General features: G+C 45.5%; 3 protein-coding genes and 1 pseudogene across 9 annotated transcripts; all 4 read left to right on the top strand.

Annotated features, from left to right (window-relative positions):
• Positions 1-16905: 16905 nt before the first annotated feature.
• LOC136461847 (transcription factor TGA2.3-like) lies at positions 16906-22696 on the top strand. 5 transcript variants are annotated; one of them, XM_066461171.1, is made up of 10 exons: positions 16906-17273; positions 17700-18015; positions 18236-18353; positions 19672-19749; positions 19826-19885; positions 20970-21047; positions 21131-21182; positions 21285-21556; positions 21710-21955; positions 22287-22696. In XM_066461171.1, the coding sequence occupies exons 3-10, from the start codon at positions 18294-18296 to the stop codon at positions 22431-22433; spliced, it is 993 nt and encodes a 330-aa protein (XP_066317268.1). In that variant the 5' UTR covers positions 16906-17273; positions 17700-18015; positions 18236-18293; the 3' UTR covers positions 22434-22696. The 5 variants fall into 5 exon arrangements, with proteins under 5 accessions (XP_066317268.1, XP_066317267.1, XP_066317266.1 ...); XM_066461170.1 differs by having other exon boundaries at positions 17630-18004; XM_066461169.1 differs by having other exon boundaries at positions 17630-18015.
• Positions 22697-38195: 15499 nt separating this feature from the next.
• On the top strand, positions 38196-40613 carry LOC136461831 (LEAF RUST 10 DISEASE-RESISTANCE LOCUS RECEPTOR-LIKE PROTEIN KINASE-like 2.5). Its single transcript, XM_066461157.1, has 3 exons — positions 38196-39070; positions 39190-39222; positions 39346-40613. The coding sequence occupies exons 1-3, from the start codon at positions 38284-38286 to the stop codon at positions 40452-40454; spliced, it is 1929 nt and encodes a 642-aa protein (XP_066317254.1). The 5' UTR covers positions 38196-38283; the 3' UTR covers positions 40455-40613.
• Positions 40614-56344: 15731 nt separating this feature from the next.
• On the top strand, positions 56345-61404 carry LOC136461830 (LEAF RUST 10 DISEASE-RESISTANCE LOCUS RECEPTOR-LIKE PROTEIN KINASE-like 2.4). 3 transcript variants are annotated; one of them, XM_066461156.1, is made up of 5 exons: positions 58154-58353; positions 58474-58831; positions 59571-59606; positions 59907-60966; positions 61065-61404. In XM_066461156.1, exons 1-5 carry the CDS (start codon positions 58210-58212, stop codon positions 61207-61209), a joined length of 1743 nt encoding a protein of 580 aa, XP_066317253.1. In that variant the 5' UTR covers positions 58154-58209; the 3' UTR covers positions 61210-61404. The 3 variants fall into 3 exon arrangements, with proteins under 3 accessions (XP_066317251.1, XP_066317253.1, XP_066317252.1); XM_066461154.1 differs by lacking the exons at positions 58154-58353; positions 58474-58831 and adding an exon at positions 56345-57101; XM_066461155.1 differs by having other exon boundaries at positions 58210-58831.
• Positions 61405-63081: 1677 nt separating this feature from the next.
• On the top strand, positions 63082-76603 carry LOC136460337 (LEAF RUST 10 DISEASE-RESISTANCE LOCUS RECEPTOR-LIKE PROTEIN KINASE-like 1.2; annotated as a pseudogene).
• The last annotated feature ends 47871 nt before the right edge of the window (positions 76604-124474 follow it).

The following is a 124474-nucleotide window of genomic DNA, read 5'->3' as shown; positions in this document are numbered from 1 at the left end:
TGCGGCCAGCTCTCCTCGCGTCCTTGCCATCCCTCCTCCGTCTCACGCTAGGGTCTAGGCATGCTGCCGTAGCTCGTAGGGTCGCCCTATTGGGCTGCGACGCCGTATCATCGTCGGAGCCGGCCGTGCCATGGCCGAGCGCCGCCGTGGCCATCGCCACCCCCGCTAGCGGCGTCAGTAGCTGCAATAGAAGGTTCCCCTAGGTCCGCTCGGGTGAGGCGAACATGTTGGCGCCGTTGTCGTCACCAGAGAAGCCACCGGCGACAAACTACGCCGCCGTCCGCTCCATTCCCCTGTCTGTCTCGCTGACGCGCGGGCCCCTCCCGTCAGTCACCGTGGCTGAGGCGGGAGCCCAGCGTGGGCTGCGCCGTGTCTTGGGCCGCCGTTTCCTTGGGCCGGCCCAACATCAGTGAAATGGTTTCCTTATTTGTTTTGTTTAACTGTTTTTCACAGTTTGGTGTATAGATTCAAAAATATGTAACTCAAGTTTGGTAGATCTAAAGGATATGGTTCCAATTTTGTTAAGTTCCTAGTCATGTCTAGTATTTAACAAAAATATTATATGAGCACATGTTTTAGAAATTTTTGATGAATTAAATAGGACTTTGAAATGTGTTTTTAGATGCATGCAAACTTGTTTGAATTTTATCTTGATTTTCTGTGGTCCAAAAATTATGAAATTTTGTGGGTAGTCTATTATTTCTTATTAGAAGCTCTGGTTAAAATTTCAGAGCTAGTGCATGTGTAGTTTTTAAGTTATAGAAATTTCTTTTATTAATGGATGGATCTTGTGTGAATTTTCATAATTTTTCTATAGATCCAGTAAAGGTAAAATTTGGTGAGTGCTATTCTTATACTATAAGGATGCTAGGAAAAATGGGAAATCTATTGCTTGACACTTTTTAATAAGGTTTCCTAATTATGCTAAAAATAGACATGCCACCTGTTATTTTGGATATAGCAAGTTCTACTTGCCTAATGGCTTTGAAATTTTTATGGTAGTCTATGTGCAGCATGAGATAGCTACTATAATTTTTGTAGATTTTTATGAATAGTTTTACTATATATTGCTTAAATCACCTAATTAACTAAATAAATTGGAAAAGGATATTAAACAATTTATTTAGAAGTTGGCACTATACTTTCTGATGTTTCTTAGGTATGAAAAACAAGTTGGTAAACTTGGTTTGATCAAATTATGCTTTTGCACAATCATTAAATAATTAAGTTAGTAACCCTGTCATTTCTGGACAGATTCTAAGTTTACTGGAATTCGATTTGGTTAACATAAGAATCATGCTTTGGTGTTTACAAATGTTTTGTAGAGAATTTCATAAGTTTTCCAGAATGTCCTCATGCAAAGTCATTTGGAATTGTAGAACTTTAGTTGTGATTGAATTAAAGGACTACTTGTATGCATATGAAACTTTAAATGTTAAATTATGTATACCTTTACTATTTCTAAGTTGTGGTAATGTTCCTAGGTGTTAGGCCTTTAACCGAAGATGAGCATCTTTATCTTAGGTTATGCAAGTTAGGTAAGTTGATCTTGTTCTTTAAGTTAAGTTAGATACATGCTTAAAGTGATTTGAATAGGGCTGGTCTTGCTCGGTAAATGAGTGTCCAGTGATGTTTTCGGTAAACACTTACTGTGATTCATTCATCATGAGCATCATGTCATTCCTTAAGCATCCATGGTATTTATCTTTTGCATCAGCATGCAATAGGTGTACCGGAAGGAGTAACCCTGCTGGAATTCGAGGAACCGAGCGAGCAGCAACAGCCGACACCGGAGATTCAGGAGGAGCAGCCTTCAGGAGAAGTGCCAGACGAGGTCGCCGTTGAGTGCCCGGATCACCGTCCTTGCAACTTTGTGAAAGGCAAGCCCCGGAGCATATTAAGCCTCCTAATTTCCGAAATGCAGTTATAGTATTATTATTACATATATTGTTGCATTAAGTTTAGGTGTTGGATGCAAACACTTGCTGCATTGATTATCCGATCCTTGTCCAGATATTGTTACCCTAAATCCTATGTAGTTCAGGCTCGTGTAGTGCTTAGCCCTGCTTAAACGCGGTAGAAGTCGGGTGATTTCCTGTCACCTATGAGATATAGGAAGATACATGTGGCACGGTTGGCTATATTTGCTATCGTGGAAAAGAACCAGTCTTAATTTGAAATGAAGACCGAATGGAGGCTTGCCGGTTTGCAGTGACTCCATCTGTGTCGCTTAAGGACTGATTCTTGGAGCCTTTCCTGTTCATGTTGAACGCATGCCTCTCTCTTAGTTGGCTATGTCCGATGACCGACCGCGAAGCCGAGTAGCTCAACTCAGGCCGGGAGTCGATAAGTATAAAGTACGCCTCGGAAGGGAGCCGTAGGCGTGAGTCCAAGGGTAGGTGATTTAAAAGTCCTGATCGTCCTGGCAGAAGGGTAATCTCTGAGAGCGCTGGCGCTGATCGAACCTGCGAATTTGGTTCCTGAGTTGTACCAAAGGTAACCCATGGCTACCCTTGCTAAGTATGCCAGGGTGAGAGTTAGGAATACCCCCTCAGCTGAGTTGTAATTCGATTCGAGTCGCCGTCTCTCCCGGTTAGTGGGAACTTGACGGGCTTATCTCCAATGTAGATACACTTAATAACATAATAGTTCGGAAATGATGATATGATGATGACAGCCTTATTATACCTGCTATGGTTAATATTGTTTGCTCCTAATAAGTGAGTGCTCTAGTACAGGTGCCAATCTAGTGAACAGGTAAATAATGATAAGCTTGATGCTAAGTTTAAATTGGTTACTATAATCATAAGCTCTTTTATGCAACTGTGTCAAGCTAGCCCACCTAAAAAGCCTTGCATGATCCTTGGTGTCTTTTATTTCTGGTTTTGACGGATAAGTCTAGCTGAGTACCTTCTCGTACTCAGGGTTTATCTCACACCTGTTGCAGATGACCAGTTCTACTTTGGTTGCTGCAAGTACTGCCTTCTCCCAACTGGGGATGAAGACTAGACCGTTGGGCACGGTCTCTACTAGTTCTCGTACCTGATAATGCTTTTGTGGGACATGACTCAGCCTTGGCAATGTAATTGAAAACTATGATGTTTTGTACCAAACTATGTTGCTTCCGCACACTCAAACTTGGTTTGTAATATTCTATTTCAACTCTGATGGATGTAATCCGAATGCTACTTGTGAAATGTTGTAACGGATGATGTGTTGTGTTGAATCACTACGATCTTGGTTTGTATGTCAAGAGTTGGTTGAAATCCTTCGCGATTTTCGGACTACCGGGATTATGGGAGCTTAAGTACAGGAATTTGATCGCTTCGGTGATTGTTTTTGTACTTACGTTCTTATGATTTCGTCGGTTCTGTTACAATTATCATGATTAATCTTAAGAGTAGTGTATTCTTCTTTTAGCTTGTTGTGGCTAGTGATGAGCTCATTATGTGTCCTCTCAAGTTTATCATATTTATCTTTAAGCTCTTTCTTAGAAGATTTGAGGTCCTTGAGTTTGGATGATATAGCATCATTTGCTTCTCTAAGCTCAACACTAGCCTTTTCCGCTATATCACATTTTGCTAAAAGTGAATCATTCTTAGCTTCTAGCTTTTCATTCTTAGCTCTAGTCTTTATAATGATCTTAGTGTATTGTTTTAGCAATCTAGCAAGATCATCATAAGAAGGTGATTCATATTCATCATCATCACTATCGCTATCATCATTTCTAGCATGTTCATCACCACTACTATCATCATCATTTGATACCTTGCGTCAACCCTTGGCCATAAGGCATAGGTATGTAGAGGATGATGGTAGCGGTGACGGTGAAGATGATGAAGAGTCAATAACAATGGCGGCCACCTTCTCATTGTCACTATCATCATCAGATGAGCCACTAGATGAATTAATGTCCATGAGCCAATTACCGACGATGTATGCCTTTCCACTCTTCTTCTTCTTATGGAAGTCCTTCTTGCCATCTCTCTTCTTGTATGGCTTATTTTTCTTCTTCTCATCTTCTTCTTCATTACTTGAGTCATCTTTCTTGCCCTTGTACTTGTTCTTGAACTTGTCTTTCTTAGGCTTGGTGCATTGATGTGCTAGATGACCAAGTTCTCCACAATTGTAGCAATCCATCTCAGAGATTGGCTTCCTCCTAGAGCTAGTGAAGAACTTTTTCTTCTTGCCATCGAACTTGATGCCACTCTTGTTGAGCTTCTTTAGCATCTTGGCGGTTTTTCTCACCATGAGAGCAAGACTTGCATCATCAACTTCATCATCACTTGAGCTCTCATACTCAAGCCTTGCTTTGCCCTTCTCTTGGCTAGCTTTGAATGCTAAGTCCTCGTCTTTCTTCTTGGTAGAGGATGAGCCATCTTGTGGTGTGATGTGCATATACATCTCATGAGCATTGATCTTTCCCAAGATTTGTGTCGGTGTAGCGGTGGAAAGATCACCTTGATGAAGTATGGTCATAATATGTCCATATTTGTCAATGGGGAGGACACTCAAAATCTTTCTTACAACATCAGATGGTTGCATTTGAGTGAGTCTAAGCCTATTAACTTCCTCTACAAGAACATTCAAACGTGAGTATATCTCATTAGCACATTCTTTAGGAAGCATCTCAAAAGAGTTAAGCTTTTTCATGATAAGATGATAGTGTTCCTCGCGCTCACTCTTTGTTCCCTCATGGAGCACACAAACGTCCAACCATAGTGCATGGGCGTCTTTGTGGTTCCTCACTCGATTGAACACATCTTTGCAAAGGCCTCTAAAGATGGTGTTTCAAGCCTTTGCATTCCATTTCTCGTAATTCATGTCATCGCCTTGTAGGTGTGTAGCATCCTGAGGTTTTGGGAAGCCTTGTGAGGTGGCTCTAAGTATTCCAACATCTAGAGCTTCTAAGTATGCCTCCATGCGAATTTTCTAATATGGAAAATCATCCCCCTCAAAGATAGGAGGAGGTCCATCCCTGTGAGATATCTTTCTCTAGGCAGTTAAGCCTAAATACGTGAGCACGAGGCTCTAATACCAATTGAAAGGATCAAGATGCCCAAGAGGGGGGTGAATTAAGCTAATTCTAAATTTCTTTGCAATAATTAAATCCTACGGTTAGCCCAAGTAACCCCTTGTGCCTAGAAAGTATTTCTAATGTTCTACCACACAAAAAGTCTTACAACCTAAGTTCTAATCCTACTCTAGCATGGCACTTCTATGAATGTAAAGATAAGTATTGAATTGCTCAAAGTAAATGCTCAAAGTAAAAAGAGTAGGAGGAACGTGGTGATGTTTTGCTAAGGTATCGGAGAGTTGCCACTCCCCACTAGTCCTTGTTGGAGCACCCGCGTAAGGGTGTAGCTCCCTCTTGATCCGCGCAAGGATCAAGTGCTCTCTACGGGTTGATTCTTTGACACTCCGTCGCGGTGAATCACCCACAACCGCTCACAACTTGAGTTGGGTCATCCATAAGCACCGTCGGATGATCACCAAGCTCCCAATCACCACCAAGCCATCTAGGTGATGGCGATCACCAAGAGTAACAAGCATGAACTCTCACTTGACCATGACAAGCCTAATGAGAAGGGTGGATGCACACTTTGCTACTCTTGATCTCACTAATGAGGGCTCTCTTTGGGATTCTCAAATCTCAATCACCTCACTAGGACCTTGCTCTTCTTGGCACTCACAAAGGTGTTTTTCAGCTGTTGGAATGAGCAAAAGTACCCCCACACATGAATGGAGGAAGTATTTATAACATGGGCTAAACAACGAATCGTTATGTGCCTCTGTTGGGTGACCGGACGCTCCAGTCATGTTGATCGGATGCTTCGGTCAGTTCTCCCGAACTCCAGTGATCAAGTGGTGTCCGGTTGTGATTTTCCCTCTCTAGAACCTTACTAGAGTCGACCGAACGCTGGCCCTCAGCGTTCGGTCACTTCACCTCTCAGCGTCCGATCACTTCCAGATGACTTCACCTTGATCAAATGAACTGACTGGACTCTACGCCAGTGTCTGGTCACACGGAAGCCAACGTTCGGTCAGTATTTGACCCTCCATTCACTTCCAACTCTCGATCATATGTGAATAAAGTTTGCTCCAATGGATCTAAGGGCTATTTTGGAGCTACCTAGTGCTAGATTTAGCAAGTGTGCACCACACCTAACTCACTAGACTCACTTAGGTCAAGCTACCCGTCCATACCCCCTTAATAGTATGGCCAAAGGAAAAACAAAGTCCTAAACTACTCTAAGTGTCTCTTCAACACCAAACGACACTTAGAACTAGTCCATCCTTTGAAACCGAAATGATTTCCATCATAGGGGCATGACCACCATGATTGCCCAATCGATCTCCATTACCATGACCTAACTTTATTGCCTCTGCAAAACACATGTTAGTCACAGTAATCATGTATTGTCATTAATCACTGAAACCCAACTAGGGGTCTAGATGCTTTCGCTCATCACATGGATCAAATGATAAATTGCAAAATGTTGCTAACCCTTGTGATGTAGGCAAAAAGCATGTATCCACCTCGTATGATGATTTATTAGATATGCCATGCTCTTCACATATAGATGCTTGTTCTACTTCTATGTCTTGTGAGACTAACATTTTGAAGGAGATCATTGAGCTCAAAAGTGAAGTGAAGAAATTGAGCAACAAGTTAGAGAGGTGCTACAACTCAAAAGTCACCTTTGAGCACATGTTGAAGACTCAAAGAAACTATGGTGACAAGTGTGGCCTTGGCTTCAAGAAGAAGATGACAAAGGGTGAAAGAAAGAGAGAAAGAAAGATGAAGAAGCTACAACAAAGAAAGCTCTCTCATACCATGTGCTACTAGTGTCATGAAGCGGGACACCTTGCAAATGGTTGCCCTAACATTGAGAAGCTCAAGAAGATAAAAGAAGAAGAGAGACTGAAGCGTGTGAAGTGCTTCAAGTACCACACTTGGGGTCATCTTACCTCAATGTGCCCAACCAAGCAATTGGTGAAGCAACTAGAAGAGCCTCAACCAAAGCCACAAGTTGAGCAAGAGAAGACACCTCAAGAGCAAATCAAGATCAACCATGAAGATGGTGGTGATTTGATGATAAAGAAGAAGAAAACAAGAAGGGGTGGAAAGACAAGGTATTCAATGCAAACTTAAGATGCCAAGATAATGAGCAAGAATGAAGATAAGAAGAAAGATTATGCTCACATCAAGTGCTTCAAGTGTGGAAGTACGGGACACTTTGCCTCTAAGTGTCCTACCAAGCTTGAGAAGAAGGTTCAAGCAATCCATGAGAGGCAAGGCAATGAGAAGCAACACATGAGCAAGGAAGAAAAGGCTCAATCAAAGAGAGTTTGCTACTCATACCGGGAAAGGGGACACATGGCACATTTATGTCCCCTAGGTAACACTCCTAAGCCTATTTCAATTGATGATGATTCTATGCTTAGGAAGGATGGAAATGGTACCTTATTGGTTGCAATTGCAAAATATCCTGCTATTCATACTAAGGCTATGCCTAAGTTTGTTGCTCCTAACTTGAGAGGACCCAAAATTATTTGGGTACCATAAAAAATTGGATGATTGATTGTAGGTACCATCGGCATTGGAGACTTGATTCAATTGATTTTATATTGATCATCATATGTTGAGTCAATATATGAAGTTTAGTGCACATCCAAACCCAATGCCATGATAATTGAGTAAAGTCCAAATATGCTACATCATACAAGTGCTATAATTCAAGTTGTTGGTGATTCATTGAATATATTTGATGGTTTGCAAATAATTGAGTTGAAGCTTGCAAGTTGAATGATCATAAGCTAACCAAGGTATATCACTTGTTGATCATTTCATTAGGGTGCATATGAGTTGATTGAATTGGACAAATATGCAAAGTTGCTTGATATAAGTTGATTGAATGGATAATTGATTAGTAATCAAGTTTGGATTGATTTGTGTTGAATAAATTCATGAGATGAATTTTAGTAAGTGGATTGAATGGATTTATGTCTTGTGAAAGTATTCAAACAAGTTGGTTTTGAAGTTTGATTCACATTTGATGAAGTATAGCTCAAGTGATTGAAATATGTCCTATATTGAAAATCTGAGTGAGCTGTGATCTTAGCCATGTTTGAGTGATCAAAACTTATTGAATTGGCATAAAAATTGGTGTACATGATCTAGACTTATGGTATAAGATGCTGTACAAATTTCATGAGAATTGGATAAAAAATGTTTCGGTTTTGGAGTGGATCTTGTCAGCTATAGTGCAGCAGTTTTCAGCATATAGCAGTGGTGGAATAATTGAAATCTGGTAGCAATCTAGAAGTCAAATGAAGCTCAAATTTTTACAGCTACTAGATAACTTAGTGAAGCACATCTCCACAAAATTTCATAATATTTGGATTTGTACTTTGGGAGATGTGCTTATTTCTTTGAAGGGTACAAAATCTGCCAGAAAAGTGACAAATATTGGATTGATCTAGAGTCACTTTGATTGAAAGGTCCTCAAGTTGAAAACATGTTTACAAGTGTTTGAGGTACCTAAGTTTGGTTTTGAGATGATCTTTAAGCATGATAAGCAAAGAGTACAAGGCCATTTGATTGTGGAGTGTACTTTGCACACATTCGGTACTCAAATTGGAAGATCAAGATCAAACTCAAGATAAAGTTGAAGTTTAAGCTCTAGTGACTATTAGAAATCATTTAGTAGAAAGAAAAGGACTTAAATAAGTAGAAAGAAAAGGACTTAAAGAGAGAATCGATGTTACTCATCAAGTTAAGTCCATCACTTGGATCAATCAATCAAGTCATTTCAAGTGAGTATCAAGAATGGTTCTTGAAGAGAAGTCACTTCTCCCTAGTGTAGGGGCTTGCTGCCTATGTATAGGTAAACCAAGTGTGGTTCTTAGAAGGCTAACATGGAAGTGGTGATCCGAGGGACATTTGAGATGCTTAGTTAAAGCAATCAAAAGGATTAATCAAGAAAAGCAAGCAATACCCAAAAGAGAGCTAGTCATGATATTTCAAGTGGTATTCCAAATAGTTCTCTCATGCAAGCAAAGATCAAAAGATGAAGCAAGCCAACCACAATTAGAAAGTGCACTTGATCATAAGTGGTATTCATTTCATATGGGTGAAGAGTGAAATTCAAAATAGTGTCTATTGGTCTTCACCAAGCTTATAATTGGATTTCATATTGCTATTGGAGTAATGAATTGGAATCTATATGACTATCCTCTACTCCAACATAGCAAAGGTATCATTGTAATGTGCGTGATTATTTCATCCCTTACTAGTATGCGGTTAGTGCATATAGTACATGCTTCATAGGATCATGCATAACAAATGAAATGTTTAAATTCATAGCCAACCACTATAGCTTGAATGATAAATTGATCTAGTGGTTAGTATATGAATTTGTTCATGAGCTAGTAAGTAAACCCAATTACTTGACTTAATTTGGATTGCTAACAAGTGACAAGTATAACATTGGCAAGATAACCCTTGCAAGAGGTGTGAAGAAGCTTGTCATTGGTTCAAACCAGACTTGGAAGCTTAAGCAAATCAATTTAGTTCAAGTTAACCATAGAAGCTCATGATAGTGATAAGAGTACAAGCACAAGACAACAATGCAAATGGATATCTAGTTTGTTTGTTACAAGTGGTATCTAGACTCAAATATTTCATCAAGAATCTACAAGTGATGTCTAGATCAACTCATAAGTGATATCCTATAAGTGGTACTCATGAAGATAGCAAATCTTCAAGAAATGGTTTTTATTGATAAATCCAACAAGTGGTTCCATACTAGAAGATTCTTTCAAGTGGTATCACATCTACACATGGTATCAATCATGCAAGACGATGGTTCCACAAGTGATCCTCAACTTTAAGTGATCATCAAATGAAGAATGCATCCCTCACCTATAAGAGCTCAAGTGTATCAAATGGATGACCCATGCTATCACATAGGGGGAGGTGTCACACAAATTGATATCAAGATCAAAGATCCCATGTGTGGTATCTCAAGAAGCCCTACACAAGATACAAGTGGTACAAGTTACAAGTGGTATCTACAAGTGGTGTCATTCCAACAATCAAGTGATGTCCATAAAAATGCAAGATCTACCCAAAATGCATACCTTTGCATCAATGAGAAGCACACCTTTTTTTGGAAATTGATGACAAAGGAGGAGAGATTGTACAAAGATATAAAAGCTTTGGGATTGAGATTGTACAAGAGGGAGAGATAAGATATGAAAGCTTTGGGAGAGATTGAGACAAAGAAGTAGAGGTTGGACATGGACATGGACAAAGAGGGAGCAACATTGAAGAAAAGAGATGGATCAAAATTCTTGGACAAGAGAAGCACACAAGTAGGGGGAGCAAGCTCATGAACTTTGATTGATTGCATTTGATATGTGCATATTCATGTGCTTGATTGCATTGTATAAGTTTTTAAATTCAATATGCATGCTTGTGTGGTGTATGCTAGTTGTAGAATTTGTTTGATGAAATGAAAACTAGCATGCATAGGATGATAGCTAGACACTTGGTATGTTCTTCAAGTAATGCTAGTACCTTGCTTTTAATGTTGATCTCATGAGGTATCTAGTGATTTTATTTCTAAGTGATATCTAGCTAACCATGGTGCTAAGGATGAACTTAAAGGTGCAACTCCGATTAGTATCACACTTCAAAGGTTTACTCTATACACCTTAGCATCATTTGGTAGTAATTACTCTCCCACAATTTCAATCTATGCATATGTGTGAGCTTCAAAACAAACACTCTAGCACATATGTAGGGGGAGCTAATACTACCATTTCGGGTTTGTGGTACTTGTCTAAAATCATTTACACATGATAAAATTGCTTGGGCAAGCAACATGAATCCAAAAGAGCTTAATTTCCATATCTTTGTAGAGTTGTCATTAATTACCAAAAAGGGAGAGATTGAAAGGTCCTTGTGTGGTTTTGGTAATTGAGTGACAACCCTAGGTGGACTAATTGTGTTTATGTGAGATACACAGGTGATTAGTCCACAAGTATATGTGTGTGAGCAACATATGCCGTGAAGGTGAAAATGGTTTGGAGATGTTGCAAAGCTCACACATGTGATGATGAAGGAGCTTATTGCACATGAGACATGACATTGAGTCATATGATCAAGGTGGAGAAGATCAAGACAAGACTTGGCTTGATGGACCGGTTGCAAGCGTGAAGGGCAAGTTAGAGGCTTTGGAGCGATGGACCGCGCGGCGGTGAAGCTTGAGCAAGACTTGGCGCCGATGGACGAAGGCAATAGTGAAAAGCAAGTGAAGTCAAGATCAATGAACCAATATGATCACATGATGATATGAAGTGGATCATATCATTGTCGATCATGTTGGTGCATATGTTGCATCGACATTGGAGGAGATGGAATGGAATACGCAAGGCAAAGGTATAACCTAGGGCATTTCATTTCACTGGTCATAGGTGTATAGAGAAGTTGATGACCGGGTTTAGGATAGATGGCCATACTATCAAGAGGGGCAAATTTGTTTGCATATCGGTCATCTAGTGCCACTCGAGTGATCTAACTTTGCATCATCGCTAGGATCGAGTGGCGTGGCAAGTTGAGTGACTAATCCTTTGAAAAAATATTTGTGAAAAGCTAACACACATACACATGGTGGTGCACACTTGGTGGTGTTGGCACATTTGCAAAGGAGAAGAAGTTAGAGTTGTCGTGAATCAACTTAGAGAAGAGAAAAAGGTTTTTCGATGCACTTTGAACTATAGGATGGTCCTTGGATTGAAATATTGTTTTGATCCATTATGATTTGGATCAAGTATGCATGTGGGATGTGTATCCCTCTAAGTAAGCTTTCCAAAATGTCCAAGATCATCAAAATCGGAGCTCAGATCTAAGAGTTATAGCCGTTTTAGCGCTGAAAGGTCTGTGACCGGATGCTGGCGTGAAAAACGACCGAACGGTGGGGTCCAGCATCCAGTCAGCACCTGCGAGTCCGGTCACAGCGTCCGGTCAGTGTTTTTAACGTGTCCAGAAGCGACCGGACACTGGAAGAGTTCGGTCAGTGATGACCGGACGCATCCGGTCGCTGAAAAACGTCTCTGGAACCTCTTTGTAAGTGACCGGATGCTGGGGTCCAGCATCCGGTCATTATGACCTGTGTATCCAGTCAGTACGCGCTTTGCCCAGTGAAGGGGTAACGGCTATTTTAGCCCTTGGGGCTATAAAAGAAGTGTATGGCCGGCCTTGGGCTGGCTGCTGAGCACCCTCACACCTATGTGGCTTGTGTAGGAGTGCTTGGATGCCCTCTAACTCACTTGTGCTTGTAAGAGTGTGAATCGATTGTGAGTGAGTGTGATTCTAGTGCATTGAATTGTGAGATTGCATCGAGTGGCACTAGGTGATCGAGTTGCAAGCCATTGGTGCTTGTTACTCTTGGAGGTTGTCATCTCCTAGATGGCTTGGTGGTGGTCTCCGTCGAAGCCCACAAGAAGCTTGTGCGGTGCTTCGGAGAAGAGCTTTGTGAGGGACATTGTGCTCGTCCCATGGGAGCCGCGAAGAGCAACTCTAGTTGAGCGTGTCATTGAGCTACCCTCACTTTTGGGGTAGGTTCTTGCAGTGCCCGACATGCGGGCTTGGCGGGTGATGCCAATTAGCCGTTGAACCACCAAGTGAGCGGTCGACACAATGGGGATGTAGCATGTTGGCAAGCACATGAACCTCGGGAGGAAATCATCGTGTCAACATTGTTCTTCCCGTTGGTTTGCAATCCCCTTACACAAGCTTATGATTACTTTTATATACATTGTGCTTGTGTAGTTGCTCTTGTAATTAGTTTGCTTGTGTAGCTCACTAGTTACCTTCTTGCTTGTGTAGCATAGAAGTAGCTCCCTTACGTAGCTAATTTGGTTTGTGTAACCTTGTTAGTCACATTGCTTAGTTTGTGTAGCTAAGTATTTGCGCTTTCTAATTTGGCATTGGTTGCCTTGTTATTGAGCATTAGGTGGCTTTGTGCTTTTACTTACTAGCATGTGTAGGAGCTCCATTGTTGCTTGAAGTACTAGTGGCATAGGTTTGTGTGACCTTGCTTCTAGAATTGGTTAAGTGAGCTCTAGCTAGCTCGGCACCTTTGTTGCTTAATTAGTATCTTTGAAAGGTGCTAGAGAACATAGATAGAGGGTTGTAGTCTTGGCTAGATCGATAGTTTTAATTCTGCACTTATTTCGGTTAGCCGACACGATTAAGTTTAGAAACGACTATTCACCCCCCTCTAATCGCCATCTCGACTCTACACCACCACCAACAACAATGAGAGGCTACTGTGGAGAAGGTGCAATACAATTTGATATGTGGTCACACTACTAGGATGACCCTATCTTATTCACATGGCACATCTATATGTTGTTGTTTGGTTTAATTACCTAAGGCATGTTAGGTTTAGTCAAAGGAACTATGTACTCTTGTTTGGTACATGTTCTCACATGTCATTTTTTGTGCTTGTTGTTCTCTTCAATTAACTAAGGCATGTTGGGTTTAGTTCAGGACCTCTATACCCTAGTTTGGTACATATTCTCATATGTCATTTCATGTGTTTTGTGTGTTGAATTATATAATGTCCTACTTCGTTAGGTTATGTTTGCAACATGTGATCACATTTCACTACGTCCATAATATTAAACTAAATATTATGACCATAAATAATGAAAATAACTATATAATGAAAAGTCCAATACTGACACATTAAACAACATAATAATACTAGAAGTACATGCCGACAAACTAAATAACGCAGGACATTACCTAGGCATGCCCATACTTAAAGTGCATTACATGACAACACAATGAAAAGTCCAATAGTAGACAACATTCTTCATGAATAAACAATAGAACTAGCAAGTAATGAAGACTACTGAGTGCAACGAGGCCACTTTCCCTTCTTTAGGGCATCAAAATTCTCCTCCATCGCTGTTTTGGCTCGGCATGCACGCTCAAGCTTCTTCTCCCTCTCCTCCCTGTACGCAGCAACACGCCTCCTTTCCTCCTCTTTCTTGTGCTCCTTTTTCGTATCCTCCTCTTTGCGTCTCTTCTCCATCATCTCCTTGTCCTCTGCCTCCCACCGTAATAGTTTCTGCATCCATTCCTTGTTTTCAGGCTTGATCTCAGTGTCGATCCACTGCTCAAAATCATAGGGCGGTGGAGGGGTCTGCAAAAAATACAATTGTTACAAAACAAAAAAATCATGCAAGATGTCATATGACATAAACATCAATTCCTCACCACCTTGTTAATGCGACGCTGATGAAGTGTAGGCTCAAACATAAAATTGTAACACATCCAATATCTCTGCCTATATGTGTTCTCTTCATCGGACTTGGCTACCTTGCAAGGATCGTCGTAAAAGCACATGGGCACTGGAACACCACTAGGTAGAGGCAATGGGTCGAAGGCATTTTCGGTCATCCGGCCATAACTACAATTTAGCCATTTTTGTTATAAGAACCAAAAGCAATTAACATTAAACCCTACACCTAGGGTTTCCTATTTGATCCACAACAATGCGCTGAGGTTATCTTGGTTTGGTAGTTTTTTCACGCCTTGGCATCCTACGGTTGTATAGTATAAATATTGAAATTGCATGAAACCCTAACTAATGATGATTCTTAAGTTAAAAAATCCGACTAATATATACCAAATCGATTTGAAAAAAAACTAGGAGGGAGCGAGGATACCTTGCTCTCAAAGATCTACGGATCAAATCAAAGTTTTCAAGGTCCAATATGCCGATTCGTGAGGTAGGGCGAAGTGAGGAGAGAAAAAACCCGAGAGGGAGGAGAAAGAAGAGGAAGAAGGCTCAGGCAGGAAGGTTGGGCGCCGGGTTAAAACATCACTTCGGCGCCATAGATTTTGGCGCTGTTCTCGATGCCAATAACCACGGCGCTAAGATCTACGGCGCCAAGGAGCCTGCCAAGTCACCGCTACATCTGCGCCAAGTCCAGGACCTAGGCACCAAAATCTATGGCACCGAGACATGTAAGCTCGGTGCCACCAATGATGGCGCCGAGCTAAGGGTCCAGATTTTAAAAGCATACCTCTAGGAGCATATTTGTGAAAAATTTTCAAAAAAGGGCTAAAAAACAAAAAAAATTGGGTATTCCACGTACATAAAAAATTTTGATGCAAATGTGCAATAGTAATAAGCAAAGTACAAGATCTAAACATAGTGGCATAGTGCCATTGCCTCTAATAATTATGAAAGATTACAAAACATCAAAGGCTCAAAGCTACTAAAATGTAACTCTACGATTCCCTTTTTGGAATTGATTAATGATATTATCATCTTTCACTTGACTGAAGAATTGCCTCTAAACAAATGTGACCAAGCAATTGTTTAGATATTCATCACCCATTTTATTCATTTGCTTATTCTTCACATAATTCATCGTGGAAAACACTCTTTTAACACTAGCAGTGGCTATGGGAAGAATTAGCACTAATTTAAGAAGCATGTAGACAACATAATATTGCTTATGTCTTTTTGTGCTAACAAGCATAACTGAAAGCTCACATAGGTTCTTCAAAATTTTAAACCTTTCATCTCTACGCACATGGGAAATGTACATAGTGAGTTGATATGGAAGTTTTGACAATTCATCAGTTGTGAAATCCTTAAGATAAAACTTTGTAGCAAGCCTAACAACTTCTTTTGATCATAAGCAACAAATAAATCAAGTGGATTGAAAGCTACCATGCAATAAAGTAGTTCTGTGTTTACCTCATCAAATCTGTCGTTCATCTCTCGAAGTTGCCTATCAATGATTCTCATCAAATCAAGTGGGGAACTCTGTCTGTGTCCTGTTGGGTAGCTCGAGCTTCATCATTTGCTTCATCATCGTGTTGTGCTTCCACAATTGCTAGTTGTAGATTGCTCTTAGCAGGGGAGATGCTCTCAACCTCAACAGAAGGAGGATTTGGTATGGATGTGGAAGTTGTTTTCTTTGCCTTTGTAGCTTTCTCCAACAATGCAAATATGCTAGCACCCTTCTTTCTTCATCTATGTTACAAAAATCCAATGCAAAAAATAGAAAACAGAATCTTAATTTTTACTCTGAAGAATGGATCTGACACTGCTGTGCTACTGTGCTAGTGTGCTCACCTTGCTTCAACTTCAACAATTCCGGAGCCGAAGCCGAACCGAACCGTGTCCGTCGCGGGATGCCGGAGCGCCGGGCTCGCCGTCGCCCTCCGGTCGCCGCCTGCCCACCTCTCCGGAGCCGGGGCGCTAGGGCTAGGCGCAGCCGCACAGGTCGTGCTCGTCGCTCTACCGGACCGCTCGCGTAGCGCCGTAGGGCAAGGGGAACTGGGGAAGGGGCGATGGCAGAGGGGGAGGTGCCGAGGTGCCGCCGTGCCCCTGCTCTCTGCGCGCCTCCACGACTCCACGAGATTGGTGCGATGCGAGTTGGGAGCGGCAGCCTGCAGCCAGGAAACGATGCGAGCTTTTTTTTTACTTTGTTGGGCTGATAATTGCTGCTTTTTGTTGGGCTTTGGGCCAGATTTGCAACATCTAGCAACTATACAAGTTATACTATACCTATATGTATATGTATTTATGTTTGTTTCCAAAATCTTGGATATTCTATAGCATACAGGGAAATACCCCTAGCACCGCCCCTACTCGCACAGCCCGACAACTGCCGCCGTTTCTTCGTCTCCCCTCTTCATCTTCCTCTCAGTGCCAGCGGCCAGCGCTCCATCTTCCACTCCAATGACAGGTCCAGCGGGTCCAGATAGGCCCAGTACTACCATGAAACGTAGCCCAATAAACTAGTACTAATTATCATTTCATAGCCTAGATGATGCAAAGCCCAACAAAGGCCTGCCTCACACCATCCTGGCTCCCACCCGACATCCGCCGTCACCGAGCCCCGACTCGTCGCGTCGTCGTCGGGAGTCCTAGGAACCTCTCCGCCAGGCGCCCAGACCGTCGCTGGCCTCCCGGGCACCCGGCTCCCTCTGGCTTCTGCTCGCCAAGTCGCTCCTCGTCGGACTCCGGTCGTGGCTGCTGCCTGCTGTCCGACAGCTCGCAGTCTTCGGCAGGGGCCTAGGGCGGGTGGGCGGCGGCTGCCGACAGATCTGGGCGGCGCGTCGGTACTGGCCGCTGTGCGGTGCGGCGTGAGCCTGTGCGTCCGCCGACCGCCCGTCTGGAGCTGGACACCAGTCACCACTATCCTCCCTGGCTCCCTGCTTGTGACCGGTGAGCATCTCTGGAGTCTTGAGTCTTGACTGGTGACTGAGTGGTGACTCCCTATCTCCATGTCCCTGATTTGCCACTAGATGGATTGGTCGATTGGGAGCATTTGCCTGATGAATGCGTCTCTTTTGCTTGTTTTGTTGTATGCGTTGGCAGACTAGTATTGCAATCTTCTAGTATTTTTTGTAAGACCTTATATTACAGCTAAAGAATTTGTATTGTTATTTATGCAAATTTCAAACTTATTTGTTGAATTTAAATTATTATGATAATTTGTAGATATATTATATTTTTAACCGAACCATTTACGGAATTTTTGTATTAGATTATACCATATTGGATAATAAAGTTTTGGTTAGGCATACCCTGGATTTAAATCCTGGGTCTGCCACTGTTCCGCTCCCTCCCCCACTCGCGCTCGGAACGCAGGCGACGGCGGTGGCGCTCAGGCTCGGGTTCTCGGTGACGGCGGGGCAGTCCCAGGCTCGGCGCGGCGTCAGCGGCTCCCTCTCCCGGCTCGCGCCCTCGCCTCTGGACCGTCGACGGCGCGTGGCCCTGGCGGCTGCGCTGCGTGCCGTGCGCGGCCGCGGGCAGTGGGAGCCAGCAGCCGCTTCTCCACCAAGGCGGTCGCGCTGCTTTGGGAGCGCTTATGCCCCAAAGCAAAGCGTTACCCGTCCGCTTAGCGCTTCAGCGCACTGAAGCGTGCGCTTAGTGCCGCTTTTTGGAACGAAGTGGTACATAACTGGTATCTGCTTTGTTGAGATCTGTTGTTTATTTATCCAATCTTCACATCGAATCAGTTCATCAAATTAGATATTGTGTGTAGTGTGTACTCATTTTCCTATTGGGTATTTCGAAACTGAATTGATGGAGTGATCATACCTACTATCGCTCAAGTTTCATCATTTTTAGATCGTAATATTGATATTATGTCTCTTTGACATGTTCCATTTTTTAACAAGCAGATAGTATAATCTGGTTTTGCCTGGAGGAAGCATTTTAAGAACCGAAGTGTAGTCTACAATGGCAGATGCCAGCCCTAGAACAGAAACATCAACAGATGATACTGACGACAATCACGGGGTAAGTCTGGTTGATCTTGGTCCGGGGTGTTCAACGTAAATACTATTTTCTGGCTATGTGATGTGACCCAATAATATTTCTAAAGTATTGTTTGAATCATCATTAGTGTTTACAATATGACACCAAACATCACTTTCAGTTCAAAACCATATATGTACCAATGCTTACATGTAGTTATGCAAGATGGACAAAACATACAATGGACATATATGTTTTCTTATAAGATAGTTCTATAGCTTGTTGTTCCTTCAATTATCTGTAAAGATGGAGGATGACGTGTGTACTGACAGTGGTCTATGCTAGGAAGTAGGAAGTACTCCTGCCGTTCCAAATTATAAGTCGCTTTGACTTTTTTGGTACATCCATTTTACTATGTATCTAGATATAATAATATGTCTAGATCCACAGCAAAATGGATGAACCAAAAAAGTCAAAGCGACTTATAATTGGAATGGAGGGAGTACCAGTTACGTTTAGTTTCTTATTAAAAATCTGTGTTGCGGAATTGCTCTTGCAACACAGGGTACATGTAAATTGCATCAGGAGTTCAGGGCTCTTGAGTAAATCTCTAGAATAAAACTTTGGGACTTAATACTCCCATAGCACTGTGTAGTGTATGGACAAGTAACATAATCCACAAAATTAGGGAGTTCTGAAACTGAAACAACATCATGAACAGTTGGATTTGTATATAGCTGGCAAAGTTCCATGTCACTATTAAGTATTTAATTTGGTCAGTAAAGAGCATAATTTTTTTCTTTATAAATGAAATGACAGCTTTCCTGCTCCGTTTGAGAAAAAAAATCATAATTTCTAGATTTGGGCCTTAAAACTCTTTGACCTTTTTTTAAAAAAAAAAAATTCCCAACCTTTTCCCCTTAAGCTTTTCATTCTTTCCAGTAGCTTGTCATTATAAGCTGGTTGCATTATATGTGCATTTACAGTTTTATACAGTAACACAGACAGTGAATTCTGAATTTACCTCCAACATAGGCGTCTGATTAGTTGATTTGGTAGTAATTGATGCATGCAAACACTATCAAAAGGCAGCCAAGGAACCTTTGTATGTGATGCAAAATCTAACATTGTGGTATTTCCAAGCATAGTTGACGGGAGGGGAGCTAAAAGCTTTTGTTTTAAAGAGAAAATTGGTGTGATGGATAAACATTACCAGGCGTTGACTACCTGTGCTTTAAAAAGAAGTATGGGAAATACTTCCGATTTTTAAGTAAAACCTTGGAAAGAGGGGAAAAATCTGTGATGTACAGATAGGAATGAATGAATCATGGGAGCTTGATGATTACGCTTTCATCGGCAGCTTGAACCAGGCCCAGGTGCTCTTGGTGTTGCTTCTGACTCCAGTGACAGATCCAAGGACAAACATGAAGATCAAAAGGTGCATGTTTTGAAGTAGCACTCTTGTTTTCATTTCATGTTTCTGCTGTTTCTTTTCCTTATAATTTATTTTGTAGACACTGCGTCGTCTTGCTCAAAATCGTGAGGCTGCAAGGAAGAGCCGATTAAGGAAGAAGGTGTGTGGATTTAGTTTTTACATCTTTGTACTTAAAAATAAAGCAGTGCTTGTTTGGATGTTTGTTTTCAGTAGTCTTAAAGCAGTGCTTTTATGTTTCTATAGACCTCTACTTGTTATAGCAGTGCTTTTATGTTCAGGAATAAGGTTTTCTTTTCTTCAGGACTTGTTGCTGGTATCATTGTACACAAAGTATATTGCATTTTTGTTGTTGTTGTTTGTATAAGTGCTTTGCATTGAAAGCTGTGCTTGATAAAGGCTGGAATGTAAATCCAGCAAAAGGGAAGTGTAAAAGTTGCTATCAGTTTACTTCCATATGGAGCTTTAGTTGAGTTCAATGGAAGTTACTGTTACTCTAATAAGCATTAGAATTTTAGTTTTGGGAAACTTTGACTCTTCCATTTTCATTTTCAGTTTTCAGAGCTGACTTTTTCCTCTGGGGTTTGCTCTAGCGGCCCTTTATATGAGAAGTTCATGAATCTTACAGCATAACTAGTAACTTGTAACTAGGGACAATTCATCTCTTAGCACAATTAGTCTATTACTTATTATCCATAATATCTCTTTATGCACCTTGCCATCCTAGTAATGGATGTATTCTGTTTGTGAAGATCCAGCCTTTATGGGGGAACTTTTGGGTTTGCACAATAGTCATAATTCAATATGATATGTTCAGCAGCTGGCGGCTGCACCAGCATAAGCTGATGGAGCCATCTAGAATAAACTTCTATCTCAATAGAGGTTTTATTCATTCATTAAGTCATTATTGATGTTCTTGTGATGAATATTATTTGCTTTTTTTTATCATACACCACGTGGTCTCAATCAATAGTACGAACTCACTGCAAGTTCTGTTGTATCGTTAGATCAGGTTCATATGCTCACATGCTTGTTAGAATCCGATCAAACGAACTAAGTAATACAAATCAGTGCTGACTTACCCTTGTCATTATTAACTACTTTTGTTTTAAGATTTCTGTAAGAGGATTGCACAAGCAAGTGGCAAGTACCCCTTTCCAATTTCTGACGTGGATTGCTAATGGACATTGCTGTGGTATTGATGGGTAATTTTGCTATTCCTATAGGCGTATGTTCAACAGTTGGAGAATAGCAGACTAAAACTTACCCAACTAGAGCAAGAGTTGCAACGAGCTCGTCAGCAGGTTACTCCTATGGCATGTCACATTTTACAGCCCTGTGTCCTATTGACTAAATTGAAGTTTGCTTAAGATATTCTCTCTCACAGGGCATTTTTATATCTAGTTCAGTTGATCAGTCACACTCCATGAGTGGAAATGGTAATTATTACTTCACATACATAATGTTTGCTTGCTCATTACCATAGAAGCACTTAGGCAGTGATTCCTGCTTTTTTATGGGGGAAATGTATTTTCGTACAGGGGCATTGGCCTTTGATATGGAGTATGCGAGGTGGTTGGAAGAGCACAATCGGCAAATTAGTGAACTAAGGGCTGGTGTCAGTGCTCATGCAAGTGATACTGATCTCCGCAGTGTTGTTGATAAGATCATGTCACACTATGATGAGATTTTCAGGCTCAAAGGAAATGCAGCCAAGGCAGATGTCTTTCACGTCTTATCAGGCATGTGGAAGACACCAGCAGAGAGGTGTTTCTTGTGGCTAGGAGGTTTCCGACCATCTGAGGTTTTAAAGGTGTGCAATGTACTAGCCTTACAATGTGTTTATTATCTTTTGGGCCCTCCTAGAGTAGAAACACGCTTTTTATGAATACATGGAATTTGTACTCTTTTCAAGCACTGGTGATTTCATTGTTTGGGTCACTGATAAAATATATGCAAACTGCAGCTTATTTCGACACAACTTGAACCTCTCACCGAGCAGCAGCTATCAGGGATAGGCAACCTTCAGCAATCTTCACAGCAGGCTGAGGATGCTCTTTCACAAGGAATGGAGGCCCTTCAGCAATCCTTGGCTGAAACCTTGGCTGGGTCTCTTTCGTCTTCTGGATCAACAGGAAATGTGGCAAACTACATGGGTCAAATGGCCATGGCCATGGGAAAGCTCGGAACGCTTGAGAATTTCCTTCGTCAGGTATTAACCCTCTTTTCCAAATGCCTTAACAGAATGCACATCTCACTTTCCAAGGACAACTCTTTTAAGTTTGACCAGACACATACAAAAAGTAGTAATATTATGATGCGTAATAAGTGTCATTAGATTAATTGTGGAATATATTTTATAATAAATTTATTTGGGCCTACAAGTGTTGATACTATTTTCTATAAACCTAGTCAAACTTAAAAAGGTTTGATTCTCGAGAAGTGAGATATGCATTCTTTTGGGGATGGAGGGACGAGAGAAGTAGAGAGCATGTGAATACGGTTCCTAAATCCTGCTATTTTTCTTTGCTGTATGTATCAAGGCTGATAACCTGCGGCTGCAGACCCTACAACAGATGCAAAGGATCCTGACCACTAGACAGTCAGCTCGGGCACTGCTTGTGATAAGTGATTACTCTTCACGTCTCCGTGCCCTGAGCTCTCTCTGGCTTGCTCGGCCGAAGGAATAGCAAGAACATGCAATTTGACTGCAATACTTTTTCACAACTTGGTTTTCAATGGTTATCTTATCATCAGGAGATTTGACAGGGCTGCGACAGACTTGATTTGGACACATACTGTAATCCAAATGGAAGGGGATGTTGATGTAGCTTAGGAGTGTTCAGTTCATGGTTCATGATGTATTATTACCAACTGCTGTAAAATTATCACTCTGTATGCCCAGCGAATCATTAGAATGCACATTGATGTTGATCAGTCGATTTTTGTTCACTCTGAAGGAACACTAGCATGAATATAATGCTTTGCTAGTAACATCTAACCAGGTATATTGGCTGATCCACCGCATTAAAAATTTGAGCGTATAATTGCCAGGAGGCGAGCAGTATTGCGGGCATCATCAAGGCCGCAGTGAGCACGTCCCTCCCATGTAAGGCCAACCTCCTTCAGGTTGCAGCAGGTAACCTTCAAGTTGACCCACCTGATCGAAATTTGTTCAAAGGAGACTTTTAAAATTAGAATAATAATCAAGACACCTTCAGATTCAGATCATCGCCTCACGTGTCTCACTCATAATGAGTTCAAAAGTTTGATTAGCTCTAATAATCCATGAGACGGCACAATGGCGGTAAACAAGTTAATAATCACCTTTAGCGTGAAAGCTCCAGATTGTTTAGCTCTAACTGATATGTTTGTTCTATAAAACAAGTAGACATAAAATAACAAGCAAAAGAATATCCAATTGACAATCCAGATCAAATAATCCCATTACTAATATGTAGTCTCGCACTACTTTATATCACACCGAGTTAAATTATCAGCATATTTCATTATTTAGTTATAGCAGAAAAAAAAAGAATGCATGAAGGAACCTGACATTTCTTGAAAAAGGATCATGATGTTATCATGACTTCATGAGAAATCATTTCCTGTAAAAATACCAAGGACTGTCCTGAAAAGTTCAGCATAATAACTTCTGATCCTTTTTTTTAAAAAAAAACTTCTGATCCATTTTTTCTTCCTAGAATTAGTATAGTTGTCACACGTCCGATTAGAGGCCCCCAAGTTGGGCCAAGCGGGCTAAGAGAGGCCCCCAAGGTCTGGGCCAAGGCGCTCGGTAGCGTGGGTACTGTTCACGTGCGCCTGCCGACAGGGGAAATCTAGATTAAGTGAGAAAATAGGCAAAAAGAAGGAAAAGTAGATTTTATTTAGGAAATAAGACTGAATAAGATCGGTTTGCTAGGAAAAGAGAAGTCCAAAGCTATAAAGACTCCTTGTCGGGTTCATAAACCCAGGATCCCTCGCGGGCCGGTTTCCCAACAAAGGCTCGGCCCAAGCAGACAGCGCGCAACTAATGGGCCGACCCAAGAATCTAAACAGCAGGCCAGAAAGGCGATCCAATCACCGACCGGAAGGTCTGGCCGAGGAGGAGCAACGCCCGTTTTCTGACTCCGGCCCACCTCTCCGATCGGAGCGCTCACTTCGGTCTCCAGCCGCCTCCGGACGGCGTCTCCGACCGGAAGGCCTGGCCAAAGCACCACTTTCGACTCCGACTCCACGTCTCCGACCGGGGTACGCAAAAACCTCGCTCACTGTTCTTCTCCGACTGGCGCAATCAGAGCCGACTGGGACCAACCGACCGGGAACGCTCGCTCAGAAAGGACCAGGGAACGAACGAAGAAAGCAAGGCAGGGCGCACAAGTCAAACCATGATACCAGGGACCGTACCTTGTACGCCTGCAGAAACATTACTCTGCAACCTCTCTGACACACAGTGTTGTAGGCGCCGACATTTTTCCTACAGTATTGCGGGCGCCATTAACTCTCATACGGTAAGGCTCCCCCCACATGCCTTTGGGCATCAACGGTGTTGTAGGCGCCGGCATTTACCGTATCGAGTGAACATGGTGAAACTCCTCACATGCCTCTAGACATCAACAGTATAGTAGGTACCGACATCTGTCATACCCGAACAAAACGACGTAGCCTCCCACGTGCATCCGACATCCAACAGTATTGTGGACGCCAACCATCATCCTGTACCCGCTGGCATGGGCAACAAGACTTAGAAGCATTCGTATTCTCTCTCTCACTTGTAAGGCCATCCACTTCATCTATAAAAGGGGATGCGCTCTCTCCCAAAAGAGGCGAGTTAATTCAGGTGATTCCAGATTCATCCGATCAACCAAGCTCACTAGCACACAACCACAGAACCGTCAGGTTCGAACCACAAGCACACGATTGAACACTTAACTTATAGCGGAGCTTCTGTCGCTCTCAGCCCTTCCGACCGGAGCCCGTCCGGACCTCTTATACCCCCTATCTTTTTCCTTCTCGTTTGTAACCCCACTGCAAACTTCGAGCACCTGGGCTCAGGAATAAAGTCATCGACCGACTTAAACTGGACGTAGAGCACGTTGCCTGAACCACTATAAATCATGTGTCATTGAGTGCTAGGCCATCTCCGATCACAACGTACAACAAAACTATAAATATTTACTTGTTGGTCACTTTCTGCACCGACACTCCTTTTATATTTACTTGGATAAAGGTCCTCTTAAAAACTATAAATATAGGGGCATGTAATCGTCTTAATCTTAAGTAAGAAATAGAGCTCTCCCTCTCTCCCTCCCTCCCACGTCACCTCCTTGTTTAAAATTGAATCTGTCTAGCCAATAACCGGTTGTTTTAGCGCTCTCAATAACTATATTTTTGTCCATACACTTACACTGCCTTACAGTTATATTTATACTGTTCTATTACTATATTTATAATTATTTCTTCAGTGTAATTTATTAGACAGAGTGATGTAATTTAAAGATAATTGCAGATCTCAGATAAATAAATGTCAATTTTTTTCAAAAAAATTATAAATTATTTTTATATATTACAAATATCAGAGAAACACGCTGTCAAATATGTCAGATTCTTCACAAATTTCGCAGCAAATTATCCATAGGTGCCAGGCACAGGTTTGCAGGAGCGTGGCCTCCCAGACGCAGGCGGGATCGGCGGTGTGGCCCCGATCCGTGTGGCCATGTGTGGCTGGCTTGGCGCTTAGCCATTGGATGCTCGCCACGTGGCGGTGGTATTGTAAAACAGTGGGCGCAGCCAGCGATTTTGGCAAACCGGCGTGGGGAACGGAGGAAGGAAATTAGAGCATCTTCAAGAGCCTCTATAAATCTCACTCTCTAAATTATTATTTAAAGAGTTATTTGCATAAAAATCGTTTTCTATATCTTTTCACTCTTTAATAGTTTTTTTATATCTCGTGAGTAGTCCAGAGAGCCATTCTTGTCTTCTATTTTTGGCTAGCGAAAAATTCGAAAAAGAAAATAGCTATATTTAGATAACCATTTAGATAAGCTGTTAGAGGATAGTTTTTTCACCAAAATCTCTATTCCTAGCATTTAGAAAGGAAATATAGAGTCTCTTAGAGAAGCTCTCAGCAGGCTGGACTCTAGGTGATGGGCCCCGCTTGTCAGCAGCTCATAAAATTCGGTTGTTGAGAACTCCCAAAACATGCTGTTGACGTTTAGCAAATCTGTTAAAATTTAAAAAACGAGGATTATTCGGAAGAACATGAACATTCTGTGAAGACCGAAGAGCGAGGATTCGAGATAGGAATTGCATTGGCACCCGAGAGATGTACCTGGAGGGAGCAGTGCTAGAGTTACGTTACGTTCACCCATTATGCAGATTGTTCAGGTTCCTAGCGTTGAAATTCAGAGCGAAAATTGGCTCCACCATTGTGCCAAATATTGAAAAAAACTTTGAAGGCCGCACAATCATAAGAGCCTAACTTATAAATATGAAAACCAACATCCTCTGAAAATAGACTGAAAATCTAAAAGCACGATCACCAATAGCGCTAACCCGAAAGGTTGCAGGAGTACTACCTAATAAGGGCCACTAAATCGGCTGAGGGACGATATTACATCGACCAACTGAGATGACCAGAAAGAACTCCTTGGAAGAGAGATGTCAGCAGGCCCCATCCTAGGCTTTCACCTTCAGGCCCAAGAGGAAGAGAGCACATAACGTGAAGTTGTTCGGGCTGGAATGGGCCTGCGTGTCATGTAATGAAAGGTCCAAGTTGGAGTGAGATAAGAGGAGGCAAGGAAGGAGTCATGGGCAGCTATCGAGCGAACTACTCTATTTTGTATTCTGGCTATCGCCAACGCACTTTTCCTAATATACATCATAGTTTCCTGTACTTCTTCCCCAAGTCTGACCGGTCGCCGCCTCACCGGCTAACACTGGTATCAAAGCCGTCGATCTCCGGCCACCGCGCATGCTGGAGAACCTCCCACCCGACCATCCCCACTTCACCCGCCTTCAACGCACCCGCGGCGCTATGGATCCCGTGGTCCGCCAGATGTTCGATGATTTGATTCACCGCTTCAACGCTTTTCGCTCCGAGTTCAACGATCTTGGTTCCCGCTTGGATCAGCGCTTCACTGAGACGAAGGCCATCCGCTCCGAGCATGACTCTACCGTCGACAGCTGCCTCGACTCCTTAGAGCAGTTCACCTCCGCCCAGTACACCACCGCCATCATCGTAGACAACTGGGGCGGCCACTTCTCCGAGCGCATCAGCGAGTTGGAGGAGCGCGTCCACGACCTCAAGACGGTCCGCTACGTCAAGATCTAGGACGAAAGTCAGCAGCGGAGGCATTCGAGGCGTGGCGTCCCTAGATCAAGAGCTCCCTCTTCAATGTTTGTTTGGAGGTGGACCGACTCTCCAAGCTCTAGGATCAAACCTGTGTCGCTCCGACCGATGGATCTCCCAGACTAGTGGTCCCTCCCGAGTTGGTCGCCGGGCATGCCTCTGCCGGATTCATGACCAACTGGCCCAGTGGGCACAACGATGCTTCGATTACATGGGATGCGGGCCATGGCCCGGTGACGACCATAACCCCGTTCCCAACCAATTGTACGTTCATCGCTCCTCCGCCTCCTTCTTCCACCATACAGGGTATCAGTCCTCCCTCTATTCCTCCTCCTAATCCACCACCAATACCTCACCTCCACCACCATTCCCGTATCCCATGCCATACTATCCACCATCTCCTCCCCATCTGCCTCCTGTTCCTCTTCCCCATCCCCACCATGTTCCTCCTGCCCAACCCCAGCCATATGTTCATCCACCACATCCTCCAATTCATCAGCCTTACCATCCACCGCCCAATCACATGCCCCACCCCCAACAGCATCATCACAACTCCAACCCCAATCCATAGCCCAATTGCATGCCACACCCCCAACAACATCATAAGTAGCTCCAACCCCAATTTGAGCCAACTTCCTAAGATGCAATTTCCCCAGTTCGATGGCGATAATCCCAAGCTCTGGCTATCACGCACTGCTTGTCATTTTGAGATGTATTCCGTCCACCCATCTATGTGGATCCACGTCGCTACTCATCATTTCACTCATGTCGCAGCGCGCTGGCTTCAGTCCATAGAGTCCTAGCTCCAAAACATCTCATGGGAAGCCTTCTCCATGCTGATTCATGAACGATTTAGTCGTGGTCAGCATGAGCTGCTCCTTCACCAATTGTTTCATATCAAAATGATGTCCACAGTCAATGATTACATCAAAAAATTCACTGATATGTTCGAACAACTTTCGGCCTATCAATCTCATCCTCATACCCTGTCTTATACCCAGTGATTCATCGATGGTCTCCGTGACAATATCAGGGCTATCATTTTGGTTGCTCGCCCACAAAACTTGGATATTGCGTGTACCCTTGCGTTGTTGCAGGAAGAAGCGGCCAATCAAGGTGTTCAAAAGGAGTACAAGCACGCAAAAGGTTCCATGTTCACTCGTAACACGACCATCAAGGACGCACTTCCTCTGCCTCCTCCTCCTCCACGTCTACCTCCCGGTGATCGGCACAATGTCGGATGGCCAGTTGAGGAAAGGCGTGCTGCAGCCAAGACCGTGATGGTTGATGACAAGCTGGCAAGACTTCACTCCTACCACAAGGCTCGTGGCCTCTGTGTCCGCTGTGGCGAGAAGTGGGCTCCAGGTCATCGCTGTGCTCCGGAACCTCAAGTACATGCACTTTAGGAAGTTTGGGCTCTTTGTGCAGAAGCATTTCAAGATCCAGATCAAGCTGATGTGGCCATACCAGATGCTCCTGATTCCAAGCATGTATTCATGCTGTTGTCATCTGCTGCTATGTCTAGGATAGATTCTCCGCGTACTATGTAGTTCCAAGGTCATTTGCAAGGCCAGCAGCTGGTGATTCTTGTTGACTCCGAGAGCAGCCATTCCTTTTTGAGCTCAGTTGTGGCTTCATCTTTGCACACCATTCGTGTGCTTCCTCGGCCAATGTCTGTCCATGTTATTGATGGTGGTTCCCTCTGTTGCAATGCTAAATTAAAGGATGCAGAGTGGTTTGTTCAGGGGTTTAGCTTCCACTCTACACTTTGTGTGCTTCCGTTGGGTTCTTATGACATGATCTTAGGCATGGACTGGATCGAGGCATTTTTGCCTATGAAGGTTGATTAGTGCAACAAGTGGATGATTATTCCACATTGGCTCTGATCATGTGTAGCTCAAGAGTGTTATCTCGGAGTCGGTTAAGGCTTCTGTTCTGCAGTTGTTTCACATTGCCGAGCCTACTTCTGCTGCTACTTCTTAACTTTTGCTAGCTATTCAGCAACTTGTGGATGAGTTCGCAGATCTCTTTAAGGAACCAACTGACTTGCCACCTCATCATCAATGCGATCACCGTATTCCTCTAGTTTCGAGTGGTCCACTAGTGGCAGTTCGCTAGTATCGGTATAAACCTGCTTTAAAAGACGAGATTGAGCAGCAAGTCTCTGATATGCTTAAGTCTGGCCTTGTTCAGCCAAGTTCAAGTTCCTTCTCTTCGCTTTTGTTGCTTGTTCGCAAGAAAGATGGTTTGTGGTTGTTCTGTGTGGACTACCGCATGCTCAATGCGCTCACAGTCAAAATCAAGTTTCTAATCCCTGTTGTTGATGAGTTGTTGGATGAGCTTTCTCAAGCTAAGTGGTTTTCTTGCTTGGACTTAAGAGCTGGTTTCAACCAGATATTGTTAGGATGATCTCCATCAGTTGGCCCAATGGTTAATTGGGCCCTTGATCCACGCCCTGATCAGGGGCGCTCAGCCGGTTCTAAGTGGCTGATGGCCCCCTGTCGCGTAGCTCTATTAAAAGGGATGGTGGGGGCTAGGGCACACGATATGAAGTTCCCCGTAGCCACCAGTGCCCCACCGTTATGTCCTAACCCCAATCCAATCTAGAAGGGGGAGCTATAAGCTACGAGAAGTCCACTGCTGCCTCTACGCTACCCAACGTCTACACCGCCACGGGACACCCCTGCTTCTCCTTCTCTGACGCCCTACATCACTGACATAGCCATGGACGGATCCTCCTCCTCCAATCCCGATGGTCAGAGATCTCCTACACCTCTCTCCCTCACTGTCTCTCTCTCTCCCGAATCATGCTCTAGGTCTAATTGATTCAACCAGTAATGAATGCACCCTCTGATCTGCACCTAGTCGGATCCTAAGGCCTAATAATGGTATCAGAGCTAGGTTTTTCTAGTGTGTTGATTTAGATCGGGGCATAATAGAGAGAAGCAAATAAAAAGAGAGGATTAACCCTAGCAAAGAAGAAAAGAAATGGGTGGGCTCATCTTGAACCCACCAAACCACTACCACCGCCTCGTCGACGCGTGGGAAGAAAACGAGTAAGAAAAAGGTAGGGGTAGTAGCAGTTTAGAAGAAGATGAAAACGATCCGATTCAGATAGAAGTAAAGGGTCCCTAACCCTAACCCTAATCAGGGGAAGAAACAGAGATGCACAGGGTTCAACTGAACCCTAACCCATCGGGGACGAAGAATAATGACTCAACTCGAACCCTAACCCATCAGGAAAGATGAACAATAACCTGAACCCTAACCCTAACCCATCGGGGAAGATGAATAGCTCCGAGAACAAGAGAAAGAAGAATCAAGTAGAAAGAATCAGGGGAAAAGTTTTAGGGAGGCGGCTTTCCTCGCCAGCCTCCACTCACTAGAGCACTCCGAGAAAGACTCCGCGTCGGTGCACCGCGATGCGTGCTAGGGTGCTGCCGCTAGGCCGCTCGACAGCGGTGCGCTCATCCGCTGGGGAGTGCGTGCGCCGGCGAGAGGGCCAGCGATGGCACCACCACCCCTCTACTAGCTCCGGTGGCCGCTGCCGCTCTAGCGCTCGGTCGCTGCCATTGAGAGAGAGAGAGAGAGAAAAGGAGAGAGAGCAAATGACTTAGGGTTCGGGGGAGCGGGCGCCGATGCCGGGTTTTGATTCGACGAGATCAACACGCTATCGTCGATCTCCATCCAATGGCTACAATCGGACCGAGATTGAGCCAAGGCGGGTGCGAGCATCGGGCCGCTTTGCCAGTCCAGGCCCAGGTTATGGCCTGGGAGGGCGCAGCGGGCACACGCGCAATAGCAGGTCGGGCTGAAGAAATAGCATTGATTTGAGTCCATTTTTCTTTTTCTTTTTCCACTAAATCATTATTTCCTAGAAAATGATTAATGGCTCAAAGAAAATTAGGAAAGAAAATTTCCCTGTGGGTAAAATTCATCAATTATCGAGTTTCTGCTGCAAAGTTTAATGTTGATTAAATCTTCTAATTAAATTCAAACCAACGGGAGAATTTAATTTGAAGAGCAGTTATATTTAGTAAATTGTGATTATGTTTATCCTCTAATTAAATTGGAACCAACGGGAAAATTTAAATTAGAGGAGTAGTCCGATTTGTTTATGTTAAATTATGGTATTGTTATCTTCTGACCAACGTTGATGATAACAATATTATAATGAATTTAAGTTCAAAGTTTAAATCTCTGATAAATTTTACACCAACGTGGTCAATTTTCAGAGTAGATATGGACCAAGAAATGCTCCTGAACTAAAAGAATGTATTTCATTATCAAGTTTCTGCTGCAATGAAGTTGATTATCTTCTAATTAAATTCAAACCAATAGGAGAATTTAATTTTGAAGAGTAGTTATATGTCTTTCAAATTAATTTATGAGTTTTATGCATTAATTATATTTTCTGCCCAACGGTGATGTAGAATTGATGTAGAAGTATCTTGTAAGTTTTATTTTTAAACCGACGAGATCACTCAGCTGTATGCCAACGAGCTGTAATGCTGGGGTATGTGAATGAAAAGGCTTGAATCAAGCCAGTTCAGGATAATTTTTTGTTAGTTTACTAATTTTCTAATTAAATTGGAACCAACGGGAAGATTTAATTAGAAAATGAAGTATCAGTGAATGTTTTAGTCGTCATGACTAAATTTTCGTATAGATATATCCCGTATGGGGATAAGTTTTGACATAGTACTTATACTTGTCAATCCTGCATGACGGGAGAAGTTTTGTAATGATTCACATGTTTTGTATCCTGCATAGCGAGAGAAGTTTGGGTAGCTCTTATGCTGTCCTAGTATTGACCGTGGCACAACAAAAATGCGTCGTCATGGTCAATACTAACCAAACGATAAGAAAAGATGCAAGTGTGACTTGCAAAAGTACTGCTAATGAAAGACCTCATTGAGTTCTTAAAGTGAATTAAGGAAAGTGTACTCCTAAACGAATCAAGAAATAACTTTGTTTACATGACACAATCATGTGAATGAAGTAAGTTATAAGTGTCTCCTCGTTTACAAGCTTTGCGAATAGTTATCGAAATTATGGCAGTAAAGTTCATGCCATATTTCGAGGGGGAGAATATTAAGATCAATTAAGAAAAATACTCTTCATTAAGAGTGAGATAAAGATCAATTAAGAAAGATACTCTTCATTAAGAGTGAGATAAAGACCGTTAGAGGAGTGCAACCGTTATAGTGCAACCATTACAACAATGATACCCTTAAGCAGAGAAATAGCTAAATTCCTGAACCTTTTAAAGTTCCGACAGAAAAATAACATATTCAGCCTCAAAGATGTTAAGGTGTTGCTTAAAGCGCCATATGAGGTTTTAACAGATTAAACCCAAAATAAGATATTTAAAGATACACTTTCTTTAGAAAAGATGGAAAGATCTGGGGAAGCATAATATGTAGAGGTATGAAGAGACCTAAGACTTAAAGAGAAGCGGGACTACGTGTCTACTTCAGTGATTCAAACACAATGAATTTCTCAATACCCGTTGATGTTGTATGACCTATACAACACCTGTTGTTGGCTCTTCGAAGAAGATGAATAATATAAACAAGGATCTTGTGATACAGGAGCCTGTAGAATCAATTGCCTCTTAGCAATGAAGAGCAACAACAGCCCCATATGAAAGTGCCAGTAGCTAAGGCCCCAGAAGGTCTCAAAGAATTAGTAAACTAGTTTTTCTGATGACTATGAAGTCTATATTAGTAAAGAAATTCAAATGGAGGGTGATCCCATCTCATTTGAAGAAGCCATGAGAAGCGTTTACTCGTTTAAATGGCAAGAAGCTATGGAAGCTGAAATGAATTCAATGAATACCAACGATATTTAGGACTTAGATGAAATTCCTAATGGAGCCAAAACAGTAGGTTGTAAATAGGTCTACAAGACAAAATGTGACTCTAAAGGGAATGTAAAAAGATATAAAGCATAACTTGTAGCAAAAGGCTTTATGCAAAAAGGATGAATAGATTACGATGAGAGTTTTCTCTCCAGACTCATGCAAGGATTCTTTAGAATCAAAATGATGTTATTGGCACATTATGATTTAGAGTTACATCAGATGGATGTAAAGATGACATTCCTCAACGGGGATTTGTATGAAAACATTAACATGGCACAACCTAAAGGTTTTGTCATGGAAGAAAAAGAATGTATGGGATGCCACCCGTAGAAATCCATTTATGGATTAAAAGTAAGTCTCTAGATAGTAGTATTTGAAGTTGATGGAACGATAAGAAAGTTTGGATTTTAAAGAAAATAAGAAGGACAATAGCGTTATGTGAAGATCAAGAATAGAAAATTCATTTTCCACATCCTGTGAATAGATGACATTCTACTCACTAGTAGTGATGTTAATCTGTCATTGGAGAAGAAGTTTTTTCCTCAAATTTCAATGTGAATGATCTTGGTGAAGCGTCATTGGTTCGAGGAATCAAAATTCACCGAGATAAAAGAAAATGGGGGTATTGAGACCATCGAAAAGGCATACTTAGAAAAGATTCTAAAGAAATAAAATATACATGCGAGTAAACCTACGCCTGATCCTATAGTCAAGGGTAATAGATAAGGGAACTTTCAGTGTTCCAGGAATCGATATGAGATCGATCGAATGAACATGGTTCCATATGCTTCAGCTGTTGAAAGCTTGATGAGTGTACAAGTACAAGTAAGAACTTACCCTGACGTAGTTTACGTATCTGGGATATTTTAACAGAAGTCCAGTCCAGATATAGATCACTGAAATGGAGTTGAGAATGTCTTGTAATTTTTGCAAAGTATCATAAGCCTCATGCTGAGTAAGAAAGAACAAGTACTCGTATATAGTTGTGGGTACAAATGTTTAGTTTTGGCGAGATATGTAGTGAAATCCATAGTAGTTGCTAACACTCGTAGTTAGAGTATTATTGTGGAAAAGCTCCAAAGAAACTGTTATGGTGTCATCAATGATGCATACCATAGTATAGCTTGACATGAGATTTAAGGAACAGGCAAAAAGAGGTTAAGGGAATTTGTACCCGAATTTAACAATGGTAGACAACAGCAATAACCATTTAAAGTAAGTTAACTTCTAAGACAACATATCAAGTGTGCTGCCAAACACATTAGCACTAAGTTATTTGTTGTAAAGGAGAAAATCCAGAATCATTTTGAAAGCATTGAGTATATAAGTATCAAGTAAGTATTTACGGATCCGCTTACCAAAGGCTTATCATCCAGTGCGTTCAGAGAACACACAGTCGACATGGGTTTACGGAAAAGCCTATGATTTCTAGATACTAAGGGCCTAGCTGAGTATCTGTTTTAAAATAGAGAGGTGCATTGTAGCTGTTAAATTTAATGGCAACTGACGTGACGATGAGGTACGCTCTATGCACTGATCTGTGATGGAATGGGAAAAGATAAAGAAGGTTGAGTTTAAGTCATAAGGTGAGATCAAGAGGGAGAATGTTAGGATGATCTCCACCATTTGGCTCAATGGCCAATTGGGCCCTTGATCCGCGCCTTGATCGGGGACACTCAGCCGGTTCTAGGTGGTTGATGGCCCCCGCCGCTCAGCTCTATTAAAAGGGACGGTGGGGGCTGGGGCACATGATACGAGGTTTCCCATAGCCACCAGCGCCCCACCGTGATGTCTTAACCCCAATCCGATCTAGAAGGGGGAGCTGTAAGCGACGGGAAGTCCACTGCCGTCTCTACGCCACCCGACGTCTAAGCCGCCGCGGGACTCCCCTGCTTCTCCTTCTCCGACGCCCTACATCACCGACATGGCCATGGATGGATCATCCTCCTCCAAGCCCGACGGTCAGTGATCTCCTGCACCTCTCTCCCTCACTGTTTCTCTCTCCTGAAGCATGCTCTAGGTCTAATTGATTCAACCAGTAATGAATACACCCTTTGATGTGCACCTAGATGGATCCTAAGGCCTAACAGATACGGCTAGCACCAGGTGAAGAACATAAGACGGCTTTTCAGACTCACTGAGGGCAGTTCGAATTCACCGTCATGGCTTTCAGACTTACTGGATCTCTGAATTCTTTCCAAGGTGCTATGAACACTACCTTGAAGCCTCTGTTGCGTAAATGTGCCCTTTGTTCTTTGATGACATCCTCGTCTATAGCCGAACATTGGAAGAACATCTCGTACATCTTCGTCAGGTCTTTCAGTTGCTGGCTGCAGATCAGTGGATGGTAAAATTCAGCAAGTGCCAGTTTGCAAAGCAGTCCATCTCTTACTTGGGGCACATTGTCAGTTCCGAGGGCGTCTCTACTGATCCGGGCAAGATTGAATTGATTCAGCGCTGGCCCCAGCCCAAGGACGTCAAGGAATTGCGCAGCTTCCTCGGCCTAGCTGGATATTACCGCAAATTCATCCAGAATTATGCTGTTTTGGCCAGACCACTCACCGACCTGCTCAAGAAAGGTGTCTTCTTCGTTTGGACTCAGGCACATACAGCGGCTTTCGACGCACTCAAGTCCGCTCTGGTCTCTGCACCTGTGCTCGCCCTTCAGGATTTCACTAAGCCGTTCCACATCCAAACTGACGCCAGTGATTCGGGGGTCGGTGCTGTTCTGCTTCAAGAAGGCCACCCACTAGCTTTCGTCAGTAAGTTCTTGGGGCCACGCACTCGAGCTCTATCTACATACGACAAAGAGTTCCTGGCTATCCTGGTCGCCGTGGGGCAGTGGCATTCGTACCTTCAACATGCTGAATTCGTCATTTATACGGATCAGCGGAGCTTGATGCACATTACTGAGCAACGCTTACATACACCCTGGCAGCTTAAAATGCATACTAAACTGGCCGGTTTGCAGTACAAGGTGATATACAAACCTGGCTCTAATTCTGCTGCTGATGCCCTATCCCGTCACCCTGAACCACCTGCTCAGCTTCAAGCTATTTCGGTATCCACTCCAAATTGGTTGTCTGAAGTGGTGGCTGGTTATTCTGATGACTCGGAGTCCAAGCAGTTGTTACAGGAGCTGTCTGTGAACCCTCAAGCTCGTCCTCCGTTCTCGTTTCAGAGTGGTATCATTCGCCATTCGGGTCGCATTTGGATAGGTGACAACCTAATTTTGCAAGAGCGCATTACCTCTGCCCTCCATGACAGCGCGCTGGGGGGCCATTCAGGCTTTCCTGTTACCTACAGCCGGGTTAAGAAGCTCTTCTATTGGCGTGGTATGAAGTCAACAGTAAAATCCTTTGTTACTACTTGTGCTGTCTGCCTGCAGGCAAAGCCAGACAGGGCGAAGTACCCGGGCCTTCTGTCACCATTGCCTGTTCCTTCAGCAGCTTGGCAGGTAATTTCCATGGACTTCATTGATGGATTACCCACGTCGGGGCATGCTAACTGTATTATGGTGGTGGTGGATAAACTCAGTAAGTTTGCCCATTTTGTTCCCCTACATCATCCATATACTGCCCCTAAAGTTGCACAGGCCTTCTTAGACAATGTCTTCAGACTTCATGGTCTCCCAACTCACATCATATCAGACAGAGACCCGGTATTCACCAGCTCCTTTTGGCTTGAGCTCTTCCGCCTAGCACAAGTTACTTTGGCAATGAGCTCTGCTTATCATCCCCAATCGGACGGTCAGACCGAACGCAGTCAACCAATGCCTAGAGACATATCTCCATTGCTTTGTTCACTCTTGTCCGAGGCAATGGCTTCGCTGGCTACCTCTTGCCGAATACTGGTACAATACCAGTGATCACTCGGCGCTTGGGAAATCTCCGTTCGAGGTACTCTATGGTCACTCACCCCGTTGCTGAGCTTTTGACAATGATGACTGTTGTGCGCCAACATCTCCACCAGGCGCAGCAGCGCATGTCCCAGGCGGATAAGCGCCGTTTAGAGCGCTCGTTTTTTTTTTCACGAGCGGGTCTTTTACCCGTATTTTATTAAGAGGAAGGGCCTAAAGAAGGCCCGGTAACCGGATACAAAGGGCCTAAAGAGCGCTCGTTCGAAGTCGGCGACTACGTCTTCCTCCGGCTGCAACCGTATGTTCAGTCCTCTCTGGAGGCCGCGGTCACCCCACAAGCTCTGCTTCTAGTATTTCGGGCCATTCAAGATCCTGTCCAAGGTTGGCACGTACGGTGGCGTACAAGCTCCAGCTTCCTCCATCATCGGCGATCCACCCGGTCTTTCACGTGTCGCTGCTCAAGCCGGCGCCACCGTCTGCTTCAATCGGCATCGCCATCTTGCTCGACCCCGACAAACATGCTGCAGATTCCGGAGCGCGTGCTTCAGTCTCGTCTTCACCACCGCGCCTCCCGGACCATCCAGCAACTGTTGATCAAATGGTCCGACCTCGACGAGGAGCTCGCCACCTGGGAAGATGCCGAGGCCATCAAGCAGCGGTTCCCCGCCGCGCCGGCATGGGGACATGCCGGAACCCAAGGAGGGGGATGTCAGCAGGCCCCATCCTGGGCTTCCAGAAGCAGCCGTCAGGCCCAAGAGGAAGAGAGCACGCAACGTGAAGTTGTCCGGGCCAGAATGGGCCTGCGTGTCATGTAATGAGAGGCCCAAGTCGGAGTGAGATAAGAGAAGGCAAGGAAGGAGTCGTGGGCAGCTATCGAGTGAACTACTCTATTTTGTATTCTGACTATCGCCAACGCGCTTTTCCTAATATACATCGTAGTTTCCTGTACTTCTTCCCCAAGTCCGGCCGGCCGCCGCCTAACAGGCTAACAGAGCATGATCAAAACTGATCGGCAGGTTGAAACGACGACCAATCTCAGCCTCAACCGATTTCCCAGGCCTGAGATCAAGCCCAGGAAGCTCCATGGGAGAGGAGATCAAGGAGATGAGCGCCATGGTGACGTGTGGTAGGGTGGAGAGGGGCCATCACAATTAGTGTATTAAGCTGGTAGAGAATATGATGACTAGACTCAAACTACACAAATTTTACAATGCTCCGGTCCTGACCAATTCTTCGGTCTCCTACCGCGTAAGACGACTTTTTTTTTTTTTTTGTCATTTACTAGTCCAACCCTGCTATATGTGTATGCGTGCGGTGAGCAGTCATCCATTTTTTTGGACGCAGTCATCAAATTTGCCAACTGCATCATTTTTTGTTTGAACGCAGCCATCAAATTTGCCAACCTTAGCTTCCAAGCTCCAACCATGCTGCGTTGAACTCTTGTCGTCTCATTCTCAGATTTTGATGGAAAGCTTCAGCTCCACAAGAACTTCCAAGCCACAGCTATGCATCCCTCTCAGGTTGCTCATGTTGGCAATCCTAGTAACCTCCTTGCAGCAGCTGGCAACCGCCATCGATGCCACCACCACCAGAGACTCCGATTGCCCGACGGCGACATGCGGCAACCTGACTATCACCTACCCGTTCACCCTGGGCGGCCGGGGCAAGTCCTCCTGCGGCCCGCCGGCGTTCCAGCTCACTTCCGCGTCCGGCGCCGCGTTCCTGGGCACCACCTCGTACATGAGGGTCCTCGACATCGACTACGTCAGCCGCTCCCTCGTGGCCGTGCACGTCCTCATGGCCGCCGACGCCGCTTGCTCCGTCATCTTCAACGTGTCCTCCGCCTTCGCGATCACGGACAGGTTCACGATCAGCGCCAGCAACCGGGAGCTCTACATCATGTCCAGGTGCGGCGGGACGCTGCCGCCGCTCGGTGCCGTCCCCGTGACCAACTGCAGCAGCAACAGCAGCCGCACGTTCGCTTACCTCGGGGGAGGTTACGGCACAGGCAGGCCGCCGGCGAACGACGGCCGCTGCGAGCTCGCGGTGTTCCCCGTGCTTGGGTCGGAGGCGGATGGCGCGACGGCTGCCAGCTACCGACGGCTCATAAGGGGCGGGTTCCGGCTGGAGTGGGAACCTGTCGGTGACTGCAACGCCTGCAGAGCGAGCGGCGGCCGGTGCCGGTACGATGCCAGCACGGCGGCGTTCGCGTGCCTTTGCTCGGACGGGATCTTGCGTTCGTCGACATGCGGTGAGCTAAGAATTAAACACTCACAAAGTTCTAAAGAGCATACTGCAGAAGTTCAGAGTTGATTCACAATCTTATATTCTCAGCAATCAGCATGACTTTTCACTGAATTTTTCATACAGATGGAAAGCGCACGCGCAAGTTAGCTCTGATTGGTAAGTATATTGCTGCATCATACGGAGTATATAATCTATAATCAAATGCATATGATCTAGTGGCTTCATGCTCAGTTGCTCTGCTTTTTGCTGAATCTTTTTTCTAAAAAAATATATTTTCAGTGTCGATGTGTATCGTGGCTACTACCTTGGTTTTCATTTGTCTAGCTTGGCTGATTTACCGTCGGAAGCAAAAATTCAGATCAGGTTTCTGGCGAGCCTTCTCTACCGATCAATCAAATGAAGAAGTACTAAAAAGGTGTGGTTCTCTTGCTCCACAAAGGTACAAGTACTCGGAGCTGAAGAAAATAACCAAATCTTTCAAGGAAAAGCTAGGAGAAGGAGGTTATGGAGTGGTATTCAAGGGAAGCCTTCGAGATGGCCGAGTCGTCGCTGTGAAGCTCTTGAAAGGTTCCAAAGGCAATGGGGAGGATTTTGTGAACGAAGTTATGAGCATCAGTCAGACATCTCATATAAACATCGTTAACCTTCTTGGGTATTGTTTAGAAGGATCAAAGCGGGCGCTTGTCTACGAGTACATGCCCAATGGTTCTTTGGAGAAGCATATTTATTCAGAGCAGCTGGTTATTGGATGGGAAATGTTGCTCAAAATCGCCATTGGTATTGCACGAGGATTGGAGTATTTACACCAAGGGTGCAACACTCGCATAATCCATTTCGATATCAAACCTCACAACATCCTTCTGGATAATGAGTTCTGTCCGAAGATTTCAGATTTTGGTCTGGCAAAGCTATGCCGCCTTAATGATGGAAGCATCCTTTCGACGGCGGAAGCAAGAGGGACTATTGGTTTCATTGCACCAGAAGTGTTCTCTAGAGCTTTTGGGGCTGTCTCAACAAAATCAGATGTTTATAGCTACGGAATGATGCTCCTGGAAATGGTCCGGGGGAAAACCAACATGAAAGGATCTGCAGACAACTCAAGTGAAACATTTTTTCCACATTTGCTTTACGATCATCTCGCGGGGGACATGCAGCGTTGCCAAGTTGCAGATCAAACTGAAGAGATTGCAAGAAAACTGACCTCGGTTGGTTTATTTTGCATACAAATGGCACCTGATGACCGCCCTTCCATGAGCAGAGTCATAGAGATGTTGGAGAAGAGCGCCAACGAGTTCGAGATGCCACCGAGGCCATTCCTCTACTCCCCATTGCAGTCAGCAAATGCTTCATCCATTACAACAGTCACGGTATCGATGTCTTCGTCATGATATATATGGTTGTTGTGGCATAAAATTGACATCAGGATAGTCCGGTTGTTGACTTGTTATGGCATAAAATTGACAGCAGGACAGTTCTAGTTCTCTTTATTACTTTGTTACCGGATGGTGTGGTGGATATGTGTAACTTTTCAAAGTTACAATGTTAATAACTTTTTCCCAGTTTCATGGCTGTACTCTAAGATGCACATTGGAGCGAACGGGTACCTAGCCTACTTGTACTTGTCACAGGAGTCTTAGTAGCACTTATGCGGGCGGATTTAAACATGCCTGGGTTACAAAAACACCTCTTGTCAGCTGTGTTTTCTTGTGTATACATGTAACCACCATTGCCGCTTTTAGCGAGATGTGCATGACCGTAGGCATGTATCCTGGATGCTCGGTGGCGAATGGCGATCATATACATCTACAGAAATAGTAGGAGCATTGCCCTTCACTAATTAAGTTTAGGAATAGTCCATCTACTAGATTTTAAAGTTCAACAACATCGACGATGTACTGCGACTGCGACAGGTATAGTCAACTGGAGCAGCACAAAGGAATTACTCCCTCTATTCCAAAAATTTAAAGTTCAATAACAAGATGTTTTAGTTTTGTCCTAAGTCAAACTGGTTTGACCAAATTATACACTAAAATACTAATATTTATTTATATTACCAAATAAGTATCAATGAATTTATCACATATTTTTATAGTATACCTATTTAGTGTCATAAGTATTAGCAAATTTCTTTATAGACTTGATTAAATTTAAGATAGTTTGACTTAAAAGACAAAACTTAAAAGTTTTTTTTTTGACTGAAGGAGAAACAGACGCGAACTCGTAGTAAAGCACTCTGTCCTATATGTGGTATATGCCGGTCTCCTGAGTCTCCTAGGTCGTGTGCCTCTTGCCGTGTTACTTCGCGTGCCAGGCCTGCGCACTGAAAATCTGTCACGGTATCACCGCGCTCCTTCTAGATGTTCCACTAAACCTGCAGGATAGTTCCTGCTATATATGCTCCGGTGTTCTTTGGGCCATTCAGCTACTTTAGGTGTACAATCAGCTCACCAAGTTTGACCTGACCCTGGTGTGTATGTTGGTCAAGATTCTATGGCAAGTTGATAATCAAAATTGCACAGCGGCAACTAACATCTGGTCTCGTTCGGCGGATTACCATGACTCAGATACTGATATGCCAAGACTGAAGAACGTCTTTTGGTGTCAGCAGTTCTTTTTTCTACGGAAATCTTTACTTGTATAGAAGTCGGTCGTTATCTCTTGCCTCTTGGTGAACTTTTGATGGTTATCACGTCCTAGGCTGCTCTCTCTCTCTCTCTCTCTCTCGATTCGTCCTAGGCTGCTCTCTCGAATCGGATTGTTCTAGTCAGCCGCAAACTTGCCTGTTAATCCCTTCGGACTAGCGCCTGGACGTCCGATCGTAGGAGATGTCCGAACGCTGCTCCCGTTCAAGCGTATCCACCGCGCCCCATCCCATCCACGCGTGATAGAAGCGCACCCCCCCCAGTAGCAGGATAGATCACATTGTAACATGTGCAACACCCTATCAAAACCTCAAGATCCAACAATTGCAGCATATGTCTGAAGAAAGACGAAACACTTAAAACATATGTCTAAAACACTTGCAAAAACACTTAAAAAATATTTGAAAACCATTGCAAAACATACGCAACATCCAAATAAAACACTTACAATATATGTGAAGGACCGGAAACGGCGACCAGAGGGGGGGTGAATGGGAGCCTCAAATTTCTTTTGAAATCTTCGACCACTGTCCCAACATCAATCCCCAAAAAGCATACACGAAAGATTTGATGACCACGACCCTAGAGAAGGGTGGATGCTCCCTCAGAACACAGCGGGTCACCATAGAGCAAACGGAACACAGATCAAAGCTCAAACGAGCAAACTCCCAAAAGAAAACAGCACTGCTCCTGCAAATATCGGACACCGTCCGGTATTATATCGGACACGTCCGGTATTTTCCAGACACGTCCGGTATGATATCGGACACGTCCGGGATTTTCAGCAGCAAGCTGACCAAAAGAGAAAAATCCAAAACCCCATCAAACGGTGTCCAAAAATCATGAAATTTTAACCATAGCTCTTTAGACACCAAGGGAAGGTCTCCACAAAATTTCAGCTCAAAACTCCAAAGTGAGAAATATCGGACACGTCCGGTATGATATCGGACACGTCCGGTATGAACGAACAGTTTCTCGGAAAAAATTAAATCAAGCCATAACTTGATCAAATCAACTCCAAATGACTTGAAATTTTGCACAAGAGTTCACAAGCGAGTAGAAAGGCAACCTCTAAAAGATCATAGCCCGAGACAAACTCTAACTCCGTGAATCGAAGGAATTGAAGAAAACCCCCAAGAAATAGGTCAAGAACTAAAATTGCCCGGATCTGCGATCTCGTGAGGAATTAGTGGATTTCCTTCGGTGGAAAGCTTCTACTCATGTCACTGATCGATCCAAGGCAACAAGAACGAACCAAAACCGTCCCAAATCGAAGAAACGAGAGGGGAAACAAGAAGGGACAAAAGGAGCTCGTGAAGAACACCAAAATCACATCAAGAACACAACTAAATCATGAATCCCGGAGGACATACGGTGGTTACGGCCACCGATTCCTTTAAAACCAAGTCACAATTTGAGTTGTGGACCTCTCTCATACATGGAAGCAAACTAGAGGAAGAAACCCTAAAGGAGAAAATGAAAACTAGAGGAGGTAAGGAAGATGGGGGCTCCCTCATCCTATTTAACAGGGCTATTACACATTTCCAGTTTTGCCCCTGGATACAAATGAGTTGAACCGCTAAGCCCAAGGGCGTTGTTGTCCAACCCGGTGTAATCTTGATCCGACGGCCACCGCGCCTTCTCACCGGTAGCTTCGCCTCGACGCGAACTCTCCGATGCCGCCACGTGCCGTCCGTCCCTCCTCGGAACCTCCGCCCGGGTTTTGAGGCCCAAACCCGTAAACCGTCCATCCGATGGTTTTGAGGCCCAAACCATCAAACCGTCCGCGAGTAGCGTACTCCATACGCGTCCCCCGCCATCCGACGCGTGTCACCGCCGTCCTCGACCGGCCGGCCCGCCAAGTCCTCCTGAGCCTCGCTCGACTCACGCGTCCGCCGTCTTGACCCGGTCAACACCGTCACTCCATGTCTTCTTGCACTTGTCGATGTCCCAAGTGTCAGCCACCATGGCTAGTCACCCGGCCTCTGGGTCCCTCGGTCCAAGCCTCACGTCCGTCCTTCACCGCTCCCGGTCTGTCGGCACGGCACGTCCTCCTTGACCTTCACCTCGCCGTCGACCACCACATCCGAGCTCCACACCTGCACAACACAAGCCAAAAGACATGTCGCACACATAGTTTTCGCCATGGTAGGGTTAGTCACCACTCAACCTACTTCGTGGATCACATTGACAATCACTCATCACAAAACGAACACACAAGGGTACTTGTCAACCTTGTGTTCGCAATCTCCCCCTTGATGAGTGCATTGTCAACACCAATACACGAACAGCTTGAGCAAAAGAAAAAGAAGAAGAAGAGAAAAGAAAGAACTCACCCAAATGACCAAAAGCCAAAGAAAAGCCAAAAACTGGGTCATTTGAAGGTGAGCAAAACTTGGTCCCCAAAGACATGGGCAACGGCTCGACGCAACCAAGTAAAACAAAACTAGCCCTCAAGAAGAGGCAACGGGCTCAACACCACTAGCAAAGCTCGAAAAACCGAAAAACTGCTAGACCCTCCAGAAGAGGCAAAGGCTCAACACATCTAGCAACACACCTCAAATGCAAAACTGCTAGACCCTCCAGAAGAGGCAAAAGCTCAACACATCTAGCAAAACACCTCAAATGCAACTCCCCCTGAACAAGTGCAATCTCTCTCAAATGAATGCATATCGCTCAACTTTAGGTGACATTGTGAGTGTGGAAACTTCTCCCCCTTGTTGACACATGCACTTATCAAGCTAGATCCCAAAGATTGCATCTTCCCCTCAAATTATGCTATGAATGCAGAAATGCACGAATGCAGAAGCTTCAAGATTATAGTAAGTAGATTGAAAAGAGGCTCTAGTTGATGCTGTCATGTATATATAGCAACACATACAAGTGCTAGCAAATGCTCAAAGTGACCAAATGAGACAAAATATGGCATTTAAGCAATTTTGATCAAGTTTGAGCAATTTTAAAGGAGGGTTCACCACCAAAGGAGCACATAGCAAAAATAGACAGGAGATCGACCTTGTGCTACACATGTATGCAAAGTGAACTACCCCAAACAAAGTTCACACATCATGTCATGAGACAAACTTGTGGTTTGATCAAATTTTAGACACCAATTGAAATTTATCAGAGTTATGCAGCTTATTACCAAAGTTTGTCAGACAAGTGTGTGCGGGAGGTTATCTGTGCCACCAAAACCTGACTTAGCGACCATGTCAAGCCTATGCCAAAAGCAATCAGAAGCTTAAGACAATGATCTCGGTATCCATTATAGAGCTCAAGTTCACCAATAAGTGCAATTTGGAGCTGTCTCGATACTCTGACATAGGATAGTACAGACCCATCCCGATCTTTTCAATTCACTTAGTTTGATTTTCAAGTTTTAGTACAAATTCAAGTTTCTCAAGCAAGTGTGTAACTCAAAGTATGAGCCGTAGCAACTAAGCATATACATGAAGCAAGAAAAAAGATCTCAACACATTCTACACATGCTAGTGCCACAAGTAGTGGTGAACACATTTCATGTTTCAACAAGTTTTAATCAAGTTCACAGTTTGGAAAATAAGCTTAGCTCATAACATGCATCAATTGATCAAGAGGAGCCTAAGCCAAAAGCACATCATGTATATCCATAACATCCCCAACAAGAGCATAGTGTCAATCTAGCTACTATAAGGATGAAGCTCAGGATGCAATATGATACATGATGATATGATATGCAAGTATGATATAAAAACAAAAACAAAGACTAAACTACAAAGAAAAGCAAAACTAGAATACAACAACCAAAGTTCCCCTCCTCTAAAAAGGGAAACAAACTCCAAGCTCCCCTCGCAAGCGAGCAAACTGGGCTTGGTCAAGTGGTTTGGTGAAGATATCTGTGAGCTGGTTTTGGGTATTAATGTGGTGCAGATCAATATCACCTTTCTCATAGTGGTCACGCAAGAAGTGAAAGCGAACTTCTATGTGCTTTGTCTTTGAGTGAAGGACTGGGTTTTTGGCTACACTTATGGCGCTGGTGCTGTTACAATACAAAGGCACTCGCCTAAACTCTAACCCAAAGTCTCTCAGAGTAGCTATCATCCAAAGCAACTGGGAACAACAAGCAGCAGCAGCAACATACTCAGCTTCTGTGCTGGATTAGGCAACGCTAGACTGCTTGCGAGAAGACCAAGACACAAGAGAAGATCCAAGAAACTGACAAGTCCCCGAAGTGGACTTCCTCTCAACACGACAACCAGCATAATCCGCATCAGAATACCCACAAAGAGAAAGGGAGGAGGAAGCTGAAAACCAAAGACTAAACTCGGGTGTGAAACGAAGGTACCTGAGGATCCGCTTGATGGCTTGACGATGAGACGTGCGCGGAGAAGACTGAAAACGCGCACACAAGCAGACTGCGAATTGGATGTCCGGTCTCGTCGCCGTTAGGTACAGCAGGGACCCGATCATGCTTCGGTATTCCTTCTGGTCCACTGCTTCTCCCTCCTTGTCCTCATCTAGGGCCGTCGTGGTTGACATGGGCGTCGAAAGAGGCTTGGCCTCACCCATATCAAATTTCTTGAGCACGTCCTTGGTATACTTGCCTTGGTGCACGAACGTCCCCTCATGAGTTTGCTTGATTTGCAGCCCAAGGAAGAAAGTCAATTCGCCCATCATGCTCATCTCAAATTCCCTGCTCATAGTATCTGAAAACTTGGCAACAAGAGCATGAGAAGAGCCACCAAAGATTATATCATCCACGTATATCTGAACTAAAAGGATGTCTGTGCCTTGCTTGAGGAGGAACAGAGTCTTATCTATGGAACCCATCCTAAAACCCTTATCAAGCAAGAAAGCTTTCAAACGCTCATACCAGGCTCTCGGGGCTTGTTTCAAACCATACAAGGCTTTGTGGAGTTTAAAAACATGGTTGGGGTACTTTGGATTTTCAAAGCCAGGGGGTTGCCTCACATAAACCTCTTCCTCTATGTACCCATTCAAGAAGGCACTCTTTACATCCATCTGATACAGCTTGAACCCTTTCGAAGCTGCAAATGCTAAAAGAATCCTAATGGCTTCTAGACGGGCAACAGGAGCAAAGGTTTCTTCATAGTCTATTCCCTCTTTTTGGCAAAAACCCTGAGCCACTAATCTTGCCTTGTTTCTCACCACCACCCCATCCTCACTCTGCTTGTTCTTGTAAACCCACTTTGTACCTATGGGGTGGCACTCTGGTGGAGGTGGAACTAAAACCCACACTTGGTTCCGCTCAAAGTTCTCTAACTCCTCGTGCATAGCATTAACCCAATCGGCATTAGATAGTGCGTGTCCAATATCTCGAGGCTCAAAAGAAGCTACAAAAGCAGAATGAGCGAAATGGGAAATATGATAAGACTTGGAACGCGTTACCCTTTCGTCGATGTCGCCGATCATGGTCTGAGGAGGATGGCGTCGCTGGATATGTCGAGGTGCACCCAAAGACGAAGTCGCCACCCCCTCATCCACAGCTAGGGCCTCCTCAGTCGATTGAGGAAGCGGCTCGCACGGACCCCATGAAGTAGAGGTGGAGGGCTCGGGGCCGTGAGCCGAAGGGGTCGAAGCTGGCTCGATCGGGGCAGCCGGTTGAGATGGCTTGGGATCATCCCAATCGACGTCATCGTCATCCTCAACAAAAATGCTATCACCCATCTCTTCATCACCTGCACGTTCAAAGACCGAAATAGAAGAGGGCATGGTTTCGTTGAAGGTGACTTCACAAGTCTCCACAACACGGTTAGTCTCAAGATTAAGCACACGGTACGCATGTGAATGAGAAGCGTAACCGAGAAATATACCGTCCGAAGATCTAGATTCAAACTTGTCAAGATTACCTTGCTTAAGAATGAAGCACCTACAACCGAAGACTCGAAGATGACTCACCTTGGGTGGACGCCCAAACCACAATTCATAGGATGTCTTCTTTAAGAAAGCACGAAGAAAAATGCGGTTTGAAACATGGCAGGCGGTGTTGATGGCTTTGGCCCAGTAACGCCTAGGAGTCCTATGCTCATCGAGCATCGTCCTGGCCATTTCAACCAAAGTCCAATTTTTGCGCTCAACAACACCATTCTGCTGAGGGACATAGGGCGAAGAAAACTGATGTTCAAGACCCAAGGAAGCACAAAAGGTGTCAAACTGAGAGTTTTTGAACTCAGTGCCATTGTCACTGCGGATAGCTCGTATGGCATTCTTTGGTAACTCAGTTTGCAACCTCAAGATCAAGTCACGAGCATGAGAAAACGCTTCGTCCTTGCCCTCCATGAAAAACACCCAAGAATAACGAGAAAAATCATCCACGATCACTAGAACGTACCACTTCCCTCCCTCTGACTGAACCCGAGCTGGACCAACAGTGTCCATATGGAGTAGCTCACCGGGTCTCGTGGTCATGACCTGAGTCACTGGAGGATGGGAAGCAGCCACCATCTTTCCGTGGCGACAGGGATGGCATACCAGATCCTTCTCAAACTTAAGTTTGGGCAATCCTCGGATCATGTCAAGAGAACTCAACCTCACTAGGAGATCGAAGCTCAAGTGACCAAGTCTCCTATGCCACTTCCACAAATCAGAAGAAGATCCGGCAACCAAACAGCGAGAAGAACCGAAAGACTGAGAGAAATCAGCTCTGAAAACTCAGCCAAAAGGAACGATCTGACACACTAGATGTCCCTGAGAATCGAGCACACGAGAAAGTCCAGTCTTAAAGCGCACCTCAAACCCATCTTGAAGGAGTTGCGAAACAGAGAGCAAATTAAAATGCAGGCTTGAAACCAAAGCAACGTCCTTCAAGATAAAAGACTCATTGACCCGAATGGTCCCACGAGACAGCACCTTACCTTTGCTATTGTCCCCAAATGTGATGTACTCCTTGTATTGCATGGGGTCGAGGCTGGAGAACCATTTGGAACTTCCGGTCATGTGGCGCGAACAGCCGGAATCAACAAGCCACGTGTTCTCTAGGCCTCCGCTCTGCATCAATAGAAAGACAGGGGGTGAGCAAATGGCACAACACTGGGGTTAGTGAAATGAGGAGAATACCAGTGTTGAGTCATTTGCCCTAGAAAAGTGTTAGGAAAAACACCATACATGCCATGTCCCATTAGAGAGAAGCGATCACCACGTGGGGGAAAACGTGATCCGCTAGGAGTGTGGGACTGAAAGCCACGGTCGCGAGGTCCAGAGTCATATAGATCATGACTTGGGCCACGCCGGGCACGACCACCACGTGGTCTCGCCACCTGAGGCCTAGCACCTTGAGGCATTGCACCTCTAGGCCTAACATTGTGCCTCTGAACAGGCGGTACATGTACGCCATGGGGAGGACGGTACATATTCCGGTTGTTCAACTCGTACTCGCGCCGCTCATCTCTCTTCCTCCTAAAGCAAAACTCAGCCAAATGACCATCTCTATGGCAATAGTTGCAGTGGTACCTCACCTCTCTCTTGGATGGTGGTTGACTCACTCTCTTGTGGATGTGGTTCACTCTCTGAGGCTTTTTGGCTTTAGGAAGGGGTGCACTAGAGATGTTGGGTAGAGTATCGAGTGAGTTCCGAAAGTGGTTCGGTTTGGGAACCCAAACTTGCTTGGATGGTGGAGCTTTTGGTGGTTCTTCAAACACACCATCTTTGATCATAGGCTTGGTAGACTCTGGTAGAGGGATCCTGATTAATTTGGGAGTGTTGGTGGGTTTCTCACTTGGGTTCAAACCACTATGTTCACCAACCTTGCCATAGACATGCTCACCCTTCCCACCTATAGCAAAGCCTACTCTCGATGAGTCAGTTCCCCGCCTGAACTGGCTCACCATCATGCCCAACTGGGGCTCACTGCACGACACCCAGCTCAAGATGGATCGAAGTTGTGTGTTTTCTTCCTCGGTTCCCATCTTGTCGTGCCTGCAGGACTCAAGCTCCAACACCAAAGCTTCACATCGAACACATGTAGTGGTGATGCTATCTAAGTTGGCCTTCTCAAACTCAGCAAGTTTTGGCAACCTTCTCTGCCAACTCAGATTGCAAGCCTGAGCAGGACTTGCACGCACCGAGCAACCTAGAACGAGACTTCAACTCATCACATTCATCAAGCAAAACAGCATACTTGGATTGCAAGTCAGAGAGGTTAGACATGTGTATAGCGCACTCATCGCACTCCTCCTCCTCTGACACCACTACACCACTCTTGGCAAGCTCCAACTCCTTCAAAACAACCTCTAGCTGGTCCTTAAACTCTTTTCTCTCACGGGCAGCACGCTTAAGCAACTTATCTTGACTCATCAATGTATCATTCATAGTATCAAGCTCAAGCATAAGTGAGTCAAGTGTGGGCGGTACCTCGTTTTCATCATCGTCGACGTCGACGTCCTTTTTGAGCTTTGCTCCACCGTCAACCGCCATAGTGCAAAACCCACCACGGTTTGCACCGGCGACAAAGCAGAGACCGTTGAGCTTGTCCTCGCGCTTCTTCTCGGACTCATCGTCGGTCGAGGGACAAGAAGAGTGATCATCGTCGGAGTTGTCGTCGAGGTCGCTGAGGGAGGCGAGGAAGGCGCGTTCTTGAGCTTTGGCCTTCCTACGGTACGCCTTCTTGATCGCCTCCTTGTCGAAACCGCCCTTGGCCTTGTGCTTGCCAGAGGTGTAGTCGCGCTTATCCTTGCGCTTGCCGGAATCGTACTTGTTGATGAAGGGCTTCTTCTTGGGGCAGTGCGCGACGAAGTGGTCCGGATCTCCACATCCATAGCATCCCTCCTTCGGGCCACCACTGCGTCGGTGATTCAAACGGTTGTTGTGAAACCGAGAGAACCGACTGATGACGAGTGCCAACTCATCATCCCCAAGAGACTCCAGCTGCTCCTCTGTGACTGACATCAAGCACGACAAAGAGAAAGAAGCTTGTGAAGGGTTAGTCAATGAACTTGAACCACTACCTGAGACCAAAGCCATGGTTGGTGCAGAGGGATTCTTGAGCTTGGCTTGGGTTTGGTAGTCGATCTCTGTGGACTTGAGCTTGCTGAAAAGCTCGTCAACAGTGAGGGTGTCGTAGTTGGCGGACTCGATGATCGCCGACACCTTCACATCCCATACCTTTCGATCAAGGGCATAGAGAAGCTTGAGCGCCCTCTCATGATCACTATAAGGTAGGTTGGCCTTGTTCGCTTTCATTTTGTTGACGATAGTCTGAAAGCGGGAAAACATGGCATCGATGGACTCGCCATCAAGCTGAGAGAAGTTCTCGTACTCGCGCTTGTACGTCTCATAGAGTCTGGTCTTGACCTGTGCGGTCCCCTCGTGATAGCTCTGAAGCCTCACCCAGATCTCTCGAGCTGTAGTACAATCGGAGACACGCTCGAACTCAGAAAGCGAAAGACTCGAGAAAATCATACTGCGAGCTTTGCTATTTGCGTTGTGCCGATCCTTGTGATCCTGGGTGGTACGGGCCGTGGTAGGGAGCACAACGTAAGTAGCATCCTCGCAAATTTCCCAGACGAGCCAATCAATCCCCTGGAGATGCGCAGACATGCGGATCTTCCAATAAGGATAGTTTGACCCATCGAAGTGCGGTGGTTTGCCAGAACCACGCTCCATGTCGCCTTCGTGGATCACGGACCGATTAAGGTGGAATGATCCTTAACCGGCTCTGATACCAATTGAAGGACCGGAAACGGCGACCAGAGGGGGGGTGAATGGGAGCCTCAAATTTCTTTTGAAATCTTCGACCACTGTCCCAACATCAATCCCCAAAAAGCATACACGAAAGACTTGATGACCACGACCCTAGAGAAGGGTGGATGCTTCCTCAGAACACAGCGGGTCACCACAGAGCAAACGGAACACAGATCAAAGCCCAAACGAGCAAACTCCCAAAAGAAAACAGCACTGCTCCTGCAAATATCGGACACGTCCGGTATTATATCGGACACGTCCGGTATTTTCCGGACACGTCCGGTATGATATCGGACACGTCCGGGATTTTCAGCAGCAAGCTGACCAAAAGAGAAAAATCCAAAACCCCATCAAACGGTGTCCAAAAATCATGAAATTTTAACCATAGCTCTTTAGACACCAAGGGAAGGTCTCCACAAAATTTCAGCTCAAAACTCCAAAGTGAGAAATATCGGACACGTCCGGTATGATATCGGACACGTCCGGTATGAACGAGCAGTTTCTCGGGAAAAATTAAATCAAGCCATAACTTGATCAAATCAACTCCAAATGACTTGAAATTTTGCACAAGAGTTCACAAGCGAGTATAAAGGCAACCTCTAAAAGATCATAGCCCGAGACAAACTCTAACTCCGTGAATCGAAGGAATTGAAGAAAACCCGCAAGAAATAGGTCAAGAACTAAAATTACCCGGATCTGCGATCTCGTGAGAAATTAGTGGATTTCCTTCGGTGGAAAGCTTCTACTCATGTCACTGATCGATCCAAGGCAACAAGAACGAACCAAAACCGTCCCAAATCGAAGAAACGAGAGGGGAAACAAGAAGGGACAAAAGGAGCTCGTGAAGAACACCAAAATCACATCAAGAACACAACTAAATCATGAATCCCGGAGGACATACGGTGGTTACGGCCACCGATTCCTTCAAAACCAAGTCACAATTTAAGTTGTGGACCTCTCTCATACATGGAAGCAAACTAGAGGAAGAAACCCTAAAGGAGAAAATGAAAACTAGAGGAGGTAAGGAAGATGGGGGCTCCCTCATCCTATTTAACAGGGCTATTACACATTCCCAGTTTTGCCCCTGGATACAAATGAGTTGAACCGCTAAGCCCAAGGGCGTTGTTGTCCAACCCGGTGTAATCTTGATCCGACGGTCACCGCGCCTTCTCACCGGTAGCTTCGCCTCGACGCGAACTCTCCGATGCCGCCACGTGCCGTCCGTCCCTCCTCGGAACCTCCGCCCGGGTTTTGAGGCCCAAACCCGTAAACCGTCCATCCGATGGTTTTGAGGCCCAAACCATCAAACCGTCCGCGAGTAGCGTACTCCATACGCGTCCCCCGCCATCCGACGCATGTCACCGCCGTCCTCGACCGGCCGGCCCGCCAAGTCCTCCTGAGCCTCGCTCGACTCACGCGTCCGCCGTCTTGACCCGGTCAACACCGTCACTCCATGTCTTCTTGCACTTGTCGATGTCCCAAGTGTCAGCCACCATGGCTAGTCACCCGGCCTCTGGGTCCCTCGGTCCAAGCCTCACGTCCGTCCTTCACCGCTCCCGGTCTGTCGGCACGGCACGTCCTCCTTGACCTTCACCTCGCCGTCGACCACCACATCCGAGCTCCACACCTGCACAACACAAGCCAAAAGACATGTCGCACACATAGCTTTCGCCATGGTAGGGTTAGTCACCACTCAACCTACTTCGTGGATCACATTGACAATCACTCATCACAAAACGAACACACACGGGTACTTGTCAACCTTGTGTTCGCAATATGTGTGAAACATATGCAACATTCAGGTAAACACACTTGCAACATACGTCTGAGAAAACAGATGAAACATTGGGAATAGAAGTTTGCAACAGACGTATACAACCATTGCAACATATGCAACGTTCCGATCTACTTTTGCAACATCTATAAGAAACAATTACAACATACTTCTGAAATATCTGAAACACTTCAAATATACTCTTGCAACATGCGCTTTAGCAAAACCTGGTAGATGGGCGGAGCACTGTAGAGCAAGATCCAACGCTAGGCCGCGGTGGAGAAGGAGGATGGCAGTGGGCAGCGGCACCTGCAGTGGAGGCGGCAACAGCGGTTGAGCAGGTGCGGCCTCATGTGGCAAGACACCCTCGTGCTAGAGAAGGTTGTGGCGGGTGGGTGTTGTGCCTGCGGGGAGGCGCCCCCACGCTCGAGAAGGCCGTGGCGAGCGACAACTGCGCTGGAGAAGGCGAGCGGCGGGTGAGCGGTGGGGAACGCCGCGACGGGTGTGCGAGTTAGGAAATGTAGCTGTTTTTTTTTTCATTTTTTGAGAAGCCGTGAAGGAAGACAGAGGGGAAGACGTGCCTACTGGCAGCTACTTCATGGAGGGCTGCAACGCTACCGTCGTGCCGAACCTTGCGAGGTCCGGCGAGGTAAACCCAGCAAACTACAAGCAGTTCATCGGTGGCGGATTCCTCTTGACATGGCAACTGCTGCCGTCGCCATCACCGGCTGGTAAGTTTGCAATTGGAATCTAAAACTACTACTATAGCATAGAGAGAATTGCAATCATTGGGCACTGGTCTAAAAGTTGTCCAACACACCATAGCTCCACAAGAACATGAGCAGCCACAGGATAGACCTAAAAGCACGGACCTGGCAGCCCAAACCACCGATCAGCGTGTTTACCAGCTGATTTGATAAGGACCGTAGCGAAACGCGTGTCGTCGTTCCCAACCACGGTGGCCGGTAGGCGTTTTTTAGCTTAGCCGCTGGCACTTCGCCGTCAGGGATCGGCAGCACGGAAGTCAACGGAATACAGTATATACTACTCGTATTAAAACTTGAACAAAAGAAGAAGAAAAAAAGAAACCGAGAGTAATCAAACGCCTGAGGTGTGGACCACGACCAGTCAAAGGGCTCGCCAGTTGCCACCGTCCTCTGAACTTTACCCTCCTCTTCTCTCGAATGTTTTATTTTTTAGTCTTTTTTTGAATTATTTTTCATAAATATGTCCCTGGAGGTAAGATTTTAAAATCCGGACTCTTAGCTCGGCGCCAGCATTGCTGACGTCGAGCTTACACGTCTCGACGCCATCATTGTTGACGCCGAGCTCTTGGGCTCGACGAAGCGTGACGGTGACATGGGAGGCAGCTCAACGCCATAGATCTTGACATCGAGCTCAGCGCCGTAGATCTTGACGTCAAACTTAGCGCCGAGTTCGACGCCGTTCTTAATGGTGCCAAGCCTCTCTTACTGGCGCCAAGACTCAAGTCCGATGCCGATGCGGCAATGCTCCAACTTCCTGCACTTGTACGTATTGCCCGTTCGCCTCAAAACCGCAGCAAAAAAGACACGAAGAATCCGTCGAGTCGGGCTCGAGATGGATGAGAGAGCATCCAAGAACACTGGACACTGGACTCCGCCTCGCCGCGCGGAGCGCAGGGGTTGCAGTTGCAGGATGGATCATAGATTCATTCATAGTAAAATCGTCCAACAACAACACTGGACACCCAACTGGCAATCAACGTTTAAAATGTTACGCTCCGCTGGAGGAGACCGGAGTAGTACGCTACTGCATTTTGTGTCCTGGGTTCTGATTCTGACACCCCGGGCCCGGGGTTTAGTTTAAGCAGACAGAAGAGGTTCACGAGCCCATTTGCCCATCTCTCGCTCCAAACGGAATAAATCAATCAGCCTCACACTACCCTAGTACAGCACCCTGCTGCAGCTCGGTGCGCTGCACCCGATCGGTGACCAGACATGCATCTCCCGAGCCCGTGCCAGGCTTGCGGTCAGACGAGACCCCCCATTAGATTATCGCAAACACCCGCATTTGTCTCTTCATATGATGATTAAACTATCCCCAATCCATCACGTCCCGACTGAAACATTTCAGGCCCGTTCGTTTCACGAGGAATGGCTCTTAGGAAAAATTCCCGACAGAATTGCTAGTTAATTTATACAAGGTTTGATTAGCTGGAAAAATTCCTGGCCTCATCCACCCCTAACCGAACGAGCCCTTCAGAAGAATGGTTCCGGCTGTTGGGTGCGCGCAGGCAGAATCTAGCGCCAGCGCGTCGCTGCTCGCGGACGGGCCGACACCGGAGGGGCAGCGCTGCCGGAGGCAAGCTCTCGCGCTCATGTGCGCCCCGACGACGGTAAACCAGCTGCCCAGCTCGGTTGGTTGGTTGGTTCGGTAGATGGGGAATCGTAACGGCATTCCCTTGTTGATAAAACCTGTCACGCGCTGTCAGAGCAGAGAGGCTCAGAGGCTCGGAGGTCAGAGCTGCTGGATAAGATAAAACGGGAAAAGGTTACGAGTAGTACGTGAGTTGAGTTGGAAACGGTTGGTTCAGGGCCAGCCGTGCAGATTTAACAAAGATCGGATTGGTTATTCTGATGCGAAAGCGAAGCCACTGTCAGTCAGCGGGGGGTCGTCAGTCGTTGTCTGATGAAGGAGCTCTTGGATGCTCTCTCATCCATCTCGAGCCCGACTCGACGGATTCTTCGTTTCTTTTTTGCTGCGGTTTTGAGGCGAACGGGCAATACGTACAAGTACAGGTACAAGGGCAGGAAGTTGGAGCATTGCCGCATCGGCATCGGACGTCGAGTCAGTGAGACAGGCTTGGCGCTAGCAAGAACGGCGCCGACCTGGACGTCAAGATCTACGGCATCGAGCTGTCTGTCATATCACTGCCACGTCTGCGTCGAGTTCAAGAGCTCGGCGTCAGCAACGATGGCGCCGAGACATGTAAGCTCGACGCCATCAACGCTGACGTCGAGTTAAGGGTCTAGATTTTAAAACTTTACCTCCAAAAGCATATTTATGAAAAATTTTTATAAAAGAGCTAAAAAAAATAAAAAATTCGGCCTCTTCTCCCTCGGCATCATCATATCCGTCCCGTCCGGCCGTCCCTCCTTCCATTCCATTTTCCCTGTTCACTGTTCGGGTCCGGACTCTGAAATCCAAGCCACTCTGCCGCTGACACCCCCTCCATCCCCAATCCGCTATGCAACCACTCCTCCTGCTACTCGCTTCCTTCCTCCTCCCGCCGCCGGCGGCCAGTGCGGCAGAGTCGTCAGGCTGCTGGCCCAAGGCATGCGGGGACCTCAACATCACCTACCCGTTCTGGCTGGAGGAGCCCGGCCGGCCGCCGTGCGGACCGCCGTCCTTCCAGCTCAAATGCAACAGCAGCCGCGCTTTCTTGACTAAATCCGTCTACCAGGCGTATGAGGTGCTCAGCATCTTCCCCAACAACAACTCCTTCCATGTGGTGGACCACAACCTCCCGCTCGTCACCGGCTGCCCAGCCCCAACGATGAACATCTCGCTCTCGTCGCCCAGGACATTCGTCTTCAGCACAGCCAACAAAGAGCTGCTCTTCCTTGGGAAGTGCACGGAGTCTCTACCTCAGGTTTCGACCGGGTTTCATAGTCTACCTTGCGACAATCATTCCTTCGTCAGGCTCGGCGATGGCCGGGATTTCTCAAGCCACGGCATCCAGGGCGGCATCCCACAAGGCTGCTTCTTCGCAGTAGTGCCTATTCTTGACGTTCCCGATGAAAATGGGGACGACTACATCGCCAGCATGAAGAATGGGTTTCTCGTGGAGTGGAAAGCGGTGCCAGACGATTGCCCCAAGTGCATGGCAAGGGGCGGGGAATGCAGGTACAGCGACACCGGCAAGGAGTTCGCCTGTGATTGCTCCGGTGACATGTGCGGTGAGTTCAGGAAATTAAAAACGCCCAGCAATTTCGCCTAGTCTTCTTTGTTGGAAATAGCATTAGTCTGCTAATCTGGAAGTAGGAGTTAAGTTGGCCTATCCCAAATAGTACAAAGAGGAGGCAACACACACATAAAGAAAAGGGGGACTGAAAAATCAGAGAAGTTCAAGCACAATTAACAGAGGATTGCTTTACTCCTACTCTCCTAGTAGTCAATTTATTTAGAGATATAAATGCTAATGTTATTTACTATAAACTTAGTCAAACTTAAGCTCATTTGACCAGCATAGTTGCATTCTTTTACCGGTAACATGATTCAAATGTCAATTCAGCGGTAGCCATTTGGTTGGCAAATATGGTCCTACTACTACTAGTGACATATCGGAAGCTGTTTGGAGCCATTTAATTACAGTAATTATATATAGTTATTTAAAGCAATAAGTTAATTTTTAGTTTCAGTTATTGGAACTTGGAAGAGCTTAGAAGAACTACTATAAAATTTTTTACATATATATATTTTGCACACAGATACTATAATGAAAAAAATTCGAACAATCAACCCAAAATTTATAGCTTTCAATATAAAACTATAGGATTTGGAGCAAAATATAGTTTTATATTACAGTGCTTGGGGAAGGTGGTTATGGTATTAACATCCTCCCTTATTATAAAACAATCAATCCAGTGCTTCCGGTCTGACGGCTTCTGTTAACAAGTCCCCTTGTCTCTCCTCTTTTTTTTTTAAAAAAAGGTCTCCTGTTAGTCGTCACCGGCCAAGCCCAAGCATTCTGTTCCGGTCACCACGCCAATGACTCGCGACAGTCGTCGCAATATTGCCCCGCCCATCGGGAAACTCAGAAATTCCCAAGCCCGATGAATGGCCTGCGACTGTCCACAGTCTATACACTTCTACAGGGCACGCGGACTCGCTTTACCGCAGTGTATGGTCGATCGCCATGCCTGTATTCTTCTAGAGCGGATCTCCTGTTCGTCAAGCAACTCCCGTCGCCGAGAAGCGATAACCTTCTCATGCTCCTATATGGCTCCGTCCTTGTTTTTGCTCTTCCTAGTCTCGTTGGTGTGGGTGGTCTTATCCTTACCACGGATGATGCCTGCGGCGGCAGCAGATGGGCCAGGAGGAGAGCACTGTCCGCCCGCGCTATGCGGCAACGTGACCATCTCCTTCCCGTTTGGGCTCATCCCGCAGGGCGCCAAGCAGACCAACTGCGGCGGCGGGATTGGGTTCCAGGTTCGTTGTATTAACAATACCCTACACCTCGGATACTATCAGAGCGAGTTCAGCATGCAGATCCTCAGAATCTTTTACCACAACCGCTCCTTGCTCATCGCCGATAGACCACTCTTGCAGCCATATTTTGATTTGTCTAGCCACGACGGCTGCCGAATCCCGGCGGCTAACACCTCCTCCGTACTGGTTCCTCCGCTCTCGGTTAGTCCCGTCAATCAGAACCTCATCTTCTACAATTGCACCAAGCCGCCGTCGCCAGGTGGTGTGGACCTCGTGGAGACGGTGTGCCACACCAACACGTTTGTTCGTGCCGCCGATGGGCGTTCCGACGAGTCAGCCGGCAGCTACTTTTTGGAAGGCTGCACCGCTGCCATGGTGCCAGTGCTTGAAGTATCTGGCAAGGTGAACGCTAGCAACTACCAGCAGCTCCTCTGGGACGGCTTCCTCGCGACATGGCAGTGGATGCCGCCGCCGTCAGGTAAGCTAACTTCACTCTTAACTTATCAGCCCAGGAAGAGCAAAATGCACGCGTTTGCTCTATACTCTATACAGATTCTTCGAACCTCCAGGGGACTGGACGTCACCTAGTACTCTGTACTACGCTAGAAGCCTAGAACAAAAGCCTCATCGGCGTATAGGCTTTGCCAACCACACTTACTGACGAGCTTATTTATCCACTGATGATTTGATATAAGGGCCTGAGCCCATCGTCGTCCCAAACACGGGAGGCAGGCGTTTTGATCTTTGTAGTTTTGGATTGGTCTATCGCAATAGTGCTACTTTTTCATGCAACGGTATTTTGCAGCTTACCTTTGTCCTTAAAGTTTGAGAGCATGAATGTTAGCCATCGTTTGTTGAGCATATGTTCTCAGGCCTTTTGTCGAATGTTTGCCTATGCGGTCATCCATACGAATAGTCATACAGATTTGGAGTTGAGATTTGGGCTATACAAAGCGTGGGTACAATTTAGATGATCAGTTTCTAGATATACGTAGTGTATTTTAGTGTGCTTATAACGTGATAATTTACTCAGCTATAATATAATATAATATAATTTTTCTTTCATCTCAAAAAAAAGTTTGAGAGCATAACTGATATCTTGCCATATGCAAAATATCGAATCGTTGAATATCATTCCTTCCTTTTTTCCCCCAAAAGCAATCATTATACTACTGCTTATTATTTCATTTTAGAATTAATTTTCCATACTATTTTAGGTATCAATGGGACTGGCATGAAGATAGCAATAATAGGTATGCTACTTTTGACAGTGTTTCATATCTAATAGTCCAAATTTCAGTAGTTATATATAGTTATTTACTGTAATAACTTATTTTTTGTTTTAGTTATTGGAGCTTGGAAGAGCATAGAACAACTATTACAAAACTTACATAGATACTAAAATGAAAAATTAGAACAATCAATCCACAATTGAAACGATATGATTTGGAGCAATATATTATCATTATATACCATGTTCAATATTTACAATAAAAATTGTCGATGGCCTCTAAATCTGAATGCTAACATCATAACATCTACTTTACTTTCAGTTTCGCTTTCAGTAGCTGCAAGCTTGCTCCTACCATGTATATATGTGTTGGTATGGCATAGGCAAAAACTAAGGTTTTTCCTATGCAAGAAGACTAGCAACACCATAGAAGAGAACATTGAGGCCCTAATATTAGCACATGGATCACTTGCTCCAAAAAGATACAAGTACTCAGAAGTAACAAAGATAACATCCTCCCTTAATAATAAGCTTGGGGAAGGTGGTTATGGCATGGTTTTCAAAGGAAGATTAGATGACGGTCGTCTAGTTGCGGTGAAATTCCTGCATGACTCCAAAGGTGATGGCAAGGAGTTTGTTAACGAGGTTATGAGTATTGGCAGGACATCACACATTAATATTGTTAGCTTATTTGGGTTTTGTTTGGAAGGCTCAAAGCGGGCCCTAATATATGAGTATATGCCAAATGGTTCTTTGGATAAGTACATATACTCAGAGAATCCCAAGGCAGTTTTAGGATGGGACAAGCTCTATACCATAGCAATTGGGATTGCTCGAGGGTTGGAATACTTGCACCATAGTTGTAATACACGCATAGTCCATTTCGATATCAAGCCTCAAAATATCCTTCTGGATCAGAACTTGCACCCAAAGATTGCTGATTTTGGTTTGGCCAAGTTATGTCGTACCAAGGAGAGCATGCTTTCTATGACTGGTGCTAGAGGTACACCTGGGTTTATAGCTCCTGAAGTGCACTCTCGAACCTTCGGAGTTGTTTCAACAAAATCAGATGTTTATAGTTATGGAATGATGTTGCTAGAGATGGTTGGAGGCCGAAAAAATGTTAAATCAGTGGCTCAAGAGTCAAGTGAAAAGTATTTTCCACATTGGATTTATGACCACTTTGGTCAAGAGGATGGATTAAAGACATGTGAAGTAACACGTGAAAACGAAGAAATCGCCAGAAAAATGAGTGTGATTGGCCTATGGTGCATTCAAATATTACCAATGCATCGTCCTACCATAGGAAAGGTCTTGGAAATGTTCGAGAGAGGTTTAGATGAACTGGACATGCCACCAAGGCAAAACTTCAGTCAAATATTGTAAGATATTATCTGAGACACATATGTATTTCAACAATCATTCAGTATCATTTACAACAATGTTGATATAACAATATTTTTTTTTCATTCTTTTGCAGCAACGATCCATCTTGCAGTTTGAATGCAGAAAGTTCGAGCATGATTATTAGTGGCACGAAAACACAAGTTTCTAGTGAACTGCTAAAGATGAAGGAGATAAGCGTTGTGCATTCAAAAATCTTACAACGGTTACCAACTCTATGAAATGGTTACCTACTAGTGGAATTTGGCATTAAACTTGTGTAGATATCTCTATGACAGAGGCTTTTTTTTCAAAAGGCGGCAAGAGGTTGCTGAATTTATATTAATAGAAGAGGCAGCTGGTCTACTAATATGATATTTGTTTTGAAACAAAAGGCTACTGGTCTACTATGATATCTTTCATTTGAAGTGATAAAGATTAAGGCTTTAAGAGGTAAAGTCGTATTGTCGAAGTATGCATAAGATATTTGGGGGCTCCTTGGTTTTCTTGCTCATCACTATATAGCCTTGAAAAGCAAGGATATAGATGTGGCTGTCTGGATACCAAGCAAGGTTATCTTGGGGCCTGTGTGAGCAAGCTTTTACCTTGCTTCCATGAGAGCGCCAAAATGGTTCTCCTGGCTTGGCAAGCTTCTTGTTGCTTGTGCCAGAGGGGCAAGGCAAGGCAAATCTCTCTTGCCTGTAAACCAAGCAAACCCTTGATATCCTCTTAATAGCAGTTTGTCACTCTTTCTTTCACTTATGCACCACCCCCTATGGCCCTATAGTCGTCCATCGCCCGTAATCTCCCCCAAAACACTAACCGCATCGGCATCTGCACTGGAATCAAGTAACTGAGAATAAGTATTCATCAATGAATTACATGTTGTAGACAACTCTAGACAATGATCGATGGAGTTACTGTATGAAGATGGCAGCAGCCACAATCACAACAGCTGCTGTACATCTCCGCGGTGAGACAGCAACAACAGCAGCTCGATGCTACTCGTAGGCCGGAGGGCTGAGGGCCTGTGATGGCCCAATCTGTCTGACAAATTTTCCACGCATTGTCGAAATGGTCTGCGCCCCGCACGTTCCGGTGGACATAACTTCTTGAGTGCCTAGCAAAGGTGTTGCTTTCAGAAAGTTGGACAGATCACCCAGGCGATAGGGAGTGTGGCGCTGCCGCATCGAGCTAGTCCTCTCCGCTTGGTGAACAGAGGAGTCTGGAATTGTCCATGTGTTTGTGGGCGCTCGACGAACACTACACTTCGTTTTTATTTCAAAGACGAATAAACACGACACTTAAATGCTGCCACTTGATCAGCATGTCATTTCCATCAGTGCACTGATCAGCATTCGCATAGACAATAAGCAAATAACTGAAGCTGTTCAAAACTCCTTTTGCATCCATCCATGACTTTGGAAGTCTTGTGCTGAGTCGTATTATTAGCTCCATTGTTGCACTTCACTTAGACATACCGAGCCACAGGCCACATCCTACGGAACCAGCAACTCGGCAAGACGCGATGCGAGGGTCTTGAACATCATGTACCCATTCATGTTGTACTGCGGAGGCATCCTGGCCTTTGCGCCATTCTGCTCACTGCTCACGCGCCACGGTGTCTCCATGCATGCGATATGTAACGGGTTCCGTTTGGAGTCGCCGATGGTGCGAGCTGCGCTACGTCAACGCGTGTAGGCAAGCTGGCACACCTTCCGTTCCTGTGCTTCTGTGGGCCTCTGACAGGTCCACAAGTCACTTCATCTATGATGTACGCGTACAAGTAGGCTGGAAAAAGGAGGACGTTCCGGAAGATGCCATGCAGAATTGCAGACTAATAACTGTAGTGGCGGTGAACTAGGAGACGAAGACCGCGGGTCTGCGCCATCGTCAACATCCTCGCGCCTTCCAGTGCAATGCACCACCTCCTTCCTCTATGACAGTTGTTCTCAAACTACGACTGCTCCCTCACCCCGTAGTGTTTTCTCTTGTGTGCAAGTCGCAACGCAAAGATGCACGCATGTCCTGTTCCTGCCGCTGGCCTGCTCTGCCCAACCATGCTACTGCTCCTCGCTCTGCTAGCCACTCCCCCCGCTGTCGCCACCGTAAACATGTCGACGGTGCCCTGCGCGTCAGCGTTGTGCGAGAACCTCACCATCGCCTACCCGTTCTGGCTCGCCGGCACTCATCCGCCGGAGTGCGGCTACCGGGCTTTCGAGGTCGCGTGCGACAAGGGCAACGTATCCCTGAAGAACTCCTACTGGAATTACCAGGTCATAGATATCTTCTACGAGAACAACTCCTTCATAGAAGTGGACGCGTCGTATGACACTTGCGACGTCGACAATTTTGTCAATGCCTCCTCCGACCTAGGCATTGGGCCGTAAGCCGTTCAAGATTAGCAACAAAAACGAGGAACTGTTCTTCCTCAGAGATTGCCAAGGGCAGGCGCGGCAGCTGCGTCCTTCTTGGGTGCGATTGAGCTGCCAACCACTCCACCAGCTCGTTCGCCTGGCTTGCTGGGAAGTACAAGCCCGACAACATTCTGAAGCCGCTGCCGGGGAACTGCACAGTGTCGTCATTGATGCCGGTGCTGGGATACCAGGGGGAGGTGGCGGCCGACTACGACCGCCTAATGAAGGGTGGGTTTATCTCCTAGAGCACAGCTACACGGCTCAGGACTGCTCTCCTTGCGCGCAGACCGGCGGCAAGTGCCGGGTCGACGACTCGACGCCGGCGTGGATCTGCTGGTGTGCCAGTGCTCCGACGGCCAGGACTGGTATATTTGCGGTGAGTATACCTAAATATTTTATGCTTATGCTTGAACATGTGTCATCAGTCGGCGATAGGTTTCGTGGCGGCTTGATTGTACTGTCTCCACTAAATTTCTTTTCTTGCCTGAGCATCACGTACTTGTTCCGGCCCCGCCGCACGTAGCCGTACGTACGTTATTATGTTGAACTGCGGTTTGTGCAGTAATGTCAAGACAACGGTGGTTGCGTGGCCGACGATGGTAGGAGACGGCAACGCGTGCTGCGTGCACGCGGCACCCCGACGAGTGGGAAATTCACAACTAATTCATACGACTTCAGAAAAATATAAAACCAGGACCAAAATTCATCTAAAATCAAACTCTACGAAATGAATCCATATTTGAGTGCATTCGGCTCTTTTGAATTTCCATTGCTTCTTTGTGCTATTCTATAGACGTCGCTAACGCGACTATAATGCGATCGTTTGCAGACTCGGAGGAGAACCTGACGGACGAGGATCGTGAGTACCGTGAGGAGTACGGAGACGACTACACTGAAGGTGCCACATCCCACCCAATCTCGTAGCACCTATTACGCATGGCTAATATACTATTGCTTTACTTTACTGCTACAATCATACTATGATAGGACTTGCATGGTAGTATGCTTAGTATGCTTACTTGAAGGCATTTACCTTGACGCAACTTACTCCTGCATACCCTGCTATTATACTAGACACACGCTTACTGCTATATATTTCATTACTTATACTTCTACTACGCTTATACTACATGCGTGGTGGAAACTGGTGTTATCTGAACTACGGAGAGAGTACTGCGTGTGTGACTTGGGTGTGTGGAGGGACTGTCCGCTATCAACCTAGCAGTAGTGGCAATATCCTACTAAGTAGTCCGACCGTCCCGCACCATATAGGACGAGTGGTACGTAAGGCTTTCTGGTGAATCTGAGTACTAGTAAGTCCTTAGGGATGACCAGACTGCATGGAGCTCCCTCTAGTATTGTATCTGATCGTGGCCCTCAGTTTGTGTCCCGATTCTGGGAAGCTCTACACAAGTCCATTGGAACCAAACTTGATTTTAGTACCGCTTACCACCCACAGACAGATAGACAGACAGAACGAGTAAATCAGATCTTAGAAGACATACTTCGCGCTAGTTTACTGAATTATGGCTCTGATTGGGAGAAATGCCTACCCTATGCAGAGTTCTCTTACAACAACAGCTACCAAGCCAGTATCAAGATGTCGCCATTTGAAGCTCTATATGGCAGACCTTGTAAGACACCTTTGATGTGGTCCCAACCAGGAGAAAGAATGTTCTTTGACTCCACTAAGATTCAAGATGCAGAAGGAGTTGCGCAAGTGAAGGAGAATTTGAGAATTGCTCAAAGTCGATACAAGAGTTATGCTGACAAAAGGAGAAGAGAACTTGAGTTCAATGTGGGAGATTTCGTCTATCTTAGGGTATCCCTGCTACATGGAACTGTTAGATTCCACGTGAAAGGAAAGCTTGCCCCTAGATTTGTTGGCCCATACAAGATTCGCAAGAGGATTGGGAAGCTTGCCTACAAACTTGAGCTACCTGAGGAATTGATGGGTGTACACCCCGTATTCTATGTCTCACAGCTACGTAAGTGCTTGAGAGTGCCCGATGAAGTGGTTCCAACTGATACACTTGACATTCAAGATACACTTGAGTATAAAGAACATCCTATCAGAATTCTGGGCAGAGATACCAAAGAGACCCGAAGCAAGACTATTCCTATGTGCAAGATCCAATGGAGTAACCACACCGAGAGAGAAGCAACATGGGAGAAAGAGTCTGACCTCCAACTATGATACCCTTACCTATTCGAAGAGTACGTTACGCTTTAATCTCGGGGACGAGATTCTGTTAAGGGGGTAGGACTGTAACAACTCAAAAATCCATACACCCAAAAATATCAAATACAAAATTTTTCTTAAAACTCCCATGTGATGATGAGTGTCATATATAGAAAACCAACCTAAGAGATACATTGGGACTAACCCCAACCCAAGTTAACACATAAGCATGGCATGTCATTAGTTAATTGTGTTTATATAAATTCTAACAAATAAAGTATTGCATACATTGATTATTCGAAATGTGATTTGGATTTCCATTTGAGTTATGATATGCTTAACAACTCTAATAAAATAATAAACCATAAAAGAATTAAAACTCAAACCAAGGAATAAAGGTTTAAAAGAGAAAAACTAATTCTATTTTTGTATAACAAAAACCACACCTATTTTTGTTATACAAAATAGCTAAATAAATTCCTAGTATTTATATAAGTATGTTGTGGGCCTCATATCAAAAACTCCAATGAATATGGTGCACCAACTTGGAATCCAAATTTAAAAACCAAATTTGAATTCAAATCAAGGAAGTAGAAAAAGAAAACAGAAAAGAAAAGAAAAGAGGAGAAGGGCCTCGCAGCCCAGGCCTGCTCGGCTTCTTGGCCCGCCAGCGTGCAGCAGCCCCGCCAGCGTGCAGTAGGCTGGCCCAACTCACGCGCAGCAGCCCAGCAAGTAGCCCAGCGCGCGTCACCCACGCCCGCGCGCCTCCCCATTTCCCTTGCTGCCGCTGCCACTTGGCCCCGCATGTTAGCCGCACCCCGCAACAGTGTCGTCTTCCCCCACGCCTCAACCACCGCGCGACCAAAGGCCGACAGCAATGGTAGGAGCGGGCCAGGGGATCACGCCCGGGGCATGGCCCTGTCTCCCCTTGCGCCGCACCCACGCAACCACGCGCGCGTCGTTGGATGCAAGCGAGCGCCCCCGATCGCCCCTCAGTCTCCATCCGCCGATCACCGAGCTCCATGGCCGAGCTCGGCTATAAAAGCCCTGGCCCCAGAGCCCTAGCTCGTCCCATCGCCCTGCCGCCCCCATGGTGGCCATCCACTACACACCCAAACCAAGAGAGAAGAGGGAGAAGGGGAAGAAGTGGGGGGGGGGGGGACACCGAAGCCACTGTGGGGGAGGAGGTCATTGGAGCTGAAGATGACGCCATCGTCTTCATCACTGACGCGGGCAATGCTGCACTGCATGGCTTTCGGAGCTACACGGCCGCAACCCGCCACTGCACCGCCAGCCAGTCGACTCCAACACCTATGGTGAGCCCCGGTTCTTCCCCTGCCGCCGCCGGACCTTGCTACTTCGACCATGGCGCTCCACACCGGGAGCATGTAGGCCAGGGTCATCTCCAGTCTCTAGGAACACACGCACCCACGCGCACACCCGCGACCACGCCGTGACCACCCCGCTGGAGCCCCGTAGTTCACCCGTGCGCCTCGCCGTCGTCACCACGTCGTCGTGGCCATCGGGGAGCCCCTACCGGCCACCTGGAAGCACGAAGCCCCACCTTGAGCCCTGGACGCCCACGCCGCGTCCCCATGGAGCCGTAGAAGCTTACACGCCCCACTAGGACGCTTCACCATGGCCGTAGCCACCTCACCGGCGCCGCCGTTGTGCCCAGAAGGCTGCCGCCATGGCCGGCACACCACGTGACCCTGCACGCCGTGGTAACCCCACCAATGAAGACGCCGAGGCTCGGCGGAGCTTCCACCCGTGTCAATTGCGTACTAGCGCCGCCACGGAGGCTCACCCGCGAGCTCGCCGCCGGCAAGAGCATGGCCGTGGGAGAAATAGAGGATTCATCCTCGCCGGCCACACACACGCGTGCACCCGGTTCACAAAGACCGCAACGAAGGAGATGAAGGGAGGACTCGGTCCACCATGGACCCTACCTTAGGTCCATGGACCGTGAACCTACGTCCACCATGAACCACGCACTGTGAGCCAGCGATGTGGACGAAGCCCAGTAGAGGCCCACGGCTACGATGTGGCAGCGTCACAGCTTGCCACGTGTCCGGCCCGGCCCGACCCAGACCGGCCCAACCCGAAGCCCGCCGGAGCCCGTTTGAGACCCAGTCCGTGTTGACCATTGACTGGTCAATGTTGACGATTGACCTGGCCCCACATGTTAGTGGCATAGACACTCTGGACCCACACGTCAGATACTAACGTCATGATGATGTCACGCGGGACCCACATGTCAGTAGCAACACAGCCAAGGTGACGTCATGCTGATGTCACGGTGATGTCTGCTGCTGACGTCAGCAGCCCTGGCCCCACACGTCAGTGACCTAACCCGTTGACTGTTGACTCGGCATTGACTTGACGTTGACTTTGGCCGGACCCACCTGTCAGTGACCCGAAAGCCCTGGTCCCACCTGTCGGACTGATGACGTCATGCTGACGTCATGATGACGTCAGCTGGACCCCACCTGTCAGTACCAGAACCGAGACGATGACATCATGCTAACGTCAGCATGCCACGTGGACCAGTCACAGCGTGACACGTGTCAGCCCAGGATTAATTCGGCCTTTTTCCATTTTCAGAAATAGATTCAATCTTCGAAAATTCATAACTAATTCATACGACCTCAGAAAAATATGAAACAAGGACCAAAATTCATCTAAAATCAAACTCTACGCAATGAACCCATGTTTGAGTGCATTTGGCTCTTTTGAATTTCCATTGCTTCTTTGTGCTATTCTATAGACGTCGCTAACACGACTATAATGCGATCGTTTATAGACTCGGAGGAGAACCTGACGGACAAGGATCGTGAGTACCATGAGGAGTACGGAGACGACTACACTAAAGGTGCCATATCCCACCTAATCTCGTAGCACCTATTACGTATGGCTAATATAGAACTGCTATTGCTTTACTTTACTGCTACAATCATACTATGATAGGACTTGCATGGTAGTATGCTTAGTATGCTTACTTGAAGGCCTTTACCTTGATGCAACCTTACCCCTGCATACCCTGCTATTAGGCTAGACACACGCTTATTGCTATATATTTCATTACTTATACTTCTACTACGCTTATACTACATGCGTGGTGGAAACTAGTGTTATCTGGACTACGGAGAGAGTGCTGCGTGTGTGACTTGGGTGTGTAGAGGGTGAGGGTTGTGTCGATCAAGTTGGAGTATACGACGAGCCTGGGGCAAGTCATGCCATGGGGTGCTACCTGGGCACCCCTGGAATGGATACCTGTGATGGGTAAATGGTATATGAGGTGGTCCTGGGTGTGAACCTGTGATGGGAGGAGCCCGAGATGGAGGTGCTGTGGTGGCACGATAAATGGAAACTCTGATAGAGACATTCTGGCTTGGTCATCCCTAAGGACTTACTAGTACTCAGATTCACCGGGAAGCCTTACGTACCACTCGCCCTATATGGTGCGGAACGGCCGGACTACTTGGTAGGATATTGCCACTACTGCTAGGTTGATAGCGGACAGTGCGAGGGAGGTACGAGGTGCGGAGGATCCCCCACACCCTTCTGAGACTTCATGGAGACCTTATGGACCCGGCTCATGACTCACAGTTTCAGCCACCCTAGACTAAACTTGGGGTGTACCAGGGCTGAATGGTAGAGTGGCATTATCCTAGTCTAGCAAGCAGCCGGAATCAGCCCAGTTGACGACGGTCAACGAGGAAGGCGGATCTTGTGGTTATGTAAAATCTCTGCAGAGTGTATGGTTGATCGATCGATACATGTGCCGACTTGTCGGCTATGGACCTTTCTTGGGTTTCGCTTAAACTAGATAGTGAGATGAGTCATTCTCTTCTTCCCCCGTGAGAGAGTGTCGGTCGTAGCCAGGGGCTACGGACCTTGAGACAGTGCCGAGAGGGAGTTGGCCTATCGACTGAGCGATGATATGGTAATGGTGTGGAGATGGTGGTATATCGATCCTAGGATCGAAACCTAGCTCTGGGAAGGGAATGGATGGAATGTGTGTGGGAATGGTGTTAAAACTTGACCAACTATTAATATATATACTTGATATGCTACTGTATAGGAAACCCCAGCCTTATAGGTTCCTTTGATTATATCCAACTTGCATCCAATTTCCACAAAGCAAATGCTCATAGGATTGGGAGTGGCCAGTACAAAGTGTATTGATAAATTTTGGCACACAAGTTCTGCTGAGGAGTATAGCTCCGATGAGTTTGACGGTTGAGGGATTCGTTTCTACGCTCGAGTTTGGCGATCTTCTCTTCAAGCTGTTCTGAATGAATGCTACTTTTGATTCCACCAATGCGGCGATGTAATAATTTATATAATTCCGTACTACTTGTACTCTGATATTATCGTTGTATGGATGTGATATTTAACTGAAATTTGGGTAATATGATCTACAACGATCTTATTACACTTCGACGCTGTGGATTTCCCTTCGCGGAAATCGAGGTCGCTTCAGTTGCTGGCACAACTTTCATTCCAGCGCTACCGCTCTGACGGCTTGGTCTGTTAACAAGAGGTCCCCTTGTCTCTGCTCGTAAAAAAAAGTCCCCCTACTAGTCGTCACCGACCAAGCGTTCTGTTCCGGTCACCACGCCAATGACTCGCGATAGTCGTCGCAACTAGGGCCCGACAAAATAATCGCGCCTCGTCGATTCGCTTGACTCTGTCCGGCTCGGCTTACTCGACTCGTTTTAACTTTTTCACGAGTTGAGCTGGAAGTCTAGCTCGCTATTTTAACGAGCCAGCTCGAACCAGCTCAAACGAGCTGAGGTCTATCAGCCCACGACCATAAATCCAAAAGATGATAATGCTGACCTAGAAGTGTATACCTATTCTATTGATATGTAATCCTTATTTTTAGTCGTTTCATATGAATTTTGATTTTATAATTGTTGTGGTACTTAAATATTGATTTATGGATTGTTTTTCAGGGGGAAGATGATGATGCTGACATTGAATTTGTGGACTTTTCTAAGTCTATGGTGGCAAGCAACCAGTAAATATACTGAAACTGCATAGATCATGGATGAACCAGTTATGTTGCATGGTTGATATTTTTGATGAACCTGATATGTATTAATCATGTATGGTTGCATAATAGTGGACGTCACCTTCTGAAATTATTATGGCATGAACATTATAAATATATGTGCGCTATTTTTTTATAGCTCGCGAGCTAAACGAGCCAGCTCAAACTCGCTAACGAGCAGCTAAGCCGTCCCTCTGGCTCGTAATATTAACGAGCAAGCTTAATGAGCTAACTCAAGCTGAACCGAGCCGAGCCAGCTCGATATCCAGCACTAGTCGCAACGTTGCCCCGTCCATCGGGCAACTCGGAAATTCCCAAGTGCCATGAATGGCCTGCGATTCCGCAAATGTCCACTCGCTAGTCTGCAGTCTATACTCTATAGTACACTTATACAGGGCACGCGGACTCGCTCTACCGTATGGTCGATCGCCATGCTTGTATTCTTCTAGAGCGGACCACCCTTCTCCTCGTCCAGCTACTCCAGTCGCCGAGAGGCAAGAACCTTCTCATGCTCCTATGGCTCCGTCCTTGTTGCTCCTCCTACGTAGCGTTTGGTTGAGAGACCAAATGGAATGTGATAGTCTTGACTCTATTTTCTGGAATAGGATGGTTCATATTTCTAATTGGTGAGTGGAATGAAATGATCTCTGTTTTCTGTTTGGTTGGAAGGATAAAGTGAGACGGAGTGATCCTGTCTCATGTTTGGATGAAGGGATAGAGATATGATATCTTCATATGATCACCTCCCTCATAATGTAGGTATTCTTACCACCTTTTATATTGAGAACATATTGTTAATAAATAGAAGGTATTACATTGCTATTGTATGTCGTAACTACTCTGTCTCACCATTGCATTGACTAATTCAAAATTAAATTATCTCTTAGCATCACGCACATATATTGCCATCTGAAATCAGCACAGATATATCTAAAAAAAAGACATTGCCATCTAAAATCACCACAAATATATCTAAAAAAGATAAATGCATATGTAATATTCAAGTGCACAGTTTACCATAAAGGTCTTAACTCACATATATTAGCAAGTGCCAAGACTATAGGTCATGCCAAGTTCTTAGACACAATAGAAGTTCAAGGCTTATACATAACAGTTCTAAGCCTTACAATTAGTATAAGTTTTAACATACCACAAAATATACAAACACATGATAAACATCTTTTTCTTTTTCTAGACTGAATAACCGTGGCCACCATGAAGAAGAACATATATACAGCAGCTGAACAAATTAGAACCTTGGTTCTCTGATCCATCTACAATGCAACAATCAAAGAAAGAAAAACAATATTACCATGTCATGCTCAAACATAGATCAGAAACATGAGGCAACTTACTAGCGCTATAGCCTAGGGGAAATTTTTTTCCATTGGACTTCACTGATTTTTTACCATATGCAGAAGCAAACATGTCTCAAGCATAAATCACATCATACTTGTTGAACTACTGGAGGCACATTTAACAAAAATAAAGTAAATCCATTGTGTTAGGGTTTGTATACATTGGGCAAATCACAAATCTGCTAATGGAGAAGGAGGACGAGCGAGTGAGGATGACGTGCTTCACGTTTTCGGCCTGCTGTTGTTGGGGAAGAGGGAGACGTTGATGTTGATGGAGACGACCGGGATGAGGACGAAGCTGCCGGACGTGTGCCGCACTGCCGCCGCTGACCACAGGCCGCATCGCCGCTGCCGACCACATCCCACGCCGCCGCCACGAGGGCCGGTGCCGCGCCGCTGCCGTGGGGGCCAGTGCCGCGCCGCCGACGCGATGCCTGGTGCCGCGCCACCGCCAAGCGCTGTGGCCCCGCGTCCCGCGTCGGATGATGGATGTGCCGCCGCTGAGCTCTCGCCTGCTCGTGCCTTTTTTCGAGAAAAAAACGAGTCAGGCTGGTGGTGAGTGGTGAGAAGAAACGAGAAGAAACCAGGGACCGCCCCCGTCCGTGTAAAAAAGTGGGATGGGGAGTCAAGGAATCTGAGGGGAATATGCTAGGTGGGATGTCTCTGTCCCTGGGCCGACTCCCATCCAAATAGCCCAAATCCTAGGTCCATCCCATCCCGCCCCTACAAATCCCTCCAACCAAACACATGGCTAGTCTCGTCGGTGTGGGTGGCCTTATCCTTACCACTGATGATGCTTGCGGCGGCAGCACATGGCCAAGGAGGAGAGGACACTGCCTGCCCGTGCTATGTGGCAACGTGAACATCTCCTTCCCGTTTGGGCTCATCCCGGACGACGGCATCGAGCGCCTTGATTAGGTTCCAGATTAGTTGCAGTAACAACATCCCATACTTGGGATCCTATCAGAGCGAGTACAGCTTGCACATCCTCCGTATCTTTTAGGCTATCTCTAATAACAACATTCAAAATACAAGACTCATTCGTCCTTTGGGTAGCGCTACAGACAAAAGGTTCAATACCTATTCGGCATCTTCTTCAATAACAAGACCCAAAAAAGATTTCTTTTTGCAAATAGGTTTTCAGGAGAGAGGATGCTCATATTTGGGTTGTGCCTCTCCAGGAACCCAAAATAGATCTCCTGTATATGTACTCTGTTGGAGGCTGATTTTAGATCTCTTGCTATCTATTTTGGGTTTGGGTATCTATAGTTTGGAGACGGTCTTACGACAATCTCTCCTTGCTCATCGCCGATACACATCGGCGGCATCCATATTTCAATAGGTCTAGCACCGATGGGTGGTGCAGCATCCATATTTCACTGATCACATGTGGAGATGTCTGGGTTTTTGGCATCCAACGTCACAACTTGCTCGAAACTTTCTCAATTTTTTACCATAGCCTCCACATGCGATAACACGATGCCTCGACAAGTTTCATGATTTTCGGACTTCGTTTGCATTTTATATAATTTAAAATCACATTTCTGGCAAGTACCTCGACCTGTTACGTCAACGAGATGCTCGAGATTTCATGTGAGTTCCTGGATACGGCCTAAACATACCCTAAATATCATGAGTATCAATTTTTGGATGACCAAAGTCTATTATTCCATGTACCTGCAGTTCAAATTTGAAATATCCCGAAAAATTCGACGAAACGAAATAAATTAATGAAATATATAGAAAAGTCAAAATTGCCCCAAATTTTAAAATAGAGTTTGAAATACTGTCACAAGGCCCCAGAAAAAAATTTGGGCCAAAAATAAAAAAAATATTTTGCCGAGTGCCATGCGGGCTTTGCCGAGTGCCGGCCCAGGGGGCACTCGGCAAAGTCGAAAAAAAACACTAAAACCCCACCGGCCTAACCCCCGCGCGGTCCAACCCCCGCGCCCCCAGCCACCCGCCCGCTCCCCCGCGCCCACCCTAGCCGCCGCCGCGCCCACCCCCGCCGTTGCCGCGCCCTCGTCGGCGAATCACCGCCGTCGGCGAGCCCTGCCCGCACGCCCGCGTGCGCCCTTGACCACGCCCGCCGTGCCCACCCCCATCGCCGGTTGCGCCCTGCCCTCAGCCGCCGGCCGCGCCCCGCCCCGGTAGCTCCCCGCGGCCTGCCCCCCTCGCCTCGGCCGCCCAGAGGTGGCTGGCTGGTGTCGGCCGGCCATTTCCGGCAGCGGCGGCCGTGTCCCGACCGTCCCTTCCCTAGCCACGCCGCCCGTAGGAGCAGGGGAGGTAGGAGGAGCAAGGGAGGAGGGAGAGAAGGGAAGGGGAGAAAAGGAGGAAGAAGGGAGAAGGGAGGAGGAAGAAGGAAGAAGGAAGAAGGGAGGGAGGAGAGGAGAAGGGAGGAGGAAGAAGGAGAAGGGAGGTGGAGAGGAGAAGGGAGGAGGAAGAAGGGAGGAGGAGCCCTGGCCGCTGTCCACGCCTCGTTAGCGGCGGTGCCGTGCCCTCAGCGCCCCGCTCCCGACTCCGCCCACCGTCGACGAGCACACTAGGTTCGTCCTTCCCTTTCTATTCAAATCGTGCAATGGATGTCGGCCATCGAGCCCTTGTTAGTAGTAATAGTTGTTGTATGTGGTTTTCGGGCATCGAGCCGTTGTTTGTGGATGTTGGCCTTCGTGCCGATCTTTTTTGTAGATTTTTGAAACCTCCCCGTGCTGGGGAGGTTCTGCCGAAATTTTCAATTGTCACTAATGTATTACCTTTTTATGCAGGAGGAGGCCCCGACGGAGGGACCTCGGTGACCCCGATTGTCTTCGTCAGCGTTGCGGGTCTGCTTGCACCGCGTCACGGTGCCACTGCACTGACTCGCCACAGCCCCGCTAGCCTGACCTCACCGGCACCCTAGGTATAACCTCTCTATTCATATCATGGTCTTAGGTCGCTGATCCCAGTTAGGCGTCTCCCGTCCGAAAGAGATACGGTCGGAGTTATGCAGGTCTTTGCATATCTGCGAGCGTTTCTGTTTTGGATTGTCCACGTTTTTTGGACAGCCCACGGATGCTTAGATGGGTTAGTTTCCATGGTCCGCTCCGATCCAAGACGGTGTTTTGGCATCACCCCCTGTTGTTCTCCGGATACACACTCTCCCTTGTAGGACGTGTATTGGGAGAACAGCGGGGAGGTGCTGCCGAAATTCTGTCTCAGATAGGAGCGGAGCATGGAAACTAACCTCATCTACGGATCCATGGGTGGGATTAGGACCTATCCTCACCTATTAGAGAGTAGGGACACCGCGTAGATGCAATTGATGGTGACTCATATGTGCTGATACGTCTGTTAAAGGATGGAGGACCGTGAGTGGATGTACATGCTCCGGAGAGACGAGCACGATTACGACTTGCTGTTTATAGTCAAGGTCGAAGAATTCTTACAGCATGCATTTGGCGAGAGTGCTGGAGGCCATTCTCTAGTGGTTTGTCTGTGCAGCGGTTGTGACAACAGAAGAAGGAAAGATAGGTTAACCATGGGTAAACATATTGTGAAGTTTGGATTTACTCCGGGCTACCACCGGTAGATCCACCATGGTGAAGCTGGTCGTATCAGGGAGGAGGTGGTGAGACCACGGCTCGAGGCTTTCGATGATGATGCCGGGGTAGAAGACATGCTGGATGACACGCACCAAGCTCAGTTCGCTGAAGAACGTGACAAGGAGGAGATGGAGGCTGCCGCATATGCCTTCTACCTGATGTTGGACTCGGCACAGAGACCCCTTCACGATCATACTAATGTTTCTCAGCTGGATGCCATTGGTCGCGTAATGGGGTTGAAGGCCGAGTTAAACCTAAGTCGAGAAGGCTTCGACAAGATGGTGGCCGTGTGGAGCGATATGCTACCGAAGACACACATTATGTCGAAGAACTTGTACGAGTCAGAGAAGCTCCTTCTTGCACTTAAGATGCCGTATGACAAGAGACATGTGTGTCCGAAGGGGTGCGTCCTATTTAGGAAAGAACACGCGGATGCAAAGTACTGCCCGAAGTGTAAATCCTCTAGGTACGTGGAGGTAGACTCAGGCGATGGCCAGAAGAGGCAGCTTAAGATCCCCATGAGAGTCCTACGACACCTTCCGTTCCTACCGAGGCTCCAATGGCTATTCATGACCAAGGAATCCGCGAAACAGATGACATGGCATAAAATGGTACACGGTACAATCCTGAGAAGATGGTACATCCATCCGATGCCGATGCATGGAAGTACTTCAATTCGTGGCATCCTCTCAAAGCAGAGGAGGCTCGTAATGTACGTGTCGCGCTGGCAACAGATGGGTTCAATCCATATGGCATGATGGCTGCACCATACACATGTTGGCCCATGTTCGTCATCCCCCTGAATCTCCCCCCGGCGTCTCCTTTCAACGGCATACCGTGTCGTTGGGATTGTCGGCCTTCGTGCCGTTGTGATTGTCGGCCTTCGTGCCGTTGTTTCTTGTAGGTTGGAAACCTCCCCGTGCAGGGAAGGTGCTGCCGAAATTTTCAATTTTGAGTCTAACACATGCAATCTTTTCTCTTTTGTGCAGCCTCCGTCGGCGGGTTCAAACAATCCCGCTACCGTGTCACCGGCGGCTGATCGCGTCAACCCTTCGCCGCAGTTCGGTCCTTCATCGCAGTCTGGGGGGCCACACCTGCAGTCTCCGTCGCCGCAGTAGGGATGTTGAACTTTGTGATGTTAAACTTGTAATAATAAACTTGTGATGTTGAACTTTGGTGCATTTGTGATGGATTTTCGATGGATTTATTAAATATTCGTGTGCTTGTGATATATAACGCATGTTGGTGATATAAATGTGATGATTGATGTGTGTGTGTGTGTGTGTATATATATATATATATATATATATATATATATATATATATATATATATATATATATATATATATATTGTCTGTTACAATGGAATGTAATTTTTTTTTGCAATTCTCAGGTCTTTGCCGAGTGCCTTGCCGCGGCACTCGGCAAAGTATTTTTTTTAAAAAAATTCAGAAATTCTTTGCCGAGTGCCTAAACAGGGGCACTCGGCAAAGAAATTATTTAAAAATAAATAAAAAAACTTTGCCGAGTGCCTGGGCAGGGGCACTCGGCAAAGTAATTTTTTAAAAAAAATAAAAAAACTTTGCCGAGTGCCTAGGCAGGGGCACTCGGCAAAGTAATTTTTTTAAAAAAAAAATAAAAAAACTTTGCTGAGTGCCTGGGCAGGGGCACTCGGCAAAGTACTTTTTAAAAAAAAAATAAAAAAAACTTTGCCGAGTGCCTGGGCTGGGGCACTCGGCAAAGTAATTTTTAAAAAAAATATTTTTTTTTTGCCGAGTGCTGGGTCGGGCACTCGGCAAAATAACCGTTAACGGCCGGCGCCGCAACGGCCGAAAATATTTTGCCGAGTGCCGCCCCAAGCACTCGGTAATTTTTTTTATTTTGCCGAGTGTCCGAATAAAAAGCACTCGGCAAAGACCCTTTGCCGAGAAAAATTTTGCCGAGCGGACTTTGCCGAGTGCTACACTCGGCAAAGCCTTTGCCGAGTGCAAAGGACTCTTTGCCGAGTGTAAAAACACTCGGCAAAGCCGCGGCCTCCAGTAGTGCAGGAAGCAAGAGGAGTCACGGGAAGACAATACTAATAGGTAAATAATTCATACATTAGCACCTAATTGAAAAAATAGGGTAGGAATGATCTCCTACATGACTATTTCATCTGGAGAAAAATATGACCTCTTTACAGAAAAGGAATATACATTTATATATTTTTTTTAAATAACATGTGCTTTAATCTCAGTTTTGATGGCAGCAACTGCAAGCTTGCTCTTTCCATGTGAGTATGTACTTGTATGGCATCGAAAGGGGCAAAGACTATGGTTTCTCCTGGGAAGAAAGGCTAGCAATAGCACTGAAAGGAACATTGAGGCTCTAATGGTATCTTATGGATCCCTAGCTCCAAAAAGATACAACTACTCAGAGGTAATGAAGATAACTTCCTTTCTCAATCATAAGCTTTTAAATGTTAACCTATGTATATGTATCTTTTGTTCACAGGTGACGAAGTTCTAATATGATGTTAGCTATACTCTCACTGAAAGAAAAAGGGTACTAGCTTACTATAGTGTCCTGCATTCTTGCATTTGAAGTATATAGATTACGGGTCCAGATGGTGGAAGGGTATTGTCCAAATATTCCTTGTAATCCTCATCGCCCAAAATTTTGAAATTATAGCGAGCACATTTGTACTGGTGTCAAATATTCGTCAAAACATTAGAGCTACGACAATGATGCAACTAAGTGCAGCCAAGCAGCATAAAATTATTAGGTACTACCGGAGTGATGAAATGTTGAGATATGAGGATAGAGCAGATTGATGAGGCAGAAAGGTAAACAAAGGTTCCTCGAAGTAGGTTTCAGACTTTAAGATAGCGGTACATAATGTTTTTTTTAAATGAACGGCAGGAGCTCTGCCTCTCAATTAAGGAAGGAGAGAATAGTTTTATGCACAGGTCTTAGTTCAGCAGAAGGGGAGGGGGGGGGGGGGGGGGGGCGCAAAGGAGGAAAAAAGGATCATCAAACACTGATACAGCTACAGCATGAACCCCAGCTTGCTAGCCTTCCCTTTCTAAAGTCCTTTTTCTTTGTGCAATGTCTTTTTTTTTTGAATGAAACAGGAGCGGTTTCCCCCTACTGAGCTTTTATTAAAACTTGAAAAAAAAAAACTTACATACAGTCTTTACAAATAAGCTCAAGAAACAAAGAAAGACAAAAAGAAAATCTGAAGAATTACACATAGGCTTCTAGCCATTGGTTCAACAGAGGAGCTAAGTTTCTTTTCGCCCTTAGAATAACTAAGGCAAATTCTTGACGAAAGATCCTTTTGCAGTGACTGTTAGAGGGCTGAACTTGCTTGAAGATTGCATCATTCCGAACCATCCAAATTGACCAAGACATCGTAACAATGATTTCCATGAAGAAAGGCTTCTGAAGCTGTGCTCTGAAAGAGGCCAGAGTGCCAAAGCGATCAGATGAATCATGTATGACCAACCCCAAAGTAAACCAACAGGATCTTGAAAAAGAACAATCCAAAAAGAAATGGAGCAGGGATTCTTCCAGGGTTTCTGTGCATAGGCCACAATTATAGTCATCAAGATGCATTCTCTTTCTTCTCAGGAGCTCTCTGGTACTAAGCCTGTCCTTGAGTAAGAGCCAAAAGAAAAAATTTCTCTTATTTTGATAGCAAGATTTCCAGAGCCAAGCATAAACTGGGTGAACTGGCTGATCCCCAATGAGTTGTATATATGCACTTTTGGAGGTAAAGATGTTGGAATTCCAAGTATAGGACCAAGAATCAAAACCTTCCTGCAAAGTCACATTCTGCAAGATAACTGACAGATCAATGAACTGCTGATAGGCCTCTTCAGAGAGAGGTAGATGAAAGAGAACATGGGGCTCTGCAGATTAACAGAAACGCTGCACTGTGATGAATTTATCTTTAGCAAACGAGAAAAGCTCAGGCAAAGAAGTACTGAAAGAGAAGCCAAACCAATTGTCAAGCCAAAAAAAGTAGATGATCCACTTGAGACTGTGGCCACTGCCATGGCTTTGAAGACAGGAATGAGTTTCTGAATATCACGCCACCAGAAAGAACCCTTGCGAGTAGCATTTGGTAACCTGTCATTAGCATATCGAGAAGCCCACACAAGACTGACCCAAGGAATGTCCAGTCTATTAAAGAACTTGTGCAAATTCTTCAGTAACAAGCTCTGATTGTGAGTGTGTAAGTCCAGAACACCCAAGCCCCCACATTCTTTTGGAACACAAACTAAAGGCCAAGCTGCATTAGGAGTTTTTTTGTTATTAGCATCAGAGCCACGCCAGAGGCAGTGTTTTCGAAACTTGTCTATTTGTTTGATCACTGTTTTGGGTAACAAATAGGTAGACATAGCAAAAGTGGGCAAAGCACTGAAAACTGCATTAGTCAGTTGCAACCTGCCAGCTTCACTTAGGTAATTAGAAACACTTACTAAACGTCATTCACACCTTGAAACCAAAGGCCAATAGTCAGCCACAGTTGGCCTGGTTAAGCTCAAAGGTAAGCCCAAATAGGTGAAAGGCAAAGAGCCTTTTGCACATCCCAAAGTTGTAGAAAGAATTTCAAGCTTAGCCTCATCAACATTGACAGGAACTATCATAGATTTGGCATAGTTAACTTTCAATCCAGTGGACTCAACAAAAGAAGTAAGCATGGCCTTTAGGAAAAAAAAAAGTTCTCTAGCATCTGCTCTCATGAAAATTAGAGTATCATCTACATACTACAATATTGGGAAATCTTGATTATGAGGTAAAGTCAGGGGTAAAGAGAGGAGACCATGAGCCCTAGCTGAATTCAGCAAGTCTTGCAAGAAATCTATAGCCAACACAAAGAGAAGGGGGGACAGTGGATCACATTGTCTAACCCCCCTTCTACAGTTAAAAACTTTTCCTGGTACTCCACTGAGAAGGACAACAGAGGTCCCACTTGTGAAAATTAGCTTCATCTAATTCAACCATCTTGTAGGGAAACCTTTTTGTTCCATAATTCTTGTCATCAAATTGTGCTCAACCTTATCAAAAGCTTTTTCAAAATCCAATTTAAGGATAATGATTTCTTGCTTAGACTAATGACAAAGATGAAGAAATTCCAGTGACCAAGCCAAACAATCTTGAATGCACCTATGCTTGATGAAACCATATTGGTTAGTGTGAATGATTTTAGGTTGGAGCAGCTGAAGTCTGTTGGCTAAAATCTTTGTGATGATCTTCACTGAAGTGTTTAAGAGAGAAATAGGTCTGAAATCAGCAACTCTGACTGCATTATCTTTATTGGGGACGAAGGTGATCAAAGAGCCATTGATGCTTTGCAAACAAATATCACCATTGTAAAATGCAGAACATAATCTATAGAAGTCTTCACAAATAATGTGCCAGCATCTTTTCACAAAATCTGTGTTAAAACCATCAGGCCCAGGGGACTTATCTGTTGGTAGAGAATGTACCACTGAATCAATTTCCTCTTTAGAAAAAGGTAGCTCCAAAGAACTCAGATCAATAGTAGCCTGCATAAGATGGTCAAGATTGAATTGAATACCAGAGAACTCAGAAACACCCGGCCTTTCTTTAAAAGCCTGCCAAATTAAAAGTGCCTTCTGCTGATGATCAAAGACAGATTCTTCATTTTCATTCTCAAGACTAGTAACCAAATTCCTTCTATATTTCATTGTAGCATTAGCATGAAAGAACTTGGTGCCTGCATCACCTAGAGTTACCCATTTGATTTGATCCCCTTTGCTTCCAATAAATTCTTTGCTGTTTCAACAGGTTTTGCAACTTTGATTCAAGAATACTTCTGAAATTCCATTCAGGAACAGATAAATCCCTGAATTCCTCAATAACCTGCAGAAAATCTAGTACAATTTTCACATTGGCAATAGTGTTTTTGAGGTTAGATAGAGTTGCCTTCCATGCCTTGAGAGCAATTCTCAAATTTTTGAACTTAGCTGTAAGAATTCTAGCAGCATCAGAAATATGAGCAGGGGTTGTCCAATGTTGCTGAACCACTGTTAAAAAAACAAGATGTTTCAACCAATGGTTCTCAAACCTAAAGATGGAGCCTCTAGGTATTTGTGTGGAAACTGAAATGGCACAAGGTGTGTGGTCAGATGTTTCCATACTAAGAGGATAAGCATATGTGTTAGGGTAGGATAGGGTCCAAGAAGAAGAAGTAAAAAACCAATCAAGCATTTCCAAAAGAGGAGATTGTTGTTCGTTGGACCAGGTGAACCTTCTTTGTTTTAGAGGTATCTCAATCAGACCCAAAAAACTAATTGCCTCATTAAATAAGTACATATCCACACATGATCCCCCCTAGGCTGATTTCTGTCATCAGGGGATCTGCAAAGATTAAAATCCTCTACTATCAACCAATCCATAGTGTCAGGCATGTCAATGCTTTTAAACCAATGAAGAAAATCTCATTTATCAGGATGGGAACAGGGGGCATAGATGTTAGTTAGGATCCAATGAGCATTGTCATGCAAAGAAAAGAATTCCACAAAGAGAGCAAACATATTTTGGAAAACAAGATTGCCATGGAAAAAAATAGATTTCTAGAGAACAATAATACCACCAGAAGCACCCACTAAAGGAATGTCATGTGGGGCCGTACGTATAGCCGGCGCAGGAGGAAGCGAGACGTACGCAGGGCAGCAGAACGCGCGGAGGGCGCGTTGGGCGCGCGCGGCGCAGCGGCAGCAGAACGCGCGGAGGGCGCGTTGGGCACGCGCGGCGCAGCGAACGGCTCGGCCTCGACGGGTGGCGGCTGAGTTGGATACGTAGTTTAGTTGGTTTCTATTTTCAGTTTAGTTGGTTTCTATTTTTAGTCCTTAATTATAGGATCAGTTAGTTTTCCTTACGTGTGAGGCCTCAGGCCATATTTATATGCTGTAATCGGAACACTTGAGGATCAAGCAAGAATATTATCCTACTCCCATCTATATCTCTCATAAGCCTACGGTAGAGGGGTATAACCTCACCGGAGAAGACGGCCGACGGCTACGAACTCCGTAGCCGCGGTGCAGCTAGTCGAGGATTCGACGACCTTGACAACCTGGTATCACGGTCACGTCGATCTTCACCCACCCGCTCCACCCAACCCTCCACAGCCGCCGCTCCAAACCCTAGCCCGCCGCCATCGCCGTCAGCCTCCGCCGCTTCCACGACCAGCCCAACCACCATGTCTGAACCTACTCTCGCCGAGGTCATGGACATGCTGAAGGCTATGAACGCGGAGATGAAGACCCTCAAGTCTGACATGGCGACCATGAAGGACAAAGCCGAGTCGTCCGCCGGCTCCGGCGGTGACCATCGTTCCGAGGGACCGCGTGCGCCGGATCATCCTCCACAACACAAAAAGTGGGACTTTCCCCGCTTCGACGGCACGACAGACCCGATGCTCTTCCTCAACAAGTGCGAGGCATACTTCCGGCAGCACCGCACCATGGCGGAGGAACGCGTGGGACGCGCTTCGTACCATCTGGACGACGTCGCGCAGCTGTGGTATAATCAACTCCAGGAAGACGAGGGCACGCCGACGTGGGGGCACTTCAAGGACCTCCTGAACCTACGGTTTGGGCCTCCCCTACGCTCAGCCCCGATGTTCGAGCTTGCTGAATGTCGGCGCACGGGGACGGTGGAGGAGTATGCCAATCGCTTCCAGGCTCTCCTACCTCGCGCGGGTCACCTCGACGAGGCTCAACGCGTACAACTCTTCACAGGCGGCCTTCTACCGCCACTCAGCCACGCTGTCCGCATTCACTACCCGGGGACGCTTGCGGCTGCCATGAGTTTAGCACGTCAGGTGGAGTTGATGGAAGCTGACCGGCCGGCGCCGCTACCCCCGCGGGCGCTCCAGCGCGCGCCCCACCCTGCTCTCCCGTCGCGGCCAGTACTGCCGGTGCCTCCTCAGCCGTTGGCTGCCCCCCAGCAGGGTCGTGGCGAGACCAACCAGCGGCGCCTCACCCCAGAGGAGATGGCGGAACGACGCCGTCAAGGCCTTTGTTTCAACTGTAACGAGAAGTACTCCCGGGGCCACAACAGGTTCTGCCGGCGCCTTTTCTTCCTCGAGGGCGTGGAGATTGATGAGGCCGCCGACGTCGCCGAGGCAGCAGCTACTACCGGGGAGACTGAGGCTCCCGTTTTCTCCCTCCACGCCGTGGCGGGCGTGCCCATTGCTGACACGATCCAAGTCCAGACGGCGGTCGGCGCCGCCCCCCTCCTCGCCCTGCTCGACAGCGGCTCGACGCACAGCTTCATCGGCGAGGACGCAGCACGGCGTACGGGCCTGCCCATCCAGCCCACGCCGCGCATGACGGCAACCGTCGCCAACGGAGAACGCGTGGCCTGCCCTGGGGTCATCCGGAACGCGCCATTCACCATCGCTGACACCACATTCCATACAGACCTTTTTGTCATGCCTCTCGCAGGTTACGACATGGTGCTAGGGACACAGTGGCTTGGTACCCTGGGGCCCATTGTGTGGGATTTCGCCACTCGCTTGATGGCGTTCCAGTACGGCGGTCGGCCTTTCTCCTGGACGGGGGTCGCCTCGGCTCCTACAGCGCAGCTGCGCACCCTTGCCGCGGCCAGTGGGACGCTCCTGGACGAGCTCCTGGTCGCCTACGAGGACGTCTTCAGCGAGCCGCAGGGCCTTCCTCCGCCACGGAGCCGCGATCACGCCATCATCCTCAAGCCTGGCTCCGCCCCCGTTGCTGTCCGACCATACCGCTACCCGGCGGCGCACAAAGACGAGCTGGAACGCCAATGCGCAGCGATGATCGAGCAGGGCGTCGTCCGCCGCAGCGACTTGCCATTCTCCTCCCCGGTCCTGCTCATCAAGAAAGCCGACGGGTCGTGGCGTTTCTGCGTCGACTACCGCGCCCACAACGCCCTTACCATCAAGGACGCGTTCCCGATCCCCGTCGTCGACGAGCTGCTTGACGAGCTACACGGCGCCCGTTTCTTCACCAAGCTCGACCTGCGGTCGGGGTATCATCAAGTGCGGATGCGGCCAGAGGACATCCACAAGACAGCTTTCCGAACTCACGATGGGCTCTACGAGTTCCTCGTCATGCCGTTCGGATTGTGCAACGCTCCGGCGACGTTCCAGGCGCTGATGAACGACGTGCTCCGGCCGTTCCTTCGACGGTTTGTCCTTGTCTTCTTTGATGACATTCTAATTTACAGCGCGATCTGGGCGGACCATCTACGACATCTGCGCACCGTCCTCTCCATGCTCCGCCAGCACCAGCTCTTCGTCAAGCGCGCCAAGTGCGCTTTCGGAGTCTCCTCGGTGGCCTACCTCGGCCACGTCATCTCCGAGGCGGGCGTCGCCATGGACCCGGCCAAGGTGCAGGCCATCCATGAGTGGCCGGTCCCTCGATCGGCGCGGGCGGTGCGCAGCTTCCTCGGCCTCGCGGGATACTACCGCAAGTTCGTCCACAACTACGGTACCATCGCCGCCCCGTTAACGGCCCTCACCAAGAAGGATGGGTTCTCCTGGACAGCGGAGACCGCCGCAGCCTTCGACGCCCTCAAGGCCGCGGTGACATCGGCGCCCGTCCTCGCCATGCCAGACTTCGCCAAGCCATTCACCGTCGAGTGCGACGCATCCACGCACGGTTTCGGCGCCGTTCTGGTCCAATAGGGCCACCCCGTCGCCTACTTCAGTCGCCCCGTCGCCCCGCGTCACCGCGCCCTCGCCACCTATGAACGTGAACTAATCGGCTTGGTTCACGCCGTCCGCCATTGGAGGCCATACTTATGGGGCCGGCGCTTCGTTGTCAAGACCGACCACTACTCCCTCAAGTACTTGTTGGACCAGCGGCTAGCCACCATCCCCCAACACCATTGGGTGGGCAAGCTACTGGGTTTTGATTTCGCCGTGGAGTACAAGCCAGGCGCCGCGAACGCCGTCGCCGACGCTCTGTCCCGTCGCGATACGGAGGAAGGCGCCGTCTTGACGCTGTCAGCGCCCCGCTTCGATTTCGTCAGCAAGCTGCACGAAGCCCAGCGACAGGATCCAGCGCTAATCACCATCCGCGACGAGATAGGCGCTGGTACACGCGGGGGTCCCTGGGCGCTGGTTGATGACCTGCGGCAGGCTGTACATCTCGCCGTCCTCACCATTGGCGCGGGAGATCATTGAGGCGACTCACGAGGATGGGCACGAGGGTGTCCAGCGCACGCTACACAGCTACACCGCCTCCGCGCGACTTCCACATCCCCAACATGAAGCAGCTCGTCCAGGATTGGGTGCGTGACTGCGTGGTGTTGCAACGCTATAAATCCGAGCACTTGAACCCAGCCGGCCTCCTGCTACCCCCCCTGCCGATACCCCAAGGGGTGTGGACGGACATCGCTCTGGACTTCGTCGAGGCGCTGCCCCCGTGTGCGCGGCAAGTCCGTCATCTTGACGGTGGTGGACAGGTTCAGCAAATACTGCCACTTCATCCCTCTGTCGCACCCATACTCGGCTGAGTCCGTCGCTCAGGCGTTCTTCACCGACATTGTCCGGCTGCACGGTGTTCCGCAGTCCATGGTGTCGGACCGTGACCCCGTCTTCACCCGACGTTCTGCGCGAACTCATGAGGCTAATGGGCACCAAGTTGCAGATGACGACGGCATTCCACCCACAGTCGGATGGGCAGTCCGAGTCCGCTAACCGGGTGATTATTATGTATCTGCGTTGCTTGATAGGGGACCGTCCGCGACAATGGCTTCGTTGGCTTCCATGGGCGGAGTTCATCTTCAACACGGCGTACCAGTCTTCGCTACGGGACACCCCGTTCCGCGTCGTCTATGGCCGGGATCCGCCCTCCATCCGGTCCTACGAACCTGGGGACACTCGCGTTGCTGCCGTCGCCAAAAGCATGGAGGAGCGGGCGGAGTTTCTCGCAGACATCCGCTACCGGCTGGAGCAAGCTCAGGCCGTTCAGAAGTTGCACTACGACAAGCACCATCGCCACGTTACCTATCAGGTGGGCGACTGGGCTCTGCTCCGCCTGCGCCATCGTGCGGCCTCGTCTCTTCCTCAGGCCGTTTCGGGCAAGCTGAAGCCCCGCTTCTACGGGCCGTACCGCGTCGTGGAGTTGATCAACGACGTGGCCGTTCGTCTTGAGCTGCCTCCCCGCGCCCGAATCCATGATGTGTTCCACATTGGTTTGCTCAAGAAGTTCAACGGTCCTCCACCGACTGCACTTCAGGCGCTACCTCCTCTCCATCACGGTGCCATCGTTCCGGAGCCAGAGCGCACTGTTCGGTTTCGCCTGGCGCGCGGCATTCGTCAGGTTTTGATTCAGTGGAAAGGGGAGTCATCAGCTTCTGCAACGTGGGAGGACATAGACTCCTTCCGCGCCAAGTACCCCACCTTTCAGCTCGAGGACGAGCTGAGTCTTGAGGGGGGGGGAGATGTCATGTGGGGCCGTACGTATAGCCGGCGCAGGAGGAAGCGAGACGTACGCAGGGCAGCAGAACGCGCGGAGGGCGCGTTGGGCGCACGCGGCGCAGCGGCAGCAGAACGCGCGGAGGGCGCGTTGGGCGCGCGCGGCGCAGCGAACGGCTCGGCCTCGACGGGTGGCGGCTGAGTTGGATACGTAGTTTAGTTGGTTTCTATTTTCAGTTTAGTTGGTTTCTATTTTTAGTCCTTAATTATAGGATCAGTTAGTTTTCCTTACGTGTGAGGCCTCAGGCCATATTTATATGCTGTAATCAGAACACTTGAGGATCAAGCAAGAATATTATCCTACTCCCATCTATATCTCTCATAAGCCTACGGTAGAGGGGTATAACCTCACCGGAGAAGATGGCCGACGGCTACGAACTCCGTAGCCGCGGTGCAGCTAGTCGAGGATTCGACGACCTTGACAAGGAAGGTAAATATATTTGTCAAAAGATAGAGGACAGATGTTTCTGACAAAAAGATCATCAAAGTGTTGTCTCTTAGTTTCTTGGAGACACACTATATCACAGTTACTGTCCATAATTCTATCACGATTAGCATTCCACTTTTTTCTGAATTTACACCACGAACATTCCAACACAAAATGATCCAATCTCTATGACTCATGATTAAAATAAAATGAGAACAAAAGATAAAGCCCTATGGATAACAAAAGGGCTAACTACTGATCTCCCTCCTTTCCTTCCTTCTTAGGAGGCTTGTTCTTCTTCTTTGCTGCCTTGTTTCCCACAGTCTTGGAGCTGGAAGGCTTGGCATTGAGGTGAGCATCAGAAAGATCTTCTGGATTGATGTTGCAAAAGGCAGCCCCAAGATCACGAATCATAGAGGTGGAAATTGCTGGGGGAGTAGCAGAGCAACCCAAGCAATTTCTATCTTTGCAGCCTGATGCTTTGAACCCTTTATGCAGCTTCTTGATCCTCAAGCTCCTACGAACATCAGCTTCAGAAAGAATCAGGTGTTTGCCTTTCTTGTTTCTTGGAGTTTGCTTAGCTTGTGTGGAAGAACTTGGAACATCCAAAGTGACAAATGCATCAGCAGCATCTTGAAGGAAGCTCTTCAATGACAACAGAGGTAGATTCAGAGTTAATGCAAATAGGGATATTGACCGAGGGGCAAGTTTTAGGGAGATGAAAAGAGGAAGAGTTACCTGAGGAGGAAGCTTTAAAGAAATCCCAAGCTTGGGATTAGAGGAAATCCTTGGCCCAATCAAAGGAATCAGGCTACAAAAGGGTGAAGGTAAAAAAAATTCATCCAGGAGTCAGGAATTATAACTGAAGGTGAAGGAACAAAAAGGTTAGAAAAGAATTTTACCCATAACCGAAGAGCTTCAGGGCTGGGCTTGAAAGAAGGAGTGGGATCCACCCAAGGGAAAAGCTAAGGATCAGGGGTACTTTGGAAAAGCTGCACCAAGCCCACATTTAGATTCTTATGATGGATAGGATCCTGATGCTCTACAGGATTATTCAGAAAGTCCAAAAAATCTTCAGGCTGAACTTCATCAGGCATGAGGGGCTGCAGATTGTCAAAGTTAGGAAATGGCACAATTTCCACTGGCTCAATAGGTAACAGAGCAGGTTCTGGCTCATTATTAGAGGCATCAGTTAAATCATCCATAGCTAACACCTGAGCATCATCAGCAATCTGAATTTCTTCTTCAGGCTCAACAGCATTGACAACCATCTCTTCTAGAATAGCAAGTTGTTCAGGATCATTATCTTCTATCTGTTCTTGGACAATAGGCTGCAGAGGAATCAAATCTGGGACAGGCTCCAATTCAGGCTGAATCTCAACAACAAGCCCATCAGCTTGAGCAGGGAATTGTTGGTTGGGCCAAAAGTCCTAACCCATAGCTTGAAGATTCTGATGATTAGGATTTGATGCAGCGAAGGGGTTGAAATGAGGAGCTGGTGCTTCTGGTGGACCCTGTCCAGGTTGCCCAAACCCAAAGAAAGCAAAGTTATTTGGGTTAATACCATTATTGTCATCATCATCATCACCAGGAGGGAGGTCCTCATCTTGTGGCAGGTTTCCAAGGAGGGTGGCTTGAAATATCTCACATTGCATAGTCCAACTGTCTGAGGTAGGTTCAAGGCCTTCTGTGAAAGTGGAAAACCAGGGTATGGATTCCAAGCCACACACTCTAGCTCTGAAAAAAACTCTTGCCATATTCATAAAATCATCTTCCCAAACTATGAGTTTTCCAAATTCAGAAATAACCTTATCAACCATGGCATGGTTCCAGAGATCAAGGTTCAAACCAATCAGACTTAGCCAGACTTCATGTGTCATGATTGCTGTTCTATTGTTCCAAGCTCTGTCATGGGGGATGAAGAAAATGGATCCATTAACATAAGGCATTGGGCTGATCTGGATCAAAAGGTCACGTTGATGCATGCATGTGAACTTAACATAAGCCTGACCAAAAGGGCAGGGCTGAATGGATTCATGAGGAATAGCATGCTGATTCAGGAAATCAATCAAAACATCTCTGATGGCATCAAAATCAAACTGTTCTTGAGGTAAAGGATTGAAGGTTGCTATGGCCAAATCATTGTGCTGCTTCTAAATTCTCCGCGTGACAACTCGCTGCATCAGGGGTCTGCCTTCAACCATCACACGTTGAGCACCTTGCGGCAAAAGGGCCACAGATCAACAAAGCGAAAAGCCATTCTTGCCTGCAGATTAGATGGCGATGGCGATGAAGCTACAGTAACGGGGGTTTCTTGACACCACGCTACGTGATCAGGCAGTGGCTGAAGAAAAATGCCAAGAGAAGCTCGAGCGAACTCACCAAAGGAAGAGAAGAGTGGCGGTCCCAAGGCTGCCGTCGCCGGAGAAGAGGGCGGCGATGGCCACTCGTCCTCCAACTCTGGCGTCGTGATCTTCTAGGTGCGGCACCAGTGAACAGTGATAGGAGGGGGAGATAAAGGCCAAGGCAGGTTTTGGAGTAATTCGAGAAAGAAGCGAAACGTGCTACTTTGTAGCCGGTACTTGGCCCACTCGTCAGAGAGTGAGAGCCTAATGAATTACCGGTGGAGTGGGCGGTATTACCGGCAGGTGCAATGAAGCGGCGCGAGGATCAAGGCAAGAAGCCACACCCTCCAGATGGATGACCATGGTGACCATAAGTTTGGAAAAAAGGGCCATAATTGCTAGAGCGTTGATGGGCTGGGCCAAAATCACGCCGATGTAAGGCAGAACTTGAATGGACATGGTGTGGGCCAAGAATTCCTTTGAAAGCTGGATTCAAGATATCAGTAACGGCCGGCTTAATGCGAGTAAAGGTCGAGTTTCTTGCCTTTGGGCCAACAGCCGAATTACAAATTTGAAAATTTGAATTTTGATGATCCCAAAGAACACGCCCTTGACCCGGACGAGTTCGATTAGCTCTAGAAAGGGGATTAGGATTAGAATTCCCCTTAACAACCTTAGTCCATTCAGAGGCTTGTTCTTGTAACCAAAGCTTATATTTCAAATGGAAATTTGGACCACCACCATGCCAGAGGTGGAAGAAAAGTTTGAAACTAGCACATTCATAGGAGCGTAAACGATAAATATGAAAACCAACTTCCTGAGATTGGACCGAGAAATGAAACACGCGGTCTCCAAGAGAAAGAACTCTAAAACCATGAGGATTACCACCGATAACAGAGTGCAGGATGGAAGAAACAGAGACATCAGTTAGACGATACTTGCATCGTCCCACTAAGAGAATGAGAAAGAACTCCTTAGGGGAGAAGGTTGGATCAAAACTGACCAGAACATTGAAACGTCGGAAGATTTCAGCTTGCACCACCCTCCCTAGCCACAGATCGAGGCCCAGGAGATCCATGGAGATGAAGATCATGAGTGGATGTCATCCCCATCCATCTTCTGACCCTCATTTGTGCAATGTCTTCCTTGACTCTTGAGGCAACCTGTAAAGCCGATTCCTAGGCATTGTTGAAAATTCTTCGGTTTCTCTCTTTCCAAAGATTCCAGCATGTGTAAATCACCAAACCATTGAAGCATCTTCTTTCTTCATTTGTGACCTTGGGCATGGTCTCTTCCCACCATGTTCTCAAGTGAGCAGGGTCTTGGTCGAACTATGTCAGCTGGGTGTTGAAGTGCTCCCAGGTTAGGACTTGGGTCCATACCACCTTGGCGAACGGGCAAGGAAGCGATAGGTGTAAGCATATTTCCAAAGGGCCATCACATAGTACACAATGATCTTAGTGAGGCCATCCTCTTTTTTGCAGGTTCTCTGCCATTAGTATTTTCTCCTGCACAAGAATCCACATGAAGACTTTGATTTTGTTTTCCGCCTGAGCCTTCCAAATTAGTTTGATGTTAAAGATGCCATAGGATCCTTTGAACTGAATCATGTACGCCAAGCGAGTGGAATAAGAACCACTAGCCATCCAACACCAAATAATGGAGTCACGCACGCTCGGCTGTAGGTGGATGGCTTGGATTCTGATGCATAGGAGACAAATTCCTCTATGTGCTAGGTGGTGTGGACACGATTTCTTAGGTAGAGTATCCAGTTACCATTGTGAGGTTCTTGCTGCAATGATTTGTTCTTCCTTGTAACCAACTCAAATAGGTGTGGGGCAAGGTTCTTGGGGGCTTCCCCATCTAGCCAGTTATCATGCCAAAATCTAGCCTTAGCTCCGTCACCAATCGTGATCATGGTCAAGGCTTTAAAGAGGAGGTTGTCGTCCTTATTGCAAGAAAGTTTAGACCCTGCCTATGGTTTGGAGTCATCGGTCTAGTCCTGCCAAAGCCACCGAAGGCGTAGGGCTCTTCCAAATTTCTCCAAGTCTAGGACCCTAACCTGCCTAGATCCTTTGGCCTAGTCACTGTTGGCCAGTTAACTAGACAATGGTCGCCATTTGCATTTTCCTCTCCCTTCCAGAGGAAAGATCTCTTGATTTTGTAAATTTTCTTCCTAGCCCATGCTGTCAACGGGAATACTGTGAGATGATAAGTTGGCATGGACGAGAGCACTGAGGAGACCAATGTCAAACGACCTGCTCTGTTCAGCCATTTTCCTTTTTAGCCGGGGAGCCTTTGGCCGATGCGCTTGATAAGCGGTTGTACATGAACTTTCTGGAGCGTCCTTGTGTGGAGCTATAAGCCTAGGTAATGACAGAGAAGGTGCTTCTGACCCCGGAGAAGGAGGAAAGTACTTGTTCTAGGTCCACTTCATTGCATCTGATTGGGTGTATGGAGCTTTTCTGTAGGTTTATGTGGAGGCCTGATGAGGTCCCAAAAATTTGGAGAATCTCTTTGCTTCAATGTCGTTCTTTGATGGATTTGTGCGGTACATAATGTTATAGTTCTTTTTTTTAGAAAGGCGGCAAAAGCTTTCCCAAGATTTTATTAGACGATGAAAAAGAAGAAAACAATAATTACAAAGGTGAGAATGGAGACTAATCTCCTTGCTAACATGGCGCTCAGGCCGGTTGCTACTACTACCCCACTATACTGAGCAACCTTAACTAAAAAACAGAAGCATCTCCAAAACTACCAACCCCATCCATCGTGTGTTGTTACTCCTCGGCGACGAAAGGTCTGGTGGCCATTTTATATCGTTGGATGTCATCTTTGCACAATAGGGCTACTTGTCTCGGTTGTAAGAATTTTTGTTGGAAAGTTCTTCTATTCTGTTCCTTCCAAACATTCCACCAGAAGTAGATCATGACTCCATCTATCCTTTTCCTTTGTCCCCTATCAAACTTGGCACGACATTTATGCAAGTAGCCATGTAGAGACCCCATCATTCCCACTGAGTCAAGCACAGAAAGATTTAGCCACTATTTTAGAAAGCACCAAACTTCCTTTGAGAAGGATCCATCTTTGCACAGGTGAGTTGGTGTTTCTGGGTGAATCCCGTAGAGTTTGCAGATCGGGTCATTTGACCAATTGCGCTTCATCAAATTGTTCGTGGTGAGTATCTTCTTATGGAGAAGTGTCCAAGCGAGAAAACGACATTTAGGCTTTGTCCCTGCTCTCCAAATAGGCATCAGCTTTTGTTTAATGAAACTGCCTTCAAATTGAACACGATATGCACTCTTTGTTGTATACTTATCGTCCATCGCCAACGTATGGTGTCTTCTCTGTTTTCCTCTAGCCGAGTTCCATTTACCCACTCCCAAAGATGGACATATTCTTGTATTTCTTGTGGTGTTTGAAGGGGTAGGATATGAGATATCCAGCAGTGTTCCTGTAGTGCTTTTTGGACTGAAAATTTCTTCCTCTTTGCCTTCTGGAAAAGAGTCGGTGCTAGGGTTCGTGGAGTTGTTCCATGGATCCACGATGTCGTCCAAAACCACGCCGTTTTCCCATCTCCTATGGTCACCACCATGGAAGCAGCAAACAGATCGTGGTCTCACCTATCGCAAGGTACTTCGAGACCGTTCCATGCTCGGTCCTTATGTTTCCATTTGAACCATAACCATCGCAACCTTAGCGCCCGAGCAAAATGTTCTAAGTCTAAGATACCCAGCCCCCCTTTATCTTTGGGTCGGCAAGTCGTTGGCCAATTCACCAATGAGTGTCCACCGTACACTTTGTCCAGGGTTTCTCCTCTCTAAAGAAAGCTGCTTCGCAAACGATCGATCTTTTGGATTAGCCATTTTTGCTCTGGGAAGGATGTCATGTGATAGATGGGTTGGGAAGAGAGGACTGTCTTGACGAATGTTTCCCTACCAGATGCGGAGAGAAATCTTCCTATCCAACCAGGCAATCTTGCTCCTATCTTATCTATCAATGTCTGGACATCGATCTTGCGCAACTTTTGAACATGAAGGGGAAGTCCAAGATATTTCCTAGGGAATTTGCAAATTTTGCTAGTGAAAGTTTCCAGCAGAGCCTCGTTGCCAAGTCGATGGGGAATATTTCTATCTTGGAAATGTTAATTCTGAGCCCAGAGCAATCTCCAAAAAAAATCAATAATTTTTGTAGACGATCGAGTTCCAAGGCCGATGGGTCAGCGAAGATGGCCGCATCATCTGCATAAAGGGAGCAACATAAATTGACCGCCTTTGGGAGCACTAGTTTTAGGATTCCTTTTTGGGCTGCAGCCTCGATAATGCGCTGCAGCGGATCTATTACTAGGATGAATAACAGCGGGGATAAGGGATCCCCCTGCCTCAAGCCACGTGCATGCTTGATCTCTTTAGTCGGCTGACCGTTAACTAGTACCCTTGAAGACGAGGTTCCTAGTAAGGTTGCTATCCAGTCTCTCCATTTTGTACTAAATCCCAGTGCTTCCATAACTTCTAGCAGAAAACTCCACCCAATAGAATTGAAGGCCTTGGAGATATCTAACTTGATGAAAAGAGCTGGCTTCTTTCTTTTGTGGAGAAGTTGCATGACTCTCTCACTACCGGAAACAGCAGTTTTGCCGAGTGCCAAAAGATTTGCCGAGTGCATTCCATCGAGCACCCGGCAAAAAAGTTGTTTGCCGAGTGCATCATATACCACACTCTGCAAAACAACGGCACTCGGCATACAAATACCATTGCCGAGTGCTAAAAAAGAAACACTCGGCAAACTATGAAAAAACACTCGGCAAAACAGAGACACTCGGTAAAAAACCGTCACGTGGACATCCGTCAGCTAGTGTGCCGGCCATTAGGGGTTTGCCGAGTGTTCGTTAGTGACACTTGGTAAAGAAGTAAGTTTGCCGAGTGTTTTTCTTTCGCACTCGTCAAAGAAATAATTTTGCCAAGTGTTTTTTTGGCGTTCGACAAATAAATAAGTTTTTTTTCTCTTCTGGTCTTGAAACTTTTTATACTGTCCACATACAACATGTGGTACTCTATGTTAAGATTTGGTATATTTCTGGATCTGTTTGCTATATTTAATTAATTTATTACATTTCAAGGAATTTTTTGGTATAAGTCAAATTTGAACTGCAAATGATTTAAATAATAGAATAAAATGAGTAGAAAAATGATATTCATGTTATTGAGTCCGGTGTAAGGCCTTACCCAGGAAATAAAAAGAAATTTCGAACATCTTGTTGAGTAGAAAAATGATATTCATGTTATTGAGTCCGATGTGAGGCCTTACCAAGGAAATAAAAAGAAATTTCGAACATCTTGTTCAGGAAACACGACCATGAACTTGTGGCCGAATGATTTTTAAATTCTAAAAAAAGTAAACGAAGTCTGAAAATCATGAGATTTGTCAAGATCTCATGATATCATACATGGAGGCCATGGTAAAAAATTGAGAAGGTTTTGCACAATCTGTCACGTACGATGTTTACAAACTGAAGTATCTAAGAAGAAGAATCATAGCGCTGAGAAGGATTCTATAAGATTTGGAGTCAAAGTGACGGTCGAATTGGGTTTTGACTTCAAAACTTTTTGTATAGGCAATAGAGAACATAGATTGATTCATGTGTAATTTTGGTAATTTTTTGGATCAGTTTGATAATTTTAATTTATTAAGTGTAATTATAGAATTTTCATTGATACACATTGAATTTGAGCTACAACTGCATGAAATAATAAGTTTTTTTCACTTCTGGCCTTGAAACTTTGTCTCTACATACAACATATGGTACTCCATGTTAAGATTTGGTATATTTCTAGATCCATTTGCTATATTTAATTAATTTATTGTATTTTAAGGAATTTTTTGGTATAAATCAAATTTGAACTACAAGTGATTCAAATAATAGAATAAAATGAGTAGAAAAATGATATTCATGTTATTAAGTCTGGTGTGAGGCCTTACCCAGGAAATAAAAAGAAATTTCGAACATCTTGTTTGGGAAACAAATTGAGGAAAACACGTTATGGAAAAGAAGAAAAATGGAAAAAATAAATTTGCTAACTTTACCGAGTGTCCCTGAGATGGCACTCGACAAAGACGGGGTTTGCCGAGTGTCAGACCTATGACACTCGGCAAACAGCTTCATTGGCCCCACACACGCACATTAGTTTAGGATTTGGAAATGAGAAAAAAATAAAACCGGTTTAACGTGTGCCCGTGATTTAGCACTCGGCAAACCTGTAGTTTGCCGAGTGTCAAAACTGGGACACTCGGCAAACAGCTTTACGGGCCCCACACACGTGCAGTAGTTTAGGTTTTGAAAATGAAAAAAAAACAAAACGGAGATTTACCGAGTGTCCCAGTTCTGACACGGAGGCAGAGCGGTAGAGGATGGAGGCATGGAGGCAGAGTGGCAGAGGATGGAGCTGCAGATGTTTGAATATATGAGGGGTGTTTACGCTGCAATCGGTTAACCTCCGCCATCGATGCCAGTCCCTCCTCAACCTGCTCCAAATACTGGTTTAGACACTGTGAGTTACTTTACAACCTTATAATCACCATTTCTAATTTATGCAGAATCAATCTTATAAAGATGCCCAGACACTAGAAACTTAGTGACTAATGTTATATGTTTATTACCAACTAGTATTTAAGCTATCATACTAGAGCACAATGCAAATTTCAAGGAATTTTTTGGTATAAGTCAAATTTGAACTGCAAATGATTTAAATAATAGAATAAAATGAGTAGAAAAATGATATTCATGTTATTGAGTCCGGTGTAAGGCCTTACCCAGGAAATAAAAAGAAATTTCGAACATCTTGTTGAGTAGAAAAATGATATTCATGTTATTGAGTCCGATGTGAGGCCTTACCAAGGAAATAAAAAGAAATTTCGAACATCTTGTTCAGGAAACACGACCATGAACTTGTGGCCGAATGATTTTTAAATTCTAAAAAAAGTAAACGAAGTCTGAAAATCATGAGATTTATCAAGATCTCATGATATCATACATGGAGGCCATGGTAAAAAATTGAGAAGGTTTTGCACAATCTGTCACGTACGATGTTTACAAACTGAAGTATCTAAGAAGAAGAATCATAGCGCTGAGAAGGATTCTATAAGATTTGGAGTCAAAGTGACGGTCGAATTGGGTTTTGACTTCAAAACTTTTTGTATAGGCAATAGAGAACATAGATTGATTCATGTGTAATTTTGGTAATTTTTTGGATCAGTTTGATAATTTTAATTTATTAAGTGTAATTATAGAATTTTCATTGATACACATTGAATTTGAGCTACAACTGCATGAAATAATAAGTTTTTTTCACTTCTGGCCTTGAAACTTTGTCTCTACATACAACATATGGTACTCCATGTTAAGATTTGGTATATTTCTAGATCCATTTGCTATATTTAATTAATTTATTGTATTTTAAGGAATTTTTTGGTATAAATCAAATTTGAACTACAAGTGATTCAAATAATAGAATAAAATGAGTAGAAAAATGATATTCATGTTATTAAGTCTGGTGTGAGGCCTTACCCAGGAAATAAAAAGAAATTTCGAACATCTTGTTTGGGAAACAAATTGAGGAAAACACGTTATGGAAAAGAAGAAAAATGGAAAAAATAAATTTGCTAACTTTACCGAGTGTCCCTGAGATGGCACTCGACAAAGACGGGGTTTGCCGAGTGTCAGACCTATGACACTCGGCAAACAGCTTCATTGGCCCCACACACGCACATTAGTTTAGGATTTGGAAATGAGAAAAAAATAAAACCGGTTTAACGTGTGCCCGTGATTTAGCACTCGGCAAACCTGTAGTTTGCCGAGTGTCAAAACTGGGACACTCGGCAAACAGCTTTACGGGCCCCACACACGTGCAGTAGTTTAGGTTTTGAAAATGAAAAAAAAACAAAACGGAGATTTACCGAGTGTCCCAGTTCTGACACGGAGGCAGAGCGGTAGAGGATGGAGGCATGGAGGCAGAGTGGCAGAGGATGGAGCTGCAGATGTTTGAATATATGAGGGGTGTTTACGCTGCAATCGGTTAACCTCCGCCATCGATGCCAGTCCCTCCTCAACCTGCTCCAAATACTGGTTTAGACACTGTGAGTTACTTTACAACCTTATAATCACCATTTCTAATTTATGCAGAATCAATCTTATAAAGATGCCCAGACACTAGAAACTTAGTGACTAATGTTATATGTTTATTACCAACTAGTATTTAAGCTATCATACTAGAGCACAATGCAAATTTCAAGGAATTTTTTGGTATAAGTCAAATTTGAACTGCAAATGATTTAAATAATAGAATAAAATGAGTAGAAAAATGATATTCATGTTATTGAGTCCGGTGTAAGGCCTTACCCAGGAAATAAAAAGAAATTTCGAACATCTTGTTGAGTAGAAAAATGATATTCATGTTATTGAGTCCGATGTGAGGCCTTACCAAGGAAATAAAAAGAAATTTCGAACATCTTGTTCAGGAAACACGACCATGAACTTGTGGCCGAATGATTTTTAAATTCTAAAAAAAGTAAACGAAGTCTGAAAATCATGAGATTTGTCAAGATCTCATGATATCATACATGGAGGCCATGGTAAAAAATTGAGAAGGTTTTGCACAATCTGTCACGTACGATGTTTACAAACTGAAGTATCTAAGAAGAAGAATCATAGCGCTGAGAAGGATTCTATAAGATTTGGAGTCAAAGTGACGGTCGAATTGGGTTTTGACTTCAAAACTTTTTGTATAGGCAATAGAGAACATAGATTGATTCATGTGTAATTTTGGTAATTTTTTGGATCAGTTTGATAATTTTAATTTATTAAGTGTAATTATAGAATTTTCATTGATACACATTGAATTTGAGCTACAACTGCATGAAATAATAAGTTTTTTTCACTTCTGGCCTTGAAACTTTGTCTCTACATACAACATATGGTACTCCATGTTAAGATTTGGTATATTTCTAGATCCATTTGCTATATTTAATTAATTTATTGTATTTTAAGGAATTTTTTGGTATAAATCAAATTTGAACTACAAGTGATTCAAATAATAGAATAAAATGAGTAGAAAAATGATATTCATGTTATTAAGTCTGGTGTGAGGCCTTACCCAGGAAATAAAAAGAAATTTCGAACATCTTGTTTGGGAAACAAATTGAGGAAAACACGTTATGGAAAAGAAGAAAAATGGAAAAAATAAATTTGCTAACTTTACCGAGTGTCCCTGAGATGGCACTCGACAAAGACGGGGTTTGCCGAGTGTCAGACCTATGACACTCGGCAAACAGCTTCATTGGCCCCACACACGCACATTAGTTTAGGATTTGGAAATGAGAAAAAAATAAAACCGGTTTAACGTGTGCCCGTGATTTAGCACTCGGCAAACCTGTAGTTTGCCGAGTGTCAAAACTGGGACACTCGGCAAACAGCTTTACGGGCCCCACACACGTGCAGTAGTTTAGGTTTTGAAAATGAAAAAAAAACAAAACGGAGATTTACCGAGTGTCCTAGTTCTGACACGGAGGCAGAGCGGTAGAGGATGGAGGCATGGAGGCAGAGTGGCAGAGGATGGAGCTGCAGATGTTTGAATATATGAGGGGTGTTTACGCTGCAATCGGTTAACCTCCGCCATCGATGCCAGTCCCTCCTCAACCTGCTCCAAATACTGGTTTAGACACTGTGAGTTACTTTACAACCTTATAATCACCATTTCTAATTTATGCAGAATCAATCTTATAAAGATGCCCAGACACTAGAAACTTAGTGACTAATGTTATATGTTTATTACCAACTAGTATTTAAGCTATCATACTAGAGCACAATGCAACTGAGAAGATATTGTTGGTAGTTGCAAGGGTTATACTAGTTAGGCAGCAGAGAGACCATACGTGTTGTTCAATCTTATCTCACACATGCAATCTCTTCTCCTTTGTGCAGCATCAATCGGCGGCATCGAATGAGCCTCATGACCCAACGTGGTCGTAGTGAAAGTCATGGCCTAAGTGACTACTTGTGATTTTATTTGTATTTGTATTTGTGGATTACCTATGACTACTTGTGACTATTTATGGTTGTGAATGAACCTACTCCCTCCGTCCCAATTTATCTGTCGTTTTCGGTGTCCGTGCCACGACTTTAACTCAATTTGTACAAAATATGTGCAACATTTGTGTCTCCAAATAAATTTGTTAAAAACTAGATTCAAAGATCTTTCCAATGATACTAATTATGTATCATAAATAATAATATTTTTAATATATATTTTGTTAAAGTTGTTTCTCGGGAAGCGAGAAAGACAAATATTCTGGGACGGAGGGAGTACTTGTGATTCTGAAGTTTATTTGCATTTATGTGTTGTCGATATATCTATATAAACTGTTGTGATGCTTATTGTGAACTATGTGTAATGCCTGTAATGTTTATTTGAGTGGGGTATGTTATACATGACCGAACAATAAAAACAAGGAATATATGGTCGCTTTGCCGAGTGTTACACTCGGCAAAGAGTGATTTTACCGAGTGCCAGGGTAAAAACACTCGGCAAAGAGGACACGTGGCAAAAATCTATGCATTCTGGGACTAAAATAACTTCTTTGCTGAGTGTCTGCGCGGTGACACTCAGCAAAGATGCCAACATTTGTACGTTCTAGACCAATCTTTGCCGAGTGTCCAGTATTTGACACTCGACAAAGATGGCAGGTTTGCCGAGTGCCCGGGATTTGACACTCGGCAAAGAAGGCATGTTTGCCGAGTGCCCGGGATTTGACACTCGACAAATAAGGCAGGTTTGCCGAGTGTCAGATATTGGACACTCGGCAAAGAATTCAGTTTTGCCGAGTGTCAGGTTCGGGACACTCGGCAAACGCGCCGTGACCGTCTCCGCGCCGTCGCGTTACTTTTTTTCTCCGAGCGTCGGTTTCAGCTCTCGGCAAAGTATTTGCCGAGTGACCGACAGAAAACACTCGGCAAAGAGACGTTTGCCGACACTATAGATGTCATGTGCTATTTGCCGAGTGTTACACTCAGCAAAGCTTTTGCCGAGTATTTTTTTGTCTTTGCCGAGTGCCTGTGGCACACGGCAAAGTCACTGTTTCTAGTAGTGTCTGTGAGTATATGAAGTTATCATGTATGCATCTTTTTTTAATGAAAGCATTCTGAGTATTAGACACCAAGGAATTCATGTGTGGGGCCAGCCGGTTAGCTAGGATTTTTGTTATTATTTTTGCTACGCTGTTTATGAGACTAATCGTCCTATAGTCTGACACTGAGGAAGCTTCTTGGCTCTTAGGCAACAATACTATATTTGCCTCATTGATGAGATTCAGTCTTGCCGTCCGTAGACTATAGAAACTCATAATGGCCTGTATTAGGTCCTCCTTTATAACTGACCAGCAATTCTTGTAGAAAAAGGCCTATAAATCCGTCCGGACCCGGCGCTTTTTCTGATGGCATTTCTTATATTGCCGATTCAATTTCCACCTCTGGAAAAGGGACGTCTAGATCCTCCAGATCGTGATGCACATATCCTAGTTCATGCCAGTTGATAGCCTTGGTTCTTGTTGTTGGCGTCCCCATGACTTTGGAGAAGTGTTCATGGACCAAATTTGATTTTTCATTCTGCGATATTACTGTCCCCGTTTGATGATTCAGAGAACCTATATAGGTCTTTTATTTTCTTCTTGCGTTTGCATGAAGTTGGAAAAAACGGGTGTTTGTGTCCCCCTTCCGTATCCATGTTAGTCTTGAGTGTTGCCGCGCTCTAGCTTTTTGCATTGCCGCAATTCCCAGTGCTTTGATCTTTAGGTAATGCTTGAACTCCAGTTCATCGGGAGTGAGAATCCTCGCCTCTTGTGCCCTCTCTAAATTGGACAAAAACAATATTGAGAATTTCCCAACTAATTCTCCAGCCACTGAATTGTCTTCGCCTTCATTTCTTCAGTGCCTTTGCAGTTCGTAGCAGTTTGACGTGGACACGCAGAATTGCATCCTGTGTATTGACCGGTTTGCTCCATGCCTCTTGGACTGTTTCAGAAAAACCTCGGCAGCTGGTCCAGAAAGCTTCAAATCTGAAGCCCTTGTAAAATCAAAAACCACGTCCCCTTGTAGGAGAAGAGGGCAGTGGTCAGAACCTAGGGAAGCAAGCGCATGGAGGTCCGTTCTTGGGAAGATATCCAGCCATTCGGCCGAGGCGAATATGTGATCGATTTTTGTCATTGTTGGTGTTTGTTGGTCGTTGCACCAAGTGTATTTCTTTCCTTTAAGTTCAATTGGTGCCATAATCAGATTATCAATTGTGGACTTGAAATTGTTAAGTAGTGTCAGGTTGATGCGTCCGTTGTTCTTGTCTTGGGCGCAATAGATTAAGTTGAAGTCTCCAAACAATAGCCATGCAGGGAGCATGTGTTGTTTCAGGTCTGTGATCTTCTGCATGAAAATTGTTTTCTCATTTTCTCCCTGTGGACCATAGACTCCAGTGATGGACCATTCTATATTCTCCGCCAACATTGTGATTTTTGCCGAGATTGTGTTCGCCCGTAGCATGGTGGCTATGTAATCTGAAAAAACGATCCGAGGCTGCAATTAAAATCCCTCCGGATGCTCCCATAGAAGGTAGGAACACCACATTCTGTGCCATGTCTGCCCCAACTGTTTCAACAAGCAGGGAATGCGTCCAGGAGGCAATTTTTGTTTCTTGGAGGCATACCACAGTGGCCCCCGAGGAGATGATTTGGTTACGTACACTTGCTCTCTTAGCCCCGTCATTTAGACATCGTACATTCCAACAGATAATATTGCAATCCTTTACTGACATTGATCAAAGGATGCAGCATAATGTTACAGTTCCACACCCACATTTTAGCAAATCGTCAAACTAACCCCACACAGACCTAATCCAACTGCCCATGGTTCCAAACTTCCAATGCAACTGTAGACTGTATTTTGCATCAAACAAGGCACCTATCAAGTTGCTCGACGCGTACAACGACTAGCAAATCACTATGGAACTGCATTGCAGTTCAGGCACGCGCCTTCAATAGCACCAGGGGCAAATCACTACACCTATCAAAGCTGCAGCCCTGGCAGCGCCCCGCCAGCCCCTCCCCTCCGGTGGGCCACAAATGAAAGGAGCAGGTCAGGCCAGCTCATCTTCGTCTTAGCCCAGCAGCCCCATCGAAGCCTAACTCAAAGGCTACTTCTGTTATTTAGATCCCCCTCCCGGCCTATTTCTGGATCCGACAAGCCCAACTCGAAGACTACTTCGTTATTTAGAAACCCCCCCCCCCCCCCCCCCCCCTCCCAGCCTATTTCTGGATCGGTAATGCTAACATTAAGATGTCTGGAAGACCGGACGTCTTGCTCCACTCAGTGTTCCATGCGTTGCTCGCCTAAGAAAAACAGCTCTCGCACGCCTCGCTCCGCTCTGCATCGCTCTTGCATGCAGGGCTCGGCTCCGCTCCCACATGCGGCGCTCGACTGCAAGCCGCCTAGCCCTACCAGATGCGGCGCGCGGTTGCCATCTCCTGGTTTCGGCGCGCGGCTGCCTGCGAGTCGCGGTGGCACGGTTGCCGGCCCTGCCAGGCGCGTAGCCACCTGTGAGTCGCGGCGCTCGGCTAACGCCCCTGCCAGGCACGGCGCGAGGCCGTTGCCTCCCTGCCTCGGCGCGCGGCCGCTGCCTCCATGCCCTGTCGCGCAACCACCGCCAAGCCGCTGCCTACAAGCACCGCAGGGCCGCTGCCTCTAGCGAACTCTACATGCCGACAAGCCTCCGTTCTCCCAAACAGTAAGGAGATGTTTTGCGCTGAAACTGAGGTATGTTGCAAATGTTTCATACGGATGTTGCAAAAGTAGATCGGGATGTTGCACACGTTGCAATGGTTGTGCACGTATGTTGCAAGCTCCTGTTCTCAATGTTTCATCTGTTTTTTTTCGACGTATATTGCAAGTGTGTTTATCTGAATATTGCATATATTTTTTACACAATTGATGCAAGTGTTTTATATGGATATTGCGTATATTTACAATGGTTCAAGGGTTTCAGACGTATGTTGAAAAAGTAGATCGGGATGTTGCACATGTTGCAATGGTTGTACACGTATGTTGTAAGCTCCTATTCTCAATGTTTCATCTGTTTTTTTCGACGTATGTTACAAGTGTGTTTATCTGGATGTTGTATATGTTTTTACACAAATGATGCAAGTCTTTTAGATGGATATTGCGTATATTTACAATGGTTCAAGTGTTTTTGCAAGTGTTTCAGACGTAGGTTTTAAATGTTTTATTTGTTTTCAGTCGTATGTTGCATTTGTTGCATTTGGATGTTTCCAAACTAGATCGAGTGTTATCTCTCCCTCCTCGCCTTTCTACTGTCTCGCCTTGGTGTCAGGCGTAGGAAGGCAGAGGCGGGCCCCACATGCTTGCGGGCGGGCGCAGCAGACGTGATGTGGGTGGATAGGCGCAGGATGCGGATCAAGGGGCAGCGGCCCGAGCATCCAGACGAAGGGCTAGCGTCCGGACGTCCAGGCGCTAGCCATGCTCTTTCTAGATCCGCCCCTGAGTAGGACTCACTGGTTACTAGTTTACTACTACTGGTCACGGCCCTCGATAACGCCAACGCTTCCTCTGCTCGTGCTGCCGCAGCTGCCGAAACCGTTTGTTCACAGCGCGCCGGCACCATTGCCAGGCTCGAGGACATGAACATGCCAGTACGACAAATGCCGCAGCAACGTTGTGCCTCGGCCTCAGGTCTCAGGCTGCGCCAGTGGGTGAGTCCCTGTCTCAAACAGTACTTGCGGACTTGCCCAAGCAGAAATGCCACGCACTGCTACAGCCTACAGCAGTCAGGCTGTGTGAACGCAGTCGGCAAAGTCCAACAGCCCATGCAAAGACTTTCTTGACCCACTGCATCACGCGGATTGAGGCATGCATGCCTCTCGTCATTCTCTGTGGTGCACCACTGACTGGCGTCGTGTTAATGCTTCCGCCCATTTCATCATTTTGTCTCAATCCCATGAAGACTTTTTTTGTTTGCCGCCCCCCATTTGCGTTGTGCGTAGTAGCTCTCAGACTCTCAAGTGCCTTGCCCTGGCCTTGTTTAGTTCGCGGTTAGGAATCCGTATTTGGCACTGTAGTACTTTCGTTTGTATTTGATAATTATTGTCCAATCATAACCTAACTAGAGTCAAAAGATTCGTCTCGTAATTTACAATTAAACTGTGTAATTAATTATTATTTTTATCTATATTTAATACTTCATGCATTTATCCAAAGATTTGATGTAATAAAAAAAAGTGAAAAAACTTGCAATCTAAACCAGGCCCCCAAAATCCTGGCCGTCGCGCTTCGGCAAGGGATGATTATTGTATTTGCCCAAACGGTGGTGACATTGACGAGTTGACAAGATTGTGGTGCACCCACTCACCACGTGCAATGCAAAGTAGGACTAGGAGTACAGCACACTGCAAGAGTGCAGCCTGCTCCGCCGGCAGCTCGGGTCAACAACTCAACATGCGCCGGTGAGTCTCACACCCGTACTGCTGCCGTGCTGCAACAGGCAGCTTGTGTGAACGCGGATGGACAGATTTATTGCAAGATCTTTTTGGGAGGTCCTATACTTAGCCCTTGTTTAGTTCACGAAATTTGGATTTTGGGGCTACTGTAGCACCTTTGTTTTTATTTGATAAATAGTGTCCAAACATTGACTAATTAGGCTTAAAATGTTCGTCTCGCAATTTTCCACTAAACTGTGCAATTATTTTTCTTTTTGTCTACATTTAATGCTCCATGCACGAGCCGCAAACATTCGATGTGACAGATACTGTAGCAACTTTTTAAATTTTGGTGTAGAACTAAACAAGGGCTTACGGAAAATGAGGAAAAAATTCAGTTGACGAGGCTCCAAATCCTTGGTATGATCAAAATCTGGCAATCCATATTGTTCGGCCTCTCTCATCGCCGGTTTCCATCTCTCTGCCGATCACTCTCTAACCGCTCCTTTTTTTTTGGGCCCTTTGGATTGCAGGATAGGAAAAGTATAGGAAAAGGAAAAACTTAGGAATTGAGATAACATACTTCAATAATCCTATGAAAATTGAAAACAAAGGAACGTAAATGAGATGGTCTTTGGCAGGAGCTCAGATGAAACATAGGAATTTTCATCGTAATAAGTTTGTTTACTTTATTTGCTTAATCACCCTTTGGTAAGAATTTGTTTCATTACTCATAGACAAGTGGGGCCATCGACAAGAAGCAAAGATTAGTATACTAGTTGTTGGAGAACGTTTTCTCGTTCTTTGTGCATATGATTTTTAGCAAGAGGTTCCGGTGGATGCCAAAATTCCTATGGAATTGTTATGCACAAGATAGATTTCCTATGGAATGTCAAGCATGGATCCTACGAACCAAAGACTAGGAAAGGAAATAATCCTCTCTTCGTAAACAGTATTCCTGTAAAAATCCTAAAAAAAATCCTTTAATCCAAAGGAGCCCTTTATGTGCTCTCTGCCCCTGGCAGCCCGGCATCATTCACCTATGGTCCGCCACAACCGGCAGCGGGTGGCGTACGAGGTTGCAGTTGTACCACTGCCGTAGGCAGGCCGTGGGGTCTATAAAAGGTTACATATATGACTTAGTTGGTTACCAAAATTTGCCACACCAAAGGTTAATTATACCATAATTTTTTCTATATCTGTTTGGTTCACTGTCACAACTATTTTTTCTTAACACCATGTCATAGACTCAGTTTTATGCCGAACCTTGCTACAAGTGTGGCTTCAATTTTACTTGCCACACCTTTTGTGGCAGCCACAGTTTGTCGAAGGTAGGACCTGGCAAACTACCGCACCAACCAAATAGGTCCATAATTGCAGACTTGCAGTACGTAATCTATGTGTTTGTCTTGCTGCTCTGCCCGTCTCATCTGTGATGCACCTGCTCCTAAAATTGATGGTCTAACCGCCGTTGTTAATGGTTTAACTATGTCTTGTTGCAGTCCACTTAGTTTCTAGAATTAATTGTTAGGAGATTATAGTTTAGTCCTACGCTACTTAGATATATGAACTAGTAGTTACTCAAGTGGTTCAGGCTTTTATGTATACATAACTTTTACTATGTATCTAGATATAATGTATATCTAGATGCGTAGCAAAAGTTATATATCTAAAAATGACAAAACAACTTACGATTTGGTGGAGAGATTATTAATCTATTTAAATTTTCTTGTATCAACCAGTGAATTGTTAGTTGAGGTATGGACCGGAAACTATTTACGAACTGAACTGAGAGCAACTCCAGTCTCCAAGATTCTCCGTATATCATTCCTAATTGAGAGTAATAGAGATTTTGGTGAAAAAAAATCTCCAACAGGTTCTCTAAGTAAACCTCTAAATATTACTATATCCTCTGTTCCAGATTTCTCGTTAGTCCAAAATAAAGAGTGAGACTTTCTTGACCCACTGCATCACGCGGATTGAGACATGCATGCCTCTCGTCATTCTCTGTGGTGCACCACTGACTGGCGTCGTGTTAATGCTTCCGCCCATTTCATCGTTTTGTCTCAATCCCATGAAGACTTTTGTTGCTTGCTGCCCCCCATTTGCGTTGTGCGTAGTAGCTCTCAGACTCTCAAGTGCCTTGCCCAAAATCCTGGCCGTCGCGCGACGGCAAGGGATGATTATTGTATTTGCCCAAATGGTGGTGACATTGACGAGTTGACAAGATTGTGGTGCACCCACTCACCACAAGTCAACATGCGCCGGTGAGTTTCACACCCGTACTGCTGCTGTGCTGCAACAGGCAGCTTGTGTGAACGCAGATGGACAGATTTATTGCAAGATCTTTTTGGGAGGTCCTATACTTACGGAAAATGAGGGAAAAAAATCAGTTGACGAGGCTCCAAATCCATCCTATGATCAAAATCTGGCAATCCATATTGTTCTGCCTCTCTCATGGCCGGTTTCCATCTCTCTGTCGATCACTCTCTAAGACCGTCTCCAATGAGAAACCCATATAGACGTCCAAACCCAAAATAGGTAGCAAGAAATTTAAAATCAGTCTCCAACAGAGTACCTATACGGGAGACCTATTTTAGGTTGCCTGAGAGACACAACCCAAATATGGGCATCATCTCTCTTGAAAACTCATTTGCAGAAAAGATTATCTTTTGGGTCTTGTTATTGGAGAAGATGCCGAATAGATATTGAACCTTTTGTCTGTAACGCTATCCAAAGGACGAATGAGTCTTGTATTTTGGGTGTTGTTGTTGGAGATAGCCTAACCACTCCTTTTTTGGGGCCCTTTGGATTGCAGGATAGGAAAAGTATAGGAAAAGGAAAAACTTAGGGCTCCTTTGGTTCAAAGGAATTTCACAGGAGAAATGTAGGATTGTGATTTCCATAGGAATGGTCACTGTAGCAGCCTTTGGTTTACATGATTGAGCTGCAGGAATTTTGGAGGAAAGAATCCTCTGCCACCGGTTTCACAGGTGAAACATAGGAAAACAAACATCCACTTGGAGCTCTTTTTTTTCATAGGATCGAGGCAAGTCAGAAGTAAAGAAATGATTGCTCAGAGAAGAATGGCTAGAGCAACTAATACTCCGTACAAAAGCAATGCATGTGGCGCAAAAAGAGCTAGCTTGTCTACAGTTGATTAAACTAACCTGAAAGGATTAGACATTTCCTAAGGTTGCTATTCCTACAAACTTCCTGTGTCCATCCAAATAACAACTCCAATAAATTTCCTGTGCTTTCCAATCCTTGGTTTTGCACATGCAATCCTATCATATTCCTACATTTTTCCTTTCCCATGTTTTTCCAATCCCATGATCCAAAGGAGCCCTTAGAAATTGAGATAAGATACTTCTCTAATCCTATAGAAATTGAAAACAAAGGAACGTAAATGAGATGGTCTTTGGCAGGAGCTCAGATGAAACATAGGAATTTTCATCCTAATAAGTTTGTTTACTTTATTTGCTTAATCACACCTTTGGTAAGAATTTGTTTCATTACTCATAGACAAGTGGGACCATCGACAAGAAGCAAAGATTAGTATATTAGTTGTCGGAGAACACTTTCTCGTTCTTTGTGCATATGATATTTAGCAAGAGGTTCCGGTGGATGCTAAAATTCCTATGGAATTGTTGTGCACAAGATAGATTTCCTATGGAATGTCAAGCATGGATCCTACGAACCAAAGGCTAGAGGAAAGGAAATAATCCTTCGTAAACAGTATTCATGTAAAAATCCTACAAAAATCCTTCAGTCCAAAGGAGCTCTTTTAGTCTGTTTGGAACGTAGGAATTTCACAGGAATCACACAGGAATTTCACAAGAATCAGTTCAATTTTACAGGAAAAACGCAGGAATGGGAAAAAAAATCTCGCATTCCAAACAGGCCCGTATATGCTCTCTGCCCCTGGCAGCCCGGCATCATTCACCTATCGTCCACCACAACCGGCAGCAGGTGGCGTACGAGGTTACAGTTGTGCCACTGCCGTAGGCGACAAGCCGCGGGGTATATAAAGAGGTTACATATATGGCTTAGTTGGTTACCAAAACTTGCCACACCAAAGATTAATTATACCATATTTTTTTTTTCTATATCTGTTTGGTTCACTGTCACGACTATTGCGTGTCACACCTTCTTAACACCATGTCATAGACTCAGTTTTGTGCCGAACCTTGCTACAAGTGTGGCTTTAATTTTTCTCGCCACACCTTTTGTGGCAGCCACAGTTTGTCGAAGGTAGGACCTGGCAAACTACTGCACCAACCAAATAGGTCCATAATTACAATACGTAATCTATGTGTTTGTCTTGCTGCTCTGCCCGTCTCATCTGTGATGCACCTGCTCCTAAAATGGATGGTCTAACCGCAGTTGTTAATGGCTTAACTATGTCTTGTTGCAGTCCATTTAGTTTCTAGAATTAATTGTTAGGAGATTATAGTTTAGTCCTACGCTACTTAGATATATGAACTAGTAGTTACTCAAGTCGTTCAGGCTTTTTTATACATATTTTTTACTATGTATCTAGACATAATGTATATCTAGATGCGTAGCAAAAGCTATATATCTAAAAATGACAAAACAACTTACGATTTGGTGGAGAGATTATTAATCTATTTAAATTTTCTTGTATCAACCAGTGAATTGTTAGTTGAGGTATGGACCGGAAACTATTTACGAACTCAACTGAGAACAACACCAGTCTCCAAGATTCTCTATATATCCTTCCTAATTGACAGTAATAGAGATTTTGGTGAAAAAACTCCCCAACAGGTTCTCGAATTAAATCTCTAAATATTACTATATCCTCTATTCCAGATTTCTCGTTAGTCAAAAATAAAGAGTGAGAATGTCTTGAAAGCATCTAGGCCTCTAGTTGGGTTTCGGTGATTAATGACAATACGAGATTACTGTGACTAACGTGTCTTTTGCAGATGCAATTAAGTTAGATCATGGTAATGGCAATTGATTGGGCAATCATGGTTGTCATGCCCCTACGATAGAAATCGTTTCGGTTTTCAAAGGATGGACGACAAGGTTAAGGATGGACTAGTTCGAAGTGTCGTTTGGTGTTGAAGAGACACTTAAAGTAGTTTAGGACTTTGTTTTTCTTTTGGCAGTACTATTAAGGGGGGGTATGGATGGGTAGCTTGACCTTGGTGAGTCTAGTGGGTTAGGTGTGGTGAACACTTGTCAAATCTAGCACTAGGTAGCTCCTAAAAAGCCCTTAGATCAATTGGAGCAAACTTTATTCACATATGATTGCGAGTTGGAAGTGAATGGAGGGTCAAATGTTGACCGGACGCTGGTTTCGGTGTGACCGGAAGCTGGCGCAGAGTCCAGTCAGTTCATTTGATCAAGGTGAAGTCGTCTGGACGCAACCAGACGCTGAGAGGTGAGTGACCGGACGCTAGGTGCTAGCGTCCGGTAGACTCCAGTAAGGGTTCAGAGAGGAAAAATTCTGATCGGGTGCGTCCGATCAGTGCTGACCGGACGCTGATCAGGTTTTAGCTGCTGACCGGATGCTGATCAGGTTTCGGCTGCTGACCTGACGCTGAGCAGCAAATAACCCGACGCTAGGTGCCAGAGTCCAGTCAACATCAGTAAGGTTCTAGAGGACAGTTTTTGTGACAGGACGCGTTTGGTCAGTGCTGACCGGACGCTAGCCAGTGTTCGGTCACAACTTAAACTGCATAGAGGCGGGTGAACTGATTGGAGCGTCCGGTCACCTTGACCGGAGCGTTCGGTCATCCCGTAGAGGCACATAACGGTTCGTTTTGAATGAGGGGTTATAAATACTTCCTCTATTCACTCAAGGGATCACTTTTGCTCATTCCAACAGTTGAGAAACACCCTTGAGAGTGCCAAGAAGAGCAAGGTCCTAGTGAGATGATTGAGATTTAAGAATTCAAGAGAGAGGCCTCATTAGTGAAAGCAAGAGTAGCAAAGTGTGTATCCACCCTTCTCATTAGGCTTGTCATGGTCAAGTGAGAGTTCGTGCTTGTTACTCTTGGTGATCGCCATCAATTAGATGGCTTGGTGGTGATTGGGAGCTTGGTGATCATCTGGTGGAGCTTGTGGATGACCCAACTCAAGTTGTGAGCGGTTGTGGGTGATTCACCATGACGGAGTGTCGAAGAATCAACCCGTAGAGAGCACTTGATCCTTGCGCGGATCAAGGGGGAGCTACACCCTTGCACGGGTGCTCCAACGAGGACTAGTCGAGAGTGGCGACTCTTCGATACCTCGGCAAAACATCGCCGCGTTCCTCCTACTCTCTTTACTTTGAGCAATTCAATTCTTGTCTTTACATTCATAGAATTGCCATTCTAGAGTAGTATTGGAACATAGGTTGCTAAACTTTTTATAAGATAGAACAATAGAAACACTTTTTAGGCACAATGGGTGAAGTGGGCTAACCGTAGGGTTTAATTATTGCAAAGAATTTTAGAATTAGCCCAATTCACCTCCCCCCTCTTGGGCATCTTGATCCTTTCAATTGGTATTGGAGCCTCGTGCTCACGTATTTAGGCTTAACCGCCTAGAGAAAGATGTCTCACGGGCATGGACCTCCTCCTATCTTTGAGGGGGGTGATTTTCCTATTAGAAAATCAGCATGGAGGCGTATTTAGAAGCTCTAGATGTTGGAATACTTAGAGCCACCTCACAAGGATTCCCAAAACCTCGGGATCCCACGCACCTTCAAGGCGATGAAGTGAACTATGAGAAATGGAATGCAAAGGCTCGAAACACCATCTTTAGAGGCCTTTACAAAGATGTGTTTAACCGGGTGAGGAACCACAAGGACGTCCATGCACTATGGTCGAACATTTGTGTGCTCCATGAGGGAACTAAGAGCGAGCATGAGGAACGCTATCATCTTGTTATGAAAAAGCTTAATTCTTTTGAGATGCTTCCTAAAGAGAGTGCTAATGAAATGTACTCACGCTTGAATATTCTTGTATAGGAAGTCAATGGGCTTGAACTTACTCAAATGCAACCATCCGATGTTGTGAGAAAAATTGAGTGTCCTCCCCATTGATAAATATGGACATATTATGACCGTGCTCCATCAAGGTGATCTTTCCACCACTACACCGACTCAAATCTTGGAAAAGATCAATGCTCATGAGATGTACATTTAAATCACACCACAAGATCGCTCATCCTCTTCCAAGAAGAAAGACAAAGACTTAGCATTCAAGGCTAGCCAAGAGAAGGGCAAAGCAAGAATTGAGTATGAGAGTGTAAGGAAAATGGATCCTAGGCCCATTTACTTTGGATTTTGGTGTTTGATGAACAACACAACCAAATTAGACTAATAAATTTACAAGTGATTGTTTTGTAGTTCAATAGGATGCAAGACGTGACTTGGACGAAGGCAACGTGATGATCCAATGATCAACACCATAAGCAAGACCTTAGAAGCACAAGAGAAGACCCAAGATATCAAGCAAAGTCCAAGCATGAAGATAGGAACCAAGCCGTATGTAAGATCACGAAGAAACGAGCTCACAGAGGTGACTAGACGCTAGACCGGACGCTGGAGGAAAGTGACCGGTGAAAGCTCTAGTTTGGTTTTGGTTAATTGATGAAACCCTAAGTGCTAACCTAGTTTATCAAAGTGATTATGAGATAGGTAGCACTACTCCAAGTGATGAAGCAATGATGAAGATCATGACAATGGTGATAGCATGGTGATGATCAAATGCTTGAACTTGGAAAAGAAGAAAGAGAAAAACAAAAGGCTCAAGGCAAAGGTATAAAATGTAGGAGCCATTTTGTTTTAGTGATCAAGACACTTAGTGAGTGTGATCACATTTAGGATAGATAGCCGTACTATTAAGAGGAGTGAAACTCGTATCGGGATGCGGTTATCGAAGTGCCACTAGATGCTCTAACTCATTGCATATGCATTTAGGATCTAGTAGAGTGCTAACACCCTTGATAATATTTGAGAAAATATGCTAACACATGTGCACAAGGTGTTTGTAGGGTTGAGATGGGTTTGGGTCCGATCGAGTACAAAGAGATTCGGCGCTTTCGGGAAAATGAAATGTCTATTTTCCATTGCACCGGATGCAAGATTCTTGGTGGTTGGCATATTTGAGCAAGGGTGAAGAAGTTAGAATTTAAATGGAGTTGGTCGAAATGATGCTGGCGTCGGTCTACTGACTAGACGCTGGGTCACTCAGCGACCGGACGCTGAAAGGCTACGTCCGGTCGAGCTGTCAGATGGCACAGTGGCAAGGGTTGAGCACCGGACGCTGGTCTGCGTCCGGTCAAGGTGGACCGGACGCGTCCGGTCGAAAAAACATGCCTCGGGGAGCTTACTGGAAACGACCGGACGCTGGGGCTTCAGTGTCCGGTCAGTTTTGACCGGAGCGTCCGGTCAGTCTCGTAGCCGTTGGAATCTGACGAACTGTGTTTGAAGCTGGTGACGCGTGGCGTCCATCGGGCGACTGGACGCTGAGGGCCATCGTCCGGTCAGTATGGCCGGAGCGTCCGGTCAGAGCGCGTTTTGCCCAGTGAAGGGGTATAACGGCTCTATTTGATGGGGGCTCTATTTATAGCCCCATGGCCGGCTCAAGGGAGCTCTCTTGCACATTTTCATTGACATAGAAACCTTGTGAGCTTAGCCAAAGTCCTCCCACTCATCTCCATCATTGATCCATCATCATTGTGAGATTGGGAGAGAATCCAAGTGCATTGCTTGAGTGATTGCATCTAGAGGCACTTGGTATTCGTGTTGCGCTGCGGATTTCGCTTGTTACTCTTGGTGGTTGCCACCACCTAGACGGTTGGAGCAGCGGTGAAGGATCGGCACGAGTTGGTGATTGTTCGTGGCTGCCTTCGGTGATTGTGAGGGGAGTTGTACCTTCCCCGGCAGAGTGCCGAAAGGTAACTCTAGTAAATTGCTCGTGTCATTGAGTTACCTCACTTGTGGGTCGGTTCTTGCGGTGTCCTATCGTGTGGATGAGGTTTGTGAAACACCTCTTAGCCGCCGAACCACCAAGTGTTGGTCGACACAACGGGGACGTAGCGTGTTGGCAAGCACATGAACCTCGGGAGAAAATCGGTTGTCTCTTGTCATTTGCATTCTCCCGGTGATTGGTTTGATCTTCATCTTGTGATTGGTTCATCCCCTACACGGCGGTATAATCACCCTACTTACTTGATTACATTCTTGCAAACTAGTTGATACGAGCTCTTTAGAGTAATTAGAATTGAGAGCTTGCTTTGTTGTTTACATTCATCTAGTTGAGCTCTTGAGAGTAGCAAGTTTGTGTGCCTAAGTAATCATTGCAACTAGAATTGTTGGATAGGTGGCTTGCAACCCTTGTAGAGCTAGAGCAAGTTTGCATTATGCTATTTGTCATACTAATCAAATTGCTCTAGTTGATTTGTAGATTTTTAAATAGGCTATTCACCCCCCTCTAGCCATACTAGGACCTTTCAACCGGACGCTCCGATCAAGAGGCTCGGCAACAGGCGTGATCGGACGCTGGCGGCAGATCTACCGGACGTAGGACAGTAGAGTCCGATCGAGTACAAAGAGGTTCCAGAGCGGTGAAAATACGATCGGACACGTCCGGTGGCATGTGACCGGACACTGGCAGCGTCCGATCAGTGGATCGCGGCTCCAATGGTCGGGACGACCGAACGCGTCCGATCAGGACGTGATCAGCGTCCGGTCAGTAGCAGAAAAGCGGGATTTCGTCCCCAATGGCTACTTTCTCAGTGGGGCTTATAAATAGCCCCCCCCAACCGGCCATTTGAGAAGTGCGGAGTTGAGGAAACATATCTAGGGTGTTGATACACCATTTTAGTGATCTCCACTTGCATAGTGCTTAGTGTTTTATTAAGTGATTAGCGTAAGTGCTTTGCGAAGTGTTTAGGTTGATTAGACCTCCGCTTATGCGCTTGCTCTAGGTTTAGGCCTAGTGTTTAGTGAGGTTTGTGTACCTCTTACCACTCGGTGCTTGCGCGCACCATTGTAGTACATCAGAGGGGCTTGTAGTCTTGCGAGATCACACCAACCACAGTTGTGGTGTGGCCGCCACCGTGTACCGGAGGGAACAAGGCTCGCGACGTTTCGGCCGGAAGCTTGATAGTGAAGATGGTGGAGAGCATCCAGGAGAGGCTTGCTGGAAGGCACGTCGGAGACCCACTTGCGTGTGGGAAGGCCCGAGGCTATCCACGGAGTTACCCGATCGGGAGCTTGGCCCTTGCGAGGGATTCCTTGCGAGGGGCTTCAACGAGGACTAGGGGGAAGCTTGTGTGCTTCTCGATACCTTGGTAAAAATACCAGAGTCGTCGATGGGAGTTTACATATCTCTACCTTGCCCTTTAGCTTCCACATTTACATTGATTGTATTACTCTTTTTGTGGTAGAGATAGCAACACACTAGCAAAACCGTAGTTGCACATTTAGATAGTTTATCTTTTGCATAGGTTTTTCTAAGGTTAGAAAAAGAGGCCATAGTTCAAAATTAGAATTTTAAGTTGCCTAATTCACCCCCCCTCTTAGGCGTCATGGTCCTCTTCAATTGGTATCAGAGCCGGTTGGCTCAATTTGGACCTTTGTCTTAACTGCCATTGAGCCGACGCTATTTAGAGTGGTTGGAATGGATACCTCTAGACCTCCGCACTTTGATGCCACTAACTTCCCTTACTATAAGGCTAGAATGGCTTGCCATCTTAAGGCAGTTGATTTGGGTGTATGGAGAGTCACTCATGATGGGATGAAACCCATCAAGAATCCTGAAAAACCCACAAAGAGTGAAGAAAAAGAAATACATTTCAATGCTAGAGCTAAAAATTGCTTGTTTGAATCATTTAGCATGGATGTGTTTAACCAAGTGTTCACTTTAAATACATCACATGAAATTTGGTTAAAACTCCAAGAGCTCCATGATGGCACAAGTAATATCCGTGAGCAAAAACATTATCTAGCTAAACAAAATTATGATTCCTTTACAATGAATGATGATGAGCTTGTTCGTGATATATATTCTTGTTTGAATCTAATTATCAATGAGCTCCATTCAATAGGATTAATAAAGCTAGATGATGCGGACATCGTGAGGAAGATCATCTCCGTGCTACCACAAAAGAAATATGCAAGCATCATCACCACCCTTCACAATATGGAGGACTTAAGCACCATGACCTCGGGCATAGTCATTGGCAAGATAGTGGCATTTGAAATGTCACGTAAGATGGGTCAAGAAGAAGCTTCTTCATCAAGCAAAGGCAAAGCTCTCACATGTAGCGAGAAAAAGAAGATAAAGGGCAAGCAAGTTGAGACAAGCTCAAGCTCAAGCTCCTCAAGTGAAGATGAAGAAGAAGATGAGGACGATGATGATGATGATGATGATGATGATGAAGATTCAAGTGATGATGATCAATCTTCCTCCTCCACCTCCGACCTTGATGAAGAATCAATCAAATTAATCAACACGGTGGAGAAGATGATCCAAAGGCTCAGTGTCAAGGGTGTGCCCATCCAAATTCAAGATCTCATTTTTACCAATCAAAGAAATGAGCAAAGAAAGAGAGGATGCTATGGATGTGGCGAGTTGGGGCACTTTGTGGAAGGTTGTCCAAACAAGCCCACACCCAAGACAAAGAAGAAGGCATGCAAGAACCAAGCCCTCACATCAATAAGATCATGGGATGATTCTTCAAGTGAAGAAGAACACTATCATAAGAGGCGAAGTCGCAAGCACTCATCATCAAGCTCTTCTTGTGTGTGGCCTTATGGCACGAGGTAACGAAAGCTCATCCTCTAGTGAGAGTGATAGTGATGATGATATGCCTTCTTATGATGAAATTGTGCAACAAAATCTTAATTATGCTAAAATTTGCACTAGTCAACAAAAGAAGCTAAAAATTTAAAAGAAAAGCTAGATAGTTCACAAGAAGCTTATAAAACTTTGCTTGAACAATATGAGAATTTTACTAATCTCAATATTGAACTATCTACTAAAAATTGAGCAACATAAGGCTAGTGCAACAACAAATGCATGCACAATCAATGATGAGCAACTTGTAAAGAAAAATGAAAAATTAAAAGAGAAGTTAGCTAGCTCACAAGATGGTTATAAAAGTTTGCTTACAAAAATAGAAACCATGTGTAAACATTGTGATGAGCTAACTAATAAAGTTGCTAATCTTGAAGCCGTTAATACAACTCCCACCAAGGCATCTAAAAAGAAAATTTCTATCTTTAACATATTTAAAAAGGATGCCTCTACTTCTTATAATGATTTATGTTTAGACTCACCTTTGTGCAACCAAGTTTGTGTTGAGAAAGTTGTTGTAGATACATGCATACAAGAGGTTGCAAAGGAGAATGAGCAACTCTAGCAAGAAGTAGCTCGCCTCACTAAAGACTTGACTCAAGTGAAAGGCAAGATGAAGCAAGCCCAACTTCATCAAGATAACACCATCAAGGGAGTGAAGAAGCTTGATGAAGGACAAACCGTGGTTTGCTATGTGTGCCACAAGGAAGGTCACAAGTCCTATGAGTGCAAGGTGAAGAATGGGGGAGGAGAAAAGAAGAAAGAGAAGAAACAAGCAAGCAAGCTCTCCAACACCTACACCAACAAGGTGGACAAGAAGGCTTCCACACCTTATCTCTTGAAGAAGCAGAAAAATGACAAGGTGGTGCCCATCAAGGTGAACAAGCAAGCCAACAATGGGGTCAAACGCTTTTGGGTGCCAAAGGAGACCATTTTCAATATGAAGAGCACCAAGAAGGTTTTGATCCCAAAAGGGAAGTGAGAAGTCCAATGGACTTCGAGAATTTGGAGACTTGGCAAAGTGTGGATGCATTTCATGGGGTGCATCATGATGGACAAAGACATTGCTAAGTGGGTTAGTGAATACTATGGACCCAAATTCCCCTTCCCATGTTAGGTAACTAGATTCAATTTATTTCAATTGATATTAGATTTGAATTTTCCTACAATTGGTATCTTTTAGCATCTAGTTACTCTTCATGCCTAGGTTTGCATTTGCATTCTTATATATTTTGTCATGCATACACTAGGTATTTCATATGGTAGGCTTGCTCGGTTTCATTCTTATTCCTTGGAGCAATCCTACATGGTTTAAAATTGTTTAGGAGCACGGCACATAGCTTGTCCTTCAATTGTTCATCTAATATGTGCCAAAGTCCAAATTGTAGATAATTTCTCCTGAATATCGCCTTCGAAAATGACTCACATTCATGTGATGTCATCTTTCAAGTGGTATTTTTTATTCTAAAATCATTGTGCATGTTTCCTACAAGTATTCCATACTTGTGTGCATAAATTTAGGGGGAGGTTACTCTACAAGTTGGATGCTTTGAGACTAACACCTTTTCAAGATTATCATGTGTGTAGTAGTCTCATTGCAAGGAAAATGGAGTCCTTGGAGTTAAGCATCATACTTCAAGTATCCACCACCTATTGCAAGTGGTAGAAATCAAATTGGTTTCCACATGTGGTATTTCCAAATCGATGTCATCATGTTGATTTCTTTTTGATAATTATATACTTTCTCCATGCATTATATAGATTAAATTCCCTTGAGCAATAATTTGTCAATTATGCATATGCTTTGCCTTCTACGATATGTATGCATATATTTAGGGGGAGCTTAATCTATATAATGTGAGAGTCAAATTTTGTGACCTATTCCACTCTACACATAAAGGATCACAAAGTTTGACCCTCCTTTGTGCTACTAATATCTTTGTCGATGCGGGACCCACAGGATACCCCGCAAGGGAGAGAGAATATCTAGTCCAACTAGGATTCTCCCCATGTAATCTTAGTAGTATAGCTATTAAGTAATCCTACTAGGAAATCTCATTGTAAACGGACTAGGACTCTGGCCTCCTGACTATATAAAGGAGGGCAGGACTCCTGAGACGAGAGGACCATGGTACAACACAACACTTGACAATCAATCCAACGCAAAGGCTAACGCCGACTGGACGTAAGGTTATTACTCGATCTACGATCGAGGGCCTGAACCAGGATAAATCGACTGTGTCTTGCGTTAACCGTCGAGTTCGGCATACACCGAAGCCCGAACATACTGCCCCGGGTACCCCCGTGGCAGGCTATCGGTGGTAAAACATCGACAGCTAGCGCGCCAGGTAGGGGATTTTGGCGACTTTGCATCTGAGAACTCGATGGACCTCGACAACATAATCTTCCCGATGGGATCAACTTTCATCTTCGGCTCATGGATCTGCGAGGCAGACAACAACGGCAAGCTTCAGGGCCATCTCCTCAAAGATCCAGATCATCATAAAGAATTTCATATTTCACCAACTACAACGGATCAGCTCACCAGAAGATTTGCATAGCTCACAGTATCCGATTCAAATCAGATTTCACGGCCACTCGTATCTGATTCGAATTCAAACATCAAGGCGAAGTTTTATCCGAGTGCTTTCAAGAAACCGAGTTCTTTTTTGGCAAGATTCCAGAGCACAACCCAAAACAACTCGGATTACCCTCAAAGTTCTTCCAAGAAGTCGAGTTCTTTTCCATTTGGGCTCAACAACATGGCAAAATCCTATCAGGGACAGTTCGAAAGATCTTTCAATCCAAGATGCGGGATACCATTGATAGGAGCTCAGGAGGGTCTCGTGCTAACAATAACATCCCAAGACTGCATCATCCACTGGCCAGGTTCTGTTCCTAAGGACAGCGGTACCCAACTAGTCGGCACGACGACGACAGCAATTCTACCCTACCAAGAAGGAGACTCGATCTACGACACCGAGGCATCCACTAAAGTTATTAGCAACTCCGACAGCATGAAAACTAACGCCAATAATAGAACGACTCATGCGCGAGAAGTGCTCATGGTTCGACGACCGCGGTCACCATTAAATCCCCCAGAAGCACCCGATGTCAGATCATCAGATGAATCAGAATCCAACATATCACATTTTGCCCAAGGCTACGATGGAGAAACAGATAGTCAGAAACAAGCTAGAGAAAGAAAAAACAAGTTGAAGCAAGGGCGTCAACACCGTGCTAGGCAGCGCAGGGAAGCTTGGATCAGATACGAGTCAGAATTGGCTGAGTACGACAAAAGAAAATCGCAACGAGAAGTCGAGGGGAGACGCACGGTGAATACACCTTACGATAAGATTCGAGAAGCATTAGAAGAACTCGGAAAAACTTCACATCCTAGTGAGAAGTATGAACAGCTCCAGGACTTGCTCCGATCGACGATCCCAAAAACGCATGAAGAGAGAGCTCGATCAAGACTACCCGCCAGATCAACAACCCACAGGCAAGAAGATCAAAATCAAAAGAAATCCGCTTTCGAAAGACTTGGGCCGGGTGGAAGCCATGACGAAGGAAGTAGGAAGGAACATAATCAAGGCCACCGATTTGAACAACCAAGGAAGACTAGGAGTAGGGTACCTACCCAGACAATCTCGCAAGATTATTCCCGTCAGAACGACAGTTGGCCAGAAGAAGGTGCCGAATCCGAATTCAAAGAAACCAAGACACACGACAGATTCCCCTGTTTCGCGAACAGGCTTGCATTGGTACGATTACCTCACAAATTCAAACCGTCTAACCACTCCAAGTATGATGGCAAAACTGAACCAAGGCAATGGCTCAGAATATATTCACAATCAATTGAACTAGCCGGAGGAGACGACGATATCAAAACCCTGTTCTTTCCCATGGCACTGGAAGCCATGCCTCTCCAATGGTTCGACAAATTGAACCCAGGATCTATTAGAGATTGGGAGGATTTGCAAAGAGCTTTTTGTGAGAATTTTGCAGGAATCATTACACATCCAAGCACCCATGCAGAATTAAAAGGACTCAAGCAAAAGGGAGGTGAAAGTCTTAGAAATTACTATCGACGATTCGGCGAACTACGAGCTCAAGTGCATGACATAACCGAACGAGAAGTAATTGAAGCTTTCTCTCATGGAATCATGGCTAGGTGGCAATTTCAAGACTTCTGCAAAGAAAATCCGAGAAACAATGAAGAATTCAGACGAACAGTAGAAAAGATGATTACCGCAGAAGAAAAAACACAAGAAAGGTTCCCGGACAGAAACAACCAGGACAACTCGGACAAGCAAAATCATCGAAATAGCAGACATCAAGAAAGAAAACGTAGACCAGACAATATTGTGGCAATGGCCGACAAATCAAAGAAGTTTACCAAACCCAGAAGATATGATGACATTGAAAACATACGTTGCCCATTGCACCCTAGTGGGAGGCACACCATCGGAAATTGCTATACTTTCAAAGATCGATACACAAGAAAAGATAGTAAGGAAGACACAAAAGAGGACAATCAGAAAAGAGAAGAAGACAACCACGAGGACAAAGGATTCCCAAAACCTAGGGGAATGGTAGCAGTGATTTTCTCAGGGGCTTCGGATTGCAGAAGCAAACATCAAGAAAAACTAGCACTGCAGACCATTATGACAGCAGAACCGGCTACACCAAGATACCTCAATTGGTCATAGTATCCTATCCAATTCACCAGAGAAGACCAATGGACTAGCGTGAGAAACGCAGGACATTATCCATTGGTTCTGGATCCGACTATAGCTGGTATGACCGTCACCAAAGTACTAATCGATGGAGGAGCTGGGCTTAACATCATCTTTTCAGAAACTCTAAGGAAAATGGGACTACAACTCACCGGGATGATTACATCAACAAGCACACCTTTTTACGGAATAGTACCCGGCAAAGCAGCCATGCCACTCGGACAAATTACTTTACCTGTTACCTTTGGAACTCCTTCAAACTACCGAACAGAGTTTATCAAATTCGAAGTCGCCGACTTCGATTCATCATATCATGCAATCCTAGGACGTCCAGCACTGGCCAAATTCATGGCAATACCACATTATCCGTACTTACTGCTTAAGATGCCAGGACCCCACGGTATCCTTTCTCTTCGAAGCGATTTAAAGCGCGCTTTTGACTGCGACGTTCAGGCGATCCAAATTGCAGCTAAAGCACAAGCTGACAATGGAAGAAAAGAAATAGCCGCAATCGCTGCAGAAACAAGCCAAGAAGAATTAGAAATACCGGCTAAAAAACCCAGTATCATCGCACCACCAAAAGAAGCCGACGTCAAGCAAATCGACTTAGGCACAGGCGACACCTCCAAGACAGCAACTATCAGTGCTCACCTCTCGGCAAAATAGGAACTCGCGCTCACCAACTTTCTTCGGGACAACAAAGATATCTTCGCTTGGAAGCCAGCTGACATGCCAGGAGTCCCAAGGGAGTTGGCTGAGCACAGAATTGATGTTAACGAAAGCTCCAAACCTGTAAAACAACGGGTACGACGATTCTCACCCGACAAGAAGGCAGCAATTAAAAAGGAAATAACAAAACTGATGGCAGCCGGATTCATCAAGGAAATCCTTCATCCAGATTGGCTAGCCAACCCGGTCCTTGTACAGAAGAAAAACACGGACGAGTGGCGTATGTGCGTCGATTACACAGATCTCAACAAACATTGCCCAAAAGATCCGTTTGGGCTACCACGCATTGACCAGATAGTTGACTCGACAGCAGGGTCTGCGTTATTGTCTTTTCTCGATTGCTATTCAGGGTATCACCAGATCACACTAAAAGAAGAAGACCAGAGCAAGACATCTTTCATCACCCCGTTTGGTGCCTACTGCTACAAGACCATGTCGTTTGGACTAAAGAACGCCAGCGCCACGTACCAAAGAGCTATCCAGACTTGCCTTGGGAATCAAATAGGTGAAAATGTGGAAGCATACGTGGACGATGTGGTGGTGAAAACAAAGAACCCAGACACTCTAATTGAAGATTTAAAGCAAACCTTCGAAAACTTGAAGAAATGGAGATGGAAATTGAACCCAAATAAATGTGTATTTGGAGTTCCCTCAGGACAACTACTCGGATTTTTGGTTAGTCAGCGCGGGATCGAAGCCAGCACCAAGCAAATACGAGCTATAACAGAAATGGGCCCACCTAGAAGTGTCAAAGATGTGCAGAAACTAACAGGATGCATGGCGGCCCTCAACCGTTTCATATCAAGACTCGGCAAAAAGGGGTTACCTTTCTTTAAACTACTAAAGAAGACAGACAAGTTCGAGTGGACAATACAAGCCGACGAAGCTTTCAAAAAACTTAAAGAATACCTCACTTCATCGCCTATCCTGACACCTCCAAAGAAAGATGAAGATATGATGCTATATATCGCGGCAACTCCCACCGTAATCAGTACAGCAATAGTCATAGAAAGAGAAGAACAAGGGCGCGTGTATAAAGTGCAACGTCCAGTATACTACATCAGCGAAGTACTGTCAGAATCCAAAATCCAGTACCCACACGTACAAAAACTACTCTACGCTCTACTCATTACCTCACGGAAGCTTCGCCACTATTTCGAAAGCCACAAGATTACCGTAGTGACAGATTTTCCACTCGGAGACATCCTACACAATAAAGACGCCACAGGGCGCATATCCAAATGGGCAGTTGAAATTGGAGCTCTTGATATCAATTTCACCCCACGGAAAGCAATCAAATCTCAAGCCCTCGCCGATTTCGTGGCCGAATGGACAGAGATTCAACAGCCCTTATCAGATACAATCCTCGACCACTGGAAAATGTACTTTGACGGATCACTCAAACTAGGCGGGGCCGGTGCAGGCGTTCTCCTCATTTCTCCAGAAGGAAAACAACTCAAGTACGTCCTTCAGATATTATGGCAAGCTACGAATAACGAAGCAGAATATGAAGCCCTCATCCACGGGCTACGAGTTGCAATTACCCTCGGAATAAAAAGACTACTCGTATACGGTGATTCAGCAGTGGTCATCAACCAAGTCAACAAAGATTGGGACTGCACCAAAGAAAACATGGGTGCTTATTGTGCTGAAATACGGAAACTTGAAAAACACTTCCAAGGATTAGAAATTTTACACGTCCTACGCGATTCTAACATTGCAGCAGATGTCCTTGCCAAGCTCGGATCAGACAGAGCAAAGGTTCCACCCGGCCTATTCATAGAAGAGCTATCAGTTCCCTCTATCAAACAACCCGGTGAAACAACACATGAAATTCAGGCTA

Source organism: Miscanthus floridulus, chromosome 6, assembly GCF_019320115.1.
Source record: "Miscanthus floridulus cultivar M001 chromosome 6, ASM1932011v1, whole genome shotgun sequence".
Lineage (NCBI taxonomy): Eukaryota > Viridiplantae > Streptophyta > Magnoliopsida > Poales > Poaceae > Miscanthus > Miscanthus floridulus.
This window is presented reverse-complemented; position numbering and strand designations above follow the sequence as displayed.

Bases quoted from the DNA above. Each gene is read 5' to 3' on its own strand.
- LOC136461830 (XM_066461154.1), top strand. From the start codon at position 56,390: ATGCAACCACTCCTCCTGCTACTCGCTTCCTTCCTCCTCCCGCCGCCG. The intron at 57,102-59,570 runs GTGAGTTCAGGA...ATACTATTTTAG, and splicing joins TTGCTCCGGTGACATGTGCG to GTATCAATGGGACTGGCATG. The intron at 59,607-59,906 runs GTATGCTACTTT...CTTTACTTTCAG, and splicing joins CATGAAGATAGCAATAATAG to TTTCGCTTTCAGTAGCTGCA.
- LOC136461831 (XM_066461157.1), top strand. From the start codon at position 38,284: ATGGAAAGCTTCAGCTCCACAAGAACTTCCAAGCCACAGCTATGCATC. The intron at 39,071-39,189 runs GTGAGCTAAGAA...TTTTTCATACAG, and splicing joins CTTGCGTTCGTCGACATGCG to ATGGAAAGCGCACGCGCAAG. The intron at 39,223-39,345 runs GTAAGTATATTG...ATATATTTTCAG, and splicing joins GCGCAAGTTAGCTCTGATTG to TGTCGATGTGTATCGTGGCT.
- LOC136461847 (XM_066461172.1), top strand. From the start codon at position 18,294: ATGGCAGATGCCAGCCCTAGAACAGAAACATCAACAGATGATACTGAC. The intron at 18,354-19,671 runs GTAAGTCTGGTT...TTTCATCGGCAG, and splicing joins ATACTGACGACAATCACGGG to CTTGAACCAGGCCCAGGTGC. The intron at 21,183-21,284 runs GTAATTATTACT...ATTTTCGTACAG, and splicing joins ACACTCCATGAGTGGAAATG to GGGCATTGGCCTTTGATATG.